Here is a 139,876-nt window from a genome sequence, read left to right as displayed (position 1 = left end):
AAAGCACCCTGGGAAGAGGCAGGCCCCGCCCCCCGCCTGGGGAGATGCGGGCAGGTGTCCGTCGGGGCGTTTCCCGCCGCTGCCGCCATCCTGCGTGTGCCCCGCCCGCCTGCCTCCCCGCGGCTCCCCCGGGCCGGTGCTGCCCCCGCCCCCTGCGCTTGGGAGCTGTGTGCCCATGCTCGGCCGTCCCGCTCGGGCCTTGAGGACGCCCCTCACCAGCGTCCCCGGCCCGGGACACGCGGTCGTCACCGCGCAGGGCTGGGCCTGGGCTGGGGCTCGCACCTTCCTGCTGAGCGGAGCTGGGGGAGCAGGACCCAGGAGGCGTGCAGGCAGGAGGGGCTGAGGGTGCAGAAGTCCCTCGTGTCGTCCAGACCGGAGCTGGTCCAGCACCGAGAGCTGTGGGGGCAGGACGCGACGCAGGCCATGCAGCCCCTTGCGAGGCCGAGCTGCCCTCCGCGACCCCGCAGCTGGCAGCGCGGGATGAGCTCCCCACCCCAGAGCCCTGGCGCCAGCTCTTCCGTGGCCTGCGCTACTGGGAAGCCGAGGTCCCAGGGAAGATTTGCAGCCGCCTGCGGGAGATGTGCCGGTGCTGGCTGAAGCCCCAGTGCCGCAGCAAGGAGCAGATGCTGGAGCTGGTGGTGCTGGAGCAGTTCCTGGCCATCCTGCCCCCGGAGATGCGGAGCTGGGTGTGCGGGTGCTGCGTGGAGACGTGTGCCCAGGCCGTGGCCCTGGCCGAGCGGATTCAGCTGGGGCAGGCGGAGGACGAGAAGCTGTAGGTGAGAACGTTTGTTTGGTGCCATCTGCACCTCCACGTGTCGGGGGATGTTCCCCCCAGATCCCGGCTCCCCAGTGACACGCGTGTCTTGTCCCCAGGTCATCATGCGTGTGAAGGATGAGGAGAGGTCCTCAGATGAGATGCAGCCCCCGGGGGCCCTGCCGAAGCCTGGCGATTCCTGGGTGCAGCAGCAAATGCCGGTGGTGAGGACAGGCCGCTGGAGGAGGCAGGAGAGCGGGAAACCCCAGGGCCCAAGGATGAACTGCCCCATGTCCGCAAAGAGGAGCCCCCGCCCAACCCGGAGCCAGGTCCTTACCAGCCTTTTTGATTTCATAGATTTCATAGACATTAGGGCTGGAAGGGACCTCGGAAGATCATCGAGTCCAGCCCCCCGCCCAAAGGGCAGGAAGTCAGCTGGGGTCGTAGCATCCCAGCAAGATGAGCATCCAGTTTCGTCTTGAAGGTGTTCAATGAAGGCGCTTGAACCACCTCCGGTGGCAGGCTGTTACAGACCTTGGGGGCTTGGACACTAAAGAAATTCTTCCTTATGTCCAGTCTGAAACGATCTTGTAGTAGTTTGTGACCATTCGACCTCGTCATCCCTTGGGGCGCTCTGGTGAACAAACGTTCCCCCAGATCCTGGTGGTCACCCCTGATAAACTTGTAGGTGGCCATCAGATCACCCCTGAGCCTGCGCTTTTCCAGGCTAAAGAGCCCCAGGGCTCTCAGCCTGTCATTGTAGGGTCTGCTTCCCTGACCTCTGATCATGCGCGTGGCTCTTCTCTGCACTCTCTCAAGCTTCTCCACATCCTTTTTGAATTGTGGAGCCCAAAACTGGACGCAGTACTCCAGCTGCGGCCTCGCTAAGGCCGAGTACAGGGGGAGAATGATGTCCCAGGATTTGCTTGAGAAGTATCTATGGATGCAAGCCAGCGTTTTGGTCGCTTTACTATCCGCAGCATCGCATTGCAGGCTCATGTTCATCTTGTGGTCAATGATGACCCCCAAGTCTCTTTCTTCCATAGTGCTAGCCAACATAGCACTGCCAAGCCTATAAGGATGCTGCGGGTTTTTCTTCCCAAGGTGGCGAACCTTGCATTTATCAGCGTTGAACACCATCAGATTCTTGTCCGCCCACTTGCAGAGCCTGTCCAGGTCAGCCTGGATCACCCGCCTGTCTTCTGGTGTGGATGCTTTGCCCCGCAATCAATTACTACCCTCTGGGTCCAACCCCGGAGCCAATTTTCCAGCCAGTGGATCGTGGAGGAACCAAGGCAACAATTGGCCAGTTTCTCCAAGAGGTGATCATGGGAAACCAGATCGAAGGCTTTTTTGAAGTCAAGATATATGACATCAATCTCTTCTCCCTTGTCCAGGTGATAGGTCACCTGGTCGTAGAACAAAATGAGATTGGTCAAGCAAGACCTACCCGCAACAAACCCGTGCTGGCTATCCCTTAAGATGTTGACATTGGCCAGTCCGTTAAGGATGGCCTCTTTAATAAACTTTTCTAAGGTCTTCCCTGGGATAGAAGTCAGGCTGATGGGCCTATAGTTAGCCGGATCCACTTTCCTCCCTTTCTTGAAGATAGGAACCACATTGGCCTTCTTCCAGTCTTCGGGCACGACACCAGAGCGCCAAGAGTTTTCAAAGATCCGCGCTAGAGGCTGGGCTATGATGCTCGCCAGCTCCTTGAGTACCCTGGGGTGAAGATTGTCAGGGCCGGCTGACTTGAAGGTATCCAGCTTCTCAAGATGTTCCTTCACGAAGTCAGCATCAATGGAGGGCAGGGGATCACCCTCACCCGGACTTTCCGGCCCTGTAGCGGGCATGGGCGTCCCATGGGGCTGATGAAAGACCGACGCAAAGTACCTATTTAACAGGTTGGCTTTTTCCTGGGCGTCAGTTGTCAGTTGCCGCATCTGGTTCAGCAGGGGTCCAGTGTTGCCCCTGCTTTTCCTCCAGCTCCCCACATACCTGAAAAAGGACGTTTTATTGTCCTTGATGCTCAAAGCTAGCTGGAGTTCAGTTGCAGCCTTGGCTTTCCTGGTCTGCTCCCTACAGGACCGGACCAGTGCAGAATAATCCTCCTTGGAGGTGACTCCCATCCTCCATCCTTTGTAGGCCTTTCTTTTTAGCCTCAGGAGGTCTGCTAGGTCCCTGGAGAGCCAGGGGGGCTGCTGTGCCCTCTTGCTGCCTTTCCTCCGAGATGGAATAGACTTAGTTTGTGCATTGAGGATCGCTCCCTTGAGGAGCAACCACTCGTCTTGAACTCCCCTCTCCCTGTGGTCACAGTCCCTTAGGGCCTCACTGACAAGCCTCCTGAGCTTGTCAAAGTCGGCTTTCCTGAAGTCAAGGACTTGCGTGTTGCTGACTGACTTGCCAGCTTTTCGGCGGATGGTGAAGGTGATCAGGTCGTGGTCGCTGTCACCCAGCTTCCCATCGATCACTAGGTCGCTGACTAGGTCATCCCCCGTAGCCAGCACCAGGTCGAGCAGTGCTTTGCCTCTTGTTGGCCCATAGACTTCTTGAGTCAGGTAGAGGTCATCCACGCACGAGAGGAAGCTTTGCGACCGCTCAGATGTTGCTGAGCGATCCTCCCACGAGATGTCCGGGTAATTGAAGTCACCCATGACAACCATGGTCCTGGAGCAAGCTATCTCAGCCAGTTCCTGGGCAAACTCCTGGTCAAGCTCAGGACTTTGGATGGGAGGTCTGTAATAGAAAGCAGGCTAAAGAAAGCAGGGCTGGGAGTGGGGTCGCAGGCTCCAAACAAGTATTGCAAGGAGGGACAGCGAGCGGACCAGAGCAGACAGTAGCTGGTGGCTCTTGAATGAGCCCAAGGAGCCAGGGACAAGGGAGTTATTGGAGACAGGCCTGGGCATGGGTCTGGGTGCCTGAGTGGCTGTCCTGTGCTCGGGGGGAGAGGCTCTAATGCCGGCTGCTGCCTGGGACGGGGCCACAAGATGAAAAAGCCCCGTGGCGCAGGTGGGAAAGGGCTGTAGACTGTCTGGCTGGTTGAAGGTGCTGGATGTTCCTCGCCGGTGTGCAGCTCCCTGCACACAGACGCTTTACGGCTGTTGGCTCTTGCTGTGCTGCCATGGTCACAGTGGGTGATCTCATTGTTGTGCTAAAGATCCGTGTTGTAATAATATCAATCAATACGAGGCCGGTGCAGGCCTCCTTGTCACCCTTGGGCTGAGGCTGGTGCAGGTGATGGGGATGTGAAATTGCCTAGTGACTTTGAGGTGGTCCAGGTGCAGTTCACCCAGACCTCTGTTCTGGTGCAGATCCCCCGGGACAGGGGAGACCTGGGAGCTGTCAGCACGTGGAGGGTCCCCAGGTGGGTGCCCCAGATCCACACCCTTCCCCAGGCAAGGTGAGGAGCGGTGGGTTTCCTGTTGCCAGAGGCAGGAGGCCCTGTCCCTCAGTGCACAGATCTCTGCCAGAGCTGCTCGGTGGGTCCGTGCTCCAACAGATCCATGGCTGTTGTTCTCCCGGTGCCCCTGGAAGCATTTCACATGACTGTACTGTGCATTTCCCCTCTTTGCCCCCTGAAAATGTGAATGTGACACAGCGCCAACATCACGGCAGCTTCTTCCCCAGGAGCGATGTCCCTGCCGGCTCGGACACGGCGCTGTGATCACCACCTGCACTGGGACAGTGCTTGGGGCTCATCTCCATCCTCGTGCCTGTGAAGGTCTGTTAGCGAGAGCTGTGGGATCATAAGTCTCCTTTCTCCCCCCTCTTCCACACACTGCAGCCTCCAGCTCCCTTTGCCCCAGGCCAGTGCAGGGGACGAGCAGGGCTTTCCTCCTGCCACCACCCCAGGGCTCACCTTTACACTCTCTTCCACCCGCAGGTGCTGGGACCCTGAGCAGAGCGGATCAGCAGCCTCCAGAGGAAGGGCCTGTAAACCTGGAGCCACAGAGACCCTCCCCAGGGAGACGGGGACAAAGCGGCTCCCTGACACCTGGGCCGGGCCAGCTGCAGGAGGGGCAGGGCAGGCCGGCAAAGCAGGGGCAGAGCATGGAGGTGAGCAGGGCACCAGCTGGAGGTGGGGGTGGGAGTGCAGCTGGGGAAGAGCCCAGGAGGAGCCAGGGGTGCTGTCAAGATTTTGGGGAGCAGAGAGACCTGTAGAGTGAGACGTCTCTGGTGACAGTTGCAAACCCCCCAAGCTGCATTAGCAGGCGCGCACTCCCGGGTGCAGAGAGCCAGGGATGCTGGCACGGGAAGGCCTGGTCAGAGTCCCTGGAGCTGGGCTCCCTGCCTCTAAATGTGCTGCCTGGGCTGCCTCCAAGGGCCGAGGAAACGGAGCATGTTGTGCTGGGCTGAGGCCGACGCACGAGCTCCTATGTCCACAGCTGCATCCGTGGCTAAGGTGCAAATGCTTGTAGTAGAGTGAGTGCAGACAGGGCTGGGGGCAGCGGGGGCAGGAGACACTGATGCTGTAACGCTTGCACCTGCAGCTCTCGGAGGTGTTTGAGGACGTGGCAGTGTACTTCACACGGGAGGAGTGGGAGCTGCTGGAAGAGGAGGACAAGGGGCTTTACCAGGACCAGATGCTGAGGAACTACCAAGCCCTCCTTTCCCTGGGTAAAGCTCTGGTTCTTGCCTCTCCCTGCAGCCATGTGAGGTCTGAAGTAGTGTTGTCTTCTCCCTGGTTTTCAAGCATCTCATTCTCATAAGCTTTTGGCAGGTGTCTTAAATACTCTTCCTCCTGACTGCTCTGTCAGTGATCTGATGTCTCTGGCATTTCATGTTGAAATCTGCTCCCTCCTCTGATCCAGTCGCCTTCACTGGAGTCTTCCCCATTCCTGTAGCTCCTGGTACTGACATTCAGCTCCTTCTTGGCGAATGATCCCCCTTTGCCTTCTCAGCCTGTGCACATCTTCTCCATCACCGCCTACAAATTCATTCACAGACGGTCCTTGGAGAATTATTGTGATTTTTCGCCCGGTTTCGTAGTGTCTCCTGTTCAATCCCATTCAACAATCTGAGCGTGCTCAGTTCAGTGCTGTCTAAATCCCCTTTCTCCTCCTCTGGGTAGGACCCCCTGGAGTTATTGGATGTTGTAGTCTTTTCTTCTACATGACATGGATTATGCATTTCCTTGACTCCTTCCTAGTGACCTACGTACACGTGATGGAGCCCTGGTACCTGTAGCAAGGAATCACTGGATGCTTCTCTCCCCGTCCTTCCTGTCATCCTCATCTCCAGAGATCAGAGACTGTGGCTGTACTCTGTTTCCTTTGAGATGTGTGCTCTCAAGCTCGCTCTCCCATTCTCACAGGTTTTCTTGTCCTCCTCCTGTAGTCCTCCTTGGTGCAGGGCGTAGTGAAAACCAATTTTCCTTTCCAGAATATCTGTATTACCGGGGCTTGTTGTGTCTTGTGTGCAAGGTTGAGGAACTTACCTCTTCCTGGGTCGGTTTGCTTTCCTGGTGCTTTCTTTTCCCTCTGTTTCCTCCAGAGGATTTGCTTAGGGAAGTGCGCAAATGCTTTTTTTAGCTGAGCACAGACCAAAGAGATTTCTGTTTTTTTTCTGCAGTTATCTTGAAAATGTTAGAGGATTTTTGCCCGCTTCTAAAAACCTGCTGGTTATCACTCATGTTGGTTGTCCTTTTGATTCTGGCTGCACTAACATTTTCCTTACCTCTTTCATGGAGTGGCTACGACTAAGTAACTGTTCTCCATTCATTGAAGAATTGGCATTTACTACACCTCTCTCTCTCTCTCTCTCTCTCTCAACAAGAGATGTGATATTTCAGCCCCAGTCTGTTCATCCTGTTCATTTTCTAGATGAAAAAGTTTCATAGTATCTAAGGTCGGAAGGGACCTGAATAGATCGTCAAGTCCGACCTCCTGGCCTGGGCAGAAACGAGTGCTGGGAACACAATACCCCAGCCAGACAACTGTCCAACCTCCTCCTTGAAGACCTCCAGGGTAGGGGAGAGCACCACCTCCCTTGGGAGCCTGTTCCAGACCTTGGCCACTCTGAGGGTGAAGAAGTTCTTCCTAATGTCCAGTCTAAATCTGCTCTCTGCTAGATAATGTGGCCATTATTTCTTGTAACCCCCGGGGGCGCCTTGGGAATTGGTGAGGTTTTATTCACCTTCTGTGCCCCCGTGATGAACTTATAGGCAGCCACAAGATCGCCTCTCAACCTTCTCTTGCGGAGGCTGGAAAGGTCCAGGTGCCCCAGTCTCTCCTCGTAGGTCTTGGCCTGCAAGCCCTTAACCATACGAGTGGCCCTTCTCTGGACCCTCTCCAGGTTATGCACATCTCTCTTGAAGTGCGGCGTCCAAAATTGCACGCAGTACTCCAACTGCAGTGTGACTGGCGCCCGATAGAGGGGAAGTATCACCTCCTTGGATCTGTTCGTCATGCATCTGCTGATGCGCGATAAAGTGCCATTGGCTTTTCTGATGGCTTCGTCACACTGCCGACTCATGTTCATCTTGGAGTCCACTAGGACTCCAAGATCCCTTTCCACTTCCGTGCCACCAAGCATCTCAGGGTCTACGCATGGCAGTCTGGCGCCTTGCTGCTGCCTCTCTACAACCCCAGTGAGAGCCTTGTCGTGCCCCTCACTTAGGAACACTGAGGCAAAGAACTCTTTGAGGAGTTCAGCCTTGTCCCCCCTGTCCGTCACCAATTGCTTCTGCCCATTTAGCAGGGGTCCTATTCCTCCCTGGGACTTCCTTTTACTCCCTATATATCTAAAAAACAATTTGTTGTTATCTTTATCTTGGGATGCCATCCTCAGCTCCATGGTAGCTTTGTCCCGTCTAACTGCATCCCTACAAGTGCGAGCAGAGGAGGTATACTCCTCTTTGGTAATCTCTCCCCGTTTCCACTTTTTATATGCTCCCCTTTTAGTCCGCAGGATGCCCTGGATTTCTCTGGTCAGCCAAGGAAGCCTTCTGGCCCCTTTCCCTCTTTTTCCTCGCTTCGGGATCGTCTCCCTCTGTGCCCAAAGGATCATTTCCTTAAGGCACAGCCACCCTTCCTGGGCTCCCATTTCTTCAAAACTCCTACTCTGCAGTGTGTCCTTGACTAATCGCCTGAGTTCATTGAAATCAGCTTTCCTAAAGTCTAGCACTTTCACCCTACTAGTTACCTTACCCACTCGACGTCTTATGATGAATTCTATTATTTGTTGATCACTGTCCCCCAGGTGACTACCAGTCTGTAGGTCCCCTACCATGTCATCCCCCATTGCCAATACCAGGTCCAGGAAGGCATTCCCCCTGGTGGGACCGTGTACCTCCTGTGTCAGGTGGAGGTCCTGTACACAAGATAGGAGCCTGTGTGAACGGTGGGACTTTGCCATCTGCGTCTCCCAGCAGATGTCTGGGTAGTTTAGGTCCCCCATGACTACCAGCTCCCTAGTGTTTATGGTCTCTGAGAGCTGCCTCAGGAGCCCCAAATCTAGTTCTTCCCCTTGGTGTGGGGGTCTGTAGCAGATCCCTACCACCAAATCCCTTTCTCCTTGCCCCCCCATGTAACCTAACCCACAATTGTTCTACTTTCTCCTCCTCCGATTCCGTCTTGATGAGGGTCAATGTATATCGCTTATTGACATAGAGCACAACCCCTCCTCCTCTCTTCCCCACCCTGTCCTTTGTACAGCCTGTAACCCTCAATATGTACCGCCCAGTCGTGGGACGAATCCCACCAGGTTTCTGTTAGCCCTACTAAGTCGTAGGTGTTTTGTGCAAGCAGGAGCGCTAGTTCATCCTGCTTGCTCCCCATGCTCCTAGCATTAGTGTATAGGCACTTGAGCCCTGTGACTGGTGCCTTTTTGCCTCCTGGCTCTGATGCCCAAAGGGCCCCTTATTGCTTGCCTGTGCTGTACTGCTGGCCGCCCCATGGCTTGCAGGTTCCTGATGTTCTCCTTCTTCAGGCTGGGCTGTCCTTGTGGGTGCCACATGGTTTGGTGGTCCATGGCTTCCCCCACCCTCATCTTCTCCTCTTCCCAATGAGCCTAGTTGAAAGCCTGCCAGAGGAGATCTGCCAACCTAGAAGAGAACACATGCTTAGCTGTGGGATGGGCTTCACCTGTCCCCCAAAGGTAAGCGTGTGTTCTAGGTTGGTGGATCTCCTCTGGCGGGCTTTAAACTAGCCTTGTCGGGGGGAGGGGAAGATGAGGGCGGGGGAAGCCATGGACCACCAGACCATGTGGCACCCACAAGGACAGCCCAGCCTGAAGAAGGAGAACATCGGGAACCTGCAATCCATGGGGTGGCCAGCAATAGATTAAGGAGCTTTAGTCTGTCTTAGTAGGGCCTGCCCTGCTCCCCCTGATCATGCGAGTGGCCCTCCTCTGGACCCTCTCAACGTTAGCCACATCCCTCCTCGAGGTGCGGCGCCCAGAACTGGACGCAGTACTCCATCTGTGGCCTGACCAGTGCTGCATAGAGGGGGAGGGATCATCTCCCTGAACCTGCTTGAGATGCATCTGTGGATGCACAACAAGGTGCGGTTAGCCTTACTGACTGCTTCCACGCGTTTGCGGCTCACGTCCATCCTGGAATCAATTCTGACTGCAAGATCCCTTTCAGCCGCTGTGTTGAGAAGGGTGTTCCTCCGCCTTGATGTCGAAGTGTCCTCCTGTACCTCTGCATCCCCATCCACTGCGCACCTAGGTTTAAAGCTTGCTTTAGAAAATCAGCCAACCTGGAAGAGAAATGCATGCTTACCTTTCAGGGAGAGATTTAGCATGCTCTGCCCTAGTATGTCTCCTGTGTAGAAGCGCGAGCCATGGTCGAGGAATCCAAAGCTGCCCGGAAACACCAGCTCCGAAGCTGCTGGTTGACCTCTCCAATGCAAGCCTCATGGCAGATTTCATGTCTGCTCACGGGAAAAATAGATGAGAAAACCACCTGTGCTCCTGTCTCCCTAAGCTTGTCGCCCAGAGCCTTGTAGTTTTTCATGACGCGGTCCGGACAACTCCCGGCCGCGTCATGCATGTCCACATGGATGAGGACGAAGGGGGAGTGATCAGAGGGCCGGATGAGGTCTGGGATCACGGCCGTGATGTCCTGAATCCAGGCAAGCAGCAAATCGCACGTGCCATGGGATCCGGGTGACAGGTGGGTCCCTCGATTCTGCTCAGGAGGGAGTTGCCCAGACGAGGACCCGGCGTCTCTTCCTGTGGGTGTTCCGGCATCGCTGAGTCTGCGCCGTGCGTGGAGCCACATCGGCTGCTCTGGAGTCATCCTCCCCTGCCTCCTCCTCCCATGCTGCCAGGGCCTCGTACCTGTTCCCCAGGTGTACTGCGGGGGTCGACACTGCGGGAGCACAAGTAGCCCTGGCCCTGGTGGTAACGGTCTGTGATACTGCTGGGTTGTATCCCTCCCGGGGTGCCTCTCCACTAGGTACTTCACCCTACAGAGAACAGAAATGCCCGTGAATTTTGTCCTCGGCAGCTCTGATTCCCCTCAGCCCGTTGACCTCCGCTTGGAGCTCCCTCACCTGCCCCTCCAGGGCCCGAAGGTGGGCACACGTGGGACAGGTGTGCTCTGAAGTGGTGTTGTCTTCTCCCTGGTTTTAACAGTCTCTCACCCCATTCTCATTAAGAAATGAGGTGAGTGTGGCGTTGATGCCTACACAGTCAGATGGGTCACTAGGTGGCTGGAGGGCTGCACACAGAGTGGAGATGGATGTGTCGTTATGGCCCTGGAGGGATGTGGGCAGTGGGGTCCCCCAGGGCTCGGTCGTTGGACCCACACCGTTCAACATCTTCATCACCGACTTGGACGGGGGGTGAAAAGAACGTTGTTCAAATTTGCGGATGATGCTAAGATGTGGGGAGAAGTGGGCACGCTGGAGTAGAGGGACAGGCTGCAACTAGATCTAGACAGGTTACAGGGGTGGGGGGATGAGAACGGGATGGGATTCAGCACAGACAAGTGCAAGGTACTGCACATAGGGAGGAGGAACCAGCAGCATACCTACAGGCTGGGGAACTTCCTTCTCGTCAGTGCAGAGGCAGAAAATGATCTTGGAGTCATTATTGATGCCCAAATGAACACTGGCTACCAACGTAGGGACGTGGTCAAGAAGGCTAATCGCACCTTGTCGTGCATCCACAGATGCATCTCAAGCAGGTCCAAGGAGGTGATCTTCCCCCTCTATGCGACACTGGTCAGGCCGCAGCTGGAGTACTGCGTCCAGTTCTGGGCGTTGCACTTCAGGAGGGGTGAGGACATCATGGAGAGAGTCCAGAGGAGGCCACCCGCATGATCGGGGGCAGCAGGGCAGGCCCTATGAGGAGAGGCTACGGGACCTGAACCTGTTCAGCCTCCGCAAGAGAAGGCTGAAGGGGGATCTGGTGGCCGTCTAGAAATTGGCGAAGGGGGACCAGTAGACAACGGGAGAGTTCCTGTTCCCCCGAGCACTACTGGGAGTAACGAGGAATAATGGCCACAAGTTGACTGAGTCAATGCAGGCTAGACATCAGGAGGCGCTACTTCACTGCCAGGGCTTCTTGGAGCTGGAACCTGTGCGGGCTGGGGGCGAGCCGGGCCCGTCTTCGTGCACGTGGGCTGTGGCCAGCAGCCCGGGCATGCGGGGCTGGAGAGAACCGCGGGGCGGTTTGGTACGTGCGAGCTAGAATTAGTTACGGAGGAGTAATGGTTGATTGAAAAGATTGTTTACTTACACCCAAAGATGGTATTGGCGTAGGCTGGATAGGTTTCCAGGCACAGCTCCCGCTTAGACCCTCACTAGAGGACCACGACAATTCGATTGCTCCCAAGGAGTTGTTTAAGCTCCGCGGGTCCGGTTCGGGGTTCGAAGGGTTCCCCGGAGTTGCTTAGGCTCCGCAGGTTCGAAGTTTCCAGGAAAGGGATACGTCTGGGATTGCGATTGGTGACGGGGAGAGGCGAGAAGCGAAAGCTCCGTAGGCTCGGTTCTATTGCCTCTATTGCCTGCTTAGGGGAGGCGCGTTGGGTCCGCGAGGGTCCGCAGCGCTTGGAGATCTTCACACAGAGTCTCTCTCTCTTCCTCCCTCCTCCGACTTGGGCGGAAGCTACCCAAGGCTTTTGTACGGCTAGCAAGCCAATAGCTAGCCGCCATGTGTGCCTACATTTGGAATTGGCCAATAATGTGGTGCGAATCCGAATACAAATGGCGGGAACTCCTTTGCAGCGTGTATCACTAGTATGCAAAAGAAATGCACCCTGCAAAGAAGCTGTAATTTGGCGGGAAATCCCCCGTTGCACTAGAGTTCTCTCTTGCAGCAGAGAACTCTACCGTGCAAAGAAAGTGACAATCAGCGGGAAAATAATTTAGCGGTGCCGAAGCGCACACACAAACAAAAACCACAACTTTGGGTTGTGACAGAACCAACTTCCAAGGTAAGTAGTGCTAGGCCTGACCCTGGGGATCTTGAAAATGAGGCTAGATAATCACCTAGCGGGGGTCGTTTGACCCCAGCATTCATTCCTGCAATGGCAGGGGGTCAGACCTGATGATCTACTCAGGTCCCTTCCAACCCTACCAACTATGAAACTGAACTTTTGGCCGGTGGCTTAAATCCCTTTGCTCCCTACTGCTCTGTCCATGATCAGACCTCTCACATCTCATACTTGTATATATTCCTCCTCCACTTGATCCAGCAGCCTTCCCTGGAGTCTTCAACCTTGATAATATGATTTCCCTTTGCCTTCTCACCATGATCATATCATTTGACATTCATTGTGCCTTAAAATGCATTAACAGCTGTTCCTTATGCAGTTATTCTGATTTCCTCCCTCTCTTGCCTAGTGTGTCCTGTCCAAACTGATTTCCACTCATTTGCCTGGAATTGCACTGGTGTTTGCTTTCCTATGACCATACGTCCACTACCTGGATTAAAAGGGCCATCCTCTTCCCCCTGCTATGCCATCCCTTCATCCTAAACGTCCGTCCTCCCTTGTCCTTCAAGTCCTTAGTCTAATCCTTGAGTTCATTGGCTCCATTCATCAAATTTCACTTGCGTATTCTGCATCCAGGACCAGTGGATAAACTCTCTCTAACCACTGCCCAAACAGGGTATCAAGGTCCCCAACCTGACTTGATCTGCCGCATCCAGCGAGGACAGGTGGAGCTCTGGGTCTGTGGTGATCAGGACAGTGGGGCAATCTCGAGGTCGGAGGACGTGCTGCCAGGTGAGTTGTGGCTGTCCCCTCCACCCGACTCCCCTCTCACAAATGCTCCATGCCCAGGGTGAAAGGGAGCCTGGAAACTGCAGACCTGCCCTGTGCTGCCATTTCAGGGTACTGACCTCAAATAGCTTGTGCTGTCATGTGTGCAGACGGGTGTTGTTCCACCCCCTGAAATTGAAAGTGTAGAAACTCTCAGTAGTATTTTTTTGCCAAGACCCCCAATGTTTGACATGGCCCCTTGCTGATTTAATAACAAGAAAACTTTAATAGAAATTATTACAAGTTCTTCCCTGCAATACAACCTGACACATGGCTCCTTTAGACGTTAAAGCAGAGGTGTTTGGTGGTGCCGGCCTCGTGTCCTCCGCTGGGCGTGGGAGATGTTTGTTTCTGGCTTTTCCACTGTTCACGTAGAAATTGCACGACCGCACCGCAACTCCCCAGAGTAAGAGCATGCACACAACACCCTCTTCCTTTGTTTGTCCACTGCTTCAATAAATTTCTCATGCCAAATTGTCTAATCCTCAAGTTCCTTACCAGCTGAACAGTTTTTCACCAGTGATAATTATAAGTGAGTTTTCTAAGCTCTTCCAGTACTCAAATGATGGTTTTCTTTGATATTTAAGATGGCAGAGAAACATCCCGTGATCAGAGCTTTTTTGGAGCAGACATGTTCTCGGGAATTCTGCTCCTTTTATACAGTGGGCAAAGCTTTCATTCTTGTTTCAAATGTATTGCTTGTGCCATCATAGATAAGGGTCAAAAGGAAACCAACAAAAGGATGAGAATCCAAACAAAAGGTCAATCCGCCCTTCTCGATCTTTGGCGTGACTGATATGTTTGAGGCCCATGAGGCCATGCTCCAGCGGTGTACCATTTTCTGTAGCCACTTTGCAGATATTCCAGAACCCATCCAGAACTTGTGCTTACATTTCCTTGTGTAGCATAATTAACACCACAGCCACTTACAGCAATAACGGTATACAAACACAGCCGCGCAAGCAAGACAATGACTATGCAGAACGCAGTGAAGTTCGAATCTTCTTTGTACCAAGGGAACTTCTTGAGGATTCACTGCTGGTCCACATCGTGGAAAACACAAAGGCAGAAAAGGGAACTAACTAACTAACCTTTAAGTTAGTTCCTGTCATGGGATCACTTTTGATACTGTGGCTGGCTTGGCCCTGGCCCTGGCCCTGGCCCTGGCCCTGGCCCTGCTGGAGCTCCTTCACAGATTCCTCTCTTTGCAGCTTGAGAGGCTGCTTTTTTAGCAATCTTTTCTACTTCAAGTGACACCTGCTGCAAGGTGTACCCTGCCATGCATCTCAGCTCTTTGGCTTTCACCAGGGGTTTTCTGTTGGGTCAGGCTCCCCCAGTCCTTTTCCCAGCCAAAAGTAACTCACAAGGCAGTGAGAGCCAAGGTTTTCAGGTGCTCTGCATTTGCCGTTCTCAGGGGTGGCAACGTGGCATTTTGTAGAGACTGCCCTGCCACAAGTAGCTCCACCACACTAACTAGTCCCAGGAGGCTGTTGTTTTTGGGCCTTACCCAGGACTAATTTTTAGGCTCTTCTGCCCTAGTTATCTTCGCCCATCATGGGCACAGTCTCTCACTTTTGGGATTTTTGCCCCTGAAGCCATTCTTGTTGGACAAGAGAGAGGCTGGGGCTGTCCCTGGTGTCTCCTTCTCCAGTTGACCTGGAGCACCAGACGTGTGTAACTTTGGGCTCAGACTGCATGAAGTGGGTTGGTGGGGTGGGTGGGATTCAGGAGATTTCATGTTGTGGGGGGAAGTGAACCCCCCACTGCTTGCACCAGAATCTCCCCTGTGCCATTTCCTCTCTGGGGCCCCGAGTGTCACGGAGCCTGAGGCTCAGCCCAGAGTCCGTGTGCAGGTTCGTGCCAAGGCCTTTCCCCAGTGCAGCTGTCTGTGATGTGGAGGCTGCCTGGGATTCATTAGCAGAGGAAAGCTCCATGGGCTCATTCCCTGCACCAGACATTGACTTTCCACCCTGGCCCAGCACCAGCACATCCACACAGGGGAGAAGCCACATCGTTGCTCTCTGTGTGGGAAGAGTTTCACTCATGCCTGCCACCAGCCCAGCAGGAGCATATCCACACAGGAGAGAAGCTACATACGTGCTCTGAGTGTGGGATGAGCTTCACCCAATCCTCCCACCTGGCCTGGCACCATTGCATCCATCCAGGGGAGAAGCCACATCAGTGCTCTCTATGGCCTGCCCTGCTGCCCCCTGACCATGTGGGTGACCTCCTCTGGACCATCTCCATGCTGTCCACATCTCTCCTTAAGTGCGGTTCCCAGAACTGGACGCAGTACTCCACCTGCGGCCTGACCAGTGTCGCATAGAGGGGGAGGATCACCTCCCTGGACCTGTCCGTGATGCATCTGTGGATGCACGACAAGGTGTGGTTGGCCTTCCTGACTGCAACCCCACACTGTCGGCCCATGTTCATTTTCGAATCAATGACTCCAAGATCCTTTTCTGCCTGTGCACTGACAAGAAGGGAGTTTCCCCAGCCTGTAGGTGTGCTGCTGGGTCTTCCTCCCCAGGTGCAGCACCCTCCACTTGTCAGTGTTGAAACCCATCCTGTTCTCATCCTCCCACCCCTGTAACCTGTCCAGATATAGCTGTAGCCTGTTCCTCTACTCCAGCATGCCCACTTCTCCCCCATCTTAGTGTCATCTGCGAACTTGAACAAGGTGGTTTTTACCCTGTCGTCCAAATCACTGATGAAGATGTTGAACAGTGCGGGCCTGAGGACAGAGCCCTGGGGAACCCCACTGCCCACATCCCTCCAGGTCGAAAAAGACCCGTCCACCACCACTCTCTGGGTGAGGCTCTCCAGACAATTTGTGACCCACCTGACTGTGTAGCCGTCGACACCACAGACGCCTAATTTTTTAATGATGACGGGGTGAGAGACAGTGTGGGAGGCCTTCCTAAATTCCAGACTCCCAGAGTTTTATGGTGGGCTTCCTAAAGTCTAGGCAGAGTTTTATGCTTTATTGACAAAACAAGAATAATAGTGTAACCCGGGCGGTACTCCACGAGGTACCCCTCTCCAATTGAAGGGATCAGAGCAGGTGCACAAGCGCTGTGGGAGGTGTAGGGACTCTCCTCCCCGTATGGAGCAGAGCCAGCCTCTCCTGCCGGCCGCACACTGTGCTGATGAGGGTCCCACTGCTGCTTGCAGGTCCTGCTCCTTCAGGCTTTCAAGGCTCTTCAGAGGGGTCTCTCTGCTCCTTCTGCTGGGTCAGTTCACCCCGGCTCTTCTTCGGCCTCCTGCATCATTCCCCAGGGTCACTGTCAGCATCCCTGCCAGGCCAGGTCAGCTGCTGCTTTATCCCCTCCAGCAGTCCCTCCCTGGCTTGCGAACTGGCCAACCAGGGCTCAGGGTGGCAGGCCCCCAACCCCAGCCACCCATCCTAGCCTTCAAACAAGCACCGAACCTCGCTAACCTCATCACCAGAAGCAAACTTCCTCAGGCCCAGAACACACCAAAAGGATCCAGACCGTGCCACGACAAGAAATGCAAAACCTGCCAACACATCTCCACCACCCCCGCTATTAATACACCTCACAACAGAGCCATCAGCATCCCAGGATCTTACAGCTGCACCTCCAGAAATGTAATATATCTCATCCAATGCACCAAATGCCCTGACAGAAAATGCGTAGGAGAGACCAAGCAACAACTGCGCACCAGAATGAATGCACACCGGAAATCCATCAAAGACAGAAATACCCAGTTACCGGTGGGGGCACATTTCTCACAAGAAAACCACTCTCTCAGTCCTGATCCTCATAAGTTCATCACGGGGGCGCAGAAGGGAATTGGTGAGTTCTTATTCACCAAGGCACCCCCGGGGCTTACAAGAAATAATGGCCACAAGCTAGCAGAGAGCAGATTTAGATTGGACATTAGGAAGAACTTCTTCACAGTTCGAGTGGCCAAGGTCTGGAAAGGGCTCCCAAGGGAGGTGGTGCTCTCCCCTACCCTGGGGGTCTTCAAGAGGAGGTTAGATACGCATCTAGCTGGGGTCATCTAGACCCAGCACTCTTCCCTGCCTATGCAGGGGGTCGGACTCGATGATATATTGAGGTCCCTTCCGACCCTAACATCTATTGCAGGCTCACGTTCATCTTGTGGTCAATCATTATCCCCCCCCCAACCCCAAGTCCCTTTCGTGTGTGGTGCTAGCAGGCATAGCACTGCCGAGCCTATAAGGATGCTGCAGGTTTTTCCTCCCAAGGTGGAGAACCTTGCATTTTTTTGGTGTTATACACCATCAGGCTCTCGTCCACCCATTTCCTGAGCCTGTCAAGGTCAGCCTGGAATGCCCCCCTGTCCTCAGGTGTGGACACTTTACCTCAATTGGCATCATTGGCAAACTTGGCCAATCCACTTCTGATGCCAATGTCCACATCATTAATGAAGATGTTAAATAGTATAGGCCCCAGGACAGAGCCTTGGGGGACCCCACTGGTCACAGGGCACCACAACAATTGTCTTCCATCAACCACCACCCCCTGGGTCCGACCACGCAGCCAATTCCCCAGCCAGCAGATTATGGTGCGGCCGAGGACACACTTAGCCAGTTTTACTAAGAGATGATCATGGGATACCAGAACGAAGGCTTTTTTAAAGACAGGATATACAACATCAATCTCTTCTCCTTTGTCCTGGTGATAGGTCACCTGGTCATAGAAGGAAATGAGATTGGTCAAGCAGGACCTACTCGCAACAAACCCATGCTGGTGATCCCTCAGGATGTTGCCGTCGGCCAGTCTGTTAAGGATGGCCTCTTTGATCATCTTTTCTAAGACCTTCCCCAAGATAGAGGTCAGGCTGATGGGCCTATGGTTTGCCAGATCCACTTTCCTCCCTTTCTTGAAGATAGGCACCACATTGGTCTTCTTCCAATCATTGGGCACTTCACCAGAGTGTCAGGAGTTCTTGAAGACCCATGCCAGGGGCTGAGCTATGATGTTAGCCAGCTCTTTGAGTACCCTGGTGTGTAAACTGTCAGGGCAGGCTGACTTGAAGGTGTCGAGCCTCTCAAGGTGTTCCTTCACAAGGTCAGCATTGATAGGGGGTAAGAAATCTCCCTCATCCATGCCTCCCTGTCCCGTAACGGGCAGGGGTGTCCCATGGGACTGGTGAAAGATCCTTTTGGCCAGTTGGCTTTTTCCGGGCTGTTGGTTGTCAGTTGTCCCATCTGGTTCAGCAGGGGTCCAATGTTGCCCTTGCTTTTCCTACAGCTCCCCACATATCTTAAAAAAAGGACTTTTTATTGTCCTTGATACTTGTATGTAGTTTGAGTTCCGTCGCAGCCTTGGCTTTCCTGGTTCACTCCCTGCAGGTCAGGACCAGAGCAGACTATTCCTCCTTGGAGGTGGATCCAGTACGCCATCCTTTGTAGGTCTGTCTTTTCAGATGCAGAGGGTCTGCTAGTTCCCTGGAGAGCCAAGGGGAATGCTGTGCCCTTTTGTTGCCTTTCCTCCGAGTTGGGATAGACTTTGCTTGTGCATCCAAGATCACTCCTTTGAAGAGCAACCACCCACCCTTAACTCTCCTCCCCTTTGGGTTGTGGCCCTTCAGAGCCTCCCTCACAAACCTCCTGAGCTTGTCAAAGTCAGCTTTCCTGAAGTCGAGGTCTTCTGTATTGCTGAATGACTTGCCGGCTTTATGGCAGATGGTGAAGGTGATCAGTTCATGGTCACTCTCGCCCAGCTTCCCTTCAATCATTAGGTCACTGATTAAGTTGTCCCCCGTTGCCAGAACCAAATCGAGCAGCACGTTACCTCTCATTGGTCTGTAGACGTCTTGCATCAGATAGAGCTCATCCACGCATGATAGAAAGCTTTGTGACCACCCGGATTTGGCCGTGCGCTCTTTCCATGAGATGTCTGGGTAGTTGAAGTCTCCCACGACAACCATGCACTGGAAGCATGTGGCCTCAGCCAATTCCCTGGCAAACTCCTGGTCAATCTCTTGATCCTGGGTTGGAGGTTTATATTAGACTCCCACCATTGTGTCCCCTGTGCCATGTTCCCCATGGATTTTAAGCCAGAGGGTCTCCCGTTGTCCACCTTGGGTGCCAATGTTGGCTTGCAACGTCACGTAACTCTCTTTGACAGAGAGAGCTACAACCCCACCCCTTTTGTCCACTCGATCCCTCCTGTACAGGGTATATCCATCTATACCTGTGGTCCAGTCATGGCTGGAGTCCCACCAGGTCTCCGTTATCCCTATGACATCATAGTTGTTTGTGTTAAGCAGGAGGACAAGTTCCTCCTGTTTATTTCCCGAGCTCCTGGCATTTGTGTACAGGTGGGCAAGTGTCCCTCTTTTGGGGCCCTTGCCTTGCCCACAGCTCGCTCTAGGGCTGGGGCAGGGGTGGACTCCCTTAAGTGCCTTGACCTGCTGGCTTTGCAAGGGTTGCTCAGCAGGCCAGCAGTGGCGGTATTCCCCCCATCCGCCAGCAGACTCAGTTTAAACCCCGGTGGAGCAGGTCCGCCAGTCTGGCTGAGAAGACCCTCCTCCCCAGCAGAGAGAGGTGGAGGCTGTCCCTTCCCAGCAGTCCACTGCCTCTCTCACCAAAGAGTGGACTGTGATCATGGAAGCCAAAGCCTTCGTGATGACACCAGCACCACAGTCTTTGGTTCACTATCTCAATCCTCCTCTCCCTCCTCCGCCTGTAGCCTAAGACTAGGAGGATCAAAGAAAACACCACCTGTGCCCCCAGACCCTTTAGCCCCGCTCCCAAATCGCTGTAGCACTTCATGACCCAGCTGGGAGCACTCCAAGCCGTATCATTTGTGCCCACATGGATAAAGATTTATACACCTTGGTTCATACACATTGACATTTATTCTGCCCTCGTCCCTCCTATGGTTCCACCCATTTCTCCTCCTATCTCAAGCTCCACCTTTGCTTACTGTTTGCTTCCTTAGTATGGAATTGCCCAGGCATTTCATTCATTTGCATGCCTCTCTGCTAAGAGAGCATGCGTAAGATTTTGACCCCCATCTTCTTCCGGGCACTTGCATTTCTCGTTGTCTCTTGCTGGTTTTCTTGCTGACTTCCCCATCTCCAAGGCTGTATCTCTGCTTTTGTCTCCTGGCACTAGTTGCTTAAAACATCATGCACTTTGCACCCTACCCCCACTGTTAAAAATCCACTTACTTAAGCATTACCTAAGTTAGTTGCTTTTAATATATCAGCTAGCCTTGTAACTAACAGCTTTTGCTGAGGTTACCTTTTAGTATATCATCCAGTCTTGTGACCAGAAGCTTTTGCTGAGACACAGGAAAAAGCCTTCATTTAGCTGCACACTCAGTACTCCCCAAAATTCATATCGTTACCCCAACATCCAAAATCCATATTGTTACCCTAACAGTTTCTTCTCAGATGGCCTAGCTATGCTTGCACTGTGAAGTCAGCATCAGTGTTTTGTATTTTCCCTGTTGTGAATAAGCCTCAGCTTAGCATGACTTTCAGACCTTACTGTAGTCTTTTAACAGACTTAAGGGGATTGATTACTTGGAGTGTTCAGAAACGTGGTGGGGAGGACTTCCACCAGTCATCCCGGGACAACTATAACAGCATTTGTGGTCAGGGCTCCAACGGTCTGGATTTTGTGATGAACCCTGAACCATTGTTCAAATGTCACCCATACCCACTCTGACTCAGTCTCTTGCCTCAGCATTCCCAAACCCAGCAACCGAGTTTTAGTCAATCACGTTTAAATAGGCTTCCTGTGACAGGGGTGCATCCTTGAGGCTGTCTAACAGAGGCCTGACTCTCAGTCTCTGGGCTACCCACCCACCTATCCTTCCTGCCATGCCTTGATGGCAATATAATTGTGATGTTACTCAGGTGGGAAGCTGCCCATTTAATACTCCAATGCTAGGGGTCACTGTCCACTGCTCCAAACCTCCTCTGCATGGTGGCCCATGCCTCGCAGATGATACCAATGTTAAACTGCATCCTAGGGCATTGTGTCAGCTCACTCTGTTGCTGTGCCTCTTGGCACTGGGGTCTGCCCCCTGTTTCTGCACCACCTGGTGCTGTGCCCCCTGGTGCTGAGGTCCAATCACCCCCTCTCTCCATGCACTGGTGTCCCATCACCCTCTGTGTATGCACCCCCCGGTGCCTCGGCTATTGGGGGTATTAAATGGGCAGCCCCCACCTGAGTAACATCATCAATATTGTTCCATCAAGGTGTGGCAGGGGAGATAGGTGGGTGGGTAGCCCCGACACAGAGGGTCAGACCTCCATTAGACAGGCTCAGGGATGGACCCCTGTCACAATGGTGCATTGGCAGCGACACTTCCTATGGCAGTGTGTAACTGGAGACAGTGAGAAACCCGAACACAAGACAGAATCCTTGGGCCCAAAGAGAAATCAGGAAAAGAGACATTGGGATTAGCCTCGGAGCTGAGGATGCAGCAAAAGATATTAGAGCTAATGGGACAGGCAGTACAGGGATTGCAAGATGAAATAGTAAGACACCAGTTACTACTAGAGACGGTGGCCAGAGCCTTGTAAACCCAACAAACAATGCCAGAAGGGGTTTGTGGCTATGGAGCAAGGGTTGACCCTTAAACGAGAGAAGAACAACCTCCACTCATGACAGGCGTGAGAATAGAAGGACAGTGGGTGTGGGCTGTGTTAGACACAGGGTCATCCTAGATGGTAGTGCAGAGAGACACGTTACCAAGAAAAGAGAGAGAGGTAATCGATCAGATATCCTCTCGATGTTGGTGCGGGGAGTTCCTACAGAATGACAGAGTGTGGGTCACTTTGCATGTGGGCGATAAAACCCACCAGATGCTAGTAGGGGCAAGGGAGCACTCACCCTATCCACTGATGACAGGTTATGACTGGCCAGAGTTATTGACAGTGGTAGTTTGGAAAAGACAGAATGAAGAGATGAGAAAGCCCTCCCATGGCCACACCCGTCAGGAGAGAGAAACCAGAAAGAGAGACAGTTTGGAAGATTTTGGTCTTGGATATGACCTAAAACTATACCCTGCTGGGGATGGGTGGCCTGGTGGGGCTCCTGGTGGTGTGGGAGTCCCCAGGAAATGCCAGGCCACTTACCAACCCAGCAAAAGGCAGGTAGGGGCACCTCATAACCACAGCCCAGCACCCATGGTTGAAGGGTTCATCGCGGAGAGTGAACTTCTCCCACATAAGGAAGAGGAAAAGCAGGAGATAGACATCGCCCAACTATGTGACGAAGGCCATTTTTGATTGGCGCAGAGCCAGGAGGAAGGTTTCCGGTATGCCTTTCAGGAACATCTGGCTCAACGCAACAGTGGAATATTGCATCTGGAGGTGATGAAGACAACCTGAAGAGTCGAGGTGAGGCATGATCTCCTCTATAGAGTTGAGCAGTGGAAAACCAAGGGAGAGGAGACAGTACAGCTGCTGGTACCCCGGCGCTACAGGAGGGCCCTATTGAAGGTCGCCCATGAACTCCCTATGGGTCGACACCTGGAGAGGGTCAAAATGGAAGCCCATATTCATGAAAGATTTTTTTTGGATGGGATTACTATGCGAAGTAGCGAATTACTGTGCTTCGTGCCCCGCATGCCATAGAGCGACCCCTAATCATCCGTTTGAACGGGTGGCAGTAGATATCATTGAGCCACTGCCCAGAAGTGGTGCTGGGCACCAATATAGCTTAGTGTTACTAGACTATGCCATAAGATCTCGTGAGCTGTGCCAATGCGAACAGTGTCAGCCCCAAGGGTGGCAGGAAAACTGCTAAAAATATTTGCCAGGGTGGGAGTCCCTAAAGAGCTGTTGATGGATCAAGGGACAAATTTTATATCCTAAGTGTTTGAGGGGGTGAGTAAGACCATTGGGAATTAGACACCTAAAGACTGCCATTTACCACCCACAAACCGACGGGCTAGTGGAGCGATGTAACAGAACATTTAAACATATGCTAAAAAGTGTTGTGGTAGAGAGCGCACAAAAATAGGACCGCATGTTGCTGCCTTTGTTATTTGCGGTATGAGAAGCTCCCCAAGCCTCAACAGGATTTTTCCCCTTCAAAGGGTTGTATGGACATCAACCACAGGGACTACTAGATTGGATTAAAGAAGGCTGGGAAGAACAGCAAAGGAAAGATAAGAATTGGATCCAATACGTGGTATAGTTAAGGGAGCACCTAGAGGTGGTGAGGAGAGAAGCTTTAAGAAAATATGAGCAAAGCCCAAAAGAGACAAGTAACCCATTATAACAGAAGAGCTCATGACAGGAAATTCAAGGTGGGGTTCAGAGTGTTAATTTTGTTACCCGACCAGAAGAGTACACTACCTGCACAACGGCAGGGACCTTACAAAGTTATACATCAAGTGGGACCCATAGACTTTGAGATACACTAGCCAGATAAGAAGAAAAAACAAGATTATCATGTCCACATTTTGAAGACGTGGCAAGAACAAGAGGATTCCAAGGTCTGGAATAGACTGCCACTAGAGGTAGATCAAGCACCTACTTAGAACACCTTCAAGAGACATTTGGATGTTTATCCAAGAGAGTCGTAGTGGATGGGTGGGTCTGTATCAACCTGGAAGGATGTGGGCAGTGGGGTCCCGCAGGGCTCGGTCCTTGGACCGAAACTCTTCAATGTCTTCATCAGCGACTTGGACGAGGGAGTGAAGTGTACTCTATCCAAGTTTCCAGATGACACAAAGCTATGGGGAGAAGTGAACACGCCGGAGGGCAGGGAACAGCTGCAAGCAGACCTGGACAGGTTGGACAAGTGGGCAGAAAACAACAGAATGCAATTCAACAAGGAGAAATGCAAAGTGATGCACCTAGGGAGGAAAAATGTCCAGTATACCTATACCTACTGCCGAGGGAATGACCTGCTTGGTGGCACGGAAGCGGAAAGGGATCTTGGAGTCCTAGTGGACCCCAAGATGAACATGAGTAGTCAGTGTGATGAAGCCATCAGAAAAGCTAATGGGACTTTATCGTGCATTGGCAGATACATGACGAACAGATCCAAGGAGGTGATACTTCCCCTCTATCGGGAGTTGGTCAGATCGCAGTTAGAGTACTGCATGCAGTTTTGGGCGCCGCACTTCAAGAGAGATGCAGATAACCTGGAGAGTGTCCAGTGAAGGGATACTCGTATGGTTAAGGGCTTGCAGGCCAAGCCCTACAAGGAGAGACTGGGGCACCTGGACCTCTTCAGCCTCCGCAAGAGAAGGTTGAGAGGCAACCTTGTGGCTGCCTATAAGTTCATCACGGGGGCACAGAAGGGAATTGGTGAGGTTTTATTCATCAAGGCGCCCCCGGGCGTTACAAGAAATAATGGCCACAAGCTAGCAGAGAGCAGATTTAGACTGGACATTAGGAAGAACTTCTTCACAGTTCGAGTGGCCAAGGTCTGGAACGGGCTCCCAAGGGACGTGGTGCTCTCCCCTACCCTGGGGGTCTTCAAGAAGAGGTTGGATAGGCATGTAGCCGGGGTCATCTAGACCCAGCACTCTTTCCTGCCTATGCATGGGGTCAGACTCGATCGATTGAGGTCTCTTCCGACCCTAACATCTATGAATCTATGAAGCTTACTAGGATCCTATGACCCCTGCTGACTTCGTGCCCCTGGGGCAGAGGACTGGACTCGATGATCTTCCAAGGTCCCTTCCAGCCCTAATATCTATGAAATCTATGAAATATCTGTGACATCTGAAACTGAACAAATTCATGCTCAGGGGCAACCAGCACGGTTTCATTAGGGGCAGGTCATGTCAGACCAACCTGATTGCCTTTCACGATCAGGTCACAAAAGCATTGGAGGCAGGTGTCGCTGTGGATGTAGTCTTTCTGGACTTCAGCAAGGCCTTTGACACTGTCTGCCACCCCATCCTCATTCAAAAACTAGGTGACTGTGGCATTGATGCCTACATAGTCAGATGGATTGCAAATTGGCTGAGCGGTTGTACTCAGAGGGTGGTGGTGGGCAGGTCATAATTGACCTGGGGGGAAGTGGGCAGCGGAGTCCCCCAGGGCTCGGTCCTTGAGCCCACGCTGTTCAATATCTTTATTAGCAATTTGGACGATGGGGTGAAAAGCAACCTGTTCAAATTTGCTGATGATACCAAAATTTGGGGTGAGGTGGGCACACTAGTAGGGAGGGAAAGACTGCAGCAAGACCTGGATAGGTTGAGGGTGGGCTAACAAAAACAGGATATGTTTCAATACGGACAAGAGCAGGGTGCTGCACTTGGGCAGTAGTAACTGGCAGCACACTTATAAGATGGGAAACTCCCTTCTCGAAAAGGGATCTTGGAGTCATCACTGACTCCAAGATGAACATGGGCCGACAATGCGAGGTCATGGTCGGCAGGGCCAACTGGACCTTATTGTGCAACCACAGGTGCATCTCAAGTAGGGCCAAGGAGGTGATCCTCCCCCTCTACGCGACACTGGTCAGGCCGCAGCTGGAGTACTGTCCAGTTCTGGGCACCCCACTTGAAGAGGGATGTGGACAACATGGTATTCAAGGCCTTAGATGATTCGCTTGCTGCTCCAAAGCTCTCCATAATCATCGCTCGCCTGCGTGCTGCCTCTTCCTTTAAACTCAGCACCTTTCTCCTCTCCACCTCCCCCATTGCTCCGCCTCAAGCAAAAGGGCAGGGCTCACATTCAGGATCAAGATGTCTCCCCTGCCCTGGGTAGACCGCCTACGTGGTCACAGCTCTTCCCCTGCAGGTCGTTTTGAGCCCTTTGTTGCAGTCTGGTTTTCTAATAAAATGTTTTTAAGGAAAAAAAAAAAACCAAAAAAACCCACTGCCATAGAGATGATGTTCCAGAGGACACAGCAGGTCATGAAGGAGTCAAGGAGGGACAGCACAGAGGACAAAACAGCGGGGATGTAGCTCTAAGAAGGGATCTACCATCCATGGGGCAAAGGAGGGGAGGGCTTCCCTTAGTCACTGCACCATTCCTCTTGCCCTCCAGTCTCCCTGTGCCCTGCAGCCCTCCGCACCCTCCTGCTCTCTCCATCCAGGGGAGCTGGCAAGGGCACTCATGGGCAGTGGCAGCAACACCAGGCCCTTCAGCAGCCTCCCCATGTCCCACCCCAGCCCCTCTGCCAAAGGCTTTGCTCCCCACTGATGCCTTTACTCATAGCCAGGCCTGCACAGTAGTCTCATGTCCTGCTCCTGTCCCAGGAGAACAGAGTCCTGCAACTTCCTCCAGTGGAAAGGCTCGGCTATGTGGGCTCTTGTCTCTGACCTCTGCCCACAGCATCTGGTCCTGGGGTCTCTGGCTCATGCCCGCCTTGCTTGCTGCCTGCCTTCAGAGGAGCCACAAGCAGCTATCTCAGCAGAAGCACATGTGTGCAGCCCACCTACCTCTGTGTGAACGTGCTCCCCTGCCTTCCACACACTGGAACAGCACAGGGACTCCCAGGGAGGGAGGTCTCCCCTCCCTGCAATCCTCCCTCTCTTGAGGAAGCAGTAGTAGGGCCAGACTCCCTGAAAGGGGGCAGTTACCTGACGGATACGGGGGTGATTTGGGCATCTGTGCAGCAGTATATGTCCCAAGGATTATTATGGAGTCAAATGGCTGTGGCACTTTCAGGAAGGCCTCAGTACTCTGAGTGGGAGATTACAATGTGCTACATTTCACCAGGAGAATATTTTTATACTTTCCCCACCCTTCCAGGGGGGAAGGTAGGACCTGCCACCAGCTGCACCTCCTTCACCTCTCCTAAAACACTGCACTCACGTAAGGGACTCTACTACCTCCTGCCCAGGGTTCATTCAACACGGCAGGGTCCTGGCTGCACAGCGGGACAGGGCAGTGGAGCCCTGAGTGGGACCAACTCCTGCTCCTGAGGCTTAGGAACAAGCTCTGCGTAACAGTGAATCTTCTGAAAGACAAGGGTCTGGGAAGTGGGAAAGAGATCTGCCCTGGAAAGGGTTGAGGATTCCCACAGCACAGCTCTGCAGAGTACACAGACACCAACCACAAGGTACCATGTTCAGTTCAGGAGCTTTGCTAGCAGGGATGTCAGGAGAGAATGCAAAAAAGGGAGGGAGGGAAGAGTGTCAGGGTGACAGTATTTGGATCTTGGGGAGCATTGGATTTGCAGCTGAATAAAAGGCTTAGCAAAGCTGCTGACCAAAAAGCTGAATGGTATGTTAAAAGTAACACTGCAAGACACTTAGGCAAGCATTTTCCTCACGATACAGTACTGTTCTACGATATATAGCTCACTGTGTACAAGAAACAAGATGTAGACCTCTAGCTATCATGAGGAGATAAAGCACAAGCAAGACCTTGGAGATGGTGAAGACATCAGCAAGAAACTTCAAGTGATGGAGAGAAGCAGAGGTCAGGGTTTTAAGCATGCGCTCATAGCAAAAAGACATGTAAATGAGTGACATGCAAAGGCAACTGCATGCTAATGAAGTAAGCAGTAGACAAAGGTGGAGCTTAAGATGGGAAGGACTAAGGGTGGAGCAAAGGTGGGGTAAATGTTAATGAGTAAAAATCAAGGTATATAGATATGAAAAGAGAGAATGTTCACTGCAGCTCCCCAATTTGTTGAAGCTGGCCCAAAGATCTCTCCACTTTGAATAAAGCTGTTGACGAGCAATGCGTGCATCGATTCATTTTCTCCCTACTTGCTGGGCATCGCATAGAGGCAGGGTCTAACAAAGAGCAGGTACCAAGTGCTGCACAGGTCTGCAGAGGCTGAAAAGCAAAACAGGTAAAAAAGGCTAATAGGGTGGCAGTAGCAGCTCCTGGCAGACCCCACTGGGCATGGGCAGGTCTGGGAGAGGGCTGATGTGCTGGTGAGGAAAGGCGAGGTCAGGGAGGAAGGTAGGGAATGCTTCCTCAGCCATAAATGAACTCCTCCCTGCAACTCAGGGGCTCATATGCCAGAAGCCCTGGAACAGGAGGAAGGAGAAAGCTGGGAGGCAGCCAAGGAAAGTCCCTGGGTGTCGTTTGAAGACAGTGGTCTGGGGGAGGTCACCCTATCATTAAGGCACTTCTTCCCCTGGGACTACTATCTGCTTTTAATTCATGATGGGGAATGCATAGGCTCCAAGCCTGATACAAAGATCATCTCCTCATCACATGGAGAAGACGCAGCAAACACTATCTGGCACAGGGACACGTGGCTCAGGACCATACAACCCCCACCAACAAAAGAAGAGAGCGATGGCAGCAGAGAAGAGGACCAGACAAGTGGTATGGAGGACAGCCACAGTGACAACAGCAGCAGCAGTGGGTCCTCCAGTGGAAGCTGGAGTGACAATGAAGAAGAGACCAGTTGAGCAGAGTACCTGACCCCAGAAACGGGGCATGACTAGGTGTGAAGGGAGGGCTGGTTGGAGAGACCAGAAAGGACTGGGTGCATTGTGTGTGTTTTGCACGTGGCTTCAGACATTGTAATGGGTACGGGTGGCCAGCGGGCCTTTGTACGGGTGCTCAGGTGCACAGGAGTGTGGGTACAAGGGTGCAGGGTTTTTTTTTTTTCTGTAACAGGATCGGTTTAGATACATACAACCATATATAGAGAGAGAAATATATTTTTACAAAAAACAAATCTCATCTCCCCTTCGTTGGGGCTGATCTCTGCCTGAGGTGTTTCTTCTTACCCCTTCCCCACAATCAAAACTTGGGGGTGAGTGTCTGGGTTCTGGACTCCCACTGTGCCCTACAAGGGACAAAGCCTGGGGGAACTCTTTGTTCAGGTCACCAGCATGAGGGTGCTTGTCTGAATGCACCACTGGTGGGTGCTGAGCAGGCAGACATCTCCCAGGGCTTCCTGCACGGCTGGCAGAAATAGAGATGCTTCTGGGTGTGGATGTGCTGATACTGGGACAGGTGGGAGAGATGGGGGAAGCTTTTCCAATACTCAGAGCACCGATGTAGCTTCTCCCCTGTGTAGATGCACTGGTGTTCGGCACAGGCTGCCGGAGTAGGTGAAGCTCTGCCTCCACTAAGAGCAATGATGTGGCTTCTCCCCCTTTGTGGATGCACTGCTGCTGGGCCAGCTTGGAAGAGGGGGTGAAGCTCTTCCCACACTCATAGCACTGATCTGGCTTCTCCCTTTTGTGGATAAGCTGGTGCTGGGCCATATGGGAAGAGTGGGGGAAGCTATTCCCACACACAGAGCACTGATGTGGCTTGTCCCCTGTGTAGACATGCTGGGGCTAGGCCCACCTGAAGGACAGTGTGGAGCACTTCCCACATGCAGAGCACTAATGTGGCTACTTCCCTGTGTGGATCAGCTGATGCCGGGTCAGGTGGGAGGATCGGCTGAAGCTCTTCCCACACACAGAGCACTGATGTGGCTTCTCCCCCGTGTGGATGAGCTGGTGATGGGTCAGGTGGGAGGGTCGGGTGAAGCTCTTCCCACACTCAGAACAGCGATGTGGCTTCTCCCCTGTGTGGATGCGCTGGTGCTCAGATAGATGGGAGCATTGGGTGAATCTCTTCCCACAGACAGAGCAGTGATATGGCTTCTCCCCTGTGTGGATGAGCTGGTGCCGAGTCAGACAGGAGCGCTTGGTGAAGCTCTTCCCACACGCAGAGCACTGATGTGGCTTCTTTCCTGTGTGGATGAGCTGGTGCCGGGTCAGAACGGAGCGGTTGGTGAAGCTCTTCCCACACACAAAGCACTGATGTGGCTTCTCCCCTGTGTGGATGAGCTGGTGATGGGTCAGGTGGGAGGGTCGGGTGAAGCTCTTCCCACACTCAGAACAGCGATGTGTCTTCTCCCCTGTGTGGAGGCGGTGGTGCTCAGCTAGGTGGGAGGACTGGGTGAAGCTCTTCCCACACACAGAGCACTGAAATGGCTTCTCCCCTGTGTGGATATGCTGGTGCTGTTTCAGGCTGGAGATGTAGGTGAAGCTCTTCTGACACACAGAGCACTGATATGGCTTCTCCCCTGTGTGGATGCGCTGGTGCTGTGTCAGATTGGAGCGGTTGGTGAAGCTCTTCCCACATGCAGAGCACTGATGTGGCTTCTCCCCTGTGTGGATGCGCTGGTGCAGTGTCAGGCTGGAGATGTAGGTGAAGCTCTTCCCACACACAGAGCACTGATGTGGCTTCTCCCCTGTGTGGATGCGCTGGTGCTCAGCTAGGTGGGAGCGCTGGGTGAATCTCTTCCCACAGACAGAGCAGTGATATGGCTTCTCCCCTGTGTGGATGAGCTGGTGCCGAGTCAGACAGGAGCGGTTGGTGAAGCTCTTCCCACACGCAGAGCACTGATGTGGCTTCTCCCCTGTGTGGATGAGCTGGTGCCGGGTCAGACCGGAGCGGTTGGTGAAGCTCTTCCCACACACAGAGCACTGATGTGGCTTCTCCCCTGTGTGGATGAGCTGGTGATGGGTCAGGTGGGAGGGTCGGGTGAAGCTCTTCCCACACTCAGAACAGCGATGTTGCTTCTCCCCTGTGTGGAGGCGCTGGTGCTCAGCTAGGTGGGAGGACTGGGTGAAGCTCTTCCCACACACAGAGCACTGAAATGGCTTCTCCCCTGTGTGGATATGCTGGTGCTGTTTCAGGCTGGAGATGTAGGTGAAGCTCTTCTGACACACAGAGCACTGATATGGCTTCTCCCCTGTGTGGATGCGCTGGTGCTTGGTCAGGTTCCACGATTGGGCGAAGCTCTTCCCACACACAGAGCAATGATGTGGCTTCTCCCCTGTGTGGATCAGCTGATGACGGACCAGGTCAGAGGACCAGGTGAAACTCTTCCCACACACAGAGCAAGGATGACGCTTCTCCCTTGTGTGCATGCACCTGTGCCTGGCTAGACTGGAGGGCTGCCTGAAGCTCTTCCCACACCTTGTGCAGCCGTGTGGCTGCTGCCTCCTCTGCACAGAGAGGCTGGTCAAGCTCTTCCCACACTTGGTGCTAACATGGGGCTTCTCCCCAGCATGCTTTATCTTGTGCAGAGCCAAGACTGAGGGGCAGCTAAAACTTTTCCTGCACTCAGGGCAGGAGTGGGCTCTCCCCCTGTGCTTGGTGGTAGGCTCCTGCTTCCCTCTGAGGCCCCCCATACTGCCTTGCCTTGCATGCAGTGTCTCTCTCCAGTGGGCCTTTCCTTTCTGCCTCTTCTGGTGTCTCAGCACCACAAATTCATCCCTGGACCTTGGGCTGTTTTGGGCTTGTTTCCCTTCTTCACTCCAATGCCCAAATAGAGACGGGACCTTGTTCACTGCTACATTCTCCTGCTTTTGGAGCATCCCCTGACCCTTGTGCCATTGGTCTGTTGCTGGGGTCAGGGAATCCACCTCACCCATACTCCCCAGGGAAGCCCATGCTGGCTCCAGCTTTCCAGGCCCCTCCTCAGCAGCTGGCTCTTCAGTTCTGCTCAGCAACCAGGCATGTCCTGCATGGGAGGAAGAAACACCAGATTAGTCCCTGCCCTGCTGCCAAGGGGCAAGCACTGCTACTCCTTCTGCTGGGATGGGCCTCAGAGCAGGACTGGACCTTGGCACTTGTGTTTCCTCAAGAAAACTAGGTGTTTCTGCCAAAATCCCAAGTGCTGGGGGTAAGGCAGTGCCAGGTCCCTGTGCCAGTCTCATCTTCTCTACTCGGTGGGGTTAAGAGGCAGACTCTCAAGGTTTCTGGCCCAGCTCTCAGCCCCATCACCTCAGGCCCTGCTCCAACAAACACGTGGGACATGTGCGTTTGCACTGTACCTGAATGGCTTCATGTTTTAACAGGCTGAGGATGAGACCAGAGGGATCTGATCAAAGGAAAAATGAGGCTCTCAAAGGGCTGCTGTATCCCACAGCACTGGTGCGTCCAGGGGCAGATGGTGCTGAGCCCTACACCTGACTGGGCTGACACACGCCAGAAACCCCAGGGCTTTGGTGAGACCCATCTGCAATGCTTGCCCTTGATCTCTGGCAGTCCTGAAAGCAGCATCTAGGTACAAGGGTGAACAGCCTCGTGGTGCATGTCCAGGACTTATCACCAGTCAGGAGTGTGTGCTGAGCACTGCTTTACACTGCTTGGTAGCAAAACCCATCATGGTTCATGCATTATCCCTCCAAGAAATGTTCTGGGAGTGGAGGATTGAGAGCAGTGATCTGCTTCCTACCTGTTTCTGGGGCAATGTCTGGTGCAGGGAATGAGCCCATGGAGCTTTCCTCTGCTAATGAATCCCAGGCAGCCTCCACATCACAGACAGCTGCACTGGGACAAAGGCCTTGGCACGAACCCGCACATGGACTCTGGGCTGAGCCTCAGGCTTCGTAACACTCGGGGCCCCAGAGAGGAAACATCACAAGGGGTGATTCTGGTGCAAACAGTGGGGGGTTCATTTCCCCCCACAACATGAAATCTTCTGAATCCCACCCACCCCACCAACTCACTTCATGCAACCTGAGGCCAGGATTACACACGCCCCGTGCTCCAGGTCAACCAGACCAGGAGACACCAGGGACAGCCCCAGCCTCTCTCTTGTCCAACAAGAATGGCTGGGGGTGAAAAAGCCCAGAAGTGAGAGGCTGTGCCCATGAGGGTGAAGATAACCAGGGCAGAAGAACCGAAAGATTAGTCCTGACTAAGTCCTCATAACTACACCCTCCTAGGACTAGTTAGTATGGTGGAGCTACTTGAGGCACGGCAGTCTCTACGAAATGCCACGTTGTCACCCCTGAGAAAGGGGAGTGCAGAGTGACTGAAAACCTTGGCTCCCACTGCCTTGTGGTTTACTCTTGGCTGGGAAAGGATAGGGGGAGCCTACCCCAACAGAAAACCCCTGGTGAAAGCCAAGGAAGGAAAGTGTGTGGGAGGGTACACCTTGCAGCAGCTGTCACTTGAAGTAGAAAATATTGCTAAAAAAGCAGCCTCTCAAGCTGCAAAGAGAGGAATCTCTGAAGGAGCTCCAGCAGGGCCAGGGCCAGGGCCAGGGGCAGGGCCAAGCCACAGTGTCAAAAATGATCCAATGACAGGAACAAACTTAAAGGGGGTTAAGCCCTTCCCTTTTCTGTCTGTGTTTTCCAGGATGCGGACCAGCAGTGAATCATCACGAAGTTCACTTGGTACAAAGAAGATTCAAGGTTCACTGCGTTCTCCATAGTCATTGTCTTGCTTGCTCGGCTGTGTTTGTATACCGTTATTGCTGTAAGTGGCTGTGGTGTTAACTGTGCTAGACAAGGAAATGTAAGTACAAGTTCTGGATGGGTTCTGGAATATCTGCAAAGTGGCTACAGAAAATGGTACATCCCTGGAGCATGGCCTCCTGGGCCTCAAACATATCAGTCACGCCAAAGATCGAGAAGGGCGGACTGACCTTTTGTTTGGATTCTCATCCTTTTGTTGGTTTCCTTTTGACGATTATCTACAATGGCACAAGCAATACACTTGAAAGAACAAGGAAAGTGTTGCCGACTGTATAAAAGGGGCAGAATTCCTGAGAACACATCTGGTCCGAAAAAGCTCTGACCATGAGATGTTTCTCTGCCATCTTAAATATCAAAGAAAACCATCATTTCAGTACTGGAAGAGTTTAGAAAACTAACCCATAATTATGACTGGTGAAAAACTGTTCAGCTGGTAAGGAACTTGAGGATTAGACAATTTAGACAAGTTACTGAAATACTGGACAAAGGAATAGGGTGTTGTGTGCATGCTCTTACTCTGGGGAGTTGGGGCGCGGTCGTGCATTTCTACGTGAACAGCAGGAAAGCCAGAAACAAACATCTCCCACACCCAGCGGAGGACACGAGGCTGGCACCACCAAACACTGCTGCTGTAATATCTAAAGGAGCCATGTGTCAGGTTGTAATGCAGGGAGGAACTTGTAAAAATTACTATTAAAGTTTACTTGATATTAAATCAGACAAGAGGCCATGTCTATCCTTGGGGGTCTTTGGCAAAAAGACTACCGAGAGTTTCCATAGTTTGAATTTCAGGGGGTGGAACAACACCTGTCTGCACACACGACAGCATAAGCTATATGAGGTCAACACCCTGAAATGGCAGCACAGGGCAGGTCTGCAGTTTCCAGGCTCCCTTTCACCCTGGGCATGGAGCATTTGCGAGAGGGGAGTTGGGTGGAGGGGACAGCCACAACTCACCTGGCAGCACGTCCTCCGACCTCGAGATTGCCCCACGGTCCTCATCACAACAGACCCAGAGCTCCACCTGTCCTCCCTGGATGCGGCAGATCAGTTCAGGGGCAGGGCCTCGATATCCTGTTTGGGAAGTGGTTAGAGAGAGTTTAACCATTGGTACTGGATGCAGAATGAGCAACTGAAATTTGGGGAATGGAGCCAATGAACTCAAGGATTAGACTAAGGACTTGAAGGACAAGGGAAGATGGACATTTAGGATGAAAGGGAAGGCATAGCAGGGGGAAGAGGATGGTCCTTTTCATCCAGGTAGTGGATGTATGGTCACAGGAAGCAAACACCAGTGCAATTCCAGGCAAATGAGTGGAAATGAGTTTGGACAGGACACACTAGGCAAGAGAGGGAGGAAATGAGAATAACTGCCTAAGGAACACCTCCTGGAGCTGAAGGAACAGGCGTTACAGCATCAGTGTCTCCTGCCCTGCTGCCCCCACAGCCCTGTCTGCACTCACTCTGCACTACAGCGCTTTGCACGCTTAGCCAGGACAGCCAGGGGTACGTTACTCAGCTGACACATGACATGCAGGGATCCTGGTTTTCTCTTTAAAAATTGCAAATTCTCTCATAAAAAAAAACAAACCCATAGCCCCCCAGCCCTGCAATGGCCCGTGAGCAGGGAGTCAGTGAGCAGGGACTGTCAACAGGAGCCGTTTCCAGGCAGTTTGCAGGCAGGAGTGCAAGCCCCCTGCAAGGGCGCGCCTGTGTTTGCGCCGGCATTGGCACAAGGTGGGCAAGCAGAAGCCAGGTCCGATTCTTCAACAGGGGAAAGAGGAAGACAGGTCACTCTACAATAGTGGTAAGGACGTGGCAGGCTGTCTGGCAGGGCCTCTGTGGGCTGTGCGGGGAGTGCACGGTGACCCTCGCCTGTCCCACGTGTCCCCACCTTCGGGTCCTGGAGGGGCAGGTGAGGGAGCTCCAGGAGGAGGTCAATGGGCTGAGGGGAATCAGAGCTGCCGAGGACAAAATTGATGAGTATTTCCATTCTCTGCAGGGTCAAGTACCTAGTGGAGAGGCATCCCGGGAGGGACCCAACGCCCCAATGGTATCACGGACCGTTACCACCAGGGCCAGGGCTATTTGTGCTCCTGCAGTGTTGACCCCCGCAGTACACCTGGCGAACAGGTACGAGGCCCTGGCAGCATGGGAGGAGTAGGCAGGGGAGGATGACTCCAGAGCACCCGATGTGGCTCCACGCACGGCCCAGACTGAGCGATGCCGGAAAACCCACAGGAAGAGACGCCGGGTCCTCGTCTGGGCAACTCCCTCCTGAGCGGAACGGAGGGACCCACCTGTCGCCCGGATCCCATGGCACGTGCGATTTGCTGCTTGCCTGGATTCAGGACGTCACGGCCGTGATCCCAGACCTCATCCAGCCCTCTGATCACTACCCCTTGACCCCCATCCATATGGGCACATATGATGCTTACAGAGACAGGAGCACAGGTGGTTTTCTCATCTGTTCTTCTGGTGAGCAGACATGGATGGTGCCACAAGGCCTGCATCAGAGAGGTCAACCGGCAGCTTTGGACCTGGTGTTACCTGGCAGGTTTGGATTCCTCGACCATGGCTCGCGCTTCCACACGGGAGACATGCTAGGGCAGAGCAGGCTAAATCTTTCCCTGAAAAGTAAGCATGCATTTCTCTTCCAGGTTGACTGATCTTGTACAGCGAGCTTTAAACCTAGGTTCGTCGGTGGATGGGGATGAAGAGGTCAACTGGTGACTTGGAGCTGGTGTTACCGGGCGGCTTTGCATTCCTCCACCATGGCCCGCCCTTCTGCGCAGCAAACATGCTAGGGTGGATCAGGCTAAATCTCTCCCTGAAAGGTAAGCGTGCGTTTCTCTTCCAGGTTGGCTGAAGTTCAACGGCCAGCTTTCAACCGAGGTTCGTCGGTGGATGGGGATGCAGAGGTACAGGAGGACACTTCGACGTCAAGGCGGAGGAACACCCTTCTCAACACAGCAGCTGAAAGGGATCTTGGGAGTCAACATACACTCCAAGATGAACATGGGGTGACAGTCAGTAAGGCTAACCGGACCTTGTTGTGCATGCACAGATGCATCTCAGACAGGTCCAGGGAGGAGATCCTCCCCTCCATGCGGCGCTGGTCAGGCTACAGTTGGAGTACTGCGTCCAGTTCTGGGCGCCGCACTTCAAAGAGGGATGTGGCTAACCTTGAGAGGGTCCAGAGAAGGGCCACTCACATGGTGAAGGGGTAGCAGGGCAGGCCCTACTAAGACAGACTAAACGGCCTGAATCTATTCAGCCTGCACAAGAGAAGACTGAGAGGAGATCTGGTGGCCCTCTATGAACTCACCAGTGGGGACCAGCGGAAAATAGGTGCAGCTCTGCTCCCCGAGCCCCACCTGGGATAACAAGGAACAACAGCCACAAATTGATTGAGTAGGTTCAGGCTTGATATCAGGAGGTCATGAGCAGAAGACACTTGAAAACCAGGGAGAAGACAACACTACTTCAGAGCTCACATGGCTGCAGGGAGAGGCAAGAACCAGAGCTTTACCCAGGGAAAGGAGGGCTTGGTAGTTCCTCAGCATCTGGTCCTGGTAAAGCCCCTTGTCTTCCTCTTCCAGCAGATCCCACTCCTCCCGTGTGAAATACACTGCCACGTCCTCGAACACCTTCCGGAGCTGCAGGCACAAGCGTTACAGCATCAGTGTCTCCTGCCCCCGCTGCCCTGTCTGTACTCGCTCTACTACAAGTATTTGCACCTTAGCCACGGATGCAGCTGTGGACATAGGAGCTCGTGTGTCGGCCTCAGCCCAGCTCAACACGCTCCATTTCCTCGGCCCTTGGAGGCAGCCCAGGCAGCACATTTAGAGGCAGGGAGCCCAGCTCCAGGGACTCTGCCCAGGCCTTCCCGTGCCAGCACCCCTGGCTCTCTGCACCCGGGAGTGCGCGCCTGCTAATGCAGCCTGGGGGGTTTGCAACTGTCACCAGAGACGTCTCACTCTTCAGGTCTCTGCTCCCCAAACTCTTGACAGCACCCCGGCTCCTCCTGGGCTCTCCCCAGCTGCACTCCCACCCCCACCTCCAGCTGGTGCCCTGCTCACCTCCATGCTCTGCCCCTGCTTCGCCGGCCTGCCCTGCCCCTCCTGCAGCTGGCCCGGCCCAGGTGTCAGGGAGCCGCTCTGTCCCTGTGTCCCTGGGGAGGGTCTCTGCGGCTCCAGGTTCACAGGCCCTTCCTCTGGAGGCTGCTGATCCGCTCGGCTCAGGGTCCCGGCGCCTGCGGGTGGAAGAGAGTGCACAGGTGAGCCCTGGGGTGGGGGCAGGGGAAAGCCCTGCTCGTCCCCTGCACTGGCCTGGGGTGAAGGGAGCTGGAGGCTGCAGTGTGTGGAAGAGGGGGGAGAAGGGAGACTCATCGTGCCACCGCTCTTCCTAACAGACCTCCACAGGCACGAGGCTGGAGATGAGCCCAGCGCCGGTGGAGATCACAGCGCCGCGTCCGAGCCGGCAGGGACATCGCTGCTGGGGGAGATGCCGCCGCGATGTTGGTGCTGTCACATTCACATTTTCAGGGGGGAAGCGGGGAAACGCACAGCACGGACATGTGAAATGCTGCCGGGGCACTGGGAGAACAACAGCCCGGACGTGTCGGAGCACAGACCCGCCGAGCAGCTCTGGCAGAGATCTGGGGACGCGCCCGGCCCGGGGCACTTGCTTGAGAAGCATCCACGTGCCGACAGCGCCCAGGTCTGCCTGTCCCGGGGCTGCAGCAGGACGGAGGCCTGGGGGAATGTAAGGAGTGACCTAGAAAGCAGTGCCCGAAGACGAAGCGGAAGAGAATGCTATGTGACGAATGCCCATCTGCAATGATAAGGAGGAGACAGTCCTAGATAAAGGGGGCTTGAAAACAAAAAGAAAAAACAGGGAACTGGGTTAAAAGGGCTCATTAGAATACTAAAAATCACGCCCCTGGGTGGGGAAGAAGTATGCTAATGAAACACACATGTATGTAAATGAGATACATGGCTAAAACACAGGTATAGAGACACGCTCAGTAAAGAACTTCTTGCGTCGCTCATAAGCAATCAGCAAACAAGTATGCTTATGAAGGCTCAAAAACTCCTGTATAAGAGATGCTTAGATTAGTGATCTGGTGTGCTTGTGCGAGCGGAATAATTTCACGTAACCTTTTATTGCTAGCAGTAAACCTTTGTACTTTCACCCCTGGTATCTTTATTGGCCTTTGCATACCGGGCACGATCCCAGACTCGAGCTGGGGCACGACAGGGGGACGGCACCGGCACCGGCACCGACCGGCTGGAAGTCACGGGGACTCCCACATCCCCTCCCCTGCACCAGCTGCAGCTCAAGGGGGACAAGGAGGCCTGCACCGGCCTCGCATTGGTGGATATTATTACAACACGGATCGTTAGCACGGCAGTGACATCACCGAGTGTGACCGCGGCCGCACGGCAAGAGCCAACAGCCGTAGAGCGTGTGTGTGCGGGGAGCTGCGAGGAAGCCGCGGGACCGCGACCCGCCAGACAGACCACAGCCCGTCCCACCCGCCCGTGCAGCACGTGCTGTCCGTCCCGCCCTCTACTTGTGGGGGCACTCGTGCTCTCTGGGGCCCGTGGGACCTCGCGCACCGAGCAGGCGGGCAAGGACCTGGCTCCGGGCGGGGCGGGGCGGGGCGGGGGCCCCTCTTTGGGACACGGGGCAGCTCGTGCTCCGGCCCGGGCGCTTCCCCACCGCCCGCCCGCGGCCCCGCCTCGCCCCTCACACGCACGGGGGCCCGGGGACGGATCCACGTGTCCCGGGGGGGGCGTGCAGCGCTCTCCCCGTGGGGGAGGCTCATCGGAGGGTAGGGTGGGGCGGGTCTCGCTGTCCGCACACGCGTGCTCGGCGCTCCTGCGGGGGGCGGGGCCCCGGCTCTTCCCAGGGCGCTTTGCGGCCGGGGCGGGGCTAGGTCTCCTTCCTCCCGCCAGGTGCAGACGGCAGAGCGGCCGGCTCGTGTCCGATTTGCATATGCAAATCCGACCCGTGCAACGATTGGAGGAAGGGGCAGAGCCCCGCCCCCGGCAGCAGGACGCGGCGGGCGGGAGGGGCCGGGTCCGCGTGCGCTTCCGCCGCAGCCGCTCGTCCCGGCCGGGGCCGCCCCGGGCTGTGGGGGGGGCGGGCCCCGCGCGGGGGGGGGCACCTGGGGTCCCGGCCTTGTCCTCGCGGCGCCGCCACGGTCCCAGCCGGGTGCGAGGTCGGACCCAAAGCTGGAGCCCGTGGCAGCCGTGGGCTTCCCCTTCCCGGCGGGAGCTGCAGGAGCAGGACCCAGGAGGGGCTGAGGGTGCAGAAGTGCCTCGTGTCGTCCAGACCGGAAACCTTGCTTTTCGTTTTCAGGCTGGCAGAGTTGCAGCCTGTAAGACTGCTTGGGGCTCCCCCGGCCCAACACACCCATTGCCTGCCCCACAGCCTGGGGTGCTGGGCCCTGGGGGTGGGGGGCAGCGGGTTGGGAGTGAGGGGCACTGGGTTGGGACTGGCCATGGGTGTATACAAATGGGTCCTGACACACGAAGGGTTGAGAACCCCTGAAATGGGACATTTTAAGAGCTGAGGCACCAGGGAAGAGCCCCTCTGGGTACGCCGTGACAGCCAGCCAGCACCAGGGAGCCCGGGGCAGCGGTCTCTACAGCTGAGCCCAGCAAGGCCTCTCCCGCTGCCTAGGACTGGGGAGCACAGAGGGTCTCTGCAGCTGATGCCAGCAGGGTCCCCCCAGCCCATCAGTTTGGCAGGAGTGAGCTGCACACCTGGCTGCTGATTATGTGTGTTAGTGTGAGGGGAGGCAGAAGCCGGGATGGATTTGCAGCTTACAAATGACCTGAATCAAAGGCGCAGCACAGGTTTTTTCGATTCCACACTCATTTGATAGGTTTGAATTGAAGGGTATGCACAGACCAGACTATTGAATAGAGAGAGTCTTTTGCATACCAAGTGCAGAGGGGCAGCGTGGTGGGAAGGGGGACAGTGCTGGGAGAGGGGATGCAAGCCAAGACCCCCCCACACAAAGGGGACACAGCAGCTAATCCGGTTAATCGGAGAAGACTGCACAGTCCCTGTGTGGACCGTGCATAACACAACCCAGCCTGCATTTGATTTCTGGTTGCACAACTCCATGTTCAGGTTTGTGTTGCAGTGTTGGGTGTAAGGACAGCTGCTCTGAGGCCAGCACTGGGAAGTCCAGGGAGGTGAAAGTGTCCTGCCACAAGCCTTTGTCTCTTCCTGGACCAGATGTTGGAGCGGGGTTGATTCAGTCTTTCCTGGAGGGATTGCACCATCTGGCAGTGTAGACAGCAGCCGGGCACTGTAAGCAGGGGATGCCCTATAAGAACAGTAGGGGCCCAGGTGGATGACCCTCTGATGCCACGATCCATGTTGTGTGGCTCAGTGACGATGTGGTGTGCATTGAGGAGGGAGCAGTGTTTGCATCAGGCTCCGTTGCAAGGCCTGGTGCCTTGGTGAGAATGGGCTGCGTGGTAGCCAGGACATGTCCGTGCCCCATAGGACACTGAATTGGCCCTCCTTTGCCAGGAGGAGGTGGAGGTCATTAATGGTGTGTCCTGGCTGGTGAGGACTCAGTGGGGCCAGGCAGGGAAGGTAGATGCTGCTGCTGCGATCCAAGCACCGCCATGGTGATTCACCCCCTGCCCACGCAGCAAAAGCGGGAAGCACAAGTCTGCGCCACAACCCCCGCTGTGGGCAAGGGCTCCTTGCCATGGTGGCACTCGGCTCGTGGCACCACCACCAAGCTGTCCCACCCTGCTCTGTCCTGCCACGCCGCGTCCTGCTCTCTGCCATGGAGGCCTCAGGAGGCGGGCAGCAGGACCGGGAGCCTGAGCCCGCAGCTGGCAGCCCTCCCTACCACCCCGTGGGCTGTGCTGCACTAGTCAGCACCTCCCTCAGGCTGCAGCCACGGCCAGGGTGCCGCGGAGCAGGCAGGGCTGGGCTGGGCAGAGTGCTGTGGGTGAGGACTGAGGGGACCAGCAGTGCCAGCAGGGCTGTACATAGGGAGCGAGTCCGCAGCAGGGCCAGGGGGCTATGGGGGAGTGTGGGGCAGCAGCAGGGCTGGGGGACTATGGGTTGGGAGCAATTTTTTTTTCTTTTATGAGAGAACTTACAGTTTTCAAACAGACAAAACCAGGATCCCTGCATGTCACGTGTCAGCTGAGTAGCGTACCCCTGTCTGTCCTGGCTAAGCGTGCAAAGGGCTGTAGTGCAGAGTGAGTGCAGACAGGGCTGGGGGCAGGGGGGCAGGAGACACTGATGCTGTAACGCTTGTGCCTGAAGCTCCGGGAGGTGTTTGAGGATGTGGCAGTGTATTTCATACGGGAGCAGTGGGAGCTGCTGGAAGAGGAGGACAAGGGGCTTTACCGGGACCAGATGCTGAGGAACTACCAAGCCCTCGTTTCCCTCGGTAAAGCTCTGGTTCTTGCTTTGCCCTCGAGCCATGTGAGCTCTGCAGTGTTGTTGTCATCTTCATAGTTTCATAGCTGGTCGGGTCGGAAGGGTCCTAAGCAGATCATCAAGTCCGACTTTCCCGCCCATGCCAGGGGGGATGCTGGGATAACACGACCCCGGCTAGGTGATTGCCTAGCCTTCTTTCGAAGGCCCTGCGGGTTGGAGCGAGCACCACTTCCCTTGGAAGTTCTTTCCAGCTCCTCGCCGCCCTGACAGTGAAGTAGCGCCTCCCAATGTCTAGCTTGAATCTACTCTCAGTCAGCTTATGGCTGTTGTTCCTTCTTACCCCGGTAGTGCTCGGGGGAACAGGGACTCTTCCATGGCCTGCTGGTCCCCCTTGGCAAGTTTATAGGCATCCACCAGATCCCGTCTCAGCCTTCTCTTGTGGAGGCTGAACAGGTTCAGGTCCCGTCGCCTCTCTTCGTAGGGCCTGCCCTCCTGCCCCCTGATCATGTGAATGGCCTCCTCTGGACCCTCTCCATGCTGTCCACATCCCTCCTGAAGTGCGGCGCCCTGAACTATATGCAATACTCCAACTGTGGCCTGACCGTGTCCCCACACTGTCGCCCCATGTTCATTTTGGCATCAATACTGACTCCAAGATCCTTTTCTGCCTTCTTCCTGGTATTAACACTTTCATCCTCATGAACGTTTGGGCGGGGGATTAAATCCCTTTGCTCCCCACTGCTCTGTCCATGAACAGACCTCTCACACCTCATACTTGTATATATTCCTCCTTCATTTTATCCAGCTGCCTTCCCTGGAGTCTTTCCCCTTAATAACATGATTTCCCTTTGCCTTCTCACAATGATCATATCATTTGCCATTCATTGTGCCTCAAAATGCACTAACAGCCATTCCTTGGGCAGTTATTCTGATTTCTTCCCTCTCCTCCTAGTGTGTCCTGTTGAAACTCATTTCCACTCATTTGCCTGGAATTGCACTGGTGTTTGCTTTCCTATGACCATACGTCCAGTACCTGGATGAAAAGGACCATCCTCTTCCCCCTGCTATGCCTTCCCTTTCATCCTAAATGTCCATTCTCCCTTGTCCTTCAAGTCCTTAGTATAATCCTTGAGTTCATTGCCTCCATTCATCAAATTTCAATTACTTATTCTGAATACAGTACCAGTGAATAAACTCTCTTTAACCACTGCCCAAGCAGGATATCGAGGTCCCACACCTGACTTGATCTGCTGCATCCAGCGAGAACAGGTCGAGCTCTGGGTCAGTGATGATGTGTACTGTGGGGTAATCTTGAGGCCGGAGGACCTGCTGTCAGGTGAGTTGTGGCTGTCCCCTCCACCCAGCTCCCCTATCAAAAATGCGTTGTGCCCAGGGTGAAAGGGAGCCTGGAAACTGGAGACCTGTCCTGCGCTGCCATTTCAGGGTGCTGACCTCAAATAGCTTGTGCTGTCACGTGTGCAGACAGGTGTTGTTCCACGCCCTGAAATTCAGTGTCAGTAGTCTTTTTGCCAAAGACCCCCAAGGATTGACATGGCCCCTTGCCCATTTAGTATCAGGTAAAGTTTAATAGTAATTAAATAGTAATTTAATAGGGCCTGAGATGATGGGGCTGAATGCTGGGCCAGAAACCCTTGTGAGTGTGCAGCTTAACCCCACCGAGTAGGGAAGATGAAACTGGCACAGGGACCTGGCACTGCCTCACCGCTGGCACTTGGGTCTTTGGCAGAAATACCTAGTTTTCTAGAGAAAACACAAGCGCCAAGTCCTGTCCTGCTCTGAGGCCCATCCCAGCACAGGGAATAGCAGTGCTTGCCCCTTGGCAGCAGTGCAGGGACTAATCTGGTGTTTCTTCCTCCCATGCAGGACATGCCTGGTTGCTGAGCAGAACCAAGGAGCAGGGTCCTGAGGAAGGGCCTGGAAAGCTGGAGCCACCATGGGCTTCCCTGGGGAGTATGGGTGAGGTGGATTCCCTGAGCCCAGCGAAGGACCAGTGGCACAAGGGCCAGGGGATGCCCCAAAAGCAGGAGAATGTAGCAGTGAACGAGGTCCCATCTGTAGTTGGGCGTTGGAGTGAAGAAGGGAAACAAGCCCGAAACAGCCCAAGGTGCAGGGATGAATATGTCATGCTGAGACACCAGAAGAGAACGAAAGGAAAGGCGCACTGGAGAGAGACACTGCATGCAAACCAGGGCAGTGTGGAGGAGCTGGTAGTGAGGCAGGAGCTCGCTACCAAGCCCAGGGGGAGAGGCCACTCCTGCCCTCAGTGCAGGAAAAGCTTTAGTTGCCCCTCGCGCCTGGCTCTGCACAAGATAAGACATGCTAGGAAGAAGCCCCATGTATGTGCCACGTGTGGGAAGCGCTTCACCTGCCTGTCAACCCTGGCTGCTCACCACCAGGTCCATTCTGGACAGCTCCCCCACCGCTTCACCAAAAGGGGGAAGAGCTTTGTGCGCAGCTTGGAGCTGCTCAAAAAACAACATGTGCACAGGAAGAAGCGTCAGTACTGCTGTGTCACATGTGGTAAGACCTTCACCCATTTCTTCTCCCTGGTTCAGCACCGTCGGATGCACTTGGGGAGGAAGACGCACCGCTGCAACAAGTGCAGGAAGAACTTCATCAGCTGGCAAAAGTTGTCCCAGCACCGGTGTGTGCAGAAGAGGCAGCAACCACACTGCTGCACCAAGTGTGGGATGAGCTTCAGGCAGCCCTGCAGCCTGGCCAGGCACAGGTGCATGCACACACGGGAGAAGCCACATCGTTGTTCTGTGTGTGGGAAGAGTTTTGCTCAGTCCTCCACCCTTACCCTGCACCAGGCCCTCCACACAGGGGAGAAGCCACATCGCTGTTCTGAGTGTGGCAAGAGTTTCACCCAATCCTCCCACCTGACCCGACACCAGCTCATCCACACAGGGGAGAAGCCACATCAGTGCTCTGAGTATTGGAAAAACTTCCCCCATCTCTCCCACCTGTCCCAGTATCAGCACATCCACACCCAGAAGCATCTCTAATTCTGCCAGCCGTGCAGGAAGCCCTGGGAGATGTCTGTCTGCTCAGCACCCACCAGTGGTGCATTCAGACAAGCACCCCCATGCTGGTGACCTGAACAAAGAGTTCCCCCAGGCTTTGTCCCTTGTAGGGCACAGTGGGAGTCCAGAACCCAGACACTCACCCGCAAGTTTTGATTGTGGGGAAAGGGTAAGAAGAAACACCTCAGGCAGAGATCAGCCCCAACGAAGGGGAGATGAGATTTTTTTTTTTTGTAAAAATATATTTCTCTCTCTATATATGGTTATATGTATCTAAACCGATCCTGTTACAGAAAAAAAAACCCCTGCACCCTTGCACCCACACTCCTGTGCACCTGCGCACCCGTACAAAGGCCCGCTGGCCACCCGTACCCATTACAATGTCAAGCCACGCACACAACACACAAAATGCACCCAGTCCTTTCTGGTCTCTCCAACCAGCCCTCCCTTCACACCTAGTCATGCGCCGTTTCTGGGGTCAGGTACTGTGCTCAACTGGTCTTTTTTTCATTGTCACTGCAGCTTCCACTGGAAGACCCGCTGCTGCTGCTGTTGTCACTGTGGCTGTCCTCCATACCACTTGTCTGGTCCTCTTCTCCGCTGCCGTCGCTCTCTTCTTTTGTTGGTGGGGGTTGTATGGTCCTGAGCCACGTTTCCCTGTGCCAGATAGTGTTTGATGCGTCTTCTTCATGTGATGAGGAGATGATCTTTGTATCAGGCTTGGAGCCTATGCATTCCCCATCATGAATTAAAAGCAGATAGTAGTCCCAGGGGAAGAAGTGCCTTAATGATAGGGTGACCTCCCCCAGACCGCTGTCTTCAAATGACACCCAGGGACATTCCTTGGCTGCCTCCCAGCTTTCTCCTTCCTCCTGGTCCAGGGCTTCTGGCATATGAGCCCCTGAGTTGCAGGGAGGAGTTCATTTATGGCTGAGAAAGCATTCCCTACCCTCCTCCCTGACCTCGCCTTTCCTCACCAGCACATCAGCCCTCTCCCAGACCTGCCCATGCCCAGTGGGGTCTGCCAGGAGCTGCTACTGCCACCCTATTAGCCTTTTTTACCTGTTTTGCTTTTCAGCCTCTGCAGACCTGTGCAGCACTTGGTACCTGCTCTTTGTTAGACCCTGCCTCTATGCGATGCCCAACAAGTAGGGAGGAAATGGATCGATGCACGCATTGCTCGTCAACAGCTTTATTCCAAGTGGAGACATCTTTGGGCGAGATCCCTTTCAGCCGCTGTGTTGAGAAGGGTGTTCCTCCGCCTTGATGTCGAAGTGTCCTCCTGTACCTCTGCATCCCCATCCACTGACGAACCTAGGTTTAAAGCTCGCTTTAGAAAATCAGCCAACCTGGAAGAGAAATGCATGCTTACCTTTCAGGGAGAGATTTAGCCTGACCTCCCCTAGTATGTCTCCTGTGTGAAAGTGCGAGCCGTGGTCGAGGAATCCAAAGCTGCCCGGTAACACCAGGTCCGAAGCTGCCGATTGACCTCTCCGATGCAGGCCTCGTGGCAGCTTCCATGTCTGCTCACCAGAAGAACAGATGAGAAAACCACCTGTGCTCCTGTCTCCCTAAGCTTGTCGCCCAGAGCCTTGTAGTTTTTCATGACGCGGTCCGGACAACTCCCGGCCGTGTCATGCATGTTCACATGGATAAGGACGAAGGGGGAGTGATCAGAGGGCCGGATGAGGTCTGGGATCACGGCCGTGATGTCCTGAATCCAGGCAAGCAGCAAATCGCACGTGCCATGGGATCCGGGCGACAGGTGGGTCACTCGGTTCTGCTCAGGAGGGAGTTGCCCAGACGAGGACCCGGCGTCTCTTCCTGTGGGTGTTCCGGCATCGCTGAGTCTGCGCCATGCGTGGAGCCACATCGGCTGCTCTGGAGTCATCCTCCCCTGCCTCCTCCTCCCATGCTGCCAGGGCCTTGTACCTGTTCCCCAGGTGTACTGCGCGGGTCGACACTGCGGGAGCACAAGTAGCCCTGGCCCTGGTGGTAACGGTCCGTGATACTGCTGCATCGGGTCCCTCCCGGGGTGCCTCTCCACTAGGTACTTGACCCTGCAGAGAACGGAAATACCTGTCAATTTTGTCCTCGGCAGCTCTGATTCCCCTCAGCCCGTTGAGCTCCGCCTGGAGCTCCCTCACCTGCCCCTCCAGGGCCCGAAGGTGGGCACACATGGGACAGGCGAGGGAACTCCCGCTCCCCACTCCCCCCACAGCCCACAGAGGCCCTGCCAGGCAGCCCCCACAGATGGGGGGAGGGTGGCTTAACCTGCATGCGGGCTCTGTGTGGGTGGAGGACTCAGAGGAGCCCCAGGCGGGCAGCATCCCTGGGGCCAGGTCCCTGGCAGCCCATCACGGCTTTACCATTAATGTAGAGTGACGTGTCTTCCTGTGTCCCCTGCCGAAGAATCGGACTTGGCTTCTGCTTGCCCGCCTTGTACCAATGCTGGTGCAAACACTGGTGCGCCCTTGCAGGGGCTTGCACTCCTGCCTGCAAACTGCTTGGAAATGGCTCCTGTTGGCAGTCCCTGGAAACCAACAAAAGGATGAGAATACAAAAAATCGGTCAATCTGCTCTTCTCAATCTTTGGCGTCACTGATATGTTTGAGACCCATGAGGCCATGCTCCAGGGATGTACCATTTTCTGTAGCCACTTTGCAGATATTCCAGAACCCATCCAGTACTTGTGCTTACATTTCCTTGTGTAGCATAGTTAACACCACAGCCACTTACAGCAACGACGGTACACAAACACAGCCGCGCAAGCAAGACAATGACTATGCAGAATGCAGTGAAGCTCGACTCTTTTGTACCAAGTGAACTTCTTGATGATTCACTGCTGGTCCAGATCCTGGAAAACACAGACAGAAAAGGGAAGGGCTTAACCCCTGTTAAGTTTGTCATTGGATCATTTTTGACACTGTGTCTGGCCCTGGCCCTGCTGGAGCTCCTTCACAGATTCCTCTCTTTGCAGCTTGAAAGACTGCTTTCTCAACAATCTTTTCTGCTTCAAGTGACAGCTGCTGCCAGGTGTACCCTGCCATGCATCTCACCTCCTTGGCTTTCACCAGGGGTTTTCTGTTGGGGTAGGCTCCCTCTATCCTTTTCCCAGTCAAGAGTAACCCACAAGGCAGTGGGAGCCAAGGTTTTCAGGCGCTCTGCACTCGCCTTTCTCAGGGGTGGCAAAGCGGCATTTCGTCGAGACTCCCTTGCCACAAGTAGCTCCACCGCACTAACTAGTCCTAGGAGAGTGTAGTTATGAGGACTTAAACAGAACAAATCTTTAGGCTCTTCTGCCCTGGTTATCTTCACCCTCATGGGCACAGCCTCTCACTTCTGGGATTATTGCCTCCAAAGCCATTCTCGTTGGACAAGAGAGAGGCTGGGGCTGTCCCTGGTGTCTCCTTGTCTGGTTGCCCTCGAGCACGGGATGTGTGTAATCCTGGGCTCAGGCTGCATGAAGTGGGTGGGTGGGGTGGGTGGGATTCAGAAGATGTCATGTTGTGGGGGGAAATGAACCCCCCGCTGTTTGCACCAGATTCTCCCCTTGTGATGTTTCCTCTCTGGGGCCCTGAGTGTCACGAAGCCTGAGGCTCAGCCCAGAGTCCGTGTGCGGGTTCGTGCCAAGGCCTTTGTCCCAGTGCAGCTGTCTGTGATGTGGAGGCTGCCTGGGATTCATTAGCAGAGGAAAGCTCCATGGACTCATTCCCTGCACCAGACATTGCCCCTGGAACAGGTAGGAAGCAGATCACTGCTCTCAATCCTCCACTCCCAGAACATTTCTTGGAGGGATAATGCATGAAATGTGATGGGTTTTGCTACCAAGCAGTGGAAGGCAGTGCTCAGCACACGCTCCTGACTGGTGACAAGTCCTGGACATGCACCCCGAGGCTGTTCACCCTTGTACCAGATGCTGCTTTCAGGACTGCCAGAGATCAAGGGCAAGCATTGCAGATGGGTCTCACCAAAGCACTGGGGCATGTGGAGCGTGTCAGCCCAGTCAGGTGGAGGGCTCAGCACCATCCGCCCCGGGACCCACCAGTGCTGTGGGATACAGCAGCCCTTTCAGAGCCTCATTTTTCCTTTGAGCAGATCCCTCTGGTCTCATCCTCTGCCTCTTAAAACATGAAGCCATTCGGGTACAGTCAAAATGCACATGTCCCACGTTTTTCTTGCAGGAGGGCCTAGGGTGATGGGGCTGAGAGCTGGGCCAGAAACCTTGAGAATCTGACTCCTAACTCCACCGAGTAGAGAAGATGAGCCTGGCACAGGGACCTGGCACTCCGCACCCCTGTCACTTGGGATTTTGGCAGAAACACCTAGTTTTCTTGAGGAAACACAAGTGCCAAGGTCCAGTCCTGCTCTGAGGCCCATCCCAGCACAGGGAATAGCAGTGCTTGCCCCTTGGCAGCAGGGCAGGGACTAATCTGGTGTTTCTTCCTCCCATGCAGGACATGCCTGGTTGCTGAGCAGAACCGAGGAGCAGGGTCCTGAGGAAGGGCCTGGAAAGCTGGAGCCACCATGGGCTTCCCTGGGGAGTATGGGTGAGGTGGCTTCACTGAGGCCATCGAAGGACCAGTGTCACAAGGGTCACGGGATGCCCCAAAGCAGGAGAATGTAGCAGTGAATGTGATCCCATCTCTAGTTGGGCATTGGAGTGAAGAAGGGAAAGAAGCCCGAAACAGCCCAAGGTGCAGGGATGAATATGTCATGCTGAGACACCAGAAGAGGCAGAAAGGAAAGGCGCACTGGAGAGAGACACTGCATGCAAACCAAGGCAGTGTGGGGGGTCTCAGAGGGAAGCAGGAGCCCACCGCCAAGCGCAGGGGGAGAGCCCACTCCTGCCCTGAGTGCAGGAAGAGTTTTAGCTGCCCCTCACTCTTGGCTCTGCACAAGATAAAGCATGCTGCGGAGAAGCCCCATGTACGTGCCACGTGTGGGAAGAGCTTGACCAGCCTCTCTGTGCAGAGGAGGGAGCAGCCACACGGCTGCACAAGGTGTGGGAAGAGCTTCAGGCAGCCCTCCAGCCTGGCCAGACACAGGTGCATGCACGCAAGGGAGAAGCGTTATCCTTGCTCTGTGTGTGGGAAGAGCTTCATCTCCTTGTCCAAACTGGCTCGACACCAGCTTATCCACACACGGGAGAAGCCACATAAGTGCTCTGAATGTGGGATGAGCTTTGCCCAGTCCTGCTACCTGAGCAAGCACCAGCGCATCCACACAGGGGAGAAGCCATATCACTGTTCTGTGTGTGGGAAGAGTTTCACCTACCCCTCCCACCTGGCCCGGCATCAACTGATCCACGAGCGGGAGAAGCCACATCAGTCCTCTGGGTGTGGGAAGTGCTTCCACCATTATGCCAACGTGACCCAGGACGAGGGCATCTGCACCGGGGAGAAGCCACATCAGTGCTCTGTTTGTGGGAAGAGTTTCACCTGGTCCTCTTCCCTGACCGTGCACCAGCGCATCCACACTGGGGAGAAGCCACATCGCTGCTCTGAGTGTGGTAAGAGGTTTGCCCAATCCTCCTCCCTGACCGCGCACCAGCATATCCACACTGGGGAGAAGCCACATCAGTCCTCTGTGTGTGTGAAGAGTTTCACCTGGTCTTCTACCCTGGTCTGGCATTAGCTGATACACATGGGACAGAAGGCACATCAGTGCTCTGAGTGTGGGAAGAGCTTCATTCATTCCTCCTATCTTGCCAAGCACAAGAGCATCCACACAGGAGAGAAGCCGTATCAGTGCTGTGTGTGGAAAGAGCTTCGTGCGATCCTCCCACCTGGCCCAGCACCAGCGCATCCACAAAGAAGAGAAGCCGCATCATTGCTCTTAGTGTACGGAGAGCTTCACCTACTCCTCCAGGTTATGCCGAACACCAGTGCATCTACACAGGGGAGAAGCTATATGGGAGCCCTGAGTATTGGAAAAGCTTCACCCATCTCTCCCACCCCTCCTGGAATCAGCACATGCACACCCAGAAGCATCCCTAATTCTGCCAGCAGTGCAGGAAGGGCTTGGAGATGTCTGCCTGCTCAGCAGTCACCAGTGCTGCATTCGGACAAGCACCCCCATGCCGGTGGAGTGCAGAAAGATTTTGCTCAGGCTGTGCCCCTTGTAGGGAACAATGGGAGTGCAGATCCCAGAGGCTGGCCCACAAGGATTGATTGTGGGGAGGGGCTAAGAAGAAACACCTCATGTAGAAGTCAGCCCCCATGCGGGGAAAGGAGAAGAGGAGGAAATGATCTTGCATCAGCCTTGGAGCCTGTGCATTCCCCATCCTTCTCTAAAAGCAAATAGTACTCCCAGGGGAAGAAGTGCCTTAACGGTAGGGTGCCCTCCCCAAGACAGCTGGCGTGAAATGACACCCAGGGACTTTCCGTGGCTGCCTCCCAGCTTTCTCCTTCCTCCTGGTCCAGGGCTTCTGGCATATGAGCCCCTGAGTTGAAGAGAGGAGTGCATTTCTGGCTGGGCAGCATTCCCTACCCTCCTCCCTGACCTCGCCTTTCCTCATCCCCACATCACCCCTCTCCCAGACCTGCGCATGCCCAGTAGGGTCCGCCAGGAGCTGCTACTGCCACCCCCTGAGCTGTTTGTTAGACCCGACTCTATGCAATGCCCAAAACTAGGGAGGCAGTGGATCGATGCACAAATTGCTTGTCAACTGCTTTATTCCAAGTGGAGACAGCTTCGGGCCACCTTCAATAAACAGGGGAGCTGCAGTGAATATGATTTCGTTTCATATTTATATACCTTGGTTGATGCTCATTAACGTTTACCCCACCTTTGTCTCTCCTTCGCTGCACCCTTAGTCCTTCCCACCTTAAGCTCCGCCTTTGTTTACGGCTTACTTTATTAGCGTGCAGTTGTCTTTGCATGTCACTCATTTACATGTCTTTTTGCTATGAGCGCATGCCTAAAACCCTGACCTCTGCTCCTCTCCGTCACTTGAAGTTTCCTGCTGATGTCTTCACCATCTCCAAGGTCTTGCTTGTGCTTTATCTCCTCATGATAGCTAGAGGTCTACATCTTGTTTCTTGTACACCGTGAACTATATATCGTACAACAGTACTCTGTCGTGAGGAAAATGCTTGCCTAAGTGTCTTGCAGTGTTACTTTTACCATACCATTCTGCCTTCTGGTCAGCAGCTCTGCTAAGCCACGGGTTATTGCCTTTTATTCAGCTGCCAATCCAGTGCTTCCCCAAAATCCAAGTACTGTCACCCCGACACTCTTCCCTCCCTCCCTTCCTTGCATTCTCTCATGACATCCCTGCTAGCAAAGCTCCTGGACTGAACATGGTACCTTGCGGTTGGTGTCTGTGTCCCCTGCAGAGCTGTGCCGCGGGAACCCTCAGGCCTTTCCAGGGCAGATCTCTCTGTGACTTCCCAGACCCTTCTCTTTCAGATAATTCACTGTTACGCAGAGCTTGTTGCTAAGCCTCAGGAGCAGGAGTTGGTCCCACTCAGGACTTCACCTCCCTGTCCCGCTGTGCAGCCAGGACCCTGCTGTGTTGAATGAACCTGGGCAGGAGGCAGTAGAGTCCCTTACGTGAGTGCAGTGTGGTAGGAGGGGTGAAGGCGGTGCAGCTGGTGGCAGGTCTACCTCCCCTCTGGAAGTATAAAAATATTCTCCTGGTGAAGTGCAGCACGTTGTAATCTCCTACTCAGAGTACTGAGGCCTTCCTGAAAGTGCCACAGCCATTTGACTGCATGATGATCCTCGGGACGTATACTGCTGCTCAGCTGCCCAAGGGACCCCTGCATGCCCAGGGGACTGGCCCCTGGCTGGGAGTCTGGCCCTACCACTGCTCCCCGAAGGGAGGGAGGATTGCAGGGAGGGAGACCTTCCTTCCTGGCAGTGCCTGAGCTGTTCCCGTGTGCAGAAGGCAGGGGAGCGTGTTCACACAGGTAGCTGGGCTGCACACATGGGCTGCTGCTGAGATAGCTGCCTGAGGCTGCCCCAAAGTCAGGGAGCAAGGAAGGCGGGCCTGAGCAACAGACCCCATGCCCAGATGCTGGGGGCAGATGTCAGAGACAAGGGCCCACATAGCACAGCCTTTGCACCAGAGGCAGTTGCAGGACTCTGTTCCCCTGGGACAGGAGCGGGACATGATTGCTCTGAGCTGGCCGTGGCCAGGAGCAGAGGCAGCAGTGGGGACCTGAGCCTTTGGCAGAGGGGCTGGGGTGGGATGTGGGGAGGCAGCTCCCCTGGATGGAGAGAGCAGGAGGGTGCTGAGGGCTGCAGGGCACAGGGAGACTGGAGGGTAAGAGGAGTGGTGCAGTGACTAAGGGAAGCGCTCCCCTCTTTCACCCCATGGATGGCAGATCCCTTCTCGGAGGTACGTCCTGGCTGGTTTCTGCTTTGTACTCTGCATTCTTGAGTCCTTCAGGACCTGCTCTTTCCTCTGGGACATCGTCTGTGTGATGGTGGGTGCCAGTCTTTGGTACCAGCAGTGGTATGCAGACAACCTGTCAGGGGTATATGTGCCCCGCCCAGACCTTGCACCCATGAGTGTGAGAGCGACCTGCTCATGTGTACACAAAACCTAAAGATCCCTTATTGCACGTCGCTCCCACCCCTGTGGGTGGAAGGGCCCGGCCCTGCCAGCACCGCTTCCAGGTGGGGGCCCCGGGGCCCTGCTCTGCTTCCCGGTCTCTTCCTGGCTCCAAGAAGCAGGTAGGGAAGCAGCAGGGGCTGCTGCTGAGCAGGACTGCAGAGCACGGGGCTGGGACTGGTGGCAGTGCGGAGCCTGCACCGGGGGGGTCGGTGGGGCTTTGTTTGTGTGTGCGCTTCGGCACCACTAAATTATTTCTCGCCAAATTTGTCGCTTTCTTTGCACGGAAGAGTTCTCTGCTGCAAGGGAGAACGCTAGTGCAACGGGGGATTTCCCGCCAGATTACAGCTTCTTTTCAGGGTGCATTTCTTTTGCATCATAGTGATACACGCTGCAAAGAAGTTCCCACCATTTGTATTAGGATTCGCGCCACATTATTGGCCCATTCTGAATGTAGGCACACGTGTTGGATAGCGATTGGCTTGCTAGCCGTACAAAAGGCTTGGGTAGTTTCTGCCCAAGCCGGAGGAGGGAGGACGAGAGAGATTCTGTGTGAAGATCTCCAAGCGCTGCGGACCCTCGCGGACCCGACGCGCCTCCCCTAAGCAGGCAATAGAGGCAATAGAACCGAGTCTACGGAGCTTTCGCTTCTCGCCTCTCCCTGTCGCCGAGCGCAATCCTAGACGTACCCCTTTCCTGTAACTTCGGACCCGCGGAGCCTAAGTAACTCCGGGGAAACTTTTCGAACCTAACCGAACCAGTCCTGCGGAGCCTGAACCACTCCGTGGGAGCAATCGATTTCTCGTGTTCCTCCAGTGAGGATCCAAGCGGGAGCTGTGCCTGGACACCTGTCCAGCCTACACTAATACCATCTTTGGGTGTAAGTAAACAATCTTTTCAATCAACCATTACGCCTCCGTAACTAATTCTAACTCGCGTGCGCTAAACCGCCCTGCGGTTCTCTCGAGCCCCGTGTGCCTGGGCTGCCGGCCACAGCCCGTGTGCAACGAAGACGGGCCTGGCTCGCCCCCGGCTCTAACATGGCGACGGGAATGAGATCGGAATCGCCCCCGCACATGGCGACAAAGGTGGGATCGGGGCGTGGCCCGCACAGTGCCCCGCCCAGGCTTTGCACCCATGAGGGTGAGAGCGATGTGCCCACATGTACACAAAGCCCAAAGATCCCTTATTGCATGTCGCTCCCACCCTTGTGGGTGGATGGGCCCGGCCCTGCCAGCACCGCTTCCACGTGGGGGCCCTGGGGCCCTGCTCTGCTTCCCGGTCTCTTGCTGGCTCCAAGAAGCAGGTAGGGAAGCGGCAGGGGCTGCCACTGAGCAGGACTGCAGAGCATGGGGCTGGGACTGGTGGCAGTGCAGAGCCTGCACCGGGGGGCGGGGGCGGGGGCATTGGCAGCAGGGAGCTGGGCTGGGCAATGTGCGGGTGTGAGGGAGGGTGGGGGTGTGGGGACCCCCCACATACCCCCCATAATGCACAGCCCCGGTACGCAGTGGCGGCAGCAGCAGCAGCAGTAGCCAGGGGCTGTCAGGGCACTCGTGCCTGGTGCAGGTGCCCAGCGGGCCACGGCTCCTACCTCCATTGCACGTTGCAATGGTGAAGGTGAGATCAAGGTGCCCACGTGAACACACAGCCCGAACGTTTCCTATCGCGCCTTGCCTAGTCCAGGACATTGGAAAAGTAAGGCTTCATACCAATGCCCCTCCCCAAATCTCCTCCTCTTTAGATAAGGTCAGTGTGTTGCTGAGCTTTTCCCCAGCCCAGGGGAAAACCTCCCATGTTACCCTGCGAGGGACATGGTTAGGAGGGTTGTTGGGCTCTGACCCAGGCCCTCCCTGTAGTGTGCGAACTGGAACTGACCAAAGGTGACAGGACAGGCCCCGCTGCCCCTGCCCAGCCAGCACTGGGAGGGCCCAGCTGGGCCCAGCAGTGTGCACCAGCCCCACACACTGCACGGCAGATGAAGGAGGTTGAGGGCGCTTGTGGTGTCCCAGGGTCCTCCCAGGGCTACTTCTTAGCATGTCGTTGGTGCCCACCAGGACAAGGAGCATGGGTTGTGGTCACTAGGGCGGACCAGTTTAGGGAGTCTTGGTGTAACATCTCTGATCCTGGCTGCTGCAAGGCAGCAGAGCTCGCGAGCAGAGGGGTCTGGATGGAAATGGCACCCTCTGTGCCCCGCACCAGGGAGTCTCCCACCCTCCGATCACCCTCCGAATCTTCCACCCTCCGATCACCCTACATTGTTTCCTTGCTGGGGTCGGTTGTTCCAGTTCAGATGCATCATCTGTCGATGGTGTGAGGGCTTGGTAGCTGGTGTGCAGGATTATTGGTGGGGCAATTTATGCACGTTGTGGCTTTAGTCGCTAAGTGAGCAGTGTCCAACCATTGGGGCCCTTTGCTGAGGTCCGCTCTTCAGCCCTACCTTCTTCTCCAGGTGCAGCGCCTGGCAGTAAGCATCAATTTCTGCGTGGTGTTCCCTGACGCATCACAGCCCGTGCGCCTCCTCTTGTAGCTCCTGCACCCGGCCCCAGGGCCTCCACCAGCTGCACATCCCACAAGTGGGAGTGCCCGTGCCTCTGATCCCAGCAGACGTGCCAGGTATCCCCCGCAGCCTGGAGTGCAGGGCTCCATCTGTGACCCTGGTCACGTGGCTGCCTGGGTGTGTGTGTAAGTAGGAGACCAGGCGGGTGTTAGTGCCTCCACGTGGGCTCACCAGCTGCTGCTGCTGCTGCTGCTGCTGCGGTTTAAGAGGCAGGCTCGAACCGTAGCAGGATCCCCTAGCTACCTGGCTTCCCCGGTGGCCAGGGGATTCCCAGGGTCCCTTCATGGAGCAGGGGAGGGTTGGTCCCTTGTCCCCTTTACCTGATGTCCAATGCTGGACGGCTTTCCTAAGAGTGTGGCGGGCTTTGGTTGCCAGGGGTGTGCTGTGCGGTGCTGTGCTGTGCTGTGCATTGGGCAGTTGGGGGCCAACTCAGGACTGAGTGCTCATGGGTAGCCCCTTCATGTCCCCCCTGTGCAAACTCCCGTGCAAACTCATGTGCTAGCCCAACCTGAGGGAGTAGTAGATACGCTGGGGGGTAGTGCTAGGGTTCAGAGTGAGCTAGACCACTCTAAATCCTCTAAATTGGAGGATTGGGTCAATTGGACAAATGGGCAGATCCTACAAGGACAGGCGACACGACCTGAACCTGTTCAGCCTGCACAAGAGAAGCCTGAGACGGGACCTGGTGGCCATCTATAAACTTACTGGCGGGAACCAGTGGGGTTTGGGAGAGACCTTGTTCCCCCGAGCTCCTCCTGGAGTAACAAGGAACAATGGCTAGGAGTTGTTAGGGGGTAGGTTCAGGCGAGACACGCGGAGGCGCTACTTCACTGTCGGGGCGGCTAGGATCTGGAACCAACTTCCGAGGGCAGTGGTGCTGGCTCCTACCCTGGGGTCTATAGGAGAGGGCTTCACGATTACCTAGCTGGGGTCATTTGAACCTATTTTGTTAACCCTGTCTTTTGCCAATGACTGTAAGTGTCTAACCTTTGTTGAATCCTGCCCCCCTGGGGCATTGTGGGGTCCACTTTACCCCCTGATTATGTGTGTTAAAAGGTATATGTTAAGTCCCCAGCGGTGGTCTGGCTCTGCTCTGTGGGGGGAGGAGAGTCCCTACACCTCCCACAGCGCTTGTGCACCTGCTCTGATCCCTTCAGTTGGAGAGGGGTACCTCGTGGAGTACTGCCGTGTAACACAAAAATCGAGGACTCTTGGTTCGGAGATGATACCTAAGAAAGAGCACAAAAAGTGTCTTTTTCAGGAAGCTTTTGGGCTCTCACGCCCGTCTTCCGGCACAGGGGAAATGAACGATGGTAACAAGTCCGTGTAGGTAGGGAATCAACTTCCTTTTTGCACAGAGGGAATTGAGAATGAAAGTCCGGCCCCTCCGGGTCCATCCAAGTGTGCAAAACCGGTGTGCCTCTGCCCTAGTCCTCATGTAGCCGTAGACGGACGTGGTCCCCGGCTCCCCCTGCGCTGCTGCACCTGCCTGCCTCTCCTGCCGCCAGCCCCGCTCCCCTGGGCTCCAGGGCGCAGCCCCTTCCGCTGGGGCCTGTTCCCGGCTCGGCTCGGCCCGGCCCGGCCCGGCTCACACCCGCACGCTGCAGTTCACACGCGCCCCCCGGCACGCTGCGTGTGCCACGTGCGTGTCACTGCTGGCACACCTGCACGCGCAGCACCGCTCCCAGCGGGCGGTGCGAGGGCAGGGAACGGACGCTGCTGCAGCGCTGGGTCCTGAGCTCCCGGCCCGGGCAGACCGCGGAGCGGCGTGAGACGAGCACGAGGAGTCGGGCGGGTCCAGGGCTGCTCCGGGCTCGTCTGTCTGCCCCTGCCCCTGCCCCTGCCCCTGCCCCGGGTGGGTCGGTGTGGGGGGGAGGGCTCAGCCCAGCCCTGCCCCGGGAGCGCGGCACGACCCGCCGCTGCGGTCAGCGGCGCTCGGGGCGGCGGGGGAACGGACTGACACACGCCCCCGCCGCTCACACGCGGCTCTACGGGGGGTGGGGCAATCCCGGGGGCGGGGCCCGGGGGGCGGGGCGGGGCGGCCGCGATGCGCACGGAGCCCGGTCGCCGGTGGGGCGGGGCTCTGCCCATTCCTCCAATCACTGCGCGGGGGGATTTGCATATGCAAATCAGACAGAACAGTCTGCAGTCCACACCCGAGGGGGGAAGAGCTCGCCCCGCCCCGCCGCAAAGCACCCTGGGGAGACCCAGGCCCCGCCCCCCGCCTGGCGAGACAAGGGCACGTGTGCGTCGGCCGTTTCCCGTCGCCGCCGCCATCTTGCGTGTGCCCCGCCCGCCCGCCTTCCCGCGGCTCCCCCGGGCCGGTGCCGCCCCCGCCCCCGCCCCCCGCGCTCGGGAGCCGTGTGCCCGCGCTCGGCCGTCCCGCTCGGGCCTTGAGGCCGCCCCTCACCAGCGTCCCCGGCCCGGAACACGCGGTCCCCGCCGCGCAGGGCCGGGCCCGGGCCGGGGCTCGCACCTCCCTGCAGCGCGGCCGGGGCCGGGGGGGAGGGCTCCCACCCGCACACGGCCCACAGCCCGGGCCCGGCCGGGGAGACCGCTCCTGGGGAGCCCGTGGCAGCTGTGGGCCTCCCCTGCCCGGCAGGAGCTGGATGAGCAGGACCCAGCGGGGGCTGAGGGTGCAGAAGTGCCTCGTGTCGTCCAGACCGGAGCCAGTCCAGCACCGAGAGCTGTGGGGCAGGACGCGACGCAGGCCATGCAGCCCCCTTGCGAGGCCGAGCTGCCCTCCGCGACCCCACAGCTGGCAGCGCGGGATGAGCTCCCCACCCCAGAGCCCTGGCGCCAGCTCTTCCGTGGCCTGCGCTACCGGGAAGCCGAGGGCCCAGGGAAGATTTGCAGCCGCCTGCGGGAGCTGTGCCGGCGCTGGCTGGAGCCCCAGCACCGCAGCAAGGAGCAGATGCTGGAGCTGGTGGTGCTGGAGCAGTTCCTGGCCATCCTGTCTCCGGAGATGCGGAGCTGGGTGTGCGGGTGTCACGTGGAGACATGTGCCCAGGCCGTGGCCCTGGCCGAGGGGTTTCAGCTGGGGCAGGCGGAGGATGAGAAGCTCCAGGTGAGAGCCTTTGTTTGGTGCCATCTGCACCTCCACGTGTCGGGGGATGTCCCCCCCAGATCCCAGCTCCCCAGTGACACGTGTCTCGTCCCCAGGTCACGGCGCGTGTGAAGGTCGAGGAGGGGTCGTCGGACCAGATGCAGCCCCCGCGGGCCCTGACGGAGCCTGGTGATTCCTGGGGGCAGCAGCCAAATGCCCATGGTGAGGACAGGTGTCTGGAGGAGGCAGGAGAGCGGGAAACCCCAGGGCCCGAGGATGAACTGCCCCATGTCCCCGAAGAGGAGCCCCCGCCCAACCCGGAGCCAGGTCCTTACCCGCCTTTTTGATTTCATAGATTTCATAGACATTCGGGCTGGAAGGGACCTCGGAAGATCATCGAGTCCAGCCCCCTGCCCAAAGGGCAAGAAGTCAGCTGGGGTCATAGGATCCCAGCAAGATAAGCATCCAGTTTCATCTTGAAGGTGTTCAATGAAGGCGCTTGAACCACCTCCGGTGGCAGGCTGTTCCAGACCTTGGGGGCTCGGACAGTAAAGAAATTCTTCCTTATGTCCAGCCTGAAACTATCTTGTAGTACTTTGTGACCATTCGACCTCATCATCCCTTGGGGCGCTCTGGTGAACAAACGTTCCCCCAGATACTGGTGGTCACCCCTGATAAACTTGTAGGTGACCATCAGATCACCCCTGAGCCTACGCTTTTCCAGGCTAAAGAGCCCCAGGGCTCTCAGCCTGTCGTCGTAGGGTCTGCTTCCCTGACCTCTGATCATGCGCGTGGCTCTTCTCTGGACTCTCTCAAGCTTCTCCACATACTTTTTGAATTGTGGAGCCCAAAACTGGACGCAGTACTCCAGCTGCTGCCTCACCAAGGCCGAATACAGGGGGAGAATGACGTCGCAGGATTTGCTTGAGAAGCATCTATGGATGCAAGCCAGCGTTTTGGTCGCTTTACTAGCCGCAGCATCGCATTGCAGGCTCATGTTCATCTTGTGGTCAGTGATGACCCCCAAGTCTCTTTCTTCCATAGTGCTAACCAACATAGCACTGCCGAGCCTATAAGGATGCTGCAGGTTTTTCTTCCCAAGGTGGAGAACCTTGCATTTATCGGTGTTGAACACCATCAGATTCTTGTCCGCCCACTTGCTGAGCCTGTCCAGGTCAGCCTGGATCACCCGCCTGTCTTCTGGTGTGGATGCTTTGCCCCAAAGTTTGGTGTCATCAGTGAACTTGGCCAGCCCGCTTCTGACTCCAGTGTCCACATCATTAATGAAGATGTTGAACAGTATGGGTCCAAGGACAGAGCCTTGGGGGACCCCACTGGTCACCATGATGAGTGACTTCTATCAATTACTACCCTCTGGGTCCAACCCCGGAGCCAATTTTCCAGCCCGTGGATTGTGGAGGAACCAAGGCAACAATTGGCCAGTTTCTCCAAGAGGTGATCATGGGAAACCAGATCGAAGGCTTTTTTGAAGTCAAGATATATGACATCAATCTCTTCTCCCTTGTCCAGGTGATAGGTCACCTGGTCGTAGAAGGAAATGAGATTGGTCAAGCAAGACCTACCCGCAACAAACCCGTGCAGGGTATCCCTTAAGATGTTGACATTGGCCAGTCCGTTAAGGATGGCCTCTTTAATAAACTTTTCTAAGTTCTTCCCTGGGATAGAAGTCAGGCTGATGGGCCTATAGTTAGCCAGATCCACTTTCCTCCCTTTCTTGAAGATAGGCACCACGTTGGCCTTCTTCCAGTCTTCGGGCACTACACCAGAGCGCCAAGAGTTTCCAGAGATCCGTGCTAGAGGCTGGGCTATGATGCTCGCCAGCTCCTCGAGTACCCTGGGGTGAAGATTGTCAGGGCCGGCTGACTTGAAGGTATCCAGCTTCTCAAGATGTTCCTTCACGAAGTCAGCATCAATGGAAGGCAGGGGATCACCCTCACCCGGACTTCCCGGCCCTGTAGCTGGCACGGGTGTCCCATGGGGCTGATGAAAGACTGATGCAAAGTACCTATTTAATAGGTTGGCTTTTTCCTGGGCATCAGTTGTCAGTTGCCCCATCTGGTTCAGCAGGGGTCCAGTGTTGCCCCTGCTTTTCCTCCAGCTCCCCACATATCTGAAAAAGGACTTTTTATTGTCCTTGATGCTCAAAGCTAGCTGGAGTTCAGTTGCAGCCTTGGCTTTCCTGGTCAGCTCCCTACAGGACCGGACCAGTGCAGAATAATCCTCCTTGGAGGCGAGTCCCATCCTCCATCCTTTGTAGGCCTTTCTTTTTAGCCTCAGGAGGTCTGCTAGGTCCCTGGAGAGCCAGGGGGGCTGCTGTGCCCTCTTGCTGCCTTTCCTCCGAGATGGAATAGACTTAGTTTGTGCATGGAGGATCGCTCCCTTGAGGAGCAACCACTCGTCTTGAACTTCCCTCTCCCTGTGGTCACGGTCCCTTAGGGCCTCACTGACAAGCCTCCTGAGCTTGTCAAAGTCGGCTTTCCTGAAGTCAAGGACTTGCGTGTTGCTGACTGACTTGCCAGCTTTTCGGCGGATGGTGAAGGTGATCAGGTCGTGGTCGCTGTCACCCAGCTTCCCATCGATCACTAGGTCGCCGACTAGGTCATCCCCCGTAGCCAGCACCAGGTCGAGCAGTGCTTTGCCTCTTGTTGGCCCATAGACTTCTTGAGTCAGGTAGAGGTCATCCACGCACGAGAGGAAGCTTTGCGACCGCTCAGATGTTGCTGAGCGATCCTCCCACGAGATGTCCGGGTAATTGAAGTCACCCATGACAACCATGGTCCTGGAGCAAGCTATCTCAGCCAGTTCCTGGGCAAACTCCTGGTCAAGCTCAGGACTTTGGATGGGAGGTCTGTAATAGAAAGCAGGCTAAAGAAAGCAGGGCTGGGAGTGGGGTCGCAGGCTCCAAACAAGTATTGCAAAGAGGGACAGCGAGCGGAGCAGAGCAGACAGTAGCTGGTGGCTCTTGAATGAGCCCAAGGAGCCAGGGACAAGGGAGTTATTGGAGACAGGCCTGGGCATGGGTCTGGGTGCCTGAGTGGCTGTCCTGTGCTCGGGGGGAGAGGCTCTAATGCCGGCTGCTGCCTGGGACGGGGCCACAAGATGAAAAAGCCCTGTGGCGCAGGTGGGAAAGGGCTGTAGACTGTCTGGCTGGTTGAAGGTGCTGGATGTTCCTCGCCGGTGTGCAGCTCCCTGCACACAGACGCTTTACGGCTGTTGGCTCTTGCCGTGCTGCCATGGTCACAATCGGTGATCTCATTGTTGTGCTAAAGATCCGTGTTGTAATAATATCAATCAATACGAGGCCGGTGCAGGCCTCCTTGTCACCCTTGGGCTGAGGCTGGTGCAGGTGATGGGGATGTGAAATTGCCTAGTGACTTTGAGGTGGTCCAGGTGCAGTTCACCCAGACCTCCGTCCTGCTGCAGATCCTCCGGGACAGGGGAGACCTGGGAGCTGTCAGCACGTGGAGGGTCCCCAGGTGGGTGCCCCAGATCCACACCCTTCCCCAGGCAAGGTGAGGAGCGGTGGGTTTCCTGTTGCCAGAGGCAGGAGGCCCCGTCCCTCAGTGCACAGATCTCTGCCAGAGCTGCTCGGTGGGTCCGTGCTCCAACAGATCCATGGCTGTTGTTCTCCCAGTGCTCCTGGAAGCATTTCACATGACTGTACTGTGCATTTCCCCTCTTTGCCCCCTGAAAATGTGAATGTGACACAGCGCCAACATCACGGCAGCTTCTTCCCCAGGAGCGATGTCCCTGCCGGCTCGGACAAGGCGCTGTGATTACCACCTTCCCTGGGACAGTGCTTGGGGCTCATCTCCATCCTCGTGCCTGTGAAGGTCTGTTAGCGAGAGCCGTGGGATCATGAGTCTCCCTTCTCCCCCCTCTTCCACACACTGCAGCCTCCAGCTCCCTTCGCCCCAGGCCAGTGCAGGAGACGAGCAGGGCTTTCCTCCTGCCACCACCCCAGGGCTCACCTGTGCACTCTCTTCCCACCCGCAGGTGCTGGGACCCTGAGCAGAGCGGATCAGCAGCCTCCAGAGGAAGGGCCTGTAAACCTGGAGCCGCAGAGACCCTCCCCAGGGAGACGGGGACAGAGCGGCTCCCTGACACCTGGGCCGGGCCAGCTGCAGGAGGGGCAGGGCAGGCCGGCGAAGCAGGGGCAGAGCATGGAGGTGAGCAGGGCACCAGCTGGAGGTGGGGGTGGGAGTGCAGCTGGGGAAGAGCCCAGGAGGAGCCAGGGGTGCTGTCAAGATTTTGGGGAGCAGAGAAACCTGAAGAGTGAGATGTCTCTGGTGACAGTTGCAAACCCCCCAAGCTGCATTAGCAGGCGCGCACTCCCAGGTGCAGAGAGCCAGGGATGCTGGCACGGGAAGGCCTGGTCAGAGTCCCTGGAGCTGGGCTCCCTGCCTCTAAATGTGCTGCCTGGGCTGCCTCCAAGGGCCGAGGAAATGGAGCGTGTTGAGCTGGGCTGAGGCTGACACACAAGCTCCTATGTCCACAGCTGCATCCATGGCTAAGGTGCAAATGCTTGTAGTAGAGTGAGTGCAGACAGGGCTGGGGGCAGCGGGGGCAGGAGACACTGATGCTGTAACGCTTGCACCTGCAGCTCTCGGAGGTGTTTGAGGACGTGGCAGTGTACTTCACACGGGAGGAGTGGGAGCTGCTGGAAGAGAAGGACAAGGGGCTTTACCGGGACCAGATGCTGAGGAACTACCAAGCCCTCCTTTCCCTGGGTAAAGCTCTGGTTCTTGCCTCTCCCTGCAGCCATGTGAGCTCTGAAGTAGTGTTGTCTTCTCCCTGGTTTTCAAGCATCTCATTCTCATAAGCTTTTGGCAGGTGTCTTAAATACTCTTCCTCCTGACTGCTCTGTCAGTGATCTGATGTCTCTGGCATTTCATGTTGAAATCTGCTCCCTCCTGTGATCCAGTCACCTTCACTGGAGTCTTCCCCATTCCTGTAGCTCCTGGTACTGACATTCAGCTCCTTCTTGGCGAATGATCCCCCTTTGCCTTCTCAGCCTGTGCACATCTTCTCCATCACCGCCTACAAATTCATTCACAGACGGTCCTTGGAGAATTATTGTGATTTTTCGCCCGGTTTCGTAGTGTCTCCTGTTCAATCCCATTCAACAATCTGAGCGTGCTCAGTTCAGTGCTCTCTAAATCCCCTTTCTCCTCCTCTGGGTAGGACCCCCTGGAGTTATTGGATGTTGTAGTCTTTTCTTCTACATGACATGGATTATGCATTTCCTTGACTCCTTCCTAGTGACCTACGTACACGTGATGGAGCCCTGGTACCTGTAGCAAGGAATCACTGGACGCTTCTCTCCCCGTCCTTCCTGTCATCCTCATCTCCAGAGATCAGAGACTGTGGCTGTACTCTGTTTCCTTTGAGATGTGTGCTCTCAAGCTCGCTCTCCCATTCTCACAGGTTTTCTTGTCCTCCTCCTGTAGTCCTCCTTGGTGCAGGGCGTAGTGAAAACCAATTTTCCTTTCCAGAATATCTGTATTACCGGGGCTTGTTGTGTCTTGTGTGCAAGGTTGAGGAACTTACCTCTTCCTGGGTCGGTTTGCTTTCCTGGTGCTTTCTTTTCCCTCTGTTTCCTCCAGAGGATTTGCTTAGGGAAGTGCGCAAATGCTTTTTTTAGCTGAGCACAGACCAAAGAGATTTCTGTTTTTTTTCTGCAGTTATCTTGAAAATGTTAGAGGATTTTTGCCCGCTTCTAAAAACCTGCTGGTTATCACTCATGTTGGTTGTCCTTTTGATTCTGGCTGCACTAACATTTTCCTTACCTCTTTCATGGAGTGGCTACGACTAAGTAACTGTTCTCCATTCATTGAAGAATTGGCATTTACTACACCTCTCTCTCTCTCTCTCTCTCTCTCAACAAGAGATGTGATATTTCAGCCCCAGTCTGTTCATCCTGTTCATTTTCTAGATGAAAAAGTTTCATAGTATCTAAGGTCGGAAGGGACCTGAATAGATCGTCAAGTCCGACCTCCTGGCCTGGGCAGAAACGAGTGCTGGGAACACAATACCCCAGCCAGACAACTGTCCAACCTCCTCCTTGAAGACCTCCAGGGTAGGGGAGAGCACCACCTCCCTTGGGAGCCTGTTCCAGACCTTGGCCACTCTGAGGGTGAAGAAGTTCTTCCTAATGTCCAGTCTAAATCTGCTCTCTGCTAGATAATGTGGCCATTATTTCTTGTAACCCCCGGGGGCGCCTTGGGAATTGGTGAGGTTTTATTCACCTTCTGTGCCCCCGTGATGAACTTATAGGCAGCCACAAGATCGCCTCTCAACCTTCTCTTGCGGAGGCTGGAAAGGTCCAGGTGCCCCAGTCTCTCCTCGTAGGTCTTGGCCTGCAAGCCCTTAACCATACGAGTGGCCCTTCTCTGGACCCTCTCCAGGTTATGCACGTCTCTCTTGAAGTGCGGCGTCCAAAATTGCACGCAGTACTCCAACTGCAGTGTGACTGGCGCCCGATAGAGGGGAAGTATCACCTCCTTGGATCTGCTCGTCATGCATCTGCTGATGCGCGATAAAGTGCCATTGGCTTTTCTGATGGCTTCGTCACACTGCCGACTCATGTTCATCTTGGAGTCCACTGGGACTCCAAGATCCCTTTCCACTTCCGTGCCACCAAGCATCTCAGGGTCTACGCATGGCAGTCTGGCGCCTTGCTGCTGCCTCTCTACAACCCCAGTGAGAGCCTTGTCGTGCCCCTCACTTAGGAACACTGAGGCAAAGAACTCGTTGAGGAGGTCAGCCTTGTCCCCCCTGTCCGTCACCAATTGCTTCTGCCCATTTAGCAGGGGTCCTATTCCTCCCTGGGACTTCCTTTTACTCCCTATATATCTAAAAAACAATTTGTTGTTATCTTTATCTTGGGATGCCATCCTCAGCTCCATGGTAGCTTTGTCCCGTCTAACTGCATCCCTACAAGTGCGAGCAGAGGAGGTATACTCCTCTTTGGTAATCTCTCCCCGTTTCCACTTTTTATATGCTCCCCTTTTAGTCCGCAGGATGCCCTGGATTTCTCTGGTCAGCCAAGGAAGCCTTCTGGCCCCTTTCCCTCTTTTTCCTCGCTTCGGGATCGTCTCCCTCTGTGCCCAAAGGATCATTTCCTTAAGGCACAGCCACCCTTCCTGGGCTCCCATCTCTTCAAAACTTCTACTCTGCAGTGCGTCCTTGACTAATCGCCTGAGTTCATTGAAATCAGCTTTCCTAAAGTCTAGCACTTTCACCCTACTAGTTACCTTACCCACTCGACGTCTTATGATGAATTCTATTATTTGTTGATCACTGTCCCCCAGGTGACTACCAGTCTGTAGGTCCCCTACCATGTCATCCCCCATTGCCAGTACCAGGTCCAGGAAGGCATTCCCCCTGGTGGGACCGTGTACCTCCTGTGTCAGGTGGAGGTCCTGTACGCAGGATAGGAGCCTGTGTGAACGGTGGGACTTTGCCGTCTGTGTCTCCCAGCAGATGTCTGGGTAGTTTAGGTCCCCCATGACTACCAGCTCCCTAGTGTTTATGGTCTCTGAGAGCTGCCTCAGGAGCCCCGCATCTAGTTCTACCCCTTGGTGTGGGGGTCTGTAGCAGACCCCTACCACCAAATCCCTTTCTCCTTGCCCCCCATGTAACCTAACCCACAATCGTTCTACTTTCTCCTCCTTCGATTCCGTCTTGATGAGGGTCGATGTATATCGCTCATTGACATAGAGCACAACCCCTCCTCCTCTCTTCCCCACCCTGTCCTTTGTACAGCCTGTAACCCTCAATATGTACCGCCCAGTCGTGGGACGAATCCCACCAGGTTTCTGTTAGCCCTACTAAGTCGTAGGTGTTTTGTGCAAGCAGGAGCTCTAGTTCATCCTGCTTGCTCCCCATGCTCCTAGCATTAGTGTATAGGCACTTGAGCCTGTGACTGGTGCCTTTTTGCCTCCTGGCTCTGATGCCCAAAGGGCCCCTTATTGCTTACCTGTGCTGTAGTGCTGGCTGTCCCATGGCTTGCAGGTTCCTGATGTTCTCCTTCTTCAGGCTGGGCTGTCCTTGTGGGTGCCACATGGTTTGGTGGTCCATGGCTTCCCCCACCCTCATCTTCCCCTCCCCCCAGTGAGGCTAGTTGAAAGCCTGCCGGAGGAGATCTGCCAACCTAGAAGAGAACACATGCTTAGCTGTGGGATGGGCTTCACCTGTCCCCCAAAGGTAAGCGTGTGTTCTAGGTTGGCGGATCTCCTCCGGCGGGCTTTAAACTAGCCTTGTCAGGGGGAGGGGAAGATGAGGGCGGGGGAAGCTGTGGACCACCAAACCATGTGGCACCCACAAGGACAGCCCAGCCTGAAGAAGGAGAACATCAGGAACGTGCAATCCATGGGGCGGCCAGCAATAGATTAAGGAGCTTTAGTCTGTCTTAGTAGGGCCTGCCCTGCTCCCCCTGATCATGCGAGTGGCCCTCCTCTGGACCCTTTCAAGGTTAGCCACATCCCTCCTCGAAGTGCGGCGCCCAGAACTGGACGCAGTACTCCATCTGTGGCCTGACCAGCGCTGCATAGAGGGGGAGGGATCATCTCCCTGGACCTGCTTGAGATGCATCTGTGGATGCACAACAAGGTGCGGTTAGCCTTACTGACTGCTTCCACGCGTTTGCGGCTCATGTCCATCCTGGAATCAACTCTGAGTGCAAGATCCCTTTCAGCCGCTGTGTTGAGAACGGTGTTCCTCCGCCTTGATGTCGAAGTGTCCTCCTGTACCTCTGCATCCGCATCCACCGACGAACCTAGGTTTAAAGCTCGCTGTACAAGATCAGTCAACCTGGAAGAGAAATGCATGCTTACCTGTCAGGGAGAGATTTAGCCTGCTCTGCCCTAATATTTCTCCTGTGTGGAAGCGCAAGCCATGGTCGAGGAATCCAAAGCTGCCCAGTAACACCAGCTCCGAAGCTGCCGGTTGACCTCTCCAGTGCAAGCCTCGTGGCAGCTTCCATGTCTGCTCACCAGAAGAACAGATGAGAAAACCACCTGTGCTCCTGTGTCCCTAAGCTTGTCGCCCAGAGCCTTGTAGTTTTTCATGACGCGGTCCGGACAACTCCCGGCCGCGTCATGCATGTTCACATGGATGAGGACGAAGGGGGAGTGATCACAGGGCCGGATGAGGTCTGGGATCATGGCCATGATGTCCTGAATCCAGGCAAGCAGCAAATCGCACGTGCCATGGGATCCGGGCGACAGGTGGGTCCCTCCGTTCCGCTCAGGAGGGAGTTGCCCAGACGAGGACCCGGCGTCTCTTCCTGTGGGTGTTCCGGCATCGCTGAGTCTGCGCCGTGTGTGGAGCCACATCGGCTGCTCTGGAGTCAACCTCCCCTGCCTCCTCCTCCCATGCTGCCAGGGCCTCGTACCTTTTCCCCAGGTGTACTGCGTGGGTCGACACTGCGGGAGCACAAGTATCCCTGGCCCTGGTGGTAATGGTCCGTGATACTGCTGGGTTGGATCCCTCCCGGGGTGCCTCTCCACTAGGTACTTGACCCTGCAGAGAACAGAAATACCCGTGAATTTTGTCCTCGGCAGCTCTGATTCCCCTCAGCCCGTTGAGCTCCGCCTGGAGCTCCCTCATCTGCCCCTCCAGGGCCCGAAGGTGGGCACACGTGGGACAGGCAAGGGAACTCCCGCTCCCCACTTCCCCCACAGCCCACAGAGGCCCTGCCAGGCAGCCCCCACAGACGGGGGGAGGGTGGCTTAACCTGCATGCGGGCTCTGTGTGGGTGGAGGACTCAGAGGAGCCCCGGGCAGGCAGCATCCCTGGGGCCGGGTCCCTGGCAGCCCATCACGGCCTTACCATTAATGTAGAGTGACTTGTCTTCCTGTGTCCCCTGCCAAAGAATCGGACTTGGCTTCTGCTTGCCCGCCTTGTGCCAATGCCGGTGCAAACGCTGGCGCGTCTTTGCAGGGGTTTGCACTCCTGCCTGCAAAATGCTTGGAAATGGCTCCTGTTGGCAGTCCCTGCTCATTGACTCCCTGCTCACGGGCCATCGCAGCAGTGGGGGGGCTATGCATTTGGAGCAATTGGTGTTTTTTGTTTTTTTTTTTATGAGAGAATTTGCAGTTTTTAAACAGAGAATACCAGGATCCCTGCATGCCGTGTCAGCAGAGTAGCGTACCCCTGGCTGTCCTGGCTAAGTGTGCAAAGCGCAGTAGTGCGCAGTAAGTGCAGACAGGGCTGTGGGGGCAGCGAGGCATTAGACACTGATGCTGTAACGCTTGTGCCTGCAGCTCCGGGAGGTGTTCGAGGACGTGGCAGTGCATTTCACACGGGAGCAGTGGGAGCTGCTGGAAGAGGAAGACAAGGGGCTTTACCGGGACCAGATGCTGAGGAACTACCAAGCCCTCATTTTCCTGGGTAAAGCTCTGGCTCTTGCTTTGCCCTGGAGCCATGTGTGCTCTGAATTAGTGTTGTCTTCTCCCTGGTTTTAACAGTCTCTCACCCCATTCTCATTAAGAAATTAGGTGACTGTGGTGTTGATGCCTACACAGTCAGATGGGTCACTCGTTGGCTGGAGGGCTGCACACAGAGAGTGGAGGTGGACGGGTCATTATGGACCTGGAGAGATGTGGGCAGTGGGGTCCCCCAGGGCTCGGTCCTCGGACCCGCACTGTTCAACATCTTCATCACCGACTTGGACGGGGGTGAAAAGAACCTTGTTCAACTTTGTGGATGACGCTAATATGTGGGGAGAAGTGGGCACGCTGGAGTAGAGTGACAGGCTGCAACTAGATCTAGACAGGTTACAGGGGTGGGTGGATGAGAGCAGGATGGGATTCAATACTGACAAGTGCAAGGTGCTGCATGTAGGGAGGAAGAACCAGCATCATACCTACAGGCTGGGAACTCCCTTCTCGTCAGTGCAGAGGCAGAAAAGGATTTTGGAGTCATTATTGATGCCCAAATGAATATAGGCCACCAATGTGGGGACTCAGTCAGGGAGGCTAACTGCACCTTCTCATGCATGCACAGATATATCTCGAGCAGGGCCAAGGAGGTGATCCTCCCCATCTGTGCGAGACTGGTCAGGCCACAGTTGGAGTATTGCATCTAGTTCTGGGTGCCACACTTCAAGAGGGGTCTGGATGACATGGAGAGGGTCCCAATGAGTCCACGCGCATGATCGGGGGCAGCAGGGCAGACCCTACAAGGAGAGGCGATGAGACCTGAACCTGTTCAGCCTCCACAAGAGAAGGCTGAAGGGGGATCTAATGGCTGTCTACAGACTGAGGAAAGGGGACCCGGAGACAATGGGAGAGTCCCTGTTCCCCCCGAGCACTACAGGGAGTAACGAGGAATAACGGCCATAAGTTGACTGAGAGTAGATTCAGGCTAGACATCAGGAGGTGCTACTTCACTGCCAGGGCGCCTTGGAGCTGGAACCAACTTCAAAGGAAAGTGGTGCTCGCCCTGACCCTGGGGATCTTCTAAAGGAGGCTGGATAATCACCCAGCTGGGGTCGTTTGACTCCAGCATTCATTCTTGCATGTGGCAGGGGGTCGGACGTGATGATGTACTCAGGTCCCTGCCAACCCTACCAACTATGAAACTATGAACTTTTGGCCGGTGGCTTAAATCCCTTTGCTCCCCACTGCTCTGTCCATGATGAGACCTCTCACATCTCATACTTGTATATATTCCTCCTCCAATTGATCCAGCCACCTTCCCTGGAGTCTTCCTCCTTGATAACAGGATTTCCCTTTGCCTTCTCACCATGACCATATCATTTGCCATTGATTGTGCCTAAAAATGCACTAACAGCTGTTCCTTATGCAGTTATTCTGATTTCCTCCCTCTCTTGCCTAGTGTGTCCTGTCCAAACTCATTTCCACTCATTTGCCTGGAATTGCACTGGTGTTTGCTTCCTATGACCACATGTCCAATACCTGGTTGAAAAGGACCATCCTCTTCCCCCTGCTATGCCTTCCCTTTCATCCTAAATGTCCGTCTTCCCTTGTCCTTCAAGTCCTTAGTCTAATCCTTGAGTTCATTGGCTCCATTCCCCAAATTTCAGTTGCTTGTTCTGCATTTAGTACCAATGGTTAAACTCTCTAACCACTGCCCAAACAGGATATCGAGGCCCTGCCCCTGAACTGATCTGCCGCATCCAGGGAGGACAGGTCGAACTCTGGGTCTGTGGTGATGAGGACCGTGGGGCAATCTCGAGGTCGGAGGACTTGCTGCCAGGTGAGTTGTGGCTGTCCCCTCCACCGGACTCCCCTCTCACAAATTCACCATGCCCAGGGTAAAAGGGAGCCTGGAAACTGCAGACCTGCCCTGTGCTGCCATTTCAGGGTGCTGACCTCATATAGCTTGTGCTGTCATGTGTGCAGACGGGTGTTGTTCCACCCCGTGAAATTCAAACTGTGGAAACTCTTAGTCTTTTTGCCAAAGACCCCCAAGAATAGACATGGCCTCTTGTCTCATTTAATATCAAGTTACCTTTAATAGTAATTATTACAAGTTCCTCCCTGCAATACAACCTGACACATGGCTGCTTTAGACATTACAGCAGCGGTTTTTGGTGGTGCTGGCATCATGACCTCTGCCGGGCGTGGGAGATGCTTGTTTCTGGCTTTCCCACTGTTCACGTAGAAATGCACGACCGCCCCCAACTCCCCAGAGTAAGAGCATGCACACAGCACCCTCTTCCTTTGTTTGTCCATTACTTTAATAACTTCCTCATGCCAAATTGTCTAATCCTGAAGTTCCTTACCAGCCAAACAGTTTTTCATCAGTGATAATTATGGGTTAGTTTTTTAAGCTCTTCCAGTACTGAAGTTGACGGTTTTCTTTGATATTTAAGATGGCTTTTTAGATCAGAGGAACATCCCATGGTCAGACCTTTTTGGGACCAGACTTTTTTTGGGAATTCTGCCCCTTTTATACAGTGGGCAATGCTTTCCTTGTTGGTTCAAGTGTATTGCTTGTGCCATTGTAGATTAGGGTCAAAAGGAAACCAAGAAAAGGATGAGAATACAAAAAATCAGTCAATCCGCTCTTCTCGATCTTTGGCATGACTGATATGTTTGAGGCCCAGGAGGCCATGCTCCAGGGGGGTACCATTTTCTGTAGCCACTTTGCAGATATTCCAGAACCCATCCAGAAGTTGTGCTTACATTTCCTTGTCTAGCATAGTTAACACCACAGCCACTTACAGCAACGACGGTACACAAACACAGCCGCGCAAGCAAGACAATGACTATGCAGAGCGCAGTGAAGCTCAACTCTTCTTTGTATCAGGGAAACTTCGTGATGATTCACTGCTGGTCCACATCCTGGAAAACACAGACAGAAAAGGGAAGGGCTTAGCCCCCTTTAAGTTTGTTCCTGTCATTGGATCATTTTTGACGCTGTGATTGGCCCTGGCCCTGCTGGAGCTCCTTCACAGATTCCTGTCTTTGCAGCTTGAGAGGCTGCTTTTTTAGCAATCTTTTCTGCTTCAAGTGACAGCTGCTGCAAGGTGTACCCTGCCACACACTTTCCTTCCTTAGCTTTCACCAGGGGTTTTCTGTTGGGGCAGGCTCCCCCTATCTGTTTCCCAGCCAAGAGTAACCCACAAGGCAGTGGGAGCCAAGGTTTTCAGGTGCTCTGCACTCACCTTTTTGAGGGGTGGCAACGTGGCATTTCGTAGAGACTGCCCTGCCACAAGTAGCTCCACCGCACTAACTAGTCCTAGGAGGGTGTAGTTATGAGGACTTAGTCAGGACTAATCTTTCGGTTCTTCTGCCCTGGTTATCTTCACCCCTCATGGGCACAGCCTCTCACTTCTGGGCTTTTTCACCCCCAGCCATTCTTGTTGGACAAGAGAGAGGCTGGGGCTGTCCCTGGTGTCTCCTGGTCTGGTTGACCTGGAGCACGGGACGTGTGTAACCCTGGTCTCAGGCTGCATGAAGTGGGTGGGTGGGGTGGGTGGGATTCAGAAGATGACATGTTGTGGGGGGAAGTGAACCCCCCACTGCTTGCACCAGATTCTCCCCTTGTGATGTTTCCTCTCTGGGGCCCCGAGTGTCATGAAGCCTGAGGCTCAGCCCAGAGTCCGTGTGCGGGTTCGTGCCAAGGCCTTTGTCCCAGTGCAGCTGTCTGTGATGTGGAGGCTGCCTGGGATTCATTAGCAGAGGAAAGCTCCATGGGCTCAGTCCCTGCACCAGACATTGCCCCTGAAACAGGTAGGAAGCAGATCACTGCTCTCAATCCTCCACTCCCAGAACATTTCTTGGAGGGATAATGCATGAACCGTGATGGGTTTTGCTACCAAGCAGTGTAAGGCAGTGCTCAGCACATGCTCCTGACTGGTGACAAGTCCTGGACATGCACCCCGAGGCTGTTCACCCTTGTACCAGATGCTGCTTTCAGGACTGCCAGAGATCAAGGACAAGCATTGCAGATGGGTCTCACCAAAGCACTGGGGCATGTGGAGCGTGTCAGCCCAGTCAGGTGGAGGGCTCAGCACCATCCGCCCCTGGACCCACCAGTGCTGTGGGATACAGCAGCCCTTTGAGAGCCTCATTTTTCCTTTGAGCAGATCCCTCTGGTCTCATCCTCTGCCTCTTAAAACATGAAGCCATTCGGGTACAGTCAAAACGCACATGTCCCACGTTTTTCTTGCAGGAGGGACTAGGGGGATGGGGCTGAGAGCTGGGCCAGAAACCCTGAGAATCTGACTCCTAACTCCACCGAGTAGAGAAGATGAGACTGGCACAGGGACCTGGCACTCCGCACCACTGTCACTTGGGATTTTGGCAAAAACACCTAGTTTTCTTGAGGAAACACAAGTGCCAAGGTCCAGTCCTGCTCTGAGGCCCATCCCAGCAGAAGGAGTAGCAGTGCTTGCCCCTTGGCAGCAGGGCAGGGACTAATCTGGTGTTTCTTCCTCCCATGCAGGACATGCCTGGTTACTGAGCAGAACCGAGGAGCAGGGTCCTGAGGAAGGGCCTGGAAAGCTGGAGCCAGCATGGGCTTCCCTGGGGAGTATGGGTGAGGTGGATTCCCTGAGACCAGCGAAGGACCAGTGGCACAAGGGCCAGGGGATGCCCCCAAAGCAGGAGAATGTAGCAGCGAACGAGGTCCCATCTCTAGTTGGGCATTGGAGTGAAGAAGGGAAAGAAGCCCGAAAGAGCCCAGGGTGCAGGGATGAATATGTCATGCTGAGACACCAGAAGAGGCAGAAAGGAAAGGTCCACTGGAGAGAGACACTGCATGCAAACCAAGGCAGTGTGGGGGGCCTCAGAGGGAAGCAGGAGCCCACCACCAAGCGCAGGGGGAGAGACCACTCCTGCCCTGAGTGCAGGAAAAGTTTTAGCTGCCCCTTGCGCCTGGCTCTGCACAAGATAAAGCATGCTGGGGAGAAGCCCCATGTTAGCACCAAGTGTGGGAAGAGCATGACCAGCCTCTCTGTGCAGAGGATGCAGCAGCCACACGGCTGCACAAGGTGTGGGAAGAGCTTCAGGCAGCCCTCCAGTCTAGCCAGGCACAGGTGCATACACGCAAGGGAGAAGCGTCATCCTTGCTCTGTGTGTGAGAAGAGCTTCATCTCCTTGTCCAAACTGGCTCGACACCAGCTTACCCACACGGGGGAGAAGCCACATAAGTGCTCTGAATGTGGGATGAGCTTCGCCCAATCCTGCAACCTGAATGTGCACCAGCGCATCCACACTGGGGAGAAGCCACATCGCTGCTCTGTGTGTGGGAAGAGTTTCACCTACCCCTCCCACCTGGCCCGGCATCAACTGATCCACGAGCAGGCGAAGCCACGTCAGTCCTCTGAGTGTGGGAAGCACTTCACCCATTATGGCAACCTGACCCAGCACCAGGGCATCTGCACCGGGGAGAAGCCAAATAAGTGCTCTGTGTGTGGGAAGAGTTTCACCTGGTCCTCCTACCTGGCCCAGCATCAGCTGATCCACGAGGCAGAGAAGCCACATCAGTCCTCTGAGTGTGGGAAGCACTTCACCCAATCCTTCTCCCTGACCAAGCACCAGCGCATCCACACAGGGGAGCAGCCACATCAGTGCTCTGAGTGTGGGAAGAGTTTCACCTGGTCTTCTGCCCTGGTCCGGCATCAGCTGATCCACATAGGGGAGAAGCCACATCAGTGCTCTGTGTGTGGGAAGAGCTTCACTCAATCCTCCTCCCTGACTGTGCACCAGCGCATCCACACTGGGGAGAAGCCACATCAGTGCTCTGTGTGTGGGAAGAGTTTCACCTGGTCTTCTTCCCTGGTCCGGCATCAGCTGATCCACATAGGGGAGAAGCCACATCAGTGCTCTGTGTGTGGGAAGAGTTTCACCTGGTCCTCCGAGCTGGTCCGGCATCAGCTGGTCCACACAGGGGAGAAGCCACATCACTGCTCTGTGTGTGGGAAGAGCTTCACTCAATCCTCCTCCCTGACCAAGCACCAGCGCATGCACACGGGGGAGAAGCCACATCAGTGCTCTGTGTGTGGGAAGAGCTTCACCCAATCCTCCTCCCTGACCAAGCACCAGCGCATCCACACAGGGGAGAAGCCACATCAGTGCTCTGTGTGTGGGAAGAGTTTCACCTGGTCTGCCCTGGTCCGGCATCAGCTGATCCACATAGGGGAGAAGCCACATCAGTGCTCTGTGTTTGGGAAGAATTTCACCTCATCCTACAGCCTGGTCCAGCATCAGCTGATCCACACGAGAAAGAAGCCACATCAGTGCTCTGAGTGTGGGAAGAGTTTCACCTCGTCCTCGTCCTTGACCGTGCACAAGCGCATCCACACAGGAGAGAAGCCATATCAGTGCTCTGAGTGTGGGAAGAGCTTCATTCATTCCTCCTATCTTGCCAAGCACAAGCGCATCCACACAGGGGAGAAACCATATCAGTGCTCTGTGTGTGGGAAGAGCTTTGCGCGATCCTCCTACCTAGCCCAGCACCAGCGCATCCACAAAGAAGAGAAGCCGCGTCATTGCTCTTAGTGTAGGCAGAGCTTCGCCTACTCCTCCAGGTTGTGCCGAACACCAGTGCATCTACACAGGGGAGAAGCTACATGGGTGCCCTGAGTATTGGAAAAGCTTCAGCCATCTCTCCCACCCCTCCTGGAATCAGCACATGCACACCCAGAAGCATCCCTAGTTCTGCCAGCAGTGCAGGAAGGGCTTGGAGATGTCTGCCTGCTCAGCACCCACCAGTGCTGCATTCAGTCAAGCACCCCCATGCCGGTGGAGTGCAGAAAGATTTTGTTCAGGCTGTGCCCCTTGTAGGGTACAGTGGGAATCCAGAGCCCAGAGGCTGGCCCACAAGAATTGATTGTGGGGAGAGTCTAAGAAGAAACACCTCAGGTAGAAGTCAGCCTCCATGCGGGGCAAGGAGAAGAGGAGGAAATGATCTTGCATCAGCCTTGGAGCCTGTGCATTCCCCATCCTTCTCTAAAAGCAAATAGTACTCGCAGGGGAAGAAGTGCCTTAACGGTAGGGTGCCCTCCCCAAGACAGCTGGCGTGAAATGACACCCAGGGACTTTCCGTGGCTGCCTCCCAGCTTTCTCCTTCCTCCTGGTCCAGGGCTTCTGGCATATCAGCCCCTGAGTTGCAGGGAGCAGTGCATTTCTGGCTGGGCAGCATTCCCTACCCTCTTCCCTGACCTCGCCTTTCCTCATCCCCACATCACCCCTTTCCCAGACCTGCGCATGCCCAGTAGGGTCCGCCAGGAGCTGCTACTGCCACCCCCTGAGCTGTTTGTTAGACCTGACTCTACGCAATGCCCCAAACTAGGGAGGCAGTGGATCGATGCACAAATTGCTTGTCAACTGCTTTATTCCAAGTGGAGACAGCTTCGGGCCAGCTTCAATAAACAGGGGAGCTGCAGTGAATATGATTTTGTTTCATATTTATATACCTTGGTTGATGCTCATTAACGTTTACCCCACCTTTGTCTCTCCTTCGCTGCACCCTTAGTCCTTCCCACCTTAAGCTCCGCCTTTGTTTACGGCTTACTTCACTGGCACGCAGTTGCCTTTGCATGTCACTCATTTACATGTCTTTTTGCTATGAGCACTTGCCTAAACCCTGACCTCTGCTTCTCTCCGTCACTTGAAGTTTCTTGCTGATGTCTTCACCATCTCCAAGGTCTTGCTTGTGCTTTATCTCCTCATGATAGCTAGAGGTCTACATCTTGTTTCTTGTACACAGTGAGCTATATATCGTACAACAGTACTCTGTCGTGAGGATAATGCTTGCCTAAGTGTCTTGCAGTGTTACTTTTAACATACCATTCTGCCTTCTGGTCAGCAGCTCTGCTAAGCCACGGGTTATTGCCTTTTATTCAGCTGCAAATCCAATGCTCCCCAAGATCCAAATACTGTCACCCGGACACTCTTCCCTCCCTCCCTCCCTCCCTCCCTCCCTCCTTCCCATTCTCTCATGACAGCCCTGCTAGCAAAGCTCCTGAACTGAACATGGTACCTTGTGGTTGGTGTCTGTGTCCTCTGCAGAGCTGTGCCGCGGGAACCCTCAGGCCTTTCCAGGGCAGATCTCTCTGTGACTTCCCAGACCCTTGTCTTTCACAGGATTCACTGTTACACAGAGCTTGTTGCTAACCCTGAGGAGCAGGAATTGGTCCCACTCAGGGCTTCACTCCCCTGTCCCGCTGTGCAGCCAGGACCCTGCCGTGTTGAATGAACCCTGGGCAGGAGGCAGTAGAGTCCCTTACGTGAGTGCAGTGCGGTAGGAGGGGTGAAGGCGGTGCAGCTGGTGGCAGGTCCTCCCTCCCCCCTGGAAGTATAAAAATATTCTCCTGGTGAAGTGCAGCACATTGTAATCTCCCACTCAGAGTACTGAGGCCTTCCTGAATGTGCCACAGCCATTTGACTCATGATGATCCTCGGGACGTATACTGCTGCACAGCTGCCCAAGGGACCCCTGCATGCCTAGGGTACTGGCCCCTTGCTGGGAGTCTGGCCCTACCGCCGCTCCCCAAAGGGAGGGAGGATTGCAGGGAGGGAGACCTTCCTCCCTGGCAGTGCCTGAGCTGTTCCCATGTGCAGAAGGCAGGGGAGCGTGTTCACACAGGTAGCTGGGCTGCACACATGGGCTCCTGCTGAGATAGCTGCCTGAGGCTGCCCCGAAGTCAGGGAGCAAGGAAGGCGGGCCTGAGCGACAGACCCCATGCCCAGATGCTGGGGGCAGATGTCAGAGACAAGGGCCCACATAGCACAGCCTTTGCACCAGAGGCAGTTGCAGGACTCTGTTCCCCTGGGACAGGAGCGGGACATGATTGCTCTGAGCTGGCCGTGGCCAGGAGCAGAGGCAGCAGTGGGGAGCTGAGCCTTTGGCAGAGGGGCTGGGGTGGGACGTGGGGAGGCAGCTCCCCTGGATGGAGAGAGCAGGAGGGTGCTGAGGGCTGCAGGGCACAGGCAGACTGGAGGGCAAGAGGAGTGGTGCACTCTGGGCTTGGCTCCACAGCAAGGAGAAGTCCCCGCTGTCTGCTGAACTCGCCCTCCAGCAAGCTGCTGAGGAAGGTGGTTCGGTCATGTCTGGTGGGTTGCCATGCGATCCTTGAGGGCGCTGGTGGCGATGATGCTTACTGCTGGGTCCGGGCATTTTATCCAGGTCCCCGGGCTCTTTACTGAGCCCTGGGCTTCACCCCCTTGTGAAACCCGGCTTAAAGCTCTCTTCACTAGGTTAGCAAGCTTGTACGCAAAGATGCTCTTCTTCCCTGGCTTCGTGAGGTGGATGCCCTCTCTCTTCCTAGCAGAGCCCCTGTGGAGCAGCGCCCCAAGGTTGAAGTAGCCGCAGCCCTGCCAGCAATGCTCTCGACGCAGCCACGTGTTCTCTCTGGGATGCGTCTGCGTTCAGCTGGGCCTTTAGCCTCGACTGGAAGGATTGAGGAGAACCACCTGGACGCCCGTCCCCTTCACCCTTGTGCCCAAAACCATGTAGTCCCTTTTTGATCTGCCCAAGGTTGTCCCTGGCAGTATCATTGCTGTCAACATAGATGAGCAGCATGGGATGGTAATCAGGGGACCAGATGAGTCTGAACAGCGTTTTTGTGATGTCTCAGATGTGGGCTCCTGGCAGGCAGCGGCCTCCCCAGCCAGAGGTCAGGCCGACAGATGGATGTTTCCGTGCCCTGCAGGAGGGAGTTGCTAACCGTCACCCCCATTGCTTCCTCTTGGTAGTGGTCTCAATCCTCTTTCCCTGGCAGGGGAAGGGAGAGAGCAGGGCTTGGCCTCCCCGGCCACTGGAGTGGGCTCCTTTTTATCTGAAGCCAGGGCTTCATACCGGTTCTTCAGCTGGGCAGCTGCAGGCATAGAAGAGGAGCATTGCCTGTTGCCAGAGGTGACAAGCTGCCAGCTTCCACCTTCTAGAGTACCTGCGTCTTCCAGGACCATCTCTGGCTGGCCCATGTTCCCTAATGCTGGAGGTCTTTGTGAACCCATCTGCCTCCTCCTGCAGCGCCTTTACCTGATTACCGAGAGAATTCCCCAGGAGGTACCTCTTACGCCATAAGCCATCTGCGCCCCCACCCCGGCTGCCCCCGGCAAGGACCTGCCGGCTGCAGTTCCTGCAAAGCCAGACCAGACCTCAGTGGAAGCCTCCGTGGTCGGTGACCAAGCCTGGACACAGCTGCACAGGTGCAGGCAGAGGAAGAGCTGGTAGTGGCAGAGGCTTTGGCATTGCAGTGTTTTCCAGCCACCCTGTTGCTTCTCTTGCTAGGTCCATCTTTCTCTGCTGCTGCCTCATTGACAGAAAACCAGAAAGATCCCAAGTGAACGTGCGCTATCACAAGATGTAAAAACTTTAATCTGGAAAGGAGAAATTCAGCAGCATTTAATTGAGGTTTACAGAACTGTAAAGGGTTCAGTTAATGCTGTTCACACCACTTTTATAATGATGCACAGGTAAGGGGTAGCTCAATGTAAAACAAAAAGAAAAATAAAAAAAAATTAGAGCCAGTAATAAAGTAATTGGTCTTCCTATTGTGGGTAGTTAGCTGTGGAGTTCAGTCACAACAGACTGCATCTGAAACTGTCTGGATTTTCAAAGAGCTGATGATGTCTTTTAGGCAAGCCAGAATAACAGTGATTAAATCGCATGCTTTGTTTTGTGAGCTGCTCTTACATTCCTTGTATAGAAGTCTCCCTTCCCAGTCTCATGTTGCATGACTGGCTTGGTGTTTAGACAGGCAGGGTTTGGCCTTCGGGGCTAGATGTGGGCCCTTGCCAGAAGTAAACTACCAGGTTAGACAGACTGGGTTTGTGATGACCAGGGATCCTGGTTTTCTCTGTTAAAAATCCCAAATTCTCTGATTTAAAAAAACAAACAAACAAAAAACCAAAAAATTCACTGATTAAAAAAACCCAAATACATGTTTTTCTGTGATTCAAATGAAACGCCACTTTGGCATCCTTTCGTCTATGGGAGATGGTGGATATTGCAGACTGTGACGTAGATGGTTTGCAGTGTTTCATGTGACTGAATAGTCCAGTCCGAGATTTGCATGCTCTGTGGCAGTGATTACAAATGTACATGTCATGGTTGTAGGCAGACAAGGTTCCCTGGGTGAATTTGATATCTTTTATTAGACCAAAGATATCAAATTCACCCAAGGAACCTTGTCTGCCTATGTCCTTAGACCAACACGGCTACAACCTACACCCCTGCAACATGTCATGGTTGGGCGGTTTGGGAGCTGCTTGCCTCCTACGGGCTCTTTTCAAGCTGTTGGAGCCAATTTCTGTTGTGGACTTTGATGCCCTGGTGGAGACGACACCACTTGTTACGATCGCTTGCCAAGGTTTCCCATTGGTCAGGATCGATCCCAGATGCCTTCATATCTCGCTTGCACGTGTCTTTGTAGCGAAGCTTGGGGTATCCTGTTGTTGCCTCCGGTAATTCCCCGTGTAGCATGTCCTTGGGTATGCGTCCATCTTCCGATCTTCTTCGATGGCCTAGCCAGTTCAGTTGTCTGTGTTTGAGTAAAGCTGTCATGCTTGGTAAATTTGCTGTTTGAAGAACCTCTGCATTGGTAACTTTATCTTGCCATTTGATGTTGAGTATGCAGTGTAAGCAGCGCAGGTTGAAGCTGTTTTACTTTTTCTCTTGAAGTGCTTGAGCTGTCCATGTTCCCCCCCACATACACGAGTGCTGAATATGCAAGCCTTGTACACTAGCATTTTGGTCTTGATGATAAGCTTTGGGTTGTTGCAGGTTCTTTTAGTTGGTCTGCTGAAGGTGGTGCCAGCCTTTCCGATGCGAACATGAAGTTCTTCATCCAGTGAAAGGTTGGTGGTCACTATGAAGCCTAGGTAGCCGAACTCTTGGACTACTGCTAGCTGGTTCTCATCAATGATGATTGATGGATCTTCCCTGTCCTAGTACAGTGGTTTTCTTTATGCTGATGGTGAGAGCAAATGCCTGACAAGCTCTTGAGAGGCAGTTCATGAGTTGTTGAAGTAGGTCTTTGTCGTGGACTGTAAGGGCAGCATCATCAGTAAATAGAAACTCCCTGATAAGCACCTTTCTAACTTTAGTCTGCCTTAATTTGTGACAGGTTGAAGAGTTGCCTGTCCAATCTTGTGTGGAGGTACACTCCACCTTCCATGTCTTTAAATGTGCAATTTAGGAGTACTGAGAAGAAGATTCCCCAAATCCCAAACCTATAAACATCTATAAATTTTGGCATTTGATTTTGGGTTTTTTATCATAGAGAATCAGGGCTTCCCCTGCCCCCTTTGCTCACCAAGACACAGGTCCAGCTGCAGCTGTGTGGTCCGTCCTCCCTGCCCCATGCCATTGCCCTCACTCCTGACTTGCAGCCCCCCACCTCTCCCATCCCTGTCAGTGCCCCTCAGTCCCAACCTGCCCCCCAGTATGTGGGAAAGGGGGGACTGTGTGTGGGGCAGGGGGTGTGAAGGCATGGGTGATGTCAGGAGGGCATGGGGGGTCACAAGCCCCTCCAGAGATCTCTCTGCCCACAGCAGGGCACCAGGCTGCAGTCTGGCGGGACTGGCACTGGGCAGGAGCCACCTCCGTGGCCCAGCAGTTTGGACTCAGCCTGGGAGGGCAGAGTGGGCCGGGGAGGTGCTCTGCACCAAATGGGCCTTAGTATGGTATAACTTGCAATGCTTTGCACCCTGTTTTACTCTGTACTAACTTCCTGAGTTAGATTCACAGCCCTGAAGTTTCCTGGCTCTTTTCTAGAGCTTCTTTTAAATATCAGAGTCACATTGGCAATCCCCCAATCCTTTGATAGCAAGGCTGTTTTTTGTGATAGGAGGCATGCTACAGTTAGGAGTTTGGTAGTTTCTGATCTGAGCCCCTTCAGTGGCATTCACCCTAAGGTCCTGAGTCCTGGTGATTTGTTACTGTTTAGTTTATCCATTTTCTCACAACCTTATCTACTAAAACCTCAGTTTGGGTTAGCTTTACTGATTTGTCCCTGGAAAGGTTTCTTACTATAGTCAAAGTCCCTTCCTGCGACTGGTTTTAAGCTGCCTCTCTCCATGGCTGACCTTCCACTACAGCTCCAGAGGACCAGGACAGTCCTAGAAGAACAGGGCCAGAAGGAACCTCAGGAGGTCACCCAGTCCAGCCTGCTGCTTTTGGCAGGAACATCCCTGTCTAATCCATCCAGCCAAGCGTTATTCTGACCTGCACTTAAACTTCCACTGAAGAAGACTGCACAGCCTCTCTAGGTAATCTGCTCAAGTGCTTAACCACCTTCAGTGTTAGACTGCCCTTCAGTTTAAATCTCCCTGGGTGCTGTCTAATGCATCTGTCTGCTAGCACAGGCAGCGATGACCGTAGCAGGTTGTGGGGCCTGGGAGAAATCAGCCTGTGTGGGGCCTGGACATGGCAGGGGAGGAGGGAGGGTGGCAAGCGGCCAGACATACAGCCGGCCTGGCTTCGCGGGGCCCCCCAAAGCACAGGGCCCGGGGCAGTTGCTCCAGTTCACGCCCCGCTAGGGACAGCCCTGAGCACAGGAGACAGGTCAAGCTCCTGTGAAAATCTTGGCTCCCTGTGGGAGCTTCTCAAAAGGGTTTGTTGATCATGAGTGCAAAACTCAGCCCTTTGACTTAGTTCTCCTTTGATTGCTCCTCCCGCCCCAAGAAGGGACATTTCTTCTGCTGGCTGACAAGAAAAAGAAACAGTCTTTTCAGTTAGTTGCTAGATGCAGCTTCTGTAGTGGAAGCTGTCAGTATGTGGAATTGTGTTTGAATGGAGGCGTTGAAGTGTTCTGCGTCAGGTTGTGTCAAGAATCGCTGAGGTAGCCTGCAGAGAGGAGAGCTATTAAACACAAAAGCTGAACATTGACAGCTGTGTCATGTCTGGCTGGAGACTGAAGGGAAGAGGAGAGTGGAATACGACTTGGGCTAAGGCAGGGTCAAACTCATCTGGCCCACAGAGCGTGGGGCTGGTCCACAGCCCGGATTGAACCCCCAGGCCAGCTCCACACATCAGAGCCAGTGTGCAGGGCTGGGCAACTTCATGTAATGTGTGTCCTGAACCAACCCTGCCTGCTGCACACGGTATGCACCAGCACCGTTCCTGGGCTTGTACATAGAGCTGGCATTGGGCGCATGCTGTGTGAGGTGGCCGTGGCCGTGCCCAGGGGCAGATCTATATGCTGAGAAGTGGAGTGCAGGTGTTGTGGCACAGGCGGTGAGGCACATCATCACACAAAACACAACGCACATTATTCTTCAGTTCCAGTTCTCCAGTTGTTATGTTCACTGATTTGCTACATTATGTATTAAGTTTAAAAAACTACAACAAACAAGGCACAAATGGTCAAAAGATATCATGCAATTAGTCCCGTGAGTAGCCATTATAGTCAAACGTACATCTCTAATTCAGATTCATAAAACAAAACCTAGCCTTCTTGAGTGTTGTGATACTGCCTCCAGTACTTCAGTGCATTCAGCCCTGTGTGCCACACGCAGCATGCGCTGGACTGTCTCTGCACGCTGTCTCCGGTGCATAGGGACGGTCTCCGAGACCTGATCTGGCCCTGGAACAAGTGCACAGGGCTGGGCTGACATGGTGCCACGTGCAGCGACTGCCAGACTGGCTCCACAAACAGCACTTTTGGTCAGTCCGAGGGCGCCATCAATCCCAGGGCGCCACAGCCAAATTTGGCCCATGGCTGTATCTTTGAAAATAAATTAGATTAATTAATAAATGAAGTTAAAGAAAGGAGAGTTATGACTTGGTCACGGTGTGTCTAAATCAAAACAAGGATCTAGTTATTAGGCAACATTTTATCTGCTCTCTGGTTTTCCAGCCCGATCCCATTTGTCTTGTACTTGCCCTGCCTAAGTCTTTGGTTGCAAACTCTTTTGGGAGCACTTTTATTCTGTGTGCACAGTGCCAATGCAGTTAGTGCAGGGGTGGGCAACGTATGGCCTGTGGGCCAGATCTGGCCCTCCAAATGACTTTATCCAGCCTATGACTGCTCCTCTGAAGGAGAATTGTATCTGGCCCATGGCTGCCCTGGCTTTCCGTGCTTCTCACTCTTTTCCCTTCCCCCTGCCAACCGGCTACAGCAGCACCAGCCATTCCCCTTCCCATTGGCCTGCCCTTCCCTGCCCTCCAGCCCCCAGTGCACACTCCCAGGCAGGGGACACTGAGCCCCTGGCCAGGCTCCTGCCCATCGAGGCTGCCTGCTTGCTGCTCCAAGCCTGAGGCTGTTCACAGACCAGAGAGCCTGGCCCCAGCAAACGTCACTCTCCACTGGCAGGGGTGAGGGCGCGGGGGGAAGAGGCTCAGGAGCTGCGGGTTATCCAGACTCTGCCGGGTCAGGACCTGGTAGGGGTGTAGGCGTTGCTAACATGATGCCACGCTGTGTTCCCTCACAGCTTTGGGCTGCACCATGTGGGCCCAGCTGGAGTGGCTGGTGCAGCTCCTGCCCAACCCCAAGCCCTCAGCAAGTGGCCAGGTCAGATGGGAACCATGTCAGATGCACCCACATGCCCCGAAGTGGCACCTGGGCCCAAAGTGGTACAGCATGGCACTGGCCTGGCCATGTGCCAGAGACTTTGGGCAGGGGAGGGGATGCAGGGAGAAGGACTGGAGCTGTGGGTTATCCGGGCCTGGCTGGGCTGGTGGTACACTCTGTTTACCCCTTCTCTCTGCACCCGATCCCCCGCCCTAAGTCCCCGGTACATGACCAGGTCAGGCAGGAACTGAGCCAGCTGTGCCCATGTGGCCCAAAGTAGCATGTGGGAATACAGGACAACATTGGCCCAGCTGTGTGCCAGAGACTCGGGGTGGGGGGAGGTACAGGGAGCAGGGGGGGACAAAGGTTAGCTTCCCCTAACCTTTGTTCTCTCTGCCCTTGGATCGGTGGCAGGTAATTATTTGGGCTGCAGGGCCACTTAGGGAGTTTGGGTGAGCTGTTGCCAGGGGGACCTGGCCCATGACAGTTTACCCAAACTCCCTAAGTGGCCCTGCAGCCCAAATAATTGCCCGCCCCTGAGTTAGTGCATGGGGACTCAGTAGGTTTCTTTAGCCCTGATGCTGGGAAAATGAATGGCTGCAGTTTTTATCTAAGGATAGATGTCCCTGTGCTTGGTTTCTATTTTCCCCCACCAGTTTGGAGATACTGTCCCATTTAGAAGTGGAGAGTGAGTCTGCCAGCCTCAGACATGCAAATGTGAATTGGAGCCTCCAAGTTACAAGAGTACATCTCTTTTTGGAGTCTCTGTATTTGCTCCGGTGTTTCAAAGAATGAATTTCAAGGATTCGGAATTGTTTCCAGCCACAGGAGTGAGGAAGCTAGCGTTTTGACCGAGTCCCCTAAGGCCTTGCTTTTTGGAAGGAAAAACAAGCCTTTGATTTGGTCTAGAATCACACTGTGAGACTTGGGGTGAGGCAAAATGGGAGTGAACCGGGGCCATCTGGGTGTGATGCAAGTCAGGCTGAGGCAGCAGCTTGACTTGGATGTCTCTGAAGAGAAGACATGACAAATGCTTTTAACTACAGAATCAAAGCGTGCTTTCCCCTTTACTGTGCCAAGTGGAGTACAAACAGAAGGGCAGAGGGGAGTAAATAGGACAAACTGCCTCCCCTCTTGTGGAACAGGATAGGGGCTGGATCTGGATGCAATCAAAAAGGAGAGAGCTGGGCTAAGGGTGGATTCAAAGACCACACTACCCTTGAAAGCACGGAGGGAGCTGCACGCAACTGCCACCATCAGTGGCTCAGCGGGTCTGAAAATGAAGAGCATGAAGGTCAAGGGAAGCTGGGTGTGGAGCAGGGTGCTTGTGCCGGAGTTGTGGGACCAGGACTGCCCGTGGCACCAGGGCTGCCATGCACAAAGTTCTTACTGACACAGCAACCTTAAAACTCTGGATTTTGTGCTGCAACGTGGAGCAGAGTTACATCAGCTGGGCGGAGAGGTGTACGTGCTTCTGCAGCCACAGGGAAGAGCTGGGCCTGACATTACATCAGCCGCAGGGTAGCTCTGTCTGTGCTGCTGGAAGGGACGTGGCTTGTGCTGCCAGGACCTCGGATTGGCGGCTGCTGAGTTGCATCACGCCTCGGCCGAGCTGGCAGAAATTCGGTCTGTGTCAACTCCTGGTTTCACAGCAGCTGCTGCTTCTGTCTGAAATCTTTCTCATCAGGCTTTCAGCCGGAAGTGTCAGGTACAGAAGCCTCTGCACGGCACACAGTGAGTGGCACCTGCACGTGATGCTCTTGCTATGTTGCTGCTTGCTTTTGCCCTGCGTTCTGGATAGCGAGCTCAACTGCTTGACTATGCCAGGGAGGGCACTGGTGTTTGCCCCCGTGTCAAAGCTTGTCCCACGCAGGTCATAGAAGACCATTGACCAGGGATTGGGGCCTGATCCTAAATCTACTGCAGTTGGCTATTTGATTGTAGGCATATTGCTTAAACCGCTCCTGCCAGTTTTCCCATTTATAAACAGAAATAATGCTTAACTTGCAGCAGAATAGTCTTGTCTATGAGATGCTTGGATTGAAAGCGCATTGCAGAACCTCACCATGCAAATTCTCTAATGGAAAAGAAACATGTCTGTTTGGGGCATGCTTCCTATTCTGCACTGTCCATTTCTGGCCAATTTAAACCATTAGGAAACCTGGGCAAACTTTTATTGACTAGCTGCAGGTCAGATCAAGCTTTCTTCTGAGACCTGTTTTTGGGTGATGATAACTTTGTTTATACAGCTAGCTTTAATAGCTGACTTTTCTCATTTGTCTTGGTGTAGAGCAGGCTGTCAAGGCAGTGAATCCCAGGCAAGGGAGTGTGGCATGTTGGGATGCCTTGAGACCCTTTCAAGTGTCACAAGGTGCCACACAATGTTAGCAGTGTAACTATTGATAGTGAAGGGGGGGGGGCACAATTTGGCTGTCAACCTTTTTTTTTTAGTCCCAAACCCCTAAAACTGGGGAATGGATCTTGCAGTCTTGCAGCACCTTCAGATCCCACCTGAGGCAGCGGCAGAGATGGGATGAGGCGCCGCTACCTGGCCACGCTCTGTTCCTGGTGCTCAGGTGGCCTCTGGCCGCGGGGGGAGCTGCAGCAGGCTGTGCCTGCTGATATTGGGCTGCCGCCTGCTGCTGCTGGTCTGGCCACAGGAGTATCTGGAGCAGCAGCAGCACAGCCACCTTTTGTGGATGCTCCACAGACCCCCCAGAAATTGGGGGGGGGGGAGGCACGCGTCCCCATGTGTTCCCCGAGGTGTCGCCTATGCTGTTTGGTGTTCAAACATGATTCAGAAGATAAACCCAGAGATTCCAACCAGGAATTCAGAGTGTTAAAAACATTGTGGCCTGTTGTTGTCTTCCTGAGTTCTTTTCAGCAGAAGACTTGCTGTTATTTTTCTGCAGTCAAATAATGAGTGAAAACTAAAAGCTGGCATTTTCTGAGGTGTACCTCAAGTTTGTGGAAGGGTGTCTCGCATCTAAAAAGGTTGAGAACCACTTAAGGAAAGGATTAATTTTTTTGGTGGCATGTGGCCCTTAAGGTTACTTGCTGCACCTGAAACAATTGGGACGTTTGCGATAAATGCAGGTTTGCTTGTTTGTAGGTGCTATTTTCATTTTGTGAATGTAGACAAGGAAACTCAGTGCAATGAAACTACTGCCACATGAAGGTGCAGTTTCCACGTCAGGAAAAACTAGGTTTCCAGAGACATTGGGTTTGCTTTGCTGCTGGAGAGTAGTACAGTGAAGTTCTTTGTGTAGGAGATTGGTGATCCTGTGATTACGGTGCTGGCTTAAGACTTGGCACTCCCAGGTCTTCTTCTCTGTTTCCCCAGACTCCATGCCTGGCCTTGAAGATGCTTGCTTCTCTCAGTGCCTCCATTCCCCATCTGCAAAATAAAGGGCAACAGTGCTGCCCCTTGCTTTCCACTCCGAGTGGGACAGTATCTGCAAGAGCAGGTAGGGACCAGTGGGAAGAATGCTTCTGATTACAGCGGAGCTGCTGGCGTTCGTTTTGCCAGTGTCAGGACTCCAGGAGTCTCTACGCAGTCCGCAGCAGTGATGCATGCCCGTGCAGCCTCAGTCCTGACATGACTGTGTTGGGCCAGGCGTGGTGCCCGTGCAGAATGGAAAGTGCATTGAGATATTGCTGAGGACTGTAAATACCAGAGGTAATCAGGCTTTGTCTGACATATGCTCAGACACGAGGGCAGCTTCTCCTTCCCTTTCCCCTTATGTACCCTAAGAGTGCCTGCCTGGGTGCTGGCTGGAGCAGCTGTCCTGGGTCCCTTCCCACGTGGCTGAACCTTCCTCCCTCTGTCTGTCTGTCAGTCATGCTCTCTCAGGTGCAGATGCTTTTTTTCTGGTGTAGCTCAGGGAATCGGAATAACCTTCCTCTGCCAGTGCCATTCTGCACTGACCCTCTTGTACAGCTGAAACTCAGGTTTGGGGCTGGAGAACAGACTGGGACACTAGCCTTGAAGACATGCCTTTCCATGCCTCCATTCACCGCCCCAGGACAGTGTCTCAGGAAGGGGTACCACTGCTCTGCCTCTGACACCGGCCTGTATGTCAGGACCTGGGGTGTCTCACTGCTGTTCACCAAGGACAGTCTCCTATTGGCTAGCACTCATGTGTGAACCAGGAGAGGGCGTGTTTCCTCTCGGGAAAGTGTATGCCGTTCACTGTAGTACCTGGGCAGCGTGAAGGTGCTTTTCACTAGATCAGTGGGGGCCAACCTTTCTGGCCAGCAAGTCCCAGATGAGCCCTGTGCCCTCTCTGACTGTCACTTGAATCCCCTTCTGCCCAACCTGCTACTTTGCTGTGTGCTCCCTGCCTGATCTGCTCGGTTTCCTGCTCCCTCCCTGATTTGCCGTGTGCCATGCACAGGCTGCACATGCCACTTGTGGCAGCTGTGCTGCATGGTGGCCACCCTGCCTTAGACTGTTTGGAGCAGTTTACTTTGCACCAGACTGACAGGTGATGCTGGGGGCTCGATGCAGAAGGTGCCATCTGAGATTGTTGGCTTGTTTGGGCCGGAGGTCAGACTGGATTGGTCAGGCTGACTGTACCGTAAAAGAATAAATATGTCAGTGGTAACAAAATATGCACAACTCGCGTGTGTTGAGAAGGTGACAGAACCCGTGACCGGGAAGGGGTGAGCAGGGAGCAGAGGAGTGAAAACTAGCAGTATTTTCAGTGCCTGATTACTTTCCTGGGCCCCTTAGGACCCTGACTCCCCAAGTGGGAAAAGCTGGCCTAAAGTTATTATGACGCTCTCTTCTGATCCTACGCATACCCTTGGGGTAGTTCCAGCCTTCAGCAGAGCTGTCTTGGGATGTAGCTGGTCAACATTTGGGGGCTGAGGGGTAGGGCAGAAATGCACAAGCCCAGAGCCCTTGACCCAGGTGTGGGAGGCTGCAGAGGATGTGAACTGAGAAGCCCCCACCCGCAGTAGGAGTTCTGAGTCCTAGGCCACAAGGAGCTTGTCAGCATGTCACAGCTCTTCTCTTAGTGTTGTTCAGCTCTGCTCCATCCAAAGGAAGGGCTCCCAGTCCACTCCTGCCTCCCTGTTCCCTCCCCCCTGGCCCTTCCTTGTGCTGCTCATTCACTTCTTGAGTTGAGCGCGTATCGTCCAGCCAGTCTGCGTCTGAACCACTCCCCCACTTGTGAACATGTTGTGTACTGCAGAGGACAGCATGCAAGTTGGGATACGTTGGTGTGCAGGACTGAACACGGTTCCCTATTAGGGATAGGGAGGCAGGGTCACCAAGACTAATGAATCTCTCTGTCTCTCCCTTGCTTTATTTTGTAGGCATCAGTAGTTCTCGTGGGTGTCTCATGATGCTGTGTCGAGCTGCTCTGAGCCCCTGCTTCCACGCCCCTGGACGGTCCCTTCTCTTCTCACCATGGTCCATCGCAGCTATTGCCCGCCCTTGTACGTATCTCAGAGAGCATTCTAGGGCTTGTTTCTAGCAGTGCCAGTTGGGGTGCTCACAGATGTTTAGTTAATGGTATGATTGGATCTGATCTGTGATCTCAATAATCATGCCTCCTGCTGTACCACATGTGTGGCAGGATGTGTGATTTTGGGGATCAGGGGCCACACCCCAGGCACGCCCTGCTTCTCAGTGCAATGGTTGGGGGACAGCAGGCTCCATCTGCACCCACAAAGGATCCAACAGTCAGTCTGTTTGAGCTCTGTTGTGGTTCTGATACTGCTGCCCATCAGCTGATAGTGCGGTCCACCTGGCCACAGATTCATTTTGGGGTGCAATTGAAATGCCACAAAATTATTGTACATTTTGTGTGTGTGTGTGTGTGTGTGTGTGTGTAATAGTTTTGTGGTTGGTTTTGTTTTTTGCTGCACCATTACTTGCATGAACATGTGGCTGAGTTGCACTTTATGATGTGATTAATTGATTAATTGTGCCTTAAATATAATGTCTGGCAGGGGCCTCAGTTAACTCCACACTGCAGTTAATGCACTGTTTTCCCTTCATTCAGCTGTGAAGGACAGTGGAATGAATCGCAGCCAAAGAGATCAGTGCAGCTTTCCTTCCTCAGTCCAGTGATAATTCAGCCAGGTGCTGCAGCTATCGCTGTTTTCATTCAGACAGTTAGCAACTCCAGCCAAGAAATCATGTGGCCTCTAAGAATGCTTGTACTTGTTCTGTGCTTTCTGAGGTGACGGTGGGGATCATAAGTCTCCTCATGTGCTGGTTAGGCAGGGAATTCCCTCTTTATCAAACTCTTCTGTACCTTCAACCTAACTTTCTCCCAGACAAAAGAAAGCATAGTGAGGCAGTTTGATGCCTCTGCTCCCCCTAGACAAAGCATAAGGTTCTGGGGCAGGAGGCCTATAATTGTGTGGATAGGTACAAATGTGAAGATTCTTCATCGCAATCTGAATGCACACGTGGAGGTAATCTGCCTGGCTCTTACCTCTGGGCATGCATGGCTGAGTGTGTTGGTTGCTGTTCTCTGCTGGGCAGACTCCTTGCACCAGAAGCCTCAGGCCATGCAGCGGGCACAGATTCCCCCTACTGCAGCTAGACGCTATGCTGAGATGAGCAACAGTGGTAATACTGCAAATCACAGCATGAAGTCTGTAACTAGCAGTGTTTCTAGATTATTGTGTCTGGTCTCTCCAGGCATTTTAAAGTTAGACCTGTTCTACAATACAGAAACTGCAGGGATACCATGACATTTCCTCTCTTCAGCCAGTTAAAATTTGGCTAGAACTTCAGACTTAATTTCCTGACTGTTGCAAAGGGACCACTGGATATTTACAGACTCGACAGCTAGTGAGGATTGTTGTTGCAGCACCATTTAGCTCTGATGTATTTCCAGTGCCCCTTAACACTGTGCTGACTCAGTGGGGTAGTGCTGTTTTAGAGAGAAAAATGCTCCCATTCCCTGCTTCTCTTCTGCCTTAGCCTTATCTAACGGCTGACCCAGCTGGCTGCAGTTTCTGATTTCTATTGAGTCAAGTTGCATGCATCACCAAGCACTATAGCTAAAGCAGTTTCCAAAGCCATCTAAGTTATGTAAGAGGCACTCAGCTCAGTAGCTTTTCAACAAGCCTCCTCATCTGTACCTCAGATTCACTGGCCAACATGTTGCTTAGGAATGACTTACGCTCAAGCAGTTATTTGGAGGATGAGTGCATTGAAGTGGCTGGGTGGTAAGCCCTGAGTGTGTGCTATGGACCCCTTAGATTTGGGGAAGGGGAAGTTTTTGGTATGTAAGGGGTGGTGAGAGAGGGGAGGGGTCCATACCTAGGTTCTCCACATTGTGGGTTCTGTGGCTGGGAAGTACAGGCTTTTCTCTAGTCTTCCATGTTGTTTTGAAACCACAGCTCTCCCTGCCCACAACTGGGTGCTGAAGAATGGCTCTGTCCGCTGCTGGAGCAACATCCCATTCATCACTGTGCCACTCAGCCGGACGCACGGCAAGTCGTTTGCTCACCGCAGTGAACTGAAGCACGCTAAGCGGATCGTGGTGAAGCTGGGCAGTGCTGTGGTCACCCGTGGAGATGAGTGTGGATTGGCTCTTGGGCGGCTGGCATCCATTGTTGAGCAGGTAACTTAGTGACTAAGAATGACTTGTGCTTCTCAAGCTGGTTAGTCGGCTTCCCCTTCCAGCTGTAAATTACACCTCAAAACTTCCACACAAACTTCTGCTGCTCTTGTAACAGGGCACAACTGAAAACTGTACTAGAGAGGAAGGGGCAGCAGGGACAGCCTGTGCCTTAATATGTGTAAGGGAAGCCTAGGGGATAAAGCAGAAACCCCAAGGGAGTTTCTGCCCAGTGCAGAGGAGGGAGGAACCATCAGGAAGGGGGGAAAGGTTTTGGACTTTGCTAAAATGGGAAGAGATGATCTTCTGTGCCCCTTTGGATATTGAAAATTACCATGGATTAGAGTCCTAGTGAATGTTGGTCAGGGCATCACGACCTATGACGTGGATAACTTTGCGCCTGTTCTCTGGGCAAGCAGGTGGTTTTGGGCTTCAGAAATCATTGAGCTTGTGGTACACTCAAACTGTGTACGGTGGAAGTGGGGGAGGGACATCTTGGCAAGCCGGCAGCTGCCCTGTTCTGGGCCTGATCTCCCTCTTTTCTCCCTGCCTGCAGGTGTCGATGCTTCAGAACCAGGGCCGAGAGATGATGATTGTCACCAGTGGAGCCGTGGCTTTTGGCAAGCAGCGACTGCGCCATGAGATCCTGCTCTCCCAGAGCGTGCGACAGGCCTTGCACTCTGGGCAGAACCAGCTGAAGGACATGGTACATGGTGAAGGCAGGCACCTGGCCTCTGGAGGGATGTGAGGCAGAGGTTGCTCATGTCCCCACCTGTGTGCCAACTGATGGGCCTTCTCTGGTCTTTGCAGGCTATCCCGGTCCTGGAGGCACGAGCTTGTGCAGCTGCTGGGCAGAGTGGACTGATGGCTTTGTATGAGGCCATGTTCACGCAGTACAGCATCTGTGCAGCTCAGGTGAGTAGGTGCACTTATCCCATGATGCATCTTGACAATCCTTCCAGGCTGTTTTATTGCTCTGACTTCTTAGAGTATCTGTGTTGCACTTACTGCCATCCCAGACCTCTGCTTCAGTCCCACTTGTGCAGGGTTGTAATGCAGTGGGAGTGACAGCTGGCACAAGAGCTTGTTCAGCTAAAGGTAACTTAGATCAACTTCTCTACTATAAGTAGGGTGAAATAGCATTGTGTCTAGATTTGTTTTCTAACTGGTGAGATGAGATTAGGGCAAGGACCTAAGGATCACAAACAGAACTGGGACTGCCATGCTAAATGTGGAGAGTACCCATGTGGAGAGTCCCTCTAAAATGGACTGAACATTTAGACAGTCTAATATGGACTGTCTGTTCACTGAAACCTCTCCACTGCATATACAGGCAACCCCTGTTTAGCACTCTTCACTGGTTCCTGAAAAACTGAGCGTTAAGCAAAACTAATGTGAAGCAAAACCGAAAGTTTTAACAACCCAAAACAGCCACCGCAAGTGTTTTTAATGACCCAAGATGGCGACCATAAGCATTATAACAAAACTTGCTGAGCGCTAAGTGGAATCAGGTATCAATTTAAAATGAGCATTATAGTGACTTAGTGCTATGCGAAACAGCGTTAAGCGGGGGTTTCCTGTACCTGGCCATGGACATCTCTAACAGATAGTGGTACACTACTGCTTGGACTACTATAGGAATGTGGGCTTTGTCTGTTTATCTTGGATAGTCTGCAAGGGTTACGCTCAAGTACAGCACAAGCCTGTGTAAACACCTCTAGGTTCTTGTATCAACCACATCCCTGTGGTAGTTGAGATCTTTAAAGCACCATGTCACTCAGGTGACTTCTGCATGTTCTGTGAAGTAGGATGTGCTAAATTCACTCATGAAATAAGTATCCTGCACTGCAGAGTAAATGCAGCCATGCAGAAATAGGCTGGATTCTGTCCTGGCTGGTGTGCACATGGGTCTTCTGTCCTCATATGCAGAAAAATTAAATTTCTTCTATTTAAAAACACTTGGCTAGTTGTGCAAGCAGAACTCCCAGATGTTCTTCTGGTCAGAGACTTCTGCAGCATTGCATGGTGCCTCCCAGTCCTCATCAGCCAGTTTTCAATGCCTGGTGAGAAAAGAAGGGTGTAAGGCAAAAATCTGCCAGAAAGGCCATGCACAAAGCTCCTGCTGGAAGTCTTTCCTCCTTTCAGATCTTAGTCACCAACCTGGATTTCCATGATGAGCAGAAACGCCGGAACCGGAATGGGACATTGCACGAGCTGCTGCGAATGAACATTGTCCCCATCATTAACACCAATGACGCTGTTGTTCCACCTCCAGAGCCAAACAGTGATCTGCAGGGGGTAAATGTGGGTAAAGTATTGCAGGGGGCAGATCCGGTCTGTGGCCCTGCTTGGAGCATGAAGGCTTGGCTCACTAACCTCCGCAGGGAAAGCTGCAATGTAAGAACTAAAGAAAAGCATGGCAATGCTGGGGCTGAACAGAGACACGTAGAGCACAACAGAACAATGGGGGCAGCAGAGCAGGGGACACGGTCTGCCATGGCTGGCTTCTGGCAGGGCTCAGTGAGGGAGAAAGGATGGGACGGAGGTATGGGCATGACGTGGTTTGGCTGTTACTTGCTGCATGCCAGTAGTGTGTTCAGTTACCTACCAACAAGGATGGCATCCAGAAAACTTGGCGCTGCATGGAGAAAGCTTCTCAAAGGTGCATGGTAGCACTGATGTGGCTTGTCTTTGTTGGGCATGGCTATGGCTCTGCTTGCTAGCTTCACCCAGGTAGCATTGCTGACCTCTCAATGCATTCCAGGTCATTAGCGTGAAGGATAATGATAGTTTGGCAGCACGACTGGCGGTAGAAATGAAGACCGATCTCCTAATTGTTCTCTCGGACGTGGAAGGTACGTAGTCCTTCAACTTTGACTACACAAGTAGTTTTTTCCCTTAAATTCCCTACAGAGGTCATAACCTGCAAGATGCATGCTGATGTTAATCTCCTTCACTTTTGCCTGTATATTGTATCCTTATTGTTGTCTGTATATGCTCTCTGTGAGAGTAAACTCTTCAAGGCTAGGACTAGGTGGAGCTCTCCAATGAGTGGAGCCTAGCACTGGATAAAGTACAATGTTTTGCAAAGTGCTGTGTCATCCACTTTGGATCTCAGGGACAGTGCAATTGAAATTCAGAAACGACGTAGTAAGACAAGAAAGGGCTGTTTGCCCTCTAGAGTTTTGGGATTTCTCTGTAATATTGGTTAAATTATTTTAGATGGGTTGGAAATTACTTCTGTATGTCTGACTGCCAACTTGAGGTTAAAAAATACAGCCTGGGCCACTAGTGTAAAAGTGGGCTGAGGGTCCAACCGGATCCTGCTGTAGCTCCATTAGCATATGAGCTGTCCTTCTGCATTGGAGAGAGTCCAGCGGAAGGCAACAAGACGGTTGGGGGGCTGGGGCACATGACATGTGAGGAGAGGCTGAGGAAACTAAGCTTATTTAGTCTGCAGAAGAGAAGATTATGGCGGGGTTTAATAGCAGCCTTGAACTACCTGCAATGTGGTTCCAAAGGGGATGGATCTGGACCGGTCTCAGTGGGGGCAGATGACTGAACAAGGAGCAATGGTCTCCAGTTGCAGCAAGGGAAGTTTAGGTTACATGTTAGGAAGAACTTTCTCATGAGGAGGGTAGTACAGCACTGGAACAGGCTACCCAAAGAGACTGTGGTTACTGTCCTTGGAGGTTTTTAAGACCTGGCTAGACAAAGCCTTGGCTAGGATAAGATGCTTGGGGATGGTCCTGCTTTGAGCAGGCAGTTGGACTAGATGACCTCCTGAGGTCCTTTCCAGCCCTCGTGTTCTACGATTCTGTGATTCTATAATTGTTCGTATTTTAACTCCATCCTGGGGCTCCTGAAGCTTGGCTCAGTGCAAGGTTTTACCACAGTGACAATGGTGTGTATATGTGCCAAGCATAGCATTGCACAGCCCTGGGCCCAAACTCTGATGTGCTGAGACACATTGACCAATAGCTACTGTCCTATCACCTGGTCAGGAGAGCACAGGAGAGGGAGGGCATGATACATTTGCAGAGACCCTCTTCCATAACCAAGGTGTGATTGGTCACTTTTATCTACCCAGCTTCATTAGAAGTGTGGATTTGATATGGGTGCCTGTTGGCTGATGATGTGTGCATGCTTAGGATCCCTGGTGAAACTCGGAGGCTAATCTACTTTAATTTGGGGAGTGGCTGGACAAGTCTGCTCTTCCAGAAAGCATTACCCTTCCTGGGGCTTGCAGACATTGCCAGTTTTAGAGATCCTTGACCCCTTCCCAGATGCTCAGAACTTGTGCCTTTCTATTTTCCAGTTCCTTGATCAGAATTACTGTTTTTTGGCTGAGTGACATGTTCTGTTGTAAACAGTGACCCATTAGGCACTGACTTGCAACCTGTTCACTTTTGCATGATGAAATGTGTTACAGTTCAGGCATGAGCTGTGGCAGTATTGTCTCTGAGTCTTTCAGTGGATGCTTCCTTCTACTGACAATCCTGCACCCGTGTTTGAGTGGAACCGCATCATCCCTTTGCTCTCCAGGCTGTGCCACCCTGTTTACTAGTTGCATTTACCTTTGGCAAGTCCTTCTGCAAACAGCAATTGGTAGTAAAATCAGTGATAGAAAACAGCTCGTGCAAAATACGTATGTATTTAGCACTAGTACTGTTGGGCAGAGAATACAGCTGAACATGAAGCCTGACCTGGCAAGGGCTTTGCCCCAGCCCCCAGCAGGTGGAACCTCTGAGCTTCTGCCCCCTGAGTCTGATTTTCTGGGTTGCTGTCTGGCTGGGGTCCTTGCTTGCCCTGTAAACAAAAGCAATGAATAGTGAACAAAGGTTTGTGCCTGGACTTTTCCATGTTTCTTTGGCGTTGTCAGTTAACCTGCTGGCTAGAGTGTGGTGAGAGTAACCTTCAAACGACAAACGTGTGTTTGTGTCAGGGTCTCACAGAGCCCCAAAGCCACATGTTAACTGTTGGGCTTCCTTATAGCCAGTCTTCACTCAGTCAAATAACTAGAGGTTCCTGCTGTTCACTTTCCAAAGAGGAAAATATTCTTCCCACAAAGAACAGCCTACCAGTTACAACAGTTGGTGGCCCTTACAGAAAGGGAGAGTGAATGGCCATCTCTAGATGCTTTGCAGCTCGAGTGCTGTAGCTCGTATCCCATAGCCCACTCCATATTGCTGATCCTTCTACTGTCTTTTCAGAAAAAAACCCTAAAATCCATAGCAGATCATGATGCCTTTCCCTCCTGAAGAATTTAGTTTTACATGTGCCGACTGGTTGGTGCTTGCTAAAATTAAGCAAAGGGCCAATATCAAGTTTTACACTTATGAGAAGTGAAGAGGAAAGATAAAGAGGCTGGAGGTGCTATTAGCGAACTGATTATTTCAAGAAAGAACCCCAGCCCTAATTATGCACTCCCTCCTTGAACAAGTGCCCCCTGCACAGCCCTCACCTTTGCTTCATGCTGGTTAGCTTCTGCATGCACAGATGTGTTCTGTCACTGCAGACTTGCACCAGGGTCATTCCATTGACTTCAGTGGATTTAGGCAAAACTTATTTAACCACAAACCAGGAATTTACTGGATCTGTGCTTCATCTATCATCCTCCACTTGCCTACTGAGCAGGGAATAAGGAGAAGGTCCTGCAGCACAGGCTGCATGCATACATGCAGAGTGCATATCCCTGCGTGTGCTGCTTTAATGATTCTCTAGTGGGTGTTTCTATGGCATTTCTGGTGAGATGGCAGTAAGAGATGCTTAAAGGGGCAGAAAACTAGAAGTCAGTCAACTTAAAATGTCATTTCTTTTTCAAGCAGGCTCGTTTGTGTATTCTGCTCTTGTGTCCCCTGGAGCGGTTGGCATTACTTGACCTTTCATTGCTCTTCTTGGAACTATCTCCCACCTGTAGACCTCTGTGAAACATGGTGCTCTGCTGTGTTGTTGGAGGCCATGGCAGTGGTGCCTGTCCCCTCCCTGACTTTGCTAATGTCTTTCCATGTGCAGCTTCATACTGCTCTGTTGCAGGCTTGTCACACTGCAAGCTCATATCCCATTTTCTGTCATCTCTTGCTCCATTGCATCTGCCAACATCACTGCTTCTCAGGCTTCCTGCTATCATTTCAGATATGTTGTCTTTCTCTTTTTTATGCGTTTAGTTCTCTTTCTTTTAAGCTTAACTTTGAAGTTCTTCATTTTTGGGGACAAGCACCTCCTGGTTCAGGCTCACAACCTTGTCCTGAGCTGGGTTTGTTGAGACCTGCACAGGTGTCCTCTTGCAGTGGTAAATGGTCAGTGCCCATACCTTTGTAATGGAGAAGAGCTCCCTAACCCTCCCAGTTCTGTTCCCCTGAACGACAGAGTCCAAAGATATACAGAGCTAACAAATAGATTTGCATTTTAGGACTCTTTGACAGCCCCCCGGGGTCAGATGATGCGAAGCTTATTGACATATTTTACCCGGGAGACCAGCAGTCTGTGACCTTTGGAACCAAATCCCGGGTAGGAATGGGAGGCATGGAAGCCAAGGGAGGAGAAAACTCTAGAGCCTATGTTGCTTGCTTTTCATATGGGAAAAGCAATGTTCTGAAATGGTCTGAGATGCACTTTACCTTTGAGCCTTGCTCTAAGTCTGTTTTCGAACAAACGTGTACATTGCATTGAGTTTAACCCATTCTCTCTGTCTCCTTCCTGTATATAGACGCATTTCTGGCTTCTGAAAGAGGAACTCTGGGGTATTTTAGTCCTTTATCTGCGCATTTGTTCCATTACAGAGAGGTTAATTTCGCTACCGTGCACATGACCTTTTCATTGTTTTTTGGGAACTTTCCCCATCTCCAGTGTTCCTTTTCCTGCAGAGATTTGTTTTTAAATCCCATGCAAAACAGAACATTGGACGTGTCTGCAAGAGAAGCTTACTGCGCAGTAGTGTGTTGGTCAAAAACTGTGCTAATGCGCTGTTGTGCAGTGTTATTAAGCTCTTGTGCAGTAAGCACCACAAAAAACATGCACCAGTGCTACTGCGCAGTAACTAGTTACTGCTCATTTAGTTAGTACTTCATTAGGTAAGTACTAAACTAAATGCTCAGTATCTAAGCTCATTAATGAACGTATAGACATACCTACCCATTGTGTCCTTTGGTATGGATGTAGTGAGGAGGGGCATCTCCATGATGGGGATGAGCCAGTTCCTAAGGAGGTCTTAAAAGCTACAGTATTTCCAACTGCTGGAAGGCTCAAGTTCAGTGCCTCTTCAGTAGCTTTATTTAAATATTTCCAGTTGCATATGCAGGTTCAATAAGACCAGGAGAACTTCAGAATCTAAATGCACAAATGGGAAGAGGTATAGAGAAAGGAGTTTTACATTTAATGAAGTCCCAAATGTAACTTTGTGGGGATAGGAGAGCTAAAACAAAATAAATTCCACTGTATGCAAAGTGTGGCTGTCTTCTGGCATGAAGAGCTGGTGGAAAACTGTCCATTGCATAGGAGCACTCAAATTGCCCAAAGCACCAGCTGGGATTGTCAGTACTAGAAAAAAAAAGTAAGTGCGAAGATCCTAGGAATGGGCAAGGTGGGGATGGATTATTGCTGAAATGAAGTGAACTGAGATCAGGGAAATGTCCTGAGAAAATTATGGGATGCCAGATGAGCACCCTACATGTCAGTATATGTGGCGAAAAATCCATAAACCCCTCTATAGTAGTGAGAGACTTTTTAAAGGTGGGTTGGGGGGTGGGGGGAATGAGAGTCCTGCAGTAGAAGGGGAACGTAATGTAATGAGCAGATGGAAAACTCAGTCTCCCAGTCCAGGGGGGTCCTGTGCATCTGCACTGGAGGAGAGCTATAGAGCTAAGGAAGTGGAACTGTATCTGAAGGATTGAACAGGGTCTGAGAAAGCTTCCTCCTTATATGCACAGCAATAAGAACAGACATACTTACAAATATACTCGTATTGTCTTGCCTGCAGCCCATTTAGGAAAAAAGTGATGGCGAATGGATTCATGTCAGTGTAATAATTTATAAACAATGGTATCTCAGGATAGGGAAGTTTTTGTCAAGAAGTCACTTCTCCAGTTGAAATGATTGCTTTGGAGTCTGGGAAAAGGTGATTCTGTCTTAAAAATTAAGGATCACACATGAGCTGCTTCAAGTAAACGTTGACCCATAATTTAATTGCATTAAACATCGTAGACATCAGAATTTGTGCTTGGCCACTAAACTGCAGACGGGAGACTCCCACGCTGCCCCGCCCATCTGCAAAGAGTTCCCTGTTCATATCTGCAAAGGTCCCTCCTTTTCATCCCTCTTTCAAACTCTCCTTTGACATGAAGTGTACAAGAACTCAGAAGCAGTTGGGCGGGCAGCGGGCTAAGGCTGCTATCCCAGATCAGCAATATTGTCTCATCATTTCCTTTTGTTACCCATCTGCCTGTTCAACATGTTGAGTCCTTTTCCCAAGCAGCTTACAGTTTTTCCATGTTTGAATAGCACCTAGCATAGGGCACTTAGTAATAGACACTGAGGAAACATGTGGAAAGGGTGTGAACCCAAAAATGAAAAAAATAGAAGGCCTCAGATTAACAAACTGTATGTGGTATGGCCATGTCAGAACACGCATTCTTGCATGCAAAAGGAAACTGAAAGGCAAGACAGCGATCCAGCCCCAGTGAGACTGGTGTAAAGGAGTACAGCACATGAGGTAAATTGGGGAGGGAAATCAAAGAACTAAAATCACTTTGAAGAGCCATTACCAAAGAGATAGAAACAGTACCCAATCCTTCAAGATCTGAAGCTGGAGACCCTCAGAAAATCACTGGTGTCACTGGACTTCAGGGGGGTAATTTAGGAAGGTAAGGACATAGAAATCAGGTTTATTGTCTATGATGGTGCCTAGGAACCAAACAAGAACAGGCTGTCATTATGCTGGGCACAGGACAGACAGCAGCAGACAGTCTCGAGAGTCAGCTCTTCATCCTTCTTCCTTGTCACCGCCATCACCTCGGTATGTGCTGTTTCAGAATTGACAGTTCCAAATTACCAAAGATGAGAGGATAAAATCCAAGAATTGTGGAGGAAGGATGTGGCTGAACTTTTGACAGATGTGCTGCCCATCATTAAATCACCTGCTGGTTTTTGGTTGGGCAGCGATGCCTTAAAGGCATGTCCAGCGGTGCTGAGAACAGACACCAGTGACCCTTCTGCTGGCAGGAAAAGTGGTGGAAGCCAAAAGTTAAAAAAGGGACTCCAGACACCTGGATGAGCATGACACGATGGGGACAAACCAGCAGAGCTCTTGTGAAGGAAAACGGTCTCTTCCGCTCAGCACAATGCTTGCTGTTGTGTGTCAACGAAATAGAGGTGCAGGAAAAGTTACTATTATGATTTGTATCTTCAAAAAGCCTCTGTCAGCATGCTGTCAGGCATTTCTTTCTTATTCTGGGCCTTGGCTAGATTCCAGCCCACAGAACTTAGCAGGAATAAATGATCTATTTTCAACCTGGGTTAGCCTGTGGTAGCTCCTACACTGTGTTTGTATGCTCCCAAAGGTGTGTGAGGAGATGGTTCCTGTCATGAAGGATTTACAATCTAAAATCCTACAATGAAGCAGGGATAATCTCTGAAAGAAGATGCTTGCTTGGCATGAAGATTTTTTTCCCCCAGTATTTGCTTTCTTCCTTCTAGGTAAAGGCTGCTCTGTGGGCCCTCCAAGGGGGCACTTCTGTGGTCATTGCAAATGGGACGCCCCCAAAGATCTCTGGCCACGTCATCACGGACATTGTGGAAGGGAAAAAAGTTGGCACCTTTTTTTCAGAAGTGAAACCTGCAGGTAAGCTGGTATGCGGGGCAGTTTGGAGATGAGGACTGAGTGAAGGGCTGAAGGTTTCTGGCATCTCTAAACCAATGGTGGCAGATGCCAGGGAGAGCATGGCAAGGGATGGATCACTCTAGATCTACCTTGTAACATATGCTGTCTGTCTCCTGCCACTGTCAGAAACAGACGACTGGGCTAGATGGACAGTTGGTCTGACCTGGCATATGTGGGTGACTGGTGCCTCCTGAGACTGGGGGGGATGACAGTGGGTGACAGTGTCGGTGGCAGGGTGGCGAGCAGCGACTGCCCACAGAAGCTGGCAGCAGCGGTGGGGTGGGGGCGAGCAGGACTGCCCACAGAAGCCAGCGGTGGCGGCCAGTCTCAGGGGACAGGGGGCACGTGCCCCCCCACCAGTCACCTATGCTGGTATGGCACTTCTCGCATTCTTTGTAGATATTGGGGTTTGGGGAAGGCTTCCTAGGGGGATGAAGATGGGTTACAACTTTATCTATAGCTGTAAGAAACTGACAAAAATGTACTTTGTGAGGCTAGCAGATCATTTTTAAAAGATGTGTATCCATGTGTAGGGTCTGTAGCTGTGCTGCGGCAGTGTGCCTGCTGGCCTCCTGGGGCTAAGGCTGTGGGTTCAAGACCCCTGGTTTCCTTGGCCGGAGGGCATCTGAGGTGTGTGTCCTATCCTGAGCAACAAAAATGATCAGGGGCCTGGGAGATGAGACTTATGAGGAGAGGCTGAAAGAAACTCAGGAGAAGAGAAGATTGAAGGGGGATTTGATAAGTCTTTAAATACCTGAAGGGCAATTACTGAGAGGATGGAGATAGGCTTTTCCCTTTGGCCATGGGGGACAGGACTAGGGGCAATGGCCTCAAGCTACAGCAGAGGAAATTTCTGACTGTGAGGTGGTCAAGAGTTGGAATAGGCTGCCTAGAGAAGTCGTAGACTCTCTATCCATGGAAGTTTTCAAGAGTACTTTGGACAGACACTTGCCTGGGATGGTTTAGTCAGCGATGATCCTACCCTGAGCAGATGACCTTGTGAGTTTCCTTCCAGCCCTACTTTCCCATGGTCCTATGATCTGATAGAGTCCCTTGCATGCTCCTTGTATGACCACTGATGGGCTATAATTAAATTGTCTTTCAACCTTTCTTTAGTGAGTTAAAAAAACTGAACTCCTTAAACTTCTCATCTTAAGGCACACTTTTGTAGAGTGTAAATCATTTCTGTAGCTGTTCTCTGGACCTTCTGCCATTTTCTCTTATCCGTATAAGATGGAGACACCAGAACTTCCATACGGGGTTGGAAAGTTACCTTGGCACGGCATTGGTAAGACCAAGATCTCTTTCTAATCCTACTTGGTGGTCTCCTCATAGTACATCAAAGCATTGTGTTAGCTGGCTATCCCAAAACCTTGAGCTTGGGAGTGAATGTTCAGTTTGCCTTCTGCAGCAACACCTGAGCCTTTTTCAGAGCCACTGCTTTTCAGACTACAATCCTTTTTTCCTATAGATACAATCTATGTTCTCTGTTCCTATGTCTTTGAAAAAGATATGTTGCCTTTTAGGTGATCAGATCTCTTTAGCATTGACTTATCCTTCTTTTTTGCTATCCCATGTGTCTGAGAGAGAGACATTCCTTGGACATGAATGTATTATTTCTAGACGCTGATTTAAAAATAATTGAGTGGACTGAGAACCAATCCCAGCAGTGCCCCAAAGAGATATACTGTATTAACTGAGAATTCCTTTTTTGAGCTCTGAAAGTTGTGCCTTGCCTATTTTAATAGTGGTCTTTGTAGTTGTGATGGCTTAAGGAATATGAGAGAAGCTAGATTTGTTTTGGCAATTTCTTAATGGAACAACTCAGTAGTAGGAAGAGATGTTAGACAAACATTTTAGGTACAAATGCTAGTTTGTCTGACTTCTTTCCCAAATACACTTGGTCCTACTCCTCTCCTAGTGCTGGGAATGATCTTAGGAGTCCAGGCTATCTCCTTACTCTAACCACTGCTAACAGATTGCACTACTGTGGATGAAGACCTAGGCCAAAAAGTGACAGGAGGGAGTATAGAAGTCCTCTGCAGGTACTTGGAATGACAGAGATCATTTGGGGAGGGCCAAAGGATTGTGAAGAGCCTGAGATATTGGGTTGTGGGGTTAGAGGAGACGAGGAAGAAGCTGAGAACAAAGGTATCCTCATGGGTCAGCTACACTGACATAGTGTATCTGGCTCTGCACAAGAGAGCAGGGAGATGGTCAGAGGAGGAACACATCAGGAAAGGTGGATATGCTCCCGGCTCTTAACGTTTTTGTTTATGGTTTTTGTCTGTTTACAAGATTTTTACCACTCTGATACTGTCTTTACCTAGGAATATTTTTCTGTCTCTTTCTGTTGCTTGCAAGTCCCCAAGCTTACCTGAATATATTTAAGAGGCAAGGATTCCTTAGGGTGACATCTTTTAATGGACCAACTATGTAGCTGGGAAATGAGATAGACAAGCTTTCTTTTGAATGCAAGACATTCTTCCTCAGGTCACTAAACATGAATATAATTAGGCATGATTTTGATGTCACTTTCTGCATGGGTATAGTTGCAGCTTCTTGGATGTGCACATGAAACCGCATGTGTACCCTTCCATGTGTTGAGAGAAAGGGTGAGAGGTTTTAGCCAGTGTATCTTTTCTTGCCTGGTGGATGGTCACTGTGATGAGGAGTTTTAGTTTTTGTATATGCTCTAACTTGGAGTTAAAATTATATCCAGTGTGCACACTCTTGTTTTCATAGGCCCTACTGTAGAACAGCAGGCTGAAATGGCTCGAGCTGGTGGCAGGATCCTGGCAGCATTACAACCTGAACAGGTAACAGGGCTACATGACCTCAGATCTTACTAGAATCCACAAATGTGCAATATGTTTTCTGGGAAACAGTTAAGATGAGTCCCTGCTCGAAAGGGCTTGTGTTCTTGCTTTTCTGTCAAGCTCATCACTTAGTAATGTATTAGGAGAGGGGAAGGGGCATGGCATGGTGGATGGGCTACAGAGCTGTGGTTAGGAAGTTACGCATGTTTGAATCCTTGTGTTTTATATGTATTTCATCATCTAAATAACTGCTCTATTTTAATACAAACTCTCACCGTCGGTAGGCAATGCCTCAGACGCACCTAGGAGTGGGCTGCCCCAGCTGCTCCCGCTAAGAGAATTCTCACAATGTCCGTAGGGTGCCCCTGTGTGCAGTTCTCCAGTGAGCGCACCATAGCATTACAGTTGGGTTGGATCAAGGGGAGCCACCATGAAGAACAAGGCTGCTATAGCTGCAAATAGGAGTGTCTTAAAGGGAGAGGTTCTTGGGGTTGGGAAAGAAGGCAGAGACCTGAAAGGCAGAGATGCAAAGGCCAGAAATGGAGTTGGCAGAGTAAGTGATACAGTCCCGCTTCTAGCAAAGAGAAAGCTGAGAGCCGTCAGCTCTCTGAGGGGAACTGGGGGCTAAACCAGGGAGGAAACTGTGAGGTCCAAAGATGTGCCGTTCAGAGCTGGAAGGGACCAGAAGCCAGAGTACTATGAGCTACTTCAAGTTTACCATGATAAGAGGAATTCCCTTTTTTATTCTTGTTAGAGAGCTGATATTATCTATCATCTTGCTGACTTACTGACAGACCAGAGAGAAGAAATTCTGTTGGCAAACAAGAAAGACATGGAAGAAGCTGAGAACAAAGGTAACGTGTGCCAGCTACATTGACATAGTGCATCTGGGTCTGCACAAGAGAGCAGGGAGATGGGAATGTTCTCTGCTTCGGGGCTTGAGGAATTTGGGAATGAGCTCTGTGGGATGACCTTCCTCTTGGCTGCCACTGAGGAGCAAATCCAAGACCTTGAAAGCCCTGAGTGCAGGCAGCTGTAGCTCTGAAAGTTGTAGGAAACACTTTCTCTGCATTGGACACCACAGCCAGGTAATGTGCTGAACAGTGACGTACAAAAACTGACAGTGCTCCAAGTCCCCATGAGAGCGATGCCATGACATGGCGAACACCTCATGTTCCTTAGCAGTGGTGGCCAACACAGGATGCCGTGCCCCATGGAGGTGAATTCCATCTCTTGTGGCCAAGCCAGCTGTGACGCAACGCTCTCCAAAAAGAGCAACATCCGTGTACTAACTAGGCTTAGTCTACTTTAAGCAACTGGTGCAATGCCTTTAATCAGCATCAGGTTATTATTCTGAGAAGTCTGGGATGGACTAAATGTGGGACAGGTGACTTGTGCTCACATCATGAATCGTTTCTACATTATACTCCTGCATCCTTCATGAAGGATGCACAGAGGTGTGCAAAGTGTAGGTTGGGGCAGGCAGTGGGTTTGTGCCTGGATGTATCCATTCACAGCAAAGCCTTTCTACGAGTTTATTGTTTTAGCAGCATCAGGAATTCTTTAAAAAGGGCAGAAACATTGAGCTCTCCTGTCATGTCTGAGATGTCAGTAAAAGTGTCTTGCTTTAAACTTCACCTTCAGAGCGTGAGCTATGCATGCAGCTGTGCTGAGCACACTCGCTGCTAAACTGATAGAGCCAAAATAATCTCACCCCCAGGAAATGACCCACCAATAACAAGCATGGCCAAGGTAGGGGTGTACTCCTATTGCCCGTCTCACCCATCGCTGTTTTTCTTGAGCTTCTCTACCTTATACTAGTCACTGTTAGACACCTAGCTCTGTATTTGGCTCTTGTGCCACAGTTGCTGCATTGCCCTTCAGTGAGTCGGGTGTCACTTTCTTGATATCTGTCCTCCTCCTTCTCCTGCAGTGACCCCTCAGTTTTTCCAGGGTAGACCCTACATGCATCCCTAGCAAGAGCATCTTTGCAACATTTGAACAACAGCTAGCTGCCTCTATGGTAGATACGTCTACAAGGAACCAAGGACCAGCCACTGTTGTCCTTTAAAGCTCACACTTAGTGGTTCCTCCAAATGCATAAGTCTAGTCTCCAACAAATGTGGTGCTTGTTCAGAATGGCTAAATCGCTTTCCCCTCTTCCAGGGAGACTGGCGCTTCCTTTGATGAAGAGACTGAGTCTGTCTACGTCCAAGCTGAACAGCTTGGCCATTGGTCTGCGCCAGATTGCAGCATCCTCGCAGGACAGTGTGGGCCGTGTCATTCGCCGGACGCGAATAGCAAAGGACTTGGAATTGGAGCAGGTGACAGTGCCCATTGGTGTCCTGCTGGTGATCTTCGAGTCCCGCCCAGACTGCCTCCCACAGGTACGTAGCAAGAGCACGTGGAACTGCTGCAGCTGCCTGTTGTTACCAGGGGAGGAGCCGGGGAGGATTCTCTTGATGCAGGGGGTGGTCAGCCGTGTGCCTGAATGTTTCCTGAAAGGTTCCCTTGCTGGGACTCCTCTAAACTGAGGTTCTGGCCTCCTGCCTGCCTGCACCGGCTGCTGCTGGGTCACAAAGCCCCTGAGCAGTGCGGGGCCCGGTGCTTCCCTCTGTGGGTGCGGCCACCTGGGAATGGCTGGCTTGGCCCTGGGGCAGAGCAGCAAGGTGGCAGGAGGGCAGTTGGGTGTGCTGGTGGTGGGAGAAGGTGGTGGGGACGGTGCACGGGTCGGGTTTCAGCGTCCCATGCACTGTTGCACTTTGTTAGGTAGCAAACTAAAACACCACAAAGGTGTTTTACCTTGCTACATTACAAAGTCATTTACAGTGGAATACACTGCTGAGCGTGCAAACAGCAATGCCATTAAAGCGATGCAAAAGGGCATTTAAGCTGCTTTAAAGGCCAATTTTGTGGTGTATACAAAGACCCTTGCAGTTTAGGCACTGTAGTAGAAGCAGGACTTCTCCTTTCGTGGAGAGCTTCAGTGATTTCGGGCAGCTGGAAGGACTGATTGGTGCAGAGGGGAACCAATGTATCATTGGTGATACATTGGTGTCCCCTTGCAGTGGGACATCCATCCACAGCTAGCCCCTTTGCCAGCACCACCTTGACATTGGAGACTTGTCCATGAAGTGTATTTAGCTTTGGAGCTGTGTGCATCCTATGTCTGTCCAAATAGCTCCCTGGGCAGAGTGGCCTGGAAGACGGTATGACTCCAACAGGGTCAGCATGGCTGCAGGGGGAATCTGGTACTTGCTCGGTGGTGTCTGCATTATGCTGATGTTCTGTAGTGCTCATGCCTTCTCTCCCTTTGGCAGGTGTCTGCTTTGGCCATTGCCAGTGGAAATGGTTTATTGCTGAAAGGCGGAAGGGAGGCATCACATAGCAATCAGATCCTTCACCACCTGACACAGGAAGCACTTTCTATCCATGGGGTCAAAGATGCAGTGCAGCTGGTGAGTACTGGAGGCCAGTCTGGAATTTGGCAGATGTGTGCATGTGCTGTAAGTGAAGCCCATTTGTGAATGCTTCAAGGCAGAGATCCTGTGAGCTTCCTTTAGTCCTCAGAAACCTGCTGCTTATTTATTACAGGTGAATACCAGAGAGGAAGTAGAGGACCTCTGCCGCTTGGACAAACTGATAGATCTGATCATTCCACGCGGGTCATCTCAGCTTGTTAGGGACATCCAGAAAGCAGCTAAAGGGATCCCAGGGATGGGGCACAGTGAAGGGATCTGCCATGTATATGTGGACGCAGATGCCAGTGTTGAGAAGGTCACAAGGATAGGTAAGGTGGGAGAGGCTTCTTGTGTTTGAGTTCAGCTGAGATGTCTGTATTGTTTTAAGACATAGGTTCATAAGTACATGATACTCAGGCTTGCTCATTAGGAAGGCTTGAAAGAGTGTGCAAGGAGCAGCTTGTAACCATTGTCCATTCTTGCACCGTAGTCAGAGACTCAAAGTGTGAATATCCTGCTGCTTGCAATGCTCTGGAGACGCTCTTGATTCACCGGGACCAGCTGCGAACCCCACTGTTTGATCAGATCATCGACATGCTGAGAGTGGAGCAGGTCAGTGAGCACCGCCTGTTTTGCTATGGACAATTGCTAGCCTTTAGGAGTCTGGTTGGGACGTTAGGGGCATTTGCAGTAGCGCTACGGTATACAGAAATGGGCTTCTGGGGCCCTGCTCCCCCAACCCTCAGGTTCTGCCTAGAGATGAACCTGGTGTTGCTGAGCTGTGATGTGCATCGCGGTCCTTCTCTGGTGCTGCTTGTATTCCCTTTCTCTGCTGTGTCTGGAAGCAGAAGCTTTTGGTCCCGACTCTTCATGTCCTGGTGCTAGTCCACCAGATCGGCCCCTCTTGTGCTTGAGGTTTGTCACTCGTCTTTATCTTAACCACACTCAAGTCCCTTCTTTGTTTTTGCCCCCTGTTTCGCACTGTTTCCTCCCCCCAGACTTACCCCACACCCATGCTTGTCAACCTGTCCTTGGTTCTGCCTGTTCTGCTTTCCTCGTGTCTATGCAGGATCTACAGAGCGAAGCTCTCGAACGACTTTCTCGGCATCTTGCAGACATTGCAGTTCCAGCAGCATCTGTGCAGGAGTCTTTGTAGTTGTGTGCTGAATTTCTCTGGGCTCCAGAGAGCTGTAGGATTAAGCCCCCAGCTCAGACCTTGAATGCTAATTAACAGGCACTTGACACAGCTGGTGCTATGTCACTAGGACACGCAGGCTGTGGGTATTTGTGCAGAAAACACAGGGTCAGAGGGAAAGTTGGGACCACATGTGTTGGTGACAGGGGAGCTGGGGGGATGTGTCCAAGGGAAACCACGTGACCCAGAAAGCTCCCCAGTGAGCCCCACTGGCAGTTCTCCACAGACTTGGGCTTCCCTTCTGCAAGCGGGAAGGGGCTGTTAAGCTAGTGTAGTGTCGGTCTGTCACAAAGGATGTGAAGTTTCATTCAGTATTTGTGTATCAAACAAGTGGCAGTTGAATAAATATTAGACAGACACCCAGCTCTGGTTCTGCAGGCTCCCAGCAGCATTAGCTTCACGACAGACTCAGAGTAGCTTGCCTTGTTTTGCTTGACACAAGTACTATGTTTTCTTTGCAGGGCAAGACCAGGAACACTAGCAGTTACTGTGGTGTAGCTGATGCTCTGTGTTCACTTATCCAAGCTGATCTTGCAGGGGCTTGTTCATGCAGCCAGGCTGTGAACTGAAATCTCTTCATAATCTTCACTTTGGTTAAACTAACTAAATTGCATTTGAGTCTCTGTTGTAAGGGATCTTCTCTGTATTTCTGATTCATTCTTTATAGCTCTCCTCTGAAGTCTCTCTAATTCTTAACATTCCTTTTAAAGTGAAGGTACCAGAACTGGACATGTGTTCCCAGAATGGTTTCATCACTGCTGTACTGGGTGTACTCTCACCTCTCTACTCTTGCTTGATGCATCGTTAAAGGAATACGTTACATCTTCTAGCTGCCATATTGTGCTGGCAGTTCATGTTCAGCTGGTTGGCAGCCATGACCCAGGTTCAGTACCCTGTTGCTAATTCCCTGAGCCATAAAATTCCCAGAAATGGCTTTTACATTTTATGACCTGAAACTGTCTATAGGGTCTACATAAGGCGAGAAATCTGTGCTGCAGCCAGCTTTTTATTTCTAGGGAATATTTAACTTGGGGGCAGCTGTTCTGTGTGGAAGGTGTTTGGAGAGGTGAGTTGATGCATATTTTGTCCTCGCAGGTGAAGATTCATGCTGGCCCTAGGTTTGCATCTTACTTGACTTTCAGTCCTTCAGAAGTGAAGTCTCTCCGTACAGAATACGGAGACCTGGAATGCTGCATCGAGGTGGTGGACAGTGTCCAGGAAGCCATTGAACATATCCACAAATATGGAAGCTCTCACACAGATGTGATCGTCACAGAGAATGGTCAGTGCCCTGCACAGTAAAGTGCATCAGCTCGTGCTGTCAAACTTCAGGCACTGGTGGTTGATGTGCACTTTCATGGCATGTAAGGCTACCAGGCCCAGAAGCTACTTAGGACAGAACCTCTCTTGATCGTTCTTACTGTCATGGCTGCAGACCTGTAGAGTTGACATCTGTGTGCTGTGGTGAAAGGGCTGTCAGTATTGGTTTGGTCATGACGAATCTGCCTAATGCTGTGCTGCACAACTTGGTTTGTGCAGGTTCTTGCACTGCGCACATAACTGAAGATCTCTGAACGCTCACATCAGTTTGTTTCCCTCAGAGAAAACGGCAGAGTACTTCCTGCAGCACGTGGACAGTGCCTGCGTGTTCTGGAATGCCAGCACCCGATTCTCCGATGGATACCGCTTGGGGCTTGGTAAGGGAGCAGGAGCAGTTCTTTTGCTCTGCTTGGGTTGCAGATTTGAATTTGGGATTTGTACACCTAGCAGGTACCTGCCTGAATCCTGGAAGATGAGGCTGTACCTTCTCTGCCTAGAGCTTCCTGGAAGGATTTTAGAGAAGATACTGTAGCAGAAGTAGACATTTGGATCTTTCAGCTGAAAGGATTAGCAGATAAAAATCTGGTGGGTGTAGTTAAGTTTGACAGGAGCAGAAAGTACACTGTACCACCTGGATTAATTAGGAAGGCGAGTCAGTTAGGAAGGGAGAAAAGATGTTCTGTTGTGGAACTGAGTAACCTCTAAAGGCCCTAGCCTTGAGGCTGTGTGGTGTTAAGTTTAGTTTAGTGCATGTGCATAGCAGGAGAAGACCCTAAAATGACCATGCTTAGATAACATATGGTCTTCACTTCAATTCCAGAGGGGATTCAGTGGTCTCTTCCGTGAGGATCGTTAGACCTGGAGATGAATGAATACCTCACACACATGTGTACGCATGCAGTCTGGCATAGTGCAACACCTTTTCACCTGCATTCGCAGGCTGGGCTGCTGACCACTACAGTCCCAGAATCGAAAGGGGCTGTGTATGTGGGGGTGTGGTATCCTGAGAAATTCCAGGAGCAGTTCCATTTCTCTCCTCTCACAAAGCCTTGTGGGAGTTGCAGAAGGCTCCCAGTGCGAGCCTTCAGTGTGAGGGAAGCACTGTTGCTTGGAGCAGCAATGCACAGGATGGCCTTGGTCACAAGCTCTGTGGATGTCTGTAGGATATTGCTCAGTTATGGCAGTATCCCTGCTGTATATCCTGGCAGAGCTTTTTACAGAGCGTGAAACTTTCAGAACACAAACTGAATCTTGATTCTGCTTTGTAAGGATGTCACTTCAATTTCTGAAAAAAGCTTCCAGCTGGCTCCATAAGGGCTGTTTCACTCCGGAAAAACAGGTTGTAGACAGAGAGACGTTACTTTGCCTCCCTTTTTAAAAAAAAATGTAAGCTGAGTTCTGCTTGGGGGAAATGGGATGGAAAGGATGCACTATTGGCTGTTCTTCGTCTTGGAAAAGATGCAAGAACTGTGTAGCACTGAAGCAATAAGAGAAATTCCTTCCAGCAAAGAGCCAACTGTGCACAAAACCCAGCTTCATCTTGTGCTCCTATCTCCCGCTGCTGCAGGGGCCGAGGTTGGAATCAGTACTTCTCGTATCCATGCCCGTGGACCGGTGGGGATCGAGGGACTATTAACTACAAAGTGGCTGCTGAGAGGGGACAATCATGTTGTGTCTGACTTCTCAGAGCATGGGAGCATGAAATATCTTCATGAGAACCTCCCCATCCCTCAGAGGAACACCGACTGACAGCACCTGAGAGCCCAGGAGTGCGACAGGTTTACTGAGGATGCTCAGGCTCCAGAGCTGCCTCTGGGGAGGGGTTTGTACTTGCCCTCAGGTGAGTTGTCTGCTCTGGCTCCCCCGGGGGGTTAGACACTGTGCAGTAAAATGAAGAAAAGACAATTGTGTCTGTCTGAGAGTTCCTGCTCCTACTCGCCGTTAGCGCCATGTAGCAACAAACATAGAGGCTGCAAGTAGACACCTGTTCCCAGAGCTGGGTCCTCAGACCATCCCAGCTGCACAGTGAGACTCTCCCCTTTGCATCCCTTTCTCTCCCTTGCTCCTTTGGTAAACCACCTTTACTTGCTTTGGGGTGGACCTGTTCCTTTCTCTTAATCTCTTCCTGTGGCACTTGGCCATCTCATCCTGGTCTGAAGGGCTTTGTTTCTGAGAAGACTTTGTATTGCCGAGCGTGTTCCCTTTCCCTGCAGTCCTAGCATCTTGGCAGCTCTTGGAAGGGCTGGAATGTTCTGACACTTACTTTGCGCTTAAATGTTAGGTAAATCGATGAATAAATGTTCCAGCGGCAGAATGCTTTGACCAAGAGATCCTTTTTAATGTTTGATTTCTTTTAATTACAGATAAATGTAGATAAATTTCACAACTGTAAATGTGGATTCCATTACCCTTTTATGAATATTTGTACCAAATATTTTTGTTCTTTGTTTTATATGAAACTTTATCATCCCCGCAGGAGAATGGAAATGCTATTTTAACTCCATGTTTTTCAAAATAAAGTTCTTGCAAAATGATTTTCGGTCTTCAAGTGTGTGATTATTTAAAATGAAATTGTAACTTTCTCTAGAGAAGACTCCCCTAGTTAACAATGGCAAGCACTTGGAGGTCGGCAATCTTGCAATTTTTTTTTTCTGATTTTTTCTTTCATTTCATTAACATTGTCACTTTTTTCACATAAAATGAGTCGCACGTTGTACGAATTGGCTATGTCCTTCCGTGGAAGTGGGGCTTAATCGCAGAAATCCCAAATGTGGTTTCCTCTTTTAATCTAAATTCCAACACTAGATGTAGGATCCTTGCCCCAGTCTGTCATGGCTTCATCTGGTGGCCCAATGCCTGTGATTGCTCTGCCTGTTTGAATACAAGAGACTAGTTTAGAACAAGAGGGAGAATTTGAGAAGCCAAAGGCAGTGACTGCTAAGTCTAAGTCCTGTGTCTTTTGGGCCATATCCCTGCTGGGATTACTGTGGCCTTTTGTGTGCGGAGGGGGCCCTATATTCTCTTCCAACTCTACAAAGTTGTGTAAATAACTATGATTTTTTAACATCCTCTCTTAGATTCATAGCTGTCAGGGGCTGGAAGGAACCTCGCAAGATCATCGTGTCCAGCCCCCTGCACTAGGCAGGAAGGACAACTGGGGTCAGGTGACCCCAGCAAGGTGACCATCCAGTCTCCTCTTGAAGATGTCCAGGGTAGGTGATGGCACCCAGTCTGGAGAGAGTTTATTCCAGAGCTGGACACCCTGATTGTGAAGAAGTTTTTCCTAGTGTTAAGCCTGAAACGGTCTTCTGGAGTTTGTGGCCATTACTCCTACTTTTCCCCAAGGGTGCCCTGGTAAACAGTTGTTCGCCAAGCCCCCGATGTAGCGGTAAGCTGCTACTAAGTCCCCTCTCACCCTTCTCTGCTTTAGGCTGAAGAGCCCCAGGTGCCTCCGCCTTTCCTTGTATGGCTTGCTGTGCAAGTCTATGATCATACGTGTGGCTCTTTTCTGCACTCTCAAGATTTACCACGACCTTGTTAAAGTGTGGTACCCACGTGTGTGTGTGTGTGTGTGTGCACAAGTGTGTATAGAGTTATTTTGGTTAGTCTATAAGGTACAAATCTACCCTTCCTTCTATTTGTCTGAAGACTAACATGGCTAACTATGTTTCAAATGTGATCCTCAGCATTTGGAGTGGGGGGGGAAAGGGTGGTTGCATGAGGCAGCATTGTTGCATGTTGCAGCCAGGCTGCTGTGGGTGTAGCAGGGGCGGAGTGGAGCTACAGGGTGATATGGAGCATCAGGGGTTGGCCTGGTGTTCAGCTGCATGGTACAGGTGCAGAATGGATATAACAGTAGTAGTAGTAGCCTGGTTCATAGTTTCTGTCAAGTACCGGTGATCCAGGGGGTCGGCAGCAGTCAGGCCTGGAAGTCTCTGCTCCTTTCCCTTATGGTGCCATTTGGGTCAGCAGCGGGTGAGGTCCATGGGCATCCATCTGCAGTCCTCCCTTAAGGTGCCATTTGGGTTGTCTGTGGGCAAGGTCCACGGGCCTCCATCCGCAGCTCTCCCTTACGCACCATCTGGGCCTGTAGCGGGCAAGGGCCGGGAGGTCTCCGCTGTCTGCTCTCAGGCTCATCTTGCCGAGCTGCGGTGTGGTGCTGCCCTGCTCGCAAAAGGGTCGAGCACTGACAGCCTTTCACACTCTGAAGCCTGAGCTACGGTGTGGCACTGCCCAGCTCTCCCTACTGCGCTGTTTCTCCTCTCTCTCCCGTCATTTCATATCCAGGTTCCCCACATCTGCTGCTGCCCCCGTTCATTTCTGCAGTGGTTCTCTTGTGCCCGCCGCGTGTTGAGTGCCTCCGAGCTGGTCACCCAGGATGCTGACTCCCTTGCTGAAAAGGGATTAATGGGAGATGTCGCTTGTCTTTGCTGTCTGGTTGAAGCGGCCACCTGAGGCTTTATCTGCAAATCACATGAAACAGGTCGCCTTTGGGGGTCAACCCCCTTTGCTTGCTGCCAAAAAGAGAAGTGGAGAAGATGGCAAACGCAGGTGTGCGATGCCTTGCTCAATAAGAGACTAATACCATTGATTAGTCGCGGCGCGGTGCCCCGACCCCTGCGCCTCGCAGCCACCAGAGAAGGGCGGGTAACGTGGGAACGGGGCGGGGCGCCGCGCGTTTCTCACAGGGCTGCGCGGCCGGGGGAGCCTGGCACGAAACACACCCCGTGGTCCGGAGCTCCGCGCTGGGCCAGCAGCCGGGGGGTGCTTGTCCGAATGCAGCACTGGTGGGTGCTGAGCAGGCAGACAACTCCCAGGGCTTCCTGCACGGCTGGCAGAAATAGAGATGCTTCTGGGTGTGGATGTGCTGATACTGGGACAGGTGGGAGAGATGGGGGAAGTTTTTCCAATACTCAGAGCACTGATGTGGCTTCTCCCCTGTGTGGATGAGCTGGTGTCGGGTCAGGTGGGAGGATTGGGTGAAACTCTTGCCACACTCAGAACAGCGATGTGGCTTCTCCCCTGTGTGGAGGGCCTGGTGCAGGGTAAGGGTGGAGGACTGAGCAAAACTCTTCCCACACACAGAACAACGATGTGGCTTCTCCTGTGTGTGCATGCACCTGTGCCTGGCCAGGCTGCAGGGCTGCCTGAAGCTCATCCCACACTTTGTGCAGCAGTGTGGTTGCTGCCTCTTCTGCACACACCGGTGCTGGGACAACTTTTGCCAGCTGATGAAGTTCTTCCTGCACTTGTTGCAGCGGTGCGTCTTCCTCCCCAAGTGCATCCGACGGTGCTGAACCAGGGAGAAGAAATGGGTGAAGGTCTTACCACATGTGACACAGCAGTACTGACGCTTCTTCCTGTGCACATGTTGTTTTTTGAGCAGCTCCAAGCTGCGCACAAAGCTCTTCCCCCTTTTGGTGAAGCGGTGGGGGAGCTGTCCAGAATGGACCTGGTGGTGAGCAGCCAGGGTCGAGAGGCACGTAAAGCGCTTCCCACACGTGGCACATACATGGGGCTTCTTCCTAGCACGTCTTATCTTGTGCAGAGCCAGGCGCGAGGGGCAACTAAAGCTTTTCCTGCACTGAGGGCAGGAGTGGCCTCTCCCCCTGGGCTCGGTAGCGAGCTCCTGCCTCACTACCAGCTCCTCCACACTGCCCTGGTTTGCATGCAGTGTCTCTCTCCAGTGCGCCTTTCCTTTCGTTCTCTTCTGGTGTCTCAGCATGACATATTCATCCCTGCACCTTGGGCTGTTTCGGGCTTGTTCCCCTTCTTCACTCCAACGCCCAACTAGAGATGGGACCTCGTTCACTGCTACATTCTCCTGCTTTTGGGGCATCCCCTGACCCTTGTGCCACTGGTCCTTCGCTGGGCTCAGGGAATCCACCTCACCCATACTCCCCAGGGAAGCCCATGGTGGCTCCAGCTTTCCAGGCCCTTCCTCAGGACCCTGCTCCTCGGTTCTGCTCAGCAACCAGGCATGTCCTGCATGGGAGGAAGAAACACCAGATTAGTCCCGGCCCTGCTGCCAAGGGGCAAGCACTGCTATTCCCTGTGCTGGGATGGGCCTCAGAGCAGGACAGGACTTGGCACTTGTGTTTTCTCTAGAAAATTAGGTATTTCTGCCAAAGGCCCAAGTGCCGGCGGTGAGGCAGTGCCAGGTCCCTGTGCCAGTTTCATCTTCCCTACTCGGTGGGGTTAAGCTGCACACTCACAAGGGTTTCTGGCCCAGCTCTCAGCCCCATCATCTCAGGCCCTATTAAATTACTATTTAATTACTATTAAACTTTACCTGATACTAAATGGGCAAGGGGCCATGTCAATCCTTGGGGGTCTTTGGCAAAAAGACTACTGACTCTTTGAATTTCAGGGCGTGGAACAACACCTGTCTGCACACATGACAGCACAAGCTATTTGAGGTCAGCACCCTGAAATGGCAGCGCAGGACAGGTCTCCAGTTTCCAGGCTCCCTTTCACCCTGGGCACAACGCATTTTTGATAGGGGAGCTGGGTGGAGGGGACAGCCAGAACTCACCTGACAGCAGGTCCTCCGGCCTCAAGATTGCCCCACAGTACACATCATCACAGACCCAGAGCTCGACCTGTTCTCGCTGGATGCGGCAGATCAAGTCAGGTGTGGGACCTCGATATCCTGCTTGGGCAGTGGTTAAAGAGAGTTTATTCACTGGTACTGTATTCAGAATAAGTAATTGAAATTTGATGAATGGAGGCAATGAACTCAAGGATTATACTAAGGACTTGAAGGACAAGGGAGAATGGACATTTAGGATGAAAGGGAAGGCATAGCAGGGGGAAGAGGATGGTCCATTTCATCCAGGTACTGGACATATGGTCATAGGAAAGCAAACACCAGTGCAATTCCAGGCAAATGAGTGGAAATGAGTTTCAACAGGACACACTAGGCAGGAGAGGGAGGAAATCAGAATAACTGCCCAAGGAATGGCTGTTAGTGCATTTTGAGGCACAATGAATGGCAAATGATATGATCATTGTGAGAAGGCAAAGGGAAATCATGTTATTAAGGGGAAAGACTCCAGGGAAGGCAGCTGGATAAAATGAAGGAGGAATATATACAAGTATGAGGTCTGAGAGGTCTGTTCATGGACAGAGCAGTGGGGAGCAAAGGGATTTAATCCCCCGCCCAAACGTTCATGAGGATGAAAGTGTTAATACCAGGAAGAAGGCAGAAAAGGATCTTGGAGTCAGTATTGATGCCAAAATGAACATGGGGCGACAGTGTGGGGACACGGTCAGGCCACAGTTGGAGTATTGTGTCTAGTTCAGGGCGCCGCACTTCAGGAGGGATGTGGACAGCATGGAGAGGGTCCAGAGGAGGCCATTCACATGATCGGGGGGCAGCAGGGCAGGCCCTACGAAGAGAGGCGACGGGACCTGAACCTGTTCAGCCTCCACAAGAGAAGGCTGAGACGGGATCTGCTGGATGCCTATAAACTTGCCAAGGGGGACCAGCAGGCCATGGAAGAGTCCCTGTTCCCCCGAGCACTACCGGGGTAAGAAGGAACAACAGCCATAAGCTGACAGAGTAGATTCAACCTAGACATTGGGAGGCGCTACTTCACTGTCAGGGCGGCGAGGAGCTGGAACCAACTTCCAAGGGAAGTGGTGCTCGCTGCAACCCTCAGGGCCTTCGAAAGAAGGCTAGGCAATCACCTAGCCGGGGTCGTGTTATCCCAGCATCCCCCCTGGCATGGGCGGGAAAGTCGGACTTGATGATCTGCTTAGGACCCTTCCGACCCGACCAGCTATGAAACTATGAAGATGACAACAACACTGCAGAGCTCACATGGCTCGAGGGCAAAGCAAGAACCAGAGCTTTACCGAGGGAAACGAGGGCTTGGTAGTTCCTCAGCATCTGGTCCCGGTAAAGCCCCTTGTCCTCCTCTTCCAGCAGCTCCCACTGCTCCCGTATGAAATACACTGCCACGTCCTGAAACACCTCCCGGAGCTGCAGGCACAAGCGTTACAGCATCAGTGTCTCCTGCCCCGCTGCCCCCAGCCCCCACGGCCCTGTCTGCACTCACTCTGCACTACAGCCCTTTGCACGCTTAGCCAGGACAGACAGGGGTACGCTACTCAGCTGACACGTGACATGCAGGATCCTGGTTTTGTCTGTTTGAAAACTGCAAGTTCTCTCATAAAAGAAAAAAAAAATTGCTCCCAACCCATAGTCCCCCAGCCCTGCTGCTGCCCCACACTCCCCCCACAGTCACCTGGCCCTGCTGCGGACTCGCTCCCTATGTACAGCCCTGCTGGCACTGCTGGTCCCCTCAGTCCTCACCCACAGCACTCTGCCCAGCCCAGCCCGGGACCCCAGGTGCCCCCCCCCGCGCGGGGCCCGCCCCCCCCACAGCCCGGGGCGGCCCCGGCCGGGACGAGCGGCTGCGGCGGAAGCGCACGCGGACCCGGCCCCGCCCGCCCGCCCGCCGCGTCCTGCTGCCGGGGGCGGGGCTCTGCCCCTTCCTCCAATCGTTGCACGGGTCGGATTTGCATATGCAAATCGGACACGAGCCGGCCGCTCTGCCGTCTGCACCTGGCGGGAGGAAGGAGACCTAGCCCCGCCCCGGCCGCAAAGCGCCCTGGGAAGAGCCGGGGCCCCGCCCCCCGCAGGAGCGCCGAGCACGCGTGTGCGGACAGCGAGACCCGCCCCACCCTACCCTCCGATGAGCCTCCCCCACGGGGAGAGCGCTGCACGCCCCCCCCGGGACACGTGGATCCGTCCCCGGGCCCCCGTGCGTGTGAGGGGCGAGGCGGGGCCGCGGGCGGGCGGTGGGGAAGCGCCCGGGCTGGAGCACGAGCTGCCCCGTGTCCCAAAGAGGGGCCCCCGCCCCGCCCCGCCCGGAGCCAGGTCCTTGCCCGCCTGCTCGGTGCGCGAGGTCCCACGGGCCCCAGAGAGCACGAGTGCCCCCACAAGTAGAGGGCGGGGCGGGGCGGGGCACACAGCACGTGCTGCACGGGCGGGGGCAGCGAGCCAGCGAGCCCCCGGAGCCGGGCGCAGGCGAGGGGTCGGGGGCAGGCCTGGGCGGCTGTCCCGCCTCGGGGGAGCCTCGAGCGCCGGCTGCTGCCCGGGACGGGCCACGAGATGGAAAAGCCCCGCGGCCCGCTGGGACGGGCTGTGGTCTGTCTGGCGGGTCGCGGTCCCGCGTCTTCCTCGCAGCTCCCCGCACACACACGCTCTACGGCTGTTGGCTCTTGCCATGCGGCCGCGGTCACAGTCAGTGATGTCATTGCCGTGCTAACGATCCGTGTTGTAATAATATCCACCAATGCGAGGCCGGTGCAGGCCTCCTTGTCCCCCTTGCGCTGCGGCTGGTGCAGGGGAGGGGATGTGGGAGTCCCCGTGACTTCCAGCCCGTCGGTGCCGGTGCCGTCCCCCTGTCGTGCCCCAGCTCGAGTCTGGGATCGTGCCCGGTATGCAAAGGCCAATAAAGATACCAGGGGTGAAAGTACAAAGGTTTACTGCTAGCAATAAAAGGTTACGTGAAATTATTCCGCTCGCACAAGCACACCAGATCACTAATCTAAGCATCTCTTATACAGGAGTTTTTGAGCCTTCATAAGCATACTTGTTTGCTGATTGGTTATGAGTGACGCAAGAAGTTCTTTACTGAGCGTGTCTCTATACCTGTGTTTTAGCCATGTATCTCATTTGCATACATGTGTGTTTCATTAGCATACTTCCCCACCCAGGGGCGTGATTTTTAGTATTCTAATGAGCCCTTTTAACCCAGTTCCCTGTTTTTTCTTTTTGTTTTCAAGCCCCCTTTATCTAGGACTGTCTCCTCCTTATCATTGCAGATGGGCATTCGTCACATAGCATTCTCTTCCGCTTCGTCTTCGGGCACTGCTTTCTAGGTCACTCCTTACATTCCCCCAGGCCTCCGTCCTGCTGCAGCCCCGGGACAGGCAGACCTGGGCGCTGTCGGCACGTGGACGCTTCTCAAGTAAGTGCCCCGGGCCGGGCGCGTCCCCAGATCTCTGCCAGAGCTGCTCGGCGGGTCTGTGCTCCGACACGTCCGGGCTGTTGTTCTCCCGGTGCCCCGGCAGCATTTCACATGTCCGTGCTGTGCGTTTCCCCGCTTCCCCCCTGAAAATGTGGATGTGACAGCACCAACATCGCGGCGGCATCTCCCCCAGCAGCGATGTCCCTGCCGGCTCGGACGCGGCGCTGTGATCTCCACCGGCGCTGGGCTCATCTCCAGCCTCGTGCCTGTGGAGGTCTGTTAGGAAGAGCGGTGGGACGATGAGTCTCCCTTCTCCCCCCTCTTCCACACACTGCAGCCTCCAGCTCCCTTCACCCCAGGCCAGTGCAGGGGACGAGCAGGGCTTTCCCCTGCCCCCACCCCAGGGCTCACCTGTGCACTCTCTTCCACCTGCAGGTGCTGGGACCCTGAGCCGAGCGGATCAGCAGCCTCCAGAGGAAGGGCCTGTGAACCTGGAGCCGCAGAGACCCTCCCCAGGGAGACGGGGACAGAGCGGCTCCCTGACACCTGGGCCGGGCCAGCTGCAAGAGGGGCAGGGCAGGCCGGCGAAGCAGGGGCAGAGCATGGAGGTGAGCAGGGCACCAGCTGGAGGTGGGGATGGGAGTGCAGCTGGGGCAGAGCCCAGGAGGAGCCAGGGGTGCTGTCAAGAGTTTGGGGAGCAGAGACCTGAAGAGTGAGACGTCTCTGGTGACAGTTGCAAACCCCCCAGGCTGCATTAGCAGGCGCGCGCTCCCGGGTGCAGAGAGCCAGGGGTGCTGGCACGGGAAGGCCTGGGCAGAGTCCCTGGAGCTGGGCTCCCTGCCTCTAAATGTGCTGCCTGGGCTGCCTCCAAGGGCCGAGGAAATGGAGCGTGTTGAGCTGGGCTGAGGCCGACACACGAGCTCCTATGTCCACAGCTGCATCCATGGCTAAGGTGCAAATACTTGTAGTAGAGCGAGTACAGACAGGGCAGCGGGGGCAGGAGACACTGATGCTGTAACGCTTGTGCCTGCAGCTCCGGAAGGTGTTTGAGGACGTGGCAGTGTATTTCACACGGGAGGAGTGGGATCTGCTGGAAGAGGAGGACAAGGGGCTTTACCAGGACCAGATGCTGACGAACTACCAAGCCCTCCTTTCCCTGGGTAAAGCTGTGGTTCTTGCCTCTCCCTGCAGCCATGTGAGCTCTGAAGTGTTGTCTTCTCCCTGGTTTTCAAGTGTCTTCTGCTCATGACCTCCTGATATCAAGCCTGAACCTACTCAATCAATTTATGGCTGTTGTTCCTTGTTATCCCAGGTGGGGCTCGGGGAGCAGAGCTGCACCTGTTTTCCACTGGTCCCCACTGGTGAGTTCATAGAGGGCCACCAGATCTCCTCTCAGTCTTCTCCTGTGCAGGCTGAATAGATTCAGGCCGTTTAGTCTGTCTTAGTAGGGCCTGCCCTGCTACCCCTTCACCATGTGAGTGGCCCTTCTCTGGACCCTCTCAAGGTTAGCCACATCCCTCTTTGAAGTGCGGCGCCCAGAACTGGACGCAGTACTCCAACTGTGGCCTGACCAGCGCCGCATGGAGGGGAGGATCACCTCCCTGGACCTGCCTGAGATGCATCTGTGCATGCACAACAAGGTCCGGTTACCCTTACTGACTGTCACCCCATGTTCATCTTGGAGTGTATGTTGACTCCCAAGATCCCTTTCAGCTGCTGTGTTGAGAAGGGTGTTCCTCCGCCTTGACGTCGAAGTGTCCTCCTGTACCTCTGCATCCCCATCCACCGACGAACCTTGGTTGAAAGCTCGCCGTAGAACTTCAGCCAACCTGGAAGAGAAACGCACGCTTACCTTTCAGGGAGAGATTTAGCCTGATCCACCCTAGCATGTTTGCTGCGCAGAAGGGCGGGCCATGGTGGAGGAATGCAAAGCCGCCTGGTAACACCAGCTCCAAGTCACCAGTTGACCTCTGCATCCCCATCCACCGACAAACCTAGGTTTAAAGCTCGCTGTACAAGATCAGTCAACCTGGAAGAGAAATGCATGCTTACTTTTCAGGGAAAGATTTAGCCTGCTCTGCCCTAGCATGTCTCCCGTGTGGAAGTGCGAGCCGTGGTCGAGGAATCCAAACCTGCCAGGTAACACCAGGTCCGAAGCTGCCGGTTGACCTCTCTGATGCAGGCCTTGTGGCACCATCCATGTCTGCTCACCAGAAGAACAGATGAGAAAACCACCTGTGCTCCTGTCTCCGTAAGCGTCATACGTGCCCATATGGATGGGGGTCAAGGGGTAGTGATCAGAGGGCTGGATGAGGTCTGGGATCACGGCCGTGACGTCCTGAATCCAGGCAAGCAGCAAATCGCACGTGCCATGGGATCCGGGCGACAGGTGGGTCCCTCCGTTCCGCTCAGGAGGGAGTTGCCCAGACGAGGACCCGGCGTCTCTTCCTGTGGGTTTTCCGGCATCGCTGAGTCTGCGCCATGCGTGGAGCCACATCGGCTGCTCTGGAGTCATCCTCCCCTGCCTCCTCCTCCCATGCTGCCAGGGCCTCGTACCTGTTCGCCAGGTGTACTGCGGGGGTCGACACTGCGGGAGCAGAAATAGCCCTGGCCCTGGTGGTAACGGTCCGTGATACCATTGGGGCGTTGGGTCCCTCCTGGGGTGCCTCTCCACTAGGTACTTGACCCTGCAGAGAACAGAAATTCCCGTCAATTTTGTCCTCGGCAGCTCTGATTTCCCTCAGCCCGTTAAGCTCCACCTGGAGCTCCCTCACCTGCCCCTCCAGGGCCCGAAGGTAGGCACACGTGGGACAGGTGAGGGTCACCGTGCACTCCCCGCACAGCCCACAGAGGCCCTGCCAGACAGCCTGCCACGTCCTTACCATTATTGTAGAGTGACGTGTCTTCCTCTCTCCCCTGTTGGAGAATCGGACCTGGCTTCTGCTTGCCCACCTTGTGCCAATGCTGGCGCAAACACAGGCGCGTCCTTGCAGGGGGCTTGCACTCCTGCCTGCAAACTGCCTGGAAACGGCTCCTGTTGGCAGTCCCTGCTCACTGACTCCCTGCTCACGGGCCATTGCGGGGCTGGGGGGCTATGGGTTGGGAGCAATTGGGTTTTTTTTTATGAGAGAATTTGCAATTTTTAAAGAGAAAACCAGGATCCCTGCATGTCATGTGTCAGCTGAGTAGCGTACCCCTGGCTGTCCTGGCTAAGTGTGCAAAGCGCTGTAGTGCAGAGTGAGTGCAGACAGGGCTGTGGGGGCAGCGGGGCAGGAGACACTGATGCTGTAACGCCTGTTCCTTCAGCTCTGGGAGGTGTTTCTTAGGCAGTTATTCTCATTTCCTTCCTCTCTTGCCTAGTGTGTCCTGTCCAAACTCATTTCCACTCATTTGCCTGGAATTGCACTGGTGTTTGCTTCCTGTGACCATACGTCCACTACCTGGATGAAAATGACCATCCTCTTCCCCCTGCTATGCCTTCCCTTTCATCCTAAATGTCCATCTTCCCTTGTCCTTCAAGTCCTTAGTCTAATCCTTGAGTTCACTGGCTCCATTCCCCAAATTTCAGTTGCTCATTCTGCATCCAGTACCAATGGTTAAACTCTCTCTAACCACTGCCCAAACAGGATATCGAGGCCCTGCCCCTGAACTGATCTGCCGCATCCAGGGAGGACAGGTGGAGCTCTGGGTCTGTTGTGATGAGGACCGTGGGGCAATCTCGAGGTCGGAGGACGTGCTGCCAGGTGAGTTGTGGCTGTCCCCTCCACCCGACTCCCCTCTCGCAAATGCTCCATGCCCAGGGTGAAAGGGAGCCTGGAAACTGCAGACCTGCCCTGTGCTGCCATTTCAGGGTGCTGACCTCAAATAGCTTGTGCTGTCATGTGTGCAGACGGGTGTTGTTCCACCCCCTGAAATTCAAACTATGGAAACTCTCAGTAGTCTTTTTGCCAAAGACCCCCAAGGATAGACATGGCCTCTTGTCTGATTTAATATCAAGTAAACTTTAATAGTAATTTTTACAAGTTCCTCCCTGCAATACAACCTGACACGTGGCTCCTTTAGACATTACAGCAGCGGTGTTTGGTGGTGCTGGCCTCGTGTCCTCTGCTGCGTATGGGAGATGTTTGTTTCTGGCTTTCCCGCTGTTCACGTAGAAATGCACGACCGCTCCCCAACTCCCCAGAGTAAGAGCATGCACACAACACCCTCTTCCTTTGTCCAGTATTTCAGTAACTTCCTCATGCCAAATTATCTAATCCCCAAGTTCCTTACCAGCTGAACAGTTTTTCACTAGCGATAATTATGTGTTAGTTTTTTAAGTTCTTCCAGTACTGAAATGATGGTTTTCTTTGATATTTAAGATGGCAGAGAAACATCTCATGGTCAGAGCTTTTTCGGACCAGATGTGTTCTCAGGAATTCTGCCCCTTTTATACAGTTGGCAACACTTTCCTTGTTCTTTCAAGTGTATTGCTTGTGCCATTGTAGATAATCGTCAAAAGGAAACCAACAAAATGATGAGAATACAAACAAACGGTCCATCCGCCCTTCTCGGTCTTTGGTGTGACTGATATGTTTGAGGCCCAGGAGGCCATGCTTCAGGGATGTACCATTTTCTGTAGCCACTTTGCAGATATTCCAGAACCCATCCAGAACTTGTACTTACATTTCCTTGTCTAGCATAGTTAACACCACAGCCACTTACAGCAATAACGGTACACAAACACAGCCGAGCAAGCAAGACAATGACTGCAGAACGCAGTGAAGCTCAACTCTTCTTTGTACCAGGGAAACTTCTTGAGGATTCACTGCTGGTCCGCATCCTAGAAAACACAGACAGAAAAGGGAAGGGCTTAACCCCCTTTAAGTTTGTTCCTGGCATTGGATCATTTTTGACACTGTGGCTTGGCCCTGCCCCTGGCCCTGGCCCTGGCCCTGCTGGAGCTCCTTCAGAGATTCCTCTCTTTGCAGCTTGAGAGGCTGCTTTTTTAGCAATATTTTCTACTTCAAGTGACAGCTGCTGCAAGGTGTACCCTCCCACACACTTTCCTTCCTTGGCTTTCACCAGGGGTTTTCTGTTGGGGTAGGCTCCCCCTATCCTTTCCCAGCCAAGAGTAACCCACAAGGCAGTGGGAGCCAAGGTTTTCAGGCACTCTGCACTCGCCTTTCTCAGGGGTGACAACGTGGCATTTCGTAGAGACTGCCGTGCCGCAAGTAGCTCCACCACACTAACTAGTCCTAGGAGGGTGTAGTTATGAGGACTTCGTCAGGACTAATCTTTCAGTTCTTCTGCCCTGGTTATCTTCACCCTCATGGGCACAGCCTCTCACTTCTGGGCTTTTTCACCCCCAGCCATTCTTGTTGGACAAGAGAGAGGCTGGGGCTGTCCCTGGTGTCTCCTGGTCTGGTTGACCTGGAGCACGGGTCGTGTGTAACCCTGGTCTCAGGCTGCATGAAGTGGGTGGGTGGAGTGGGTGGGATTCAGAAGATTTCATGTTGTGGGGGGAAATGAACCCCCCACTGTTTGTACCAGATTCTCCCCTTGTGATGTTTCCTCTCTGGGGCCCCGAGTGTCACGAAGCCTGAGGCTCAGCCCAGAGTCCGTGTGCAGGTTCGTGCCAAGGCCTTTTTCCCAGTGCAGCTGTCTGTGATGTGGAGGCTGCCTGGGATTCATTAGCAGAGGAAAGCTCCATGGGCTCATTCCCTGCACCAGACATTGCCCCAGAAACAGGTAGGAAGCAGATCACTGCTCTCAATCCTCCACTCCCAGAACATTTCTTGGAGGGATAATGCATGAACCGTGATGGGTTTTGCTACCAAGCAGTGGAAGGCAGTGCTCAGCACACACTCCTGACTGGTGACAAGTCCTGGATATGCACCACGAGGCTGTTCACCCTTGTACCTAGATGCTGCTTTCAGGACTGCCAGAGATCAAGGGCAAGCATTGCAGATGGGTCTCACCAAAACCCTGGGGCTTGTGGAGCATGTCAGCCCAGTCAGGTGTAGGGCTCAGCACCATCCGCCCCTGGACCCACCAGTGCTGTGGGATACAGCAGCCCTTTGAGAGCCTCATTTTTCCTTTGAGCAGATCCCTCTGGTCTCATCCTCAGCCTGTTAAAACATGAAGCCATTCAGGCACAGTCCAAACACACATGTCCCACGTATTTTTTGGAGCAGGGCCTGAGGTGATGGGGCTGAGAGCTGGGCCAGAAACCTTGAGAGTCTGCCTCTTAACCCCACCGAGTAGAGAAGATGAGACTGGAACAGGGACCTGGCATGGCCTCACCCCAGCACTTGGGATTTTGGCAGAAACACCTAGTTTTCTTGAGGAAACACAAGTGCCAAGGTCCAGTCCTGCTCTGAGGCCCATCCCAGCAGAAGGAATAGCAGTGCTTGCCCCTTGGCAGCAGGGCAGGGACTAATCTGGTGTTTCTTCCTCCCATGCAGGACATGCCTGGTTGCTGAGCAGAACTGAGGAGCCAGCTGCTGAGGAAGGGCCTGGAAAGCTGGAGCCACCATGGGCTTCCCTGGGGAGTATGGGTGAGGTGGATTCCCTGAGCCCAGCAACAGACCAATGGCACAAGGGTCAGGGGATGCTCCAAAAGCAGGAGAATGTAGCAGTGAACAAGGTCCCGTCTCTATTTGGGCATTGGAGTGAAGAAGGGAAACAAGCCCGAAACAGCCCAAGGTGCAGGGAAGAATTTGTGGTGCTGAGACACCAGAAGAGGCAGAAAGGAAAGGCCCACTGGAGAGAGACACTGCATGCAAGGCAAGGCAGTATGGGGGGCCTCAGAGGGAAGCAGGAGCCCACCACCAAGCGCAGGGGGAGAGCCCACTCCTGCCCTGAGTGCAAGAAGAGTTTTAGCTGCCCCTCGCGCCTGGCTCTGCACAAGATAAAGCATGCTGGGGAGAAGCCCCATGTACGTGCCACGTGTGGGAAGAGCTTGACCAGCCTCTCTGTGCAGAGGAGGGAGCAGCCACACGGCTGCACAAGGTGTGGGAAGAGCTTCAGGCAGCCCTCCAGCCTGGCCAGGCACAGGTGCATGCACACACGGGAGAAGCGTCATCCTTGCTCTGTGTGTGGGAAGAGTTTCACCTGGTCCTCTGACCTGGTCCGTCATCTGCTGATCCACACAGGCGAGAAGCCACATCAGTGCCCTGTGTGTGGGAAGAGCTTCGCCCAATCGTGGAACCTGACCAAGCACCAGCACATCCACACAGGGGAGAAGCCATATTACTGCTCTGTGTGTGGGAAGAGTTTCACCTGGTCCTCCAATCTGGTCCGGCACCAGCTGATCCACACACGGGAGAAGCCACATCAGTGCTCTGCGTGTGGGAAGAGCTTCACCCATTCCTCCCACCTGGCCCGGCACAAGCACATCCACACCGGGGAGAAGCCTCATCAGTGCTCTGAGTGTGGGAAGAGCTTCACCAACCGCTCCAGTCTGACACAGCACCAGCTCATCCACACAAGGGAGAAGCCACATCAGTGCTCTGTGTGTCAGAAGAGATTCACCCAGCGCTCCCACCTAGCTGAGCACCAGCGCATCCACACAGGGGAGAAGCCACATCAGTGCTCTGTGTGTCAGAAGAGATTCACCTACATCTCCAGCCTGACACAGCACCAGCGCATCCACACAGGGGAGAAGCCATATCAGTGCTCTGTGTGTCAGAAGAGCTTCACCTACATCTCCAGCCTGAAACAGCACCAGCATATCCACACAGGGGAGAAGCCATTTCAGTGCTCTGTGTGTCAGAAGAGATTCACCTACATCTCCAGCCTGAAACAGCACCAGCATATCCACACAGGGGAGAAGCCATTTCAGTGCTCTGTGTGTGGGAAGAGCTTCACCCATTCCTTCCACCTAGCCCGGCACCAGCTCATCCACACAGGGGAGAAGCCATATCACTGCTCTGTCTGTGGGAAGAGATTCACCCAGCGCTCCCACCTAGCTGAGCACCAGCGCATCCACACAGGGGAGAAGCCACATCAGTGCTCTGTGTGTCAGAAGAGATTCACCTACATCTCCAGCCTGACACAGCACCAGCGCATCCACACAGGGGAGAAGCCACATCAGTGCTCTGCATGTGGGAAGAGCTTCACCAACCGCTCCAATCTGACACAGCACCAGCGCATCCACACAGGGGAGAAGCCATATCAGTGCTCTGTGTGTCAGAAGAGCTTCACCTACATCTCCAGCCTGAAACAGCACCAGCATATCCACACAGGGGAGAAGCCATTCCAGTGCTCTGTGTGTGGGAAGAGCTTCACCCAGTCCTCGCACCTAGCTGAGCACCAGCGCCTCCACACAGGGGAGAAGCCACATCGCTGTTCTGAATGTGGGAAGAGCTTCACCCGACCCTCCCACCTGACCCATCACCAGCTCATCCACACAGGGGAGAAGCCACATCAGTGCTCTGTGTGTGGGAAGAGTTTCACCAACCGCTCCGGTCTGACCCGGCACCAGCTCATCCACACAGGGGAGAAGCCACATCGGTGCTCTGTGTGTGGGAAGAGCTTCACCAACCGCTCTTGTCTGACTCGGCACCAGCTCATCCACACAGGGGAGAAGCCATATCACTGCTCTGTCTGTGGGAAGAGATTCACCCAACACTCCCACCTAGCTGAGCACCAGCGCATCCACACAGGGGAGAAGCCACATCGCTGTTCTGAGTGTGGGAAGAGCTTCACCCGACTCTCCCACATGACCCATCACCAGCTCATCCACACAGGGGAGAAGCCACATCAGTGCTCTGTGTGTGGGAAGACCTTCACCCATTCCTCCCACCTGGCCCAGCACCAGCGCATCCACACAGGGGAGAAGCCACATCACTGTTCCGAGTGTGGGAAGAGCTTCAGCCGATCCTCCCACCTGACCCGGCATCAGCTGGTCCACACAGGGAAGTAGCCACATTAGTGCTCTGCATGTGGGAAGTGCTCTGAGTGTTGGAAAAGCTTCCCCCATCTCTCCCATCTGTCCCAGTATCAGCACATCCACACCCAGAAGCATCTCTATTTCTGCCAGCCGTGCAGGAAGCCCTGGGAGATGTCTGCCTGCTCAGCACCCACCAGTGGTGCATTCAGACAAGCACCCCCATGCTGGTGACCTGAACAAAGAGTTCCCCCAGGCTTTGTCCCTTGTAGGGCACAGTGGGAGTCCAGAACCCAGAGGCTCACCCCCAAGTTTTGATTGTGGGGAAGGGGTAAGAAGAAACACCTCAGGCAGAGATCAGCTCCAACGAAGGGGAGATGAGATTTGTTTTTTGTAAAAATATATTTCTCTCTCTATATATGGTTATATGTATCTAAACCGATCCTGTTACAGAAAAAAAAAAAACCCTGCACCCTTGCACCCACACTCCTGTGCACCTGCGCACCCGTACAAAGGCCCGCTGGCCACCCGTACCCATTACAATGTCTGAAGCCACGTGCAAAACACACACAATGCACCCAGTCCTTTCTGGTCTCTCCAACCAGCCCTCCCTTCACACCTACTCATGCGCCATTTCTGGGGTCAGGTACTCTGCTCAACTGGTCTCTTCTTCATTGTAACTGCAGCTTCCACTGGAGGACCCACTGCTGCTGCTGTTGTCACTGTGGCTGTCCTCTATATCACTTGTCTGGTCCTCTTCTCCGCTGCCGTCGCTCTCTTCTTTTGTTGGTGGGGGTTGTATGGTCCTGAGCCACGTGTCCCTGTGCCAGATAGTGTTTGCTGCGTCTTCTCCATGTGATGAGGAGATGATCTTTGTATCAGGCTTGGAGCCTATGCATTCCCCATCATGAATTAAAAGCAGATAGTAGTCCCAGGGGAAGAAGTGCCTTAATGATAGGGTGACCTCCCCCAGACCGCTGTCTTCAAATGACACCCAGAGACTTTCCTTGGCTGCCTCCCAGCTTTCTCCTTCCTCCTGGTCCAGGGCTTCTGGCATATGAGCCCCTGAGTTGCAGGGAGGAGTGCATTTATGGCTGAGGAAGAATTCCCTACCCTCCTCCCTGACCTCGCCTTTCCTCACCACCACATCAGCCCTCTCCCAGACCTGCCCATGCCCAGTGGGGTCTGCCAGGAGCTGCTACTGCCACCCTATTAGCCTTTTTTATCTCTTGCTTTTCAGCCTCTGCAGACCTGTGCAGCACTTGGTACCTGCTCTTTGTTAGACCCTGCCTCTATGCGATGCCCAACAAGTAGGGAGAAAATGGATCGATACACGCATTGCTCGTCAACAGCTTTATTCCAAGTGGAGACATCTTTGGGCCAGCTTCAACAAATTGGGGAGCTGCAGTGAACATTATCTCTTTTCATATCTATATACCTTGGTTTTTACTCATTAACATTTACCCCACCTTTGCTCCACCCTTAGTCCTTCCCATCTTAAGCTCCACCTTTGTCTACTGCTTATTTTAATAGCACGCAGTTGTCTTTCCACATCACTCATTTACATGTCTTTTTGCTATGAGCGCGTCCTTAAAACCCTGACCTCTGCTTCTCTCCATCACTTGAAGTTTCTTGCTGATGTCTTCACCATCTCCAAGGTCTTGCTTGTGCTTTATCTCCTAATGATAGCTAGAGGTCTACATCTTGTTTCTTGTACACAGTGAGCTATATATTCTACAACAGTACTCTATTGTTAGAAAAATGCTTACCTAAGTGTCTTGCAGTGTTACTTTTAACATACCATTCAGCTTTTTGGTCAGCAGCTTTGCTAAGCCTTTTATTCAGCTGCAAATCCAATGCTCCCCAAGATCCAAATATTGTCACCCTGACACTCTTCCCTCCCTCCCTTCCTTGCATTCTCTCATGACATCCCTGCTAGCAAAGCTCCTGGACTGAACATGGTACCTTGTGGTTGGTGTCTGTGTCCTCTGCAGAGCTGTGCTGTGGGAATCCTCAACCCTTTCCAGGGCAGATCTCTTTCTCACTTCCCAGACCCTTGTCTTTCACAGGATTCACTGTTGTGCAGAGCTTGTTGCTAAGCCTCAGGAGCAGGAGTTGGTCCCATTCAGGGCTTCACTCCCCTGTCCCGCTGTGTAGCCAGGACCCTGCCGTGTTGAATGAACCCTGGGCAGGAGGTAGTAGAGTCCCTTACATGAGCGCAGTGTGGTTGGAGGGGTGAAGGAGGTGCAGCTGGTGGCAGGTCCTACTTTCCCCCCTGGAAGGGTGGGGAAAGTATAAAAATATTCTCCTGGTGAAATGCAGCACATTGTAATCTCGCACTCAGAGTACTGAGGCCTTCCTGAAAGTTCCACAGCCATTTGACTCCATCATAATCCTTGGGACATATACTGCTGCACAGATGCCCAAATCACCCCCGTATCCCTCAGGTAACTGCCCCCTTTCAGGGAGTCTGGCCCTACTACTGCTTCCTCAAGAGAGGGGGGATTGCAGGGAGGGGAGACCTCCCTCCCTGGGAGTCCCTGAGCTGTTCCAGTGTGTGGAAGGAAGGGGAGCATGTTCACACAGAGGTAGGTGGGCTGCACACATGTGCTTCTGCTGAGATAGCTGCTTGTGGCTCCTCCGAAGGCAGGCAGCAAGCAAGACAGGCATGAGCCAGAGACCCCAGGACCAGATGCTGCGGGCAGAGGTCAGAGACAAGAGCCCACATAGCCGAGCCTTTCCACTGGAGGGAGTTGCAGGACTCTGTTCTCCTGGGACAGGAGCAGGACATGAGACTACTGTGCAGGCCTGGCTATGAGTAAAGGCATCAGTGGGGAGCAAAGCCTTTGGCAGAGGGGCTGGGGTGGGACATGGGGAGGCTGCTGAAGGGCCTGGTGTTGCTGCCACTGCCCATGAGTGCCCTTGCCAGCTCTCCTGGATGGAGAGAGCAGGAGGGTGCTGAGGGCTGCAGGGCACAGGGAGACTGGAGGGCAAGAGGAGTGGTGCAGTGACTAAGGGAAGCCCTCCCCTCCTTCGCCCCATGGATGGTAGATCCCTTCTTAGAGCTACATCCCCGCTGTTTTCTCCTCTGTGCTCTCCTTCCTTGACTCCTTCATGACCTGCTGTGTCCTCTGGAACATCATGTCTATGGCAGTGGGTTTTTTGGGGTTTTTTTTTTTCCTTAAAAACATTTTATTAGAAAACCAGACCGCAACAAAGGGCTCAAAACGACCTGCAGGGGAAGCGCCGTGACCACGTAGGCGGGCTACCCAGGGCAGGGGAGACATCTTGATCCTGAATGTGAGCCCCGCCCTTTTGCTTGAGGCAGAGCAATGGGGGAGGTGGAGAGGAGAAAGGTGCTGAGTTTAAAGGAAGAGGCAGCACGCAGGTGAGCGATGATTATGGAGAGCTTTGGAGCAGCGAGCGAATCATCTAAGGCCTTGAATACCAGCATGAAGACAGTGATTGGTGAGATGGCAGAGGGCGTGGCGGAGGAGGAGGTCAGGGAGTGGGCTATGATTGGCTGAAGCGGCAAAGTGTTGCCTTTGGAGAAGGGGAAGAGTGGTGGCACTGCCGTACCGGAAGTTTCTGGAGAGGGGGCGGCCCCAAGGCAGGAAGAGAGGCGGAGCTATGCAGGGAACAGGGATCCTGCGGGGATGTTTCTGGAACCTTCCTATCCTTTGTGGGGAAAAGGAGACCCACGGAGAACAGTGAAACTGCGTGTTAAAGCCACCCTGACTCGGAGTGAAGGAGCAGACCACTATGTTGAAAGCAGACTTTATGAACAAGATTCAGTTTGAGGAGTTGCAAGTGAACCCGAAAGACTTAAGTTGCGTGGTGGCTTTTGATAATTTCCGCCACTGGAACATTACTTTCTGGAGGAGAGAGGCGTACTCTGCCTTCTGGGCTCGGTACGCTGAAGTGGCAGACAAGGAGGAATTGCAGGGGCTGCGTTTTGAAACTGGTCAAAAGTACCGGGAGAGGGCCTTATATATCAAGATGTATTCAGATGAGCTAGAGCAGGAAGATATGAGAAGGTGGCTGGAGGGGCAGGTCGAAAAGATCCTGGATATCCAGCGTGTCCTGGACCAGTAGCACATCTGGACCGGGGCATGGAAAGCCAGAGTGGTCCTAGAAGAAGATCTGTGACACCCCGGTGGGGTGAGGCACCTGCCCTCCCTAGTGTCCATAGGGGCCAACCGCAGATATATGACGTACCACGGCCAGCCGAAGCTGTGTAGCAGGTGCGGCGTGGAGGGCCACATAGCTGCCTTCTGTAGTCTGACGGTTTGCTACAGGTGTGGCAGCATGGGGCACCGGGCCAAAGCCTGTAAGGAAAAAGTGGAGTGCACCTTGTGTGGAGGTGAGGGGCACCTGCAGCGCCAATGCCCCCTGTCCTACGCCAACAAGGCACGAGAGTCTCACGCAACAGGGGAGAGGAGCGGAGAAACTCCGGGAGACAAGGAGACCAACATTTTAGACACAGGCACCCGCATACTCGAGGAAACACCAGAGGTGGAGCGGAGAAGTGACATGATCGAGACAGCCTGCCAACTCACCGTGTCAGAAGAAGAGCAAGAGATGGAAGAAGAGCAGAGCAAGGGAGAGGGTGAGGAGACACAAATATCTGAGCCAGCAGACATGGACCTGGAACTGGCTGGGGATCAGGGGTGTCACAGGCCAGCTGGGCACTGTGAGTGTATCAATTTTGGATCGAGGAGGCAAAGTTGGGAGTGGAATAAAGGCAAATTTATTACAGCTTACACACACACAACAGTTAACAGAAAGATAAATGCGATAAGCAGATAAGGCAATACAAAAGAGCTAATAGAAAAATAATAACAACAGATAATAATAACATAGATAGATAGATAGATAGATAGATAGATAGATAGATAGATAGATAGATAGATAGATAGGTCAATCTGTCACAGGCCAACTGGGCACTGTGAGGGTATTAGCCACACTGGGGTGTTCAAAACAACAAATAGACAGACATGGGTTGGCAACTTATCGATAGTCCCTCAATGCCAGGTGCGCACCAAGCGAAGTCAGGCGTCCCTGAAGATCAGCGCTGTCAGAGGGCTTACCGGGGAAGGGCCCTTGCTCAGGATCCGATCCTCCTCACACCGGGAGTCCAGGGTCCAGGCGTGGGACAGAAATGACCGTTCTGTTCCCTCCTTCCTGCTGGTTACCTGATGCATGTGTTTTTTAGACCTAGTTTTATGCTAATCTGTTGGCCTCAGGGACACTCACAATCTTGCCCTATAGCTGTTACCCTATGGGATTGAAAGGTGTCAAAATCATCACAAAAGGTTACTACCCAGACTCAGGTTTATCCAATAAGCAAATTATGATGCAGCACATTTAGGTTTGAAATTGACATTGCTCTGCCTAAGTCCCAACCCCTTTTAGGCTTCAGTTGAATATGCTTTCTTGGGATACCTCTTCCTGGAATGTGTTTGGGTGTGCCTAGCAGTTAGATCCAGGTTTTATTGCTAAGGCTGAACCCTGAGCAAAAAACCGTTAGGCCAGCTAATCTCACAGCTACAGCTTTGCCTCTGGGGCCCAGTCAGTTCCATGAACAGTTAATATATCAGTTTGGTTAAACTTATGACAGACAAGTTACATTTGCAAACTTACAAGCTTATATTAACTAATATTACCTATTTAGGCAAAACACCAAATGCCTCCAAGAAGCACACATTATTGCATATTAATCCCTCTGGTTCTGGCTGTCACACAGGGGAAAGAGGCTTCTTCGGTGAAAACAAAGAAGAAACAGAGTGCAAAGCCAAAGAAAAAGTGGCTAGAGGTGGAAGGGGGAAAGGTCCAGGAGACAGAAGGGGGAGTGCTGGAAACAGCAGTGGGAACGAGTGGGAAGATGCCTGTGAAGGAACAAAAGGTTGAGGAAGGGGAAGGGGAGGAAAGTGATAGTTACCTGAGCCCCTCTGCGATTGACCTTTTGGTCAGGACTACGGGGATGCAGAAAGGTGGGGGAGACACCTCAGATTTAAATAGCAACACGGACGACATCTGATTCAGGCAATCAGAAAACTCTTCTAGAAAACAGCCTGGATGGCATTGACCGTGGCATATTTAAATGTGTGAAATTGATATGGGAAGCAGAGATGGGAAACAATGACAAAAACCTTAAGGGACCTGCACACACAAGTGTTGTGCTTGCAAGCGTGCAGGATCCCATGGGGGAGGAATTATAAATATTTGGAAGAGCGATGGGGGGTTGGACCGTCGTGGTGTGGGGGTTCAAATGAGAACAAATCAGCAGGAGTGGGCATGCTGGCAAGGGAAGGCGGTTGGAAAATCAAAGGTCAGCAGGTCTTGGAAGAGGGGAGACTACAGAAAGCAGTGGTGGAGGTGGAGGGCGAGGATGTGACTGTGTACGATGTCTACGCCCCAGCCGAGGATGCGGAGCAGATGGCCGTTTTGCATAAATTGAGGATGTGTGTGGGGGGTGGAGGACCACGGATTGTGCTGGGGGATTTTAATTGCATTGTCGAGGAGGGTGGGCGAATTGGAATAGGGCAGGGAGTCGGGATGGGTAGTACGGGGAAGTGGCTGCGGGGGTGGATTAAAGACGAGGGGCTCCAGGACATTTGGGAAGGGTCAGGGGTGTTTACTAGAGTGGATCCGGGAGGACGGGAGCAATCGAGGATCGATTTTGTGCTGGTGTCGGAAGGGTTGGAGATCCGCAGGAAGCGACTGATCGACGTGAGTTTCTCAGATCATCGCGTGCTGTGGGTAGAGGTGGGCATCGGGCAGGGGCTCAAGCAGGGGAAAGGAGTCTGCAAATTAAATGCCTTGTTATTGGATGATCCCCAGGAATGCATTGCCTTCGAAAGTGCATACCCCCAGTGACAAACCTTGCAACCCTTTTTTCCCACCCGGTGGGACTGGTGGGTCGAAATTAAGGGGCGCATGTGAGAGTGGTTCGATGGCGTGCGGAAGAGAAAGGCACGACGGAAAAAGCAGCTGGCACGCTTGCAAGGAGAAGTTCAAAGATTGTGGGAAGAGTTGAAGAAGGGGGAAGCAGTGAAGAGAGAATGGGAAAGGGCGAGGGAGAGGGTTAAAAAGTGGTTCCGGACCAGGATGAGAGAACGGATGTTCCTGGCCTGGGCGCAGTGGGTGGACGAGGGGGAGGAATGGGGCAGGTTCTTCGCTTTACTAGTGAAAAGCAAAAAGCGGGTGATGGAGGCACTTTGCACAGCTGATGGAGGAAGGGTGGAGGACGTGGAGGGGGTCTTGCAGGAGGTGACTAAATATTACAAGGATTTGTTTCATAGGAAAGGGGTGGGGCAGGAACCAGTGGAGGGACTGGTGGGGAGTTTGGAAAGAAAGGTGGGGGAGGAAGGGAGGGAGAGTCTGAGAAAGGAATTGGCGGAACGTGAAATGCTGGGCGTCCTGAGAACGATGCCACTAAAGAAGACACCGGGAGGAGACGGGATCCCGGTGGATTTCTACGGGAAGTTTTGGGACTTAGTGAAGGGGGATCTCTTGGCCCTTTTTAAGGAATTTATGGCGCGGGGTCAGGTAGGGGAGGGTTTTGCCCAGGGTGTCGTGGTCCTGATTTACAAGAAAGGGGGACGGGAGCACATTAAGAACTGGAGGCCAATCACCTTGTTGAATGCTGATTATAAATTATTCTCCAAGATCCCAGCGGTGAGGTTGGGGACGGTGTTACCGCAGGTGCTGGGTGAGGAACAGATGTGCGCAGTGTGGTGGCGGCAAACGACACAAGCACTCTGGGTGCTTCGGGACATGCTGTCATATGTCACGGAACGAATGTGTAACACGCTAGCGGCGAGCCTTGACTTGCAAAAGGCGTACGACAGCATTGGACATGAGTTTCTGTTTCGGGTCCTGGAAGAGATGGGGATGACGGGAGAATTTGTGGGCGGGTGTGGGCACTTTATGGAATGGCTACGAGCACGGTGCTGGTGAGGGGCTTCCTGGGGCTTCCGCTGGCTTCTTCACTTTTAAGTCCATCCAGGAAGAGCATGCACCAACTGCTGAAACTTCCTTAGCCTGACGAAGGGTTTTTGAACCTGAAAGCTTGCTTAATAATTGTTTTCCAACTGTTTGGGTTGGTCTAATAAAAGAGATCAGATTCCCCCAAGGAACCTTGTCTGCCTATGTCCTCAGACCAACACGGCTACAACCTACACTCCTGCAACACCATCACCGAACACTTTCAGTGAAAAACCAAATTGCAAAAAACACAACACCCAAACGAATATATTACATTAGATCTTGTATTTTGATTCCAAAGTGAAAACCTTTACTTGGAAAATGCCCCAGATTTTATTTAAACTCAATTTAAAAAAAAAATGCCATTTTGTTATTCTGGATCTGAGGAAGCAGCAGGAAGACTCTTTGGCCTCATTAAGCCTTTATTGTAACAACTAATCCCTGAACCAAAATGGCTGACTGACCTCTTCCTGTGGATGACATCAGCCTTTAATAAAAGAGTTAACCCTAACTACTACATCCCCCTTTCTCAAGGGAAAACCTGATACACAGTTACAAAAGGAACCTAAACAAAGCAGAAACATTGGTAAGTCTATTCGTTTAGACCAAACTACTTGACAGGTCTAATTTCTTTGGTCGAACTGACGCACGTCCAGACCTAACGGGATAAAGAGGTGCGATTTGGTGGAGATGGTCTCGATTCCTATGGAGAAGATCACTAGTTTTCTCCACCCAGTAGGCACGAGGGGTGTCTGCCCTAGCCTGGATGGTGTCTTGGGCCCCTGGATCTGGGATCCAAACTTCTTGCTGACTGGAAAGAGCAGGTACATGTCCTGAAGCATGCCGGGTGTCATAGTTCTGTCTATGCTGCTCCTTTATCTGTTTCTTTCTCATGAAATGCCTGTGGATAGACAAGTGATGGCACCAAGTCATTGATTATACTTGGAAAGGTTGTACGGAGTTGACAACTCATAAGCAACTCAGGTGGACTCCTCCCGTGCTCTAATGGTGTTAAACGGTAGATCAAGAGTTCCCTGTAGACATCTTCCCTCTTCTGGAGCAAATTCTTCACGGTCGACACCACATGTTCTGTTTCTCTGTTACTGCAGGGGAAATATGGACTGCTGGTGACATGCTGAAAGTCTCACTGGGCTGCAAACTGCTTAAACCTGGATCCAGAAAATTGTTGGCCATTATGACCTCTTAAAACTGAAGGTATGCCATGGCATGCAAACATGCTCTTCAATGCCATTATCACTCTCTCTGTTGTGGTGCGCTGTAATTGTGCCATCTCCAAGTAACGGGAATAATAATCAATAGCAATGAGGTAAACAGAACCCTTCCAGGTGAATAAATCAGCTGCCAACATCTACCAAGGAGCGTGCCTTGGACTGCAGGAGGTTGGAAAACACAGCTCTAGACATTGAATTGTCCAAGCTAATGACTTGTATTACTCCATTTGGATCTTACCGGTTTAAACAGCTACCTTTCCAAATTTCCTTAGCATATACAATCATAGAAGTCGGGTTGGCAGGGACCTTGTAGATCTTCAAGTCCGACCGCCTGCCTGGGCAGGAGGGAAACTCGGCTCAAGTGACCCCAGCCAGGTAGGCATCAAGCCGCTTCTTAAAGACCCCCAGGGTAGCAGCCAGCACCGCTTCGCTTGGTAGTTGGTCCCAGATCCTAGCCGCCCTGACTGTGAAGTAGTTCCTACACGTGTCTAATCTAAACCTGCTATCCAACAACTTGTGGCCCTTATTCCTTGTTATCCCGGGGGGCGCTGGGGGAAACATGGTCTCCCCCAAACCCTTCTGGTCCCCTCTAGTGAGTGTATAGACAGTCACCAGGTCCCCACTCAGACTTCTCTTGTGAAGGCTGAACAGGTAAAGGTCCCGTAGCCTCTCATTCTAGGGCCTGCCCTGCTGTCCTTGGATCATGCAGGTGGCCTCCTCTGGACCCTCTCAATGTTGTCCACATCCCTCTTCAAGTGGGGTGCCCAGAACTGGACACAGTACTCCAGCTGCGGCCTGACCAGTGTCGCGTAGAGGGGGAGGATCACCTCCTTGGCCCTACTTGAGATGCACCTGTG

At 53.2% G+C, this 139,876-nt stretch overlaps 5 protein-coding genes and 1 pseudogene across 5 annotated transcripts; 4 read left to right on the top strand and 2 right to left on the bottom strand.

The window, feature by feature from the left end:
• Positions 1-27,991: 27,991 nt before the first annotated feature.
• On the bottom strand, positions 27,992-31,554 carry LOC132249245 (zinc finger protein 883-like). Its single transcript, XM_059723816.1, has one exon. The coding sequence runs from the start codon at positions 31,244-31,246 to the stop codon at positions 29,210-29,212; it is 2,037 nt and encodes a 678-aa protein (XP_059579799.1). The 5' UTR covers positions 31,247-31,554; the 3' UTR covers positions 27,992-29,209.
• Positions 31,555-48,101: 16,547 nt separating this feature from the next.
• On the top strand, positions 48,102-51,289 carry LOC132249249 (zinc finger protein 239-like; annotated as a pseudogene).
• Positions 51,290-57,908: 6,619 nt separating this feature from the next.
• On the top strand, positions 57,909-76,613 carry LOC132249243 (zinc finger protein 665-like). The gene is made up of 6 exons (XM_059723812.1): positions 57,909-58,743; positions 58,839-59,049; positions 62,740-62,912; positions 63,347-63,473; positions 70,852-70,968; positions 73,666-76,613. The coding sequence occupies exons 1-6, from the start codon at positions 58,390-58,392 to the stop codon at positions 75,720-75,722; spliced, it is 3,039 nt and encodes a 1,012-aa protein (XP_059579795.1). The 5' UTR covers positions 57,909-58,389; the 3' UTR covers positions 75,723-76,613.
• A 9,670-nt stretch (positions 76,614-86,283) lies between these two features.
• LOC132249251 (delta-1-pyrroline-5-carboxylate synthase-like) lies at positions 86,284-112,785 on the top strand. The gene is made up of 18 exons (XM_059723834.1): positions 86,284-86,416; positions 90,005-90,127; positions 92,051-92,274; positions 92,828-92,977; positions 93,082-93,186; positions 94,417-94,569; positions 95,036-95,126; positions 98,684-98,832; positions 101,965-102,109; positions 104,894-104,967; positions 105,722-105,821; positions 107,134-107,354; positions 108,288-108,425; positions 108,562-108,757; positions 108,919-109,040; positions 110,719-110,905; positions 111,225-111,320; positions 112,511-112,785. Exons 2-18 carry the CDS (start codon positions 90,031-90,033, stop codon positions 112,690-112,692), a joined length of 2,430 nt encoding a protein of 809 aa, XP_059579817.1. The 5' UTR covers positions 86,284-86,416; positions 90,005-90,030; the 3' UTR covers positions 112,693-112,785.
• A 705-nt stretch (positions 112,786-113,490) lies between these two features.
• LOC132249247 (zinc finger protein 391-like) lies at positions 113,491-117,004 on the bottom strand. Its single transcript, XM_059723825.1, has 2 exons — positions 114,838-117,004; positions 113,491-113,814 (listed from the first exon to the last, which is right to left on the bottom strand). The coding sequence occupies exon 1, from the start codon at positions 116,837-116,839 to the stop codon at positions 115,535-115,537; it is 1,305 nt and encodes a 434-aa protein (XP_059579808.1). The 5' UTR covers positions 116,840-117,004; the 3' UTR covers positions 113,491-113,814; positions 114,838-115,534.
• A 7,473-nt stretch (positions 117,005-124,477) lies between these two features.
• LOC132249236 (zinc finger protein 420-like) lies at positions 124,478-130,732 on the top strand. The gene is made up of 2 exons (XM_059723789.1): positions 124,478-124,669; positions 127,373-130,732. The coding sequence occupies exons 1-2, from the start codon at positions 124,519-124,521 to the stop codon at positions 129,832-129,834; spliced, it is 2,613 nt and encodes an 870-aa protein (XP_059579772.1). The 5' UTR covers positions 124,478-124,518; the 3' UTR covers positions 129,835-130,732.
• Positions 130,733-139,876: the final 9,144 nt, after the last annotated feature.

Source organism: Alligator mississippiensis, chromosome 1 (assembly GCF_030867095.1).
Source record: "Alligator mississippiensis isolate rAllMis1 chromosome 1, rAllMis1, whole genome shotgun sequence".
NCBI lineage: Eukaryota > Metazoa > Chordata > Crocodylia > Alligatoridae > Alligator > Alligator mississippiensis.
The sequence above is the reverse complement of the archived record's forward strand: the minus strand, read 5'-3'. Positions and strand labels throughout refer to the sequence as shown.

Excerpts from the sequence above, each read along its gene's own strand:
- LOC132249245 (XM_059723816.1), bottom strand. The coding sequence starts at position 31,246 with ATGGGTGAGGTGGATTCCCTGACCCCAGCAACAGACCAATGGCACAAG.
- LOC132249243 (XM_059723812.1), top strand. The coding sequence starts at position 58,390 with ATGCAGCCCCCTTGCGAGGCCGAGCTGCCCTCCGCGACCCCACAGCTG. Across the intron at positions 63,474-70,851 it reads CCAAGCCCTCCTTTCCCTGG|GATATCGAGGCCCTGCCCCT; the intron begins GTAAAGCTCTGG and ends CTGCCCAAACAG. Across the intron at positions 70,969-73,665 it reads GTCGGAGGACTTGCTGCCAG|GACATGCCTGGTTACTGAGC; the intron begins GTGAGTTGTGGC and ends CCTCCCATGCAG.
- LOC132249251 (XM_059723834.1), top strand. The coding sequence starts at position 90,031 with ATGATGCTGTGTCGAGCTGCTCTGAGCCCCTGCTTCCACGCCCCTGGA. Across the intron at positions 93,187-94,416 it reads ACAGCATCTGTGCAGCTCAG|ATCTTAGTCACCAACCTGGA; the intron begins GTGAGTAGGTGC and ends TCCTCCTTTCAG. Across the intron at positions 94,570-95,035 it reads CAAACAGTGATCTGCAGGGG|GTCATTAGCGTGAAGGATAA; the intron begins GTAAATGTGGGT and ends AATGCATTCCAG.
- LOC132249247 (XM_059723825.1), bottom strand. The coding sequence starts at position 116,839 with ATGGGTGAGGTGGATTCCCTGAGCCCAGCGAAGGACCAGTGGCACAAG.
- LOC132249236 (XM_059723789.1), top strand. The coding sequence starts at position 124,519 with ATGGTTAAACTCTCTCTAACCACTGCCCAAACAGGATATCGAGGCCCT. Across the intron at positions 124,670-127,372 it reads GTCGGAGGACGTGCTGCCAG|GACATGCCTGGTTGCTGAGC; the intron begins GTGAGTTGTGGC and ends CCTCCCATGCAG.